General features: G+C 41.1%; 1 protein-coding gene across 1 annotated transcript; it reads right to left on the reverse strand.

Annotated features, from left to right (window-relative positions):
• Positions 1-1201: 1201 nt before the first annotated feature.
• Positions 1202-116750, reverse strand: zanl (zonadhesin, like). Its single transcript, XM_038730452.1, is given in 94 exon segments — positions 1202-1395; positions 5127-5170; positions 6881-6974; positions 7211-7351; positions 7802-7937; positions 8031-8233; positions 8727-8857; positions 9050-9211; positions 9646-9847; positions 9949-10078; positions 10170-10417; positions 10578-10722; positions 11055-11206; positions 11209-11262; positions 11375-11646; positions 16111-16238; positions 16415-16579; positions 16668-16814; positions 16972-17069; positions 17313-17457; positions 17553-17761; positions 19006-19182; positions 19742-19836; positions 21799-21907; positions 22448-22625; positions 23478-23725; positions 24866-25010; positions 26816-26921; positions 26923-27016; positions 27678-27847; positions 28586-28693; positions 30713-30856; positions 33070-33215; positions 33965-34089; positions 36144-36260; positions 38486-38624; positions 39236-39432; positions 40123-40264; positions 40861-40999; positions 41464-41592; positions 41823-41971; positions 42194-42438; positions 44218-44359; positions 44476-44669; positions 45709-45853; positions 45949-46157; positions 46702-46878; positions 47444-47538; positions 49345-49453; positions 49974-50151; positions 51003-51250; positions 52398-52542; positions 54347-54549; positions 55216-55385; positions 56258-56365; positions 60442-60585; positions 63685-63830; positions 64579-64703; positions 66740-66856; positions 69079-69217; positions 69829-70025; positions 70708-70849; positions 71431-71569; positions 72034-72162; positions 72384-72532; positions 72755-72999; positions 73313-73454; positions 73571-73764; positions 81390-81534; positions 83373-83575; positions 84242-84411; positions 85150-85257; positions 87219-87362; positions 89200-89345; positions 90110-90234; positions 92255-92371; positions 93221-93359; positions 93973-94169; positions 94862-95003; positions 95600-95738; positions 96202-96330; positions 96561-96709; positions 96932-97176; positions 97490-97631; positions 98012-98205; positions 98577-99239; positions 99356-99434; positions 99525-99622; positions 99719-99886; positions 101816-101968; positions 102060-102144; positions 104732-104997; positions 105129-105278; positions 115991-116750. Coding segments are annotated over 94 exon segments (15348 nt in total). The 3' UTR covers positions 1202-1342.
• Between the last annotated feature and the right edge of the window lie 27429 nt (positions 116751-144179).

A 144179-nucleotide genomic window follows, 5' to 3' on the forward strand; every position in this document is an offset into this window, starting at 1 on the left:
GTGTGAGGAAGATTATTGTTGAATCTTCCAGTGTTTTGGATCTCCTGTTTTCTGCCTACTTTGTTGACAAATAAAGTATTGCTAGGTAAAAAAAAATCTAAATTTTCAGTTGTATACATTTGCTCCTGTGAAAACAAGTCCACAGTGTTTTGAAAAAAATTTATTGGAAAAAAATAGGAGAAGATCATGAAAGATTCACGATTCATCGATCTTACAAACACAATACATTGATCCGTACATATTACTGTCCATTCAGATTACCTGCACTTTAGCCATCTTATAGCCTCCCTGTCTGCAAATAATTCTTGCATCAGGCCAAATTTTTCCAAGCCGTTATATGGCGGACCAGAACAAACCATATGAAATCATATCCTCGTTTAGCTCAGTTGGTGCAGTGCGGGACTTGAGAGATCAATTCCATCTTATTATGGAATTCTTTTTTCTCCCTTGTTAAACAAATTAAATAAAAGGACACTTTTGCACAGGCTCACATAAAGCATGTGCTGTAGTGTGTGTGTTCCGGCGTTTGATCCGCATTCATAAACCTATAGTCACTTATTTTCATTTCCCTAAGAAAATTCAGGGGAATCCAATCACACGTTTAGGCTGCTGATGGCTTTTTCAGAGGTGTTTTCAAGTAGGCCAGAGACTTTTGAATTTCCATCAGAACTCTTCAAAGTAAAAGCTCTTGATTTGTTTTCCCTTTAGCTGTCAACTTATCAGATTTTTCCAAGACCAGTCATCTTATGGACGCCTTCACTTCTTACAGTACAAAGAAACTAAAGAGAAGGCAAGAGGTTGCAGAAAAGTTGCATACTGACGACCTCAGATGTTTGTCTGTTTGTCTTTCATATTAGAACTTTCCCTCCAGACTCTTCCTTTTAAATATTTGGTGATAAAGTATCTGACGGACATAAATTTTGACCTGCTGGTTTACCTAGATGAAATCTCATGGGAATTCATCCTGTTTCATGACAAGTGTGGCCTTACATTGAGTTTTATCTACTGTGTGTAATGTGTGTTGTAAGACAAACACACATTGTGTTTTTTTCATTCCAATACATACACAGATGCACTTTATTATTTATTAAATGAACACATCTGCCTAAAATGATATCTTCAAAAGCACAAGTTAAAGCAAAACATAGGATAATGAACATAATATAATATTCAGAACTCTCACAAGACTAAAACTCATTCCTTCATTTCTTGGTTTTATTTATGTTCTAGTTTTCTTTGGATCCCTGCTGAATAAGCTTCAGAACAGATTGTGCATGTTCACCTCATACAGCCGGACTTTATTACATTCAGGTAAACACTACACAGGTTAAACAGTTTCTCATCACATAGTAGACACTTTATCTCTTTGGTCATCTATGTTTGTATATGGAACACCTAAAAGAGAAAAAAAGGATGGATATTAGAGCTGCACAAATAATTACCATCAGGAATAGTTTTATAGTTGATCAGCTGTGAGATTGACACTTTGTGCTTTATAGACATTCAACATAAATGGAGACTTAGACTAAAGTTGAGTTTAAAGGACATTCCTCTGGAAGTGAATAACTCAGCACTGCTAACTAATCACAAACTTTCTCAGAGCTTTGTAGTTTCCCTGTAATTAGTACCAAAGAGCAGAGTTCCTTCCAGGAGACTTTTTGGGAATTATTTGGAGAGTACAGATCCTTAAAGGATTACCCTGCACTTTTAATATACAGTCCCCTCCAACAGTACTGGAACGGTAAGGCAAATTCCTTTGTTTTTGTTGTTCACTGAAGACATTTGGGTTTAAGATCAAAAGATGAGTATGAGACAAGAGGTCAGAATTTCAGCTTTCATTTCCTGGTATTCACATCTAGATGTGTTGAACAACTTTCTTAGGTGAGCAAAAGTAATGGAACAAATAATCTTAAAGTAAATAACATGTAATATTTGGTGGCCTAACCTTTGCTTGCAATAACTGCCTCAAGCCTGCGACCCATCGCCATCACCAAACTGTTGCATTCTTCATTTGTGATGCTATTCCAGGCTTTTACCGCAGCTTCTTTCACTTCTTGTTTGTTTCGGGGTGTTTCTCCCCTCAGTCTCCTCTTAAGGAGGTGACATGCAGCTCTGTTGGGTTCAGGTCAGCTGATTGACTTGGCCAGTCTAAAACCTTCCACTTTTTCCTCTGATGAAGTCCTTTGTTTTGTTGCCAGTGTGCTTTGGCTCATTGTCCTGCTGCAGGATAAACTTCCTCTCGATTAGTTTCAATGCATTTCTCTGTAAACTGGCAGACAAAATGTTTCTGTCCACTTCTGAATTCATTCTGCTGCGACCATCATCAGTTCCATCATCAATAAATATTAATGAGCCTGTTCCAGAAGCAGCCATGACATGACCTCCAGCATGCTTCACAGATGAGCTTGTTTGCTTCGGATCACTGTGGAGTGGCCTCTATGTTTCTGCTCTCTGAGTCTTCTTCCAACAGTGGATTGTGATACCTTCACCCTGCACTGTGGAGGTCGTTGCTGATGTCACTTCCTGATGTTTTGGGGGTTTTCTTCACAGCTCTCACCATATTTCTGTCATCAGCTACTGTTGTTTTCCTTGGCCGACCTGTTGGACGTCTGTTGCTCAGTACACCAGTAGTTTCTTTCTTTTTCAGGACATTCCAAATTGTTGTGCTTGCTATGCCCAATGTTTGTCCAATGGCTCTGCTCGATTTTCCTTCTTTTCTCAGCTTGACAGTGGCTTGCTTTTCTCCCATAGACAGCTCTCTGGTCTTCATGTTGGTTTATCCTCTTTAACAGGAAATGCAGTCTTTACAGGTTTGAACCAAGGATGAAAACGTAGACTAGTCATGCAGAGCTATTTAATGTTTGGACAATCGGGGGCGGCTGCGGCTTAGGAGATAGAGCGGGTTGGCCGTTAATCAGAAGGTCGGCGGTTCAATCCCTGGCTCCCCCTAGTTGCATGTCAAAGTGTCCTTGGGCAAGATACTGAACCCCGAATTGTGTATGTGTATGAATAAGTGTGAATTTCCGTTTGAGCACTTGTATAATACAGTGTATAAATGTGTGTGTGTGGTGGATGTAGTGTAAAAGCGCTTTGAGTGGTCGAAAAGACTAGAAAGGCACTATACAAATATGGAGCATTTACAATCAACCTAAAAGGCAACACCTGGGCAACAAGAAACATCTGTCAGTCACATGTTCCAATACTTTTGCTCACTTGAAAAATGGGTGGGTTCAAACAAAGGGTGGTACGTCCTGAGTTGTTTAAGACATCTAGATGTGAATACCATCAGTGAACAACAAAAACAAAGGGATTTGCCTTACCATTCTTTTGGAGGGGACTGTATGTAGTGTGTAGTCTGTTTTCCTCTTTTTAAAGAAAACATGAACCTGATATTTCTTGTCAATTTTGTGGTTATCAAAACTCTTTAATACCCGCGATACAAAGGTCATAACTAGGGCTGACCCCCAATAGTTGAAGATTCAATGCTTCAATGGGCGGAGCCTGATTTGGCTGTCAATCTCACAGTTGAAGCTTCACAGTAAAACAAGGATCATGCCATTTGGCGATATGGGGGTGCTCAACGTCTGATTTTACATAGAACTATCAGTCTATTACAATATACATTTCAACACCGGTCGAGGCAGATGGCCGCCCACCCTGAGCCATGGTTCTGCTCGAGGTTTCTGCCTCTTAAAAGGAAGTTTTTCCTTGCCTCTGTCGCCTAGTGCTTGCTCTTGGTGGGAACTGTTGGGCTTCTGTAAATATCATCACAGAGTACGGTCTAGACCTGCTCTTTTATGAAAAGCGCTGTGAGATAACTGTTGTTGTGATTTGGCGCTATATAAATAAAATTGATTTGAATTGAATTGAATGGTTCTTCTACAGCCCTCGTAGTTCATCCTGTCTGAAACAAGCCAATTTAGCTTGGCTCCATCATTCCCTAAAAGTTTGCAACTGACACATCATTACTGCCCTGAGACAGACTGAGCAGGTGGATGGGCGTGTCCCTGTACTTTGTGGGTGTGCTGTGCCTAGCGCAGATCACAAGCTGGATAAGGCAAAGTAGAAAAAAAGATGGACATTTAGTATTTAGAGCACTCTGAAGCCTGAGCTTCTTGCTCACAGAGATTACTTTCACATCATTATTTTAAACTTACTTACGTACATTTAATATGAACATCTGACAGTGTAATATGACAGAAAATAAGGAAAGGCATAAAAGGTCCCCTTTAATACATTTCTGTACTGTATTTTCTATTTGCTTATCTTTCAGGATATATGTCAATGCACCTGTGACAGGTCAATATCAGACAATATTAATTAAATTCTATTCAATTTTATTTATATAGCGCCAACTCACAACAACAGTTATCAGTGACAGTGATTGCGAGTTTTAAGTCATTAGACCATACTCTTTGTAATATTATTTACAGAGACCCAACAACCCCACCATTTTCAAGCATTTGGCAACAGAGGCAAGGAAAACTTCCTTTTAAGAGGCAGAAACCTCGAGCAGAACCATGACTCAGGGTGGGCGGCCATCTGCCTCCACCGGTATCAGCCTGCCAATATATGTCAGCCTCTATAACTATCAACTCAGACTGTTTTTATGGGGTCCATATTAATTATTATTCAGTTTTAAGACAATGGTGTTATGAGTAGTAAGTCTCATTTTTGTCTCAACCGGCAAGTGATGAAGTTCCACAATTGGTTAGTCAAGTGTTGGAGTTTCTCCACTGCTCTTATAAAATTAACATCCTTAGGAGCAAATTGACCATACACAGTCCAGCTTTATACTAGGTTTCAACCTAGTCTTGTTAATTGAACTTTTGATGAATGTTTAATTACAATGCAAGTCAGCATTTAATTACTGATGAGTCAGCATGCAAGCACCTGGGCCAGGCAGTACTAAGTCTAACATTATATTTTACTGTATATACGATAAGGTGGTAAAACTCTGCATGACGACAACTGTGGCAAAAGGAAAATGGTGACTAATATGGTCTAAATTTTGTCAGCTATCTATAAATGTACTCTTAGTCTTAAGGTTAAAAGTACATGTGAGTTTAGGTGCTGTTTAGTCAACTTAAGCATATTTCTCCATTAACAGCATTGAAAATTCTTACTTGTTGATTTCATGCTGATTTTCTTCTCCTCAAACTTAAATTTCCTGCAGGGAGAGAAAGAACAAAGGTGAGAGACTTAAACATGAACATAATTAATAAGTACTCTTACCTGCCTGCAGGTAAGAGTACTGAGGATTTTTAAATACTGAAGGAAAGCATTCCAGTGAATAAAACCCCATTATTTCCCAGTGCTGATACAGTATGCTCCCAGAAATTCCCAATAAGGAGATGAGTCTGTAATTTTCTCTCACCCACTGTGAGATGACTGCTGCTTCTGAATTACATAAACTTGTGACCTGGAATACACAGACGGTGGACAAATAAAAGGAAAAACCTTAAAAAATAGTGGAGAAACATATCAAACGCAGATGCTTCAGTGCACCAGGGCTCAACTGGTGAGTATGAACATGACATGAATAAAATGCTACGGCCTTTCTCAACCCAGTTTTACACTTACGGAAGATTTTGGACCAACATATAAGACAATGCTCTCCACCACCATCACACTGAAATATATGATGTAAACTTTCATCTTTAAATCTATTTCATGAAGTGACTGTCTGATACTATATGTCCTTTTGTTATGCCTGGCTGTGTTTGTATGTCTTTCTATCTACAGTACTCTGCTATCTCTTGTAAAAGAGATCTTGATCTCAATGAGATTACCTGCTTAAATAACGGTAGTAAATATAACTGAGAGAATATCTTGTGGAGGAATGGTGTTGATTCCTATAAAAGTGCCACAGACTTGGCAAAGAGCACTGAAGCTGTTCTGGAGTTTTGTGGTGGCGTGACTCCATACTATGAGACTTGATGTTTGTTTTTCCTTTAATTTGTGTGTTTGATATATATACACACATATATATTTACACATCTTATCTATCTATCTGTATATACAGTATATCCCAGGGGTGGAGATGGCGCATAGATAAGATGCTTGCCTTTGGTGTGGGAGACCATTGTGTCCCTGAGCAAGACACTTAACCCCTAGTTGCTCCAGAGGCCTGTGACCTCTGACATGTATAGCAATTGTAAGTCGCTTTGGATAAAAGGTATGGTGGTATGTGTCATCCTTAAGCTCGGGTTCTCTACCAGAGAGTTTGAGGGTTCTGTGCAGTATTTTGGTCCTAGGACTGCACACTTCTGGACAGAGACCTCTGATGTTGTACCTGGTATCTGCTGGGACCAGTTTCCTAGATTACCATTGTTGCTCTTACTTTCCACATCTAGCTCCTCCTTCAGCCCTTGGTATTTCTCAAGCTTCTCGTGTTCCTTCTTCTTGATGTTGCTGTCGCTTGGGATTGCCGCATCCATCACTGCAGCCTTCTTCTGCTGTTTGTTGATCAACACGATGTCTGGTTGGTTAGCCATCACCAGTTTGTCAGTCTGGATCTTGAAGTCCCACAGGATCTTAGCTCGGTCACTACCTTAGGATGTGTTTTCCATTTTGACCTTGGGACTTCTAGCCCGTACTTATAGCAGATGTTCCAGAACACTATACCAGCTACCTGGTTATGGCGTCCATGTACGCTGTTCCTGCCTGCATCTTGCTGTTATGTGCTGTACTGTCCTAGGGTCTTGCTGGTGTGGTAAACCGAAGCCCATACATACATACACACATATTGGTATATATTTATTTAAAAAAAATTTTTTTTTGAGGAATCAGTCAGCAGTCATGAAACTCGCAAGTACACATCCTTCTACACACACAAATGCTTTGATAGTTGAACAGCACAGAAACAGTTGAGACTTACTTTACTTTGTGTCTGCAAACACACACGATGGTGATTATGATGAAGATGACAGCGACTGACACCAGGACCGAGATCAGGATAATCCACTTGGTTTCTGTAATAAACAACAAATAAATATAGCTGCTAGCAACAATGTGCACGTTCAAAGAAGGAAGTAGAGTAGCTTTGCCGAAATTGATAATAGTGTATGTAGCAGTAGTCTGATATAGACGTTTGGCATCATGAAAGTGTTATTAGTTTGTATATTAATTCCTTAGGGGAATGGCAAACTTTTTTATTTTAGCTTTATTTATTCCCTGATGAGTGAAAGAGATGTTTAAGCAAGCGTACCCAATCCTCCTTTCTGTGTTATCTCCACATCACAGTTTGTGCCCTCAAAGCCCTCTGCACACTGACAGGTGTACATGTCGTTGCTGTCCACCTTACATGTTCCTCCATTCAGACAGGGGTAACTGAGACACGGATTCGCTGCTACACAAAACAGATATTGAGCTTTTGACAGGTTAATTTAGTCTCTCACAATCATCATTTAAACATTTGAATTTTTATGCACCGATTGCATTAGAACCCCCCAGCACCCCGATGTAGAGAGTTTTACAACTTTGATGTTGTGTGCTTCTTCACTGAGTACCTTCTTACAGTTCAAGACGACCTTACAAGTCTACAGAAAAATAGCTTCCTTTTGAAGACCAGGTGTAGATAGTGTAAATTAATTGCTAATAACACACAGTGCACATTGAATTAATGTCATGATAGTAACTCAGTACCTGTAATAAAATATCTGATATGAAGATATGGTGTTGATATTAGTTGGTTTTGTCTCATACTGGCTAAATATGGGCTTAGTCAGTGGAATTTATACAGTGATGAATGAATTTTCATTTTCGAGAGATCTTTCCAAAAAAACTCACAAACACACACCTCTAAAACAGTCCCGCTTAAAATTGTAGACGGTACAGATGTAACCCTCCTGGCAGATCTTGGGTTGGCACACAACGCCAGTGCTGGTGCATTCACAGGACTGAGAACAGTCATCAGTAACAAACTTCTCCTTCAGCTGCAGGAGGTGAGAATGAGGATGAGATGAGATCATATCATCAATACAATGACACACAGAGTCACTACTTCAACTGTGCCATAGACTTCTTACAGGGTAATATCTGTTGAGGAAGGTGCAGCCACACTCTCTGTATGGTACACAGATTCCCTCACTCATGACCGAGCCAAGGGCACACTGGCACCCTTCCACACAGAAAGTGGTGTCACACTCGGAGGGTGCTGCCAGGTCAGCGCAGGAGGCGGGGCAGGGTGACATACATGAGGAATAGGTGCTGTTGGCATCACAGGAGAGGACTGGGAGAGAGAGAAGTCTCAAGTCTAATATGGATAATGGCTGATAATTTTTAGTACACATAAAGCATTATAGAAATTGCTGTGCTACACCTGCGAGATCAAGTGGTACAAGAAGTACTTTGACCACATGCTTTTTTTATTTGCTTGTTTTTTTAATTTCATTTATTTCAAATTAAGTATATTTCACACGCATTACAGCAAACCTCTTTGCACATAATGGTAATATGTTTTAAAAATATGAATGTTTTTGTCTCCAAGTTACGTGCTTCCATTGGTTTTCATTCATTGAATTAAATTAATGGATGTCAACAATAGGAAATATACATCAAAAGCATGCATTCCAAAACAACAAATGTAAAGTATCCATGATTTGAGGTAAATGGGCTAAAACAAGCATACCACTGGTATGGTCCTCATTCTAACACGCTTCTTGTGCTACGAATCTCTTCATGTGTTATTTCCACAGAGTTTATGTGTGTGTTCAGCATCTTACCACAGTCCAGCTGCTGCCTCCAGGATCCCAGTTTAATGCCAGCCTCCTGACAGGCTGCAGCATACGCTTCATAACTGGCACAACGCAGCGCTAAATTGCCCGGTATAGCACACAGGTCAAACACACAGTCACTGAGGGATATAAGCAGACACACACACACACACACACACATACTGAGCATGAGCAAAGGCTGCCAATTCACACAACCACATCCTTTCATACAAGGACAATTTGAAAGACATGATCCATATCACACCCATCGATGCAAAAGAAAGCCTGCACTGTAAATCCCCCCAGAGAACAGTTCCACACACACTACTCACTCCTGGTAGGTTTTAGGTGGCAGGGTCGCATGGCAGGCAGCAAACAATCCCTTGGAGTTAGACAGCGCTCCACACTGAGTCACACTGTTGTAATCATTGAGCTGAAGCTGAGAGCATTCTGATGTCTCAAATCCTGAATCTGGATCAGTCTCCACCTCTCTCCTGGAGACAGATGACAGAGAAGTATGGAAAGACAGAAGAATCAGAGCTTTGTTAAAGTTGCTGTGTCTAATCTGATGTCTAATTATAAGTGAGATATCATTGAAGAAGTTGAAGGAATAGCAATATGTAAGAAGGCAACAGTGCCATACTGTCAGTCAGAAATGTTTGGAAAACATATGTATATATATTGCTACATAGCAGCCTATCAATCGCATCTGAAGTTTCTTTAGAAAGCCCAATAATTGTATTGTGGTTGATAAACGAGGTGAAAAAAGAGGGATTGATGGTGGAGGCTGAAGGACAAGCAAGTAATACTGATAATGTTTATAAGCCAGAGGCAGCTAATGTTGTGGGGGAAGCAAGAGGCAGCAAGGAGATAAAAATCCTTCATAGCAGCTGTACAGCTAAAGCAGTGGCCCTGGTTGTAGTCCTACCTGTGTGTGTGGACTGTGTGAGGAAGGTCAGAGATCTTCAGTCCATCAGCCTGTCGGTCATTGACCCTCCAGCTTTCTCCGAACTTGTTCAGGTCCCTGACTACAGTCCCGTCAGGCATCATGTACTCATTTCTGGTGATGCCGTCATAGTTTCCACACAGCCCTCTGACAGAGTTCTTGTAGGTGCTGGGCAGTATAATCTCTGATACACACACACAGAGACATAGGAGGGAAATGAGTGGATTCACAAACAAGCCAAAGAAGTGCTCAGTTAGTGAGGACAGAGGCTTCTTCTTCTTTTACCTCCGCGACTGTTGCCATCAAAGCGTACAGTGAGTCCAAAGTCAGTGGTGAGCTGAACCTGCCTGGAGTTCATCGTGATGGTCAAACCACTAACTGGACTGAGAGGAGGTGCAACACGCTCTCCATTCACCTAAAGGAAATATAATATAATTGCAGTACTTTTAACGACACAACAGCAAAATATAAATGGTGCTTTCATCAGACAAAGACAAAGTACTGACCAGGATGATCTTCTTCTGCAAGAAGCGAACATTGACACCGTAAACGTCGATGTACATTTGATCCAGGAATGACACCCTCCTGTTCCCCCCACGTCTGATATTCTTCCCCCTCACCACTAGTGGTGACAAGGAGTTCTGCAGGTTGTGGTCCTGAGTAAGGACGTAGGTGTAGGGACCCTGGAAGTGATGGGTGAAACCATCAAATGTTCGGTGGTGAGGATCTCCAGAGATGCTGCACTTGTCAAACTCTAGAGAGGATGATAAAATATATGAAATGGTCAAAATGGGTTATGACCAAACAATACCAATATTTTAATTACATTCTAAAGATCCAAAGTCTCTAAACTGTACACTGCCTAGTAGTTACAACATGTTGAAAACTGAAGCTGTTTAGAGTGGTGGACTCACTGGTGGGTTTGCAGTAGAGGTCTCCATATTTGTCCAGGGTGCACAGTGAGTTGGAATCACAGCTGTGGTCCTTACATGTGATTTGGCCACCAAGGTTACATTTACATGAGCTAGCACATTTGTCAGTCAGCCACGAGTCTCCTACCTGCATCCACACAACAGATTTATTTAGATTTGCAGAAGTGTCAGTTTCTGTTTGACTGTACAATATAATAATGTACCTCTACAATCTTTCCTTTCATTGCTGAGGAAATAACTTAAGTTGTATTTGTGGAGTTACAAGAAAAAGCATAAATTAGACAAAAGTCAGAAAGATTTATTTTATGTATTTTACAGCAGGATACTACTAAGATTTGTACACTAAGAAAAGTTCTTCTACATCTTTAATGTATATAATGCACGTGTTTCTGATTTCAGTATTCAGGATGTTCTATGATACCCATCAGCAAACAGCAGTATAGACTCTGCTTCACTCACATTATGGTACACTTTATCTGTGTCCAGACAGCCACATTTGTCCAGAGGAACACACTTGTTGTCACTGAGAACGTAGCCTGCATCACACTGGCAGCCCTCCACACAGGTGGTTGGAGGGAGATGGCAGAAGATGGGGAAGAGGTCAGCGCAGGTGGGGGGCAGGGGGCGGTGCAGTCTGAGTAGTGGCTGTTAGGAGGGCAGGGCAGGGCTGCAGGGATGTAAGATAATTATGTATGCGAATCTTAAAACAACAATATTTTAATATATAATATATATTATATATAATATTTAAACTGTTGATCAGTGTTACTGTAACTTACGACAGAAGCTGTTGTTCCTCCAGCTGATGGTGACTCCAGCGCTCTGACAGGCCTGAGCATATGCCTCCACGTTGTCACAGAGCGTTGCCTTCATGCCATCATACTCACACATGTCATAGATACAGTTACCAAGGAAAGCCTTTGGGGGCACCAGAGAATGGCAGGGCTTGAATCTGTCAGACAGGATGACCTCGGCACACTGAGCCTCGTATGTCTTCTCTTCTTCTGCGGTGCAGTTAGGTCGGACATCTGGACGAGTGTCTGGCTGACAGCTGGAGGGGAGAATGTTTGGATGAATGATTAAGTCAGGCACTGGGATGTTGCAGTGTTTTTTCTGAGCTGACGTATTAACTTATGCTATTCAGTTGACAATTTGTAAATTGTTGTGAATTCAAAATAACATTTGTTGAATGTAATAAAAATTGCAGCCTTTCTGGGATGCAGGGGCTTTAGAGGTTATAGCTACTTAAACTGATCATGTCATTAACCATGGTTTGTCAACAGGAGAGGCTGCACTGAGAGTACAATGCTCAACAGAAGTATTAATTGTCCAAAACTTCCAGCAAACGCAGATGTATTTTCTACAAAAGCATCTGACTAAACTGCACACTTCAGTAGTACTGTTTCTTTTGTATTTGTGCTTTAGGGCGGTTACCTCCCACTGGGGAGAGAAGAAGGATTTTCACTTCTGAGCAGGACACTGTAGTTGTTGCTATATCAAACTCTTCTTTTTTTCGTCTGCTTACAATAAGGGTTGTTTCCATTTAGAAAATGAGTTAAAAGAACTGGCCTCACTTTAGGAACCCGCTAGCTGGATGAGTAGGGGGAATGAGAGGGATAAAATCAATGTTGTGTTGTTTCTTCAAATGACATTATTTTCAATCATGATCATCCTTGCTTGTTATTTAGATGAATGCAGGTGGAACGAATCTGGCCAGAGTCTGAAATTAACTTTTTTCACTGGTTTCACAAGTTTTTTTGTCTGCCTCTCAGAAATGTTATCAGCCACTTTTGAAATGTATGTGTTAAATGAAGGAAAACATTCAGCTCATTTAGGCATAATTTAATATAAATGTTCAATGTTTGATATATTTACACAAAAACATTACATGCATGTTTGCATGTTGCAATGTCTTTTGGTAGTGTATTTTGCTGCTCTAAGCGCAACACAGTTAAACATGTTAGATTCTTCATTACAGTGACTAATTATCCACTATACATTTAATCTTACAGTAGATCTGCTCAAGCACTCAAAGGTCTGTCCTTCTATTAGCGACTCTCTCTAAATCTCAGTTGTTTACAAACTACAGTTTTGCTAAAGTCAGCTGCCGTACTTTAGCATAACAGCTGGCGATGGCTTCTATGGGTGCTTCTCAGTTCTCTTAATTGTCTACGTTTCTACAGACCTACAGAGAACACAGATTATAACTAGACGGTGAATCATAAAACAAATCAAATATAACAACTTGGCTTGGTGATACACTTTAAATCTGTTATCTTTCTGCTGTCTTCACTCTGGTATGAAACTGCAGTATTGTTGTGATGTATCAGATCAGTCTGATCAGCACCATGGAAAGTCAGTTGTTAACTACTGTAGTTGGCCAGCCCCCAATAAAAAACCTGAGCTAGCTCCTGTTAGTCGTCCCCATCATCAACCTATTCATGTTTCTAACAGATTTTGCCCACTCAACGACACACCCACTAAGAACGTGAGGCGTGTACATCGCTCTGGGGGACAGCAGTCTCTGCTGGGACCACAGGAGGATCTGATGTGCCAGTTTGCATAATGGGCGCGAGCGCAGACCCCCCTGGTGAGTCAAATAGGCAACCGCTGCCGTATTGTCGGTTCTGACAAGGATGTGGCGACCGCGGAGGGCCGCAGAGCTCTGAAAACCGACAACATTTCCAGGCAATTTATGTGCCAAGAGAAATGATGCTCCTCCCAGGAGCCTCTCGCGAAGCGGCCGTCCATGACCGCGCCCCATCCCGTGAGTGAGGCGTCTGTTGAAATAATTGTTCGGCGACAGATCGCTCCCAACACGGGATCTTGGGACAGGAACCAAGATTTCCTCCATACAGACAGGGAACGAAGGCACCCGCTCGTAACCCATATCAGATGGAGCCGCAGCCCCAAGCGCTGAAGGTGGGCGAGGACGACATCTCGATTTCGAACCGCTAACTCTTGAGACTGGGCCAGGACGAGCCAGTCATCAATGTAGTTCAGTATGCGGATGCCTTGGAGCCTCAACGGAGCCAGAGCTCCCCCTACTCGAAGTCTCAGGACCTCTTTCCTCGGGCCCGCCGAGACTGAATGACTGTCCTCAGATCCGTCTTCCCGGGGGGCTGTGGGCGAGAGCGCCGTCTTGCGTCCCAGGTTGGTTGAGGGGGATCCCATGAAGCAACGCTCTGGCTGTGGCGGTAGGTGCTGGACGAAGGCTGTGTACGCCTCTCCCTGAGTTGTGGCGTGCTGGAACCTGTTGACGACAGCATCCACTGCTTCGCCAAACAGGCCAGAAGGCGAGAGGGGCGCATCCAGGAGAAAAGCCCTCTCCTTCCCCTGGATGCCCCATAGGTTGAGCCACAGATGGCGCTCCGTAGCCACCAAAGCCGCCATGGATCGGCCGATGGAATGGGCCGTTTCCGTGGTCACACAGAGAGCCAAGTCCGTCGCTCTACGGAGCTCCGTCAGGTCCTCCTCAGAGGGACCTCCCCCTATGTCACAGTCGCGAAGGAGATCGGCCTGGTATGCCTGAAAGACAGCCATCGTGTGCAGGCTGGCACCAACTCGACCCGCTGCCATGTAGGCCTTGCCCACCAAATCGGACGTCATCCGACACGGCTTGGTGGGGAGCGCCGGCGTCCAGAGGGATGAGGCGAAGAGAGAGAAGAGAGAGGTAGCTAGCCAGTGCCTCCTCCACTTGTGGCATCGCTCCGTAGCCTTGCTGTCTGATCTCCGTCACGTTGCCGTAGTCCAGCCGGGTGGACGTAGACAGCCGTGCAGAGAAGGGTAGGGGCCGACGCGGGGGTGGTGCTGGGTGTTGCAGAAACCGCTCGTCTAGTTTGCTGCCCACCGATGGCTGCTGCACCGCCTGTGACCAATCAAATTTGCAGCTTGGCCACAGCCCGCATGACCACTTCTAACAACTCCTCGTATCCTGGCGAGGGCTGATGACTTTCCGTTTCCCCAAAGTCATTCTCCATGCTAAGCACATCTAGCTCCTCAGAGCCAGGTTGTGTCAGCCTCTCCGGACTCACCCCTCGAGTTGGAGAAACCGAGAAACGGGCTCCCGATCGGGGACGAGGATTCCAGGATGCCAGAGTGCCTGCTGAATAGAAAGAAGCTAATGTGTCCTATGTGCCCGCGTGCTTATATACCCCCTCCAGTTACGCCGTCACACACTACCGTTCTAGTAACACCAATAGGATTGGAGTAGTTTCATTCATAGTTCAGCCCTGCCACGCCCAGTGTCGTCACCGACGCAGTTCGAGTTCCCTCAAAGAGGAACCAACTCTGATTATTGGCAGCTCCATTTTGAGAAACATGAAGTTAGCGAAGCCAACGCCAGTGAAGCCAGCGCCAGTGAAGCCAGACGGCATTCATCCCACTTTGGATGGAGCAGCTCTCATATGTAGAAATCTGGCCAAGTTTATTAGTGGACCAAATCCAAGACAAGCCAGATTTGGGACCAGGAGATCGTGGAGATGGGGCGTCCAGAGGGATGAGGCGAAGAGAGAGAAGAGAGAGGTAGCTAGCCAGTGCCTCCTCCACTTGTGGCATCGCTCCGTAGCCTTGCTGTCTGATCTCCGTCACGTTGCCGTAGTCCAGCCGGGTGGACGTAGACAGCCGTGCAGAGAAGGGTAGGGGCCGACGCGGGGGTGGTGCTGGGTGTTGCAGAAACCGCTCGTCTAGTTTGCTGCCCACCGATGGCTGCTGCACCGCCTGTGACCAATCAAATTTGCAGCTTGGCCACAGCCCGCATGACCACTTCTAACAACTCCTTGTATACTGGCGAGGGCTGATGACTTTCCGTTTCCCCAAAGTCATTCTCCATGCTAAGCACATCTAGCTCCTCAGAGCCAGGTTGTGTCAGCCTCTCCGGACTCACCCCTCGAGTTGGAGAAACCGAGAAACGGGCTCCCGATCGGGGACGAGGATTCCAGGATGCCAGAGTGCCTGCTGAATAGAAAGAAGCTAATGTGTCCTATGTGCCCGCGTGCTTATATACCCCCTCCAGTTACGCCGTCACACACTACCGTTCTAGTAACACCAATAGGATTGGAGTAGTTTCATTCATAGTTCAGCCCTGCCACGCCCAGTGTCGTCACCGACGCAGTTCGAGTTCCCTCGAAGAGGAACCAACTCTGATTATTGGCAGCTCCATTTTGAGAAACATGAAGTTAGCGAAGCCAACGCCAGTGAAGCCAGCGCCAGTGAAGCCAGACGGCATTCATCCCACTTTGGATGGAGCAGCTCTCATATGTAGAAATCTGGCCAAGTTTATTAGTGGACCAAATCCAAGACAAGCCAGATTTGGGACCAGGAGCCAGAGTCGCAGTCTAACACTCTTCTCTGCACTCCCATTTTAGCAGTTACCAACACAAAACTCCTTAGTGACGGTGTATGCCCCCCGACCACTTAAAGTAATTAAATATACACAGATGGGTGACCAATGAAAGGAAAAAACAACATTAAGTGTCTTAGTATGGAGTATATGTAATGGCTGTAACCCACTGACCCAGCATCACTGTCTCCATCTGACTTCCAGCTGTTGCCCAGTTCAATCACATCATTAGTTGGTTTCTTGTTGGACATCAGGTTGTCATCAGAGGAGTTGTGATTGTAGTTTCCACACATGCCACACAGCTGGAGAAGATGGAGGTGGTATAGGGTTATCACAATGTTTCATACACTGAAGAGGTTGCATCTTGTAGCATTTGTAATCCAGTACAATTAGAATGATACGAATTGTGAAACCTTTTGTCTTTGACTGTCTGACCCTAAGAAATTTGGTGGAGGAACAATAAGACATGTCTTCATACCTTGTTGAAGTATTCTCCAGGAACAGTGATCTCCAGGTGATGGACTCCATCAAACTTCACTTGCAAACCAAAGTTTGTGTCCAGCAGATTGTATGATCCACTGGCTATCACCTTGGCACCAGCCAAATCAATGGAAACTGGGGTTCTCACCCGTCGTCCATTCAGCTAACACAAGAAGAAAAGAACAAAGACGTGCTCAGCTGCTTATCATTTCACTATGCTGTATCCCAATACTATTTTCAACTTTCCTTACCAGAACTCTGTGGCTCTTTTGCAGCTCAACCACAGTGTCATGAGGCAGGTAGACTTTGACAGAGCGAACATAAGAGGCCTCTGGTTGACCACGCTCCTCGTTTTTAGCCACTATCTTGAAGGGAGTTACGTTGGTGGTGTTACACACCTAAAGGATTCAGAAAAAACAAGCATATAGTTTTAGGTTTTATTTTTATGCTCCCTATAGTTTAAGAATGATTTACAACATACAGACAAAGAAGGCAAAGCAGTCATTGGCACAGCCATAAGTGAAATGTGAAATACAGGTCGAATGCATCACAAACCTCCGCCAGAATGTAAGTGCAGGTGCCCATGAACGTGTGCATCACACCATCAAAGGTGTAGTAGTGAGGATCTCCAGCCACGTGACACACCCCTTTACCTGAGGGGGAAAATGAGGATCGGTAAGATATATAAAGTACACTTCATGATTTCATCTATAATCGGTTCAATAAGAACTGATGAACAAAACTACAGAAATAACTACAGAAATGACAACAACCCAAAACTCATTCTTCAATTTGGATATACTTTTGGAAAATGGAAAATAACTGGATCAGAATTATTCTCTAACTGTTGACACAGATTCAGGTCTAGTGAATCTTTCATCTGTTGTTAAGTTTACCTTTGGAGTGGCAGTCCAGTACTCCTCCAACAACTTTACACTCCTGCGCTGGGCTGCACTGCCAGGGCTCACAGGTGATGTTATGGTTACCGTTACACTTGCAGCGCTCTGAGCAATCCATCTCTGTGAACCAAGCGTCTCCTACCTACACACAGAAACGTTCAATGCATGTTCAAACATTACTTCTTGCAAAAGTGCCAGGAAAATATCCCCCTTCAGAGATCCACTGAGCACACTTACCGGCCTGTACTTTCCATCTCCATCAGTACATCCACACTCGCTGAGTGGGACACATTTGTCTCCGCTGAGGACGAGGCCGGGGTTACAGAAGCATCCCTCTACACAGGGCTGGTTGCAAGAGCCACCGGGGCCCGTAGGGTCCTGACAGCTGGGCTGGGGGCAGGCAGTGCTGCATGAGTTGTAATGACTGCCTGTAGGGCACTTCAGAGCTGGAGAGAAGAGGACATTTGGAAAAGGGTAGTGTGCAGCATTTTTTGTATAATACACAACATTACAGCTTTTATCAATCTCTAAACAAAAAGGAAAGACGTTTTTATTCATGAAGCAGAGTCTTGTGCATACATAGCTAAAGGGGCTAAAGTTTATTTTCTTTTAGCAAGAGCCAAGTAACCCTAACCTTTTGTTGTCTATCCTCCTGTTACCACCCGCACTTATATAGGCCTGTTTCTGTTTCCTGCTCATCCATAGATCCATCCATGGAGTCTCCCTTCCGGAGCTCCTGAGTAGCCGGCAAGACGCCCCCACCCTCCACTGCCTCCACTCTGACCAGCTTTTCATCTTTATTCCCACTCAGCTCCTCATCCTCGCCACTGACCAGCTCTTAGTCCACATCGCTGCCCAGCAACTCAGCCCAGCGTTGCGGAGGATTTGCTGTCAGAAGCCATCAGTACCTGAGCATCAGCAGCTTCAGGTGTCCCTGGCTCCACCGACCCCCATGCCTGACTCACAATTGTGACTGTTTTCCAGTTCTGTCCCGTCTTGTGTCATACCAGTGTTTCATGTCTCACGATTTTAACTCCTGTTTGATCGTGTTGTTTAGACTTACCTTTTGTTTGGATGATCTTGTGTTGTTTTTGAATTTATGGCCTTCTCACTTGTTCCTTTGTTGGATTACTCTGCTCTGTTTTTGGACTGTCAACCTCACCTCTCCTCACCTGTAGGTTTCACCTTTTATTTAATAAATCCTTTTAATTATACCTCCTTGTCATATGTGTCTGCGCCTGGGCCCAAAAATGCTGTTTGTCATGTCAGCATCAGAGCCGAATGTAACACATATATAACATTTGTTGAAAAGCAGCCACTGTGGCAACAAATGGCAAATACAGGAACCAACATAAGCTGCTGCTACCAGAGCAAGTAAGTATGTAGCAGAAAAACCCAAAGACAAAGGGTGATTTGTTTATTAATTCAGCTTTTCATTTGGGAAGGAACATTTCGTTACTGTGCCTTTCAAAAGTTACATGATCTGGCATAAAATGATGAACCACTACAACTTATCATGGCTGCCACTTACAATAAGACACTTTCAGGTCAACTCTCTCAAACTTTCTGTTTTTTTAAGAAAACAATCAAATACTCGGCAATGGCTTCATTAATAAACTTGGTAGTTATGACATGACATGCTAAAGATCCTCTTTTTTATCTACACCCGCACGCACACAGAGAGACTTACGACAGAAGGTATTGTTCCTCCATGCGATGGGGACTCCTGCAGCAGCACACATGTCAGCATAGCTTTCTATGGCCTGGCACAAAGCCACAATCTGACCTCCAGTGGCACACATGTCGTACACACAGCTTCCAAAGTATGGCTCAGGGGGCACGACAGAGTGACAGGGCTTAAAGATACCTGTAGTCAAGGTCAAAGACAGAGAGATGTGATGGAGGTGAATTCCAGACAAACTCATTTTACTCAATGATCACTTTCACAATGGCATCATGCTACTGTTAGGCTATTATCAAGGGCCAACCAAAGCCTTTTTGTGGTCCCACAAACAATCATAAATGTGTGACTGTCATTTGTGAAACCTTAGGAAATGGTGATTACTGAGGCCCAACTGCTCCAATGGAGCTGCTCAGTGGCCGGCACATCAGACTGTGGTTGTACTGGACAGCTTCCACGTATGAATGTGTAACTGTGTGAATGTGATCAGGGTGTTCCTTTAAAAAAAGAGAGCATCGCTCTCAGTAATACTTAAAATATGCCTTTTTAAAAATGACTTTAGCATTGATGTTGATGATCTGTATGTTCCTTAGGCATAGTAGCCTGTTTGTGATTGTGATGACAGTGATAATGATGATGATGATGATGATGATGAGTGGTCAATTTATTAGGATATGCAGGTGGCACGTCTGGAGAGTGTACTTCTCAACACAATGCACTTGTTGTGCATGAGTGCATGCCATACCATTGGGATCAGTGATCATGCCGCAGCTGGTGGGCTTCTTGGCCTCCTCCTCCACCTCTTTATTACAGTCTTCCTGTCCTCCATCATTGCTACAGCTGGAGAAGGGGTGTGGAGGTAGAATGGAAAAAAAGTGATGATTTTTGTTGTGTGCATGTTTGCGTATACATAGATGACATAGTCAGTCTGCCCACCCAACCTTTTATCCAGAGCACCATACTTTATCTCAAAACATGTTGGTCACATAACTGTAAAGTTTGTTGCAGATACTCTAGCTTCCATGAGGATAAAATATTTTTGGTGACCTTGAATAATGGTGAAGTCTTAAATTCCAGAAGGAGTGGCCAACATTAACAAATAAAAGCCTGAGGGGTGGGTAAAAGTATCTCCAGTTGAATTTTGCATAACGTACAATTCGGTCTCTTCCAAACTGTTTTCATTCACTAACGATTCAGAGCTGCTTTCGCTTTGTTGCTCTTTCAATCACTGTTAAGCTACTGTCAATGAAACTCAATCCTTGCTTTCACAGCTTTTACAGTTTTTCTCAGTAGCTTTGGTACATTTTCAAATTATCCTTAACATTTGCAAAACAGCAAGTGCATTTCTTGAAACAGGTAGTACACACAAGCACAATGCAGTGGTTTACCTGCAAAAGCCCGTAACTTGCTCAAAATCCTTAGTCTTTCTCTCAAAAGTAAATATTTAGGTCAGTGAACTTGTCAGAGGCATCAGAATGACAACTCCATGTGTCATTGTTTACGTACTAGATGGTCAAAATGTTAAGCCATGCTGTTAATAAGGGCTGATCCCCACTAGTCGAAGATTTGATGCTTCGATGGGCGGAGCCTGATTCGACTGTCAATCTCACAGTCGAAGCTTCGCAGTGAAACAAGGATCACGCCATTTTGGCGATGTGGAGGTGCTCAACATCTGATTTTACATAGAACTACCAGTTTTCTCCCAATAAGTCACTAGTACAATTATACATTGCAGGAGACAGGACAGGACACAGTTACACTTTTACTGTTCGTACTGTAATTTGTTGACAGAGCATGTCATTGTGATACAGAAAAGAAAATGACAGCACTGTTTTACAGCATTGCATAGCACAACCGTAAAAATAGGAGACCACATTTCGTTCAGCTTTATACTTGTATGCGAACAATATGAATAAAGTGTGACGTTATTTAACTTTGATTTTTGACAACATGTTCAATCATTTTGCATTTATCAACTTATGCAATGAACTTATGCCTAGATGTTTTGAAGGGTTAGACTATACAACAGAGACTGGTATAATACATTGTGATTAGCATGACATTAGCAATTGATAATGTAGGAAACAGCCGACAATTGTACATAATCATCTGTATCAGTGTGTAAAAGTATCTGCAATTTGTTCAAAAGAATGAGAAATTGCTTTAATGATGTGCACAAGTGAATAGATGACGTGGAGGTTGAACAAGTAGTTTCGAAATGCACCAAAGCGACTGAGAGAAATTGTAAATGCCTGCCACCTTGAGTGTCCATTCTCTAAGGTGGCCTGTGGAGTGGCCTACTGTTTTTTAAAATCTGTCTGCATGTCAAAGTGACCTTGGGCAAGATACTGAACCCCAAATTGCTATGTGAGTTTGATTAGCTTCTTTCTGATAAGCCTCTGCCATCAGTGGGTGAATGTGACATGTAGCGCTTTGAGGGAATTAAGAAAGGTGTTATCCAAGTACTTACCATTTAACAGGAATACCTTTTCGTTAATGAATTATTTTAGTTTCCCTGTCAAGCTGCTGCCAGTGTAACATTTCCTGGGCAGATGTTTCACATTAAAAGTTCAATGGTAAATGGAATAAACTTGTATATCAAGGTGCAATAGTGCTGTCTCCTAAATTTATAAACAGGTAAACATAGACAAAATGTAGTTTGTCTCTAATAAAAGGATGATATAAATAAAGGCCTGGTTCCCTTTGCTACTGAAATAAATAAAGCCACTATTTACCGGTACGTCAGTATGTTTGATTGACAGAGTCTAGTTCTGTATTTATGTATTCTATGATGTGACTCACTCTGGCCGGGGGTCAGGAACCTGCCAGCTGCCCCCCAGTTCATTGGTGTTAGCAGCTGGTGTATTGTCTGGTTTCAAGTTGTCATCTTTGGGGTTTCCATTGAAGTTTCCTGCCGGGGCAACAAACGGTAAGAGTGATCAGTCAACATGCTGAAAAGGACATTCAGGTTTGCCTTTGGCATAGCATCTTGGTTGGCCTGGTAGTTCTGGGTTGGAGAACCATGTATTAAAGGAACTATGAACCAAGTAACTGTCAACAACATTTTGATTGGATCAGTTATTGTGAAAAATGGCTTCTGGTTGTCAGACTTATGCTTTCAAATTTCAGTTTCAGGAGTATGATGTCCAGAGAGGTGACAGTCTGCACCTCAGCTGACACTACAAATGTACATGTTACATGTTTACGTTCATTGGCTGAGTGTCAGTGGGGTTTGGAGGGTGCGTACACATCTGGGTAGATTGTGAAGGACTTTGTGGCTCACAAGGTTCACATAATGCCATTTTGACCATAGAAGAATTGATAATCAGCTGTTTGCAAAAACACTTTTTTTGCTTAAAATGTATTTAGAGTACTTTTACTTGATTATAATACTCTAGTACTCTTTTCATCCCTGCTGAAATGGAAATGAATAAATCATACTGGTTCTTACCACACATGCCACAGAGCAGACCATTGTAGGAGGTGGGCACAGTGACGTCAGCGTGGTGGTCACCATCAAATCGCACCCTCAGGCCGAAGGACGTTTCCAGGACAACAAACTTGCCACTCAAGTAGATCTTAACTCCACTGATGGAGGTGACAGGTGGGACAACCACTGTCCCATTGACCTGAAGAGAAGAGAGAGATTTATTCTGATGATGGGCAGAGAGTGCAAAGAAGACAGGACAGACAGTGTCTGTAGGTGGAGCCATTCATTTAAACCAGAGGTTGCCAAACTTCCTGTCAGATGAGACTGATAGACCTGTAACTGTAAGATGTAACTAAAAACATTAATTTTGACTCAGTTCCAGGAATCATTGCAATGAAATGCAGAATGAATAATGTTATTAGTTACACCTGTGTTTGACGTTTTGAAGGCAAAATGGTCTGATTGTGTATTCAGTATTGAATAACCCAGAATAAGTCTTTTGGACATTAACTGTAAATAAAAACATGAAAGTTTTTGGTCTGCTGTGAAAATAAGATATTTTCATTTCATTTTCATCTACACAATTTTCCTGGTTGTTCTCCAGCCCCCCAATTTAACAACAAAAATGTTCATCACAATTTCTCAGGCTCCAAGATGATTTCTTTGAATGTCTGGTTTTGTCCAAAATCCAAAGATATTCAATTTACTCCTATACAGGGCTAAGAAAACCAGTAAATATTCACATAGAAGAAGCTAGGGCCAGTGAATCTTTGGCCATTATTGCACAAAAGTGATGACAAAAGAGTACACTGATTATCAGAATTGTTGCTGATTCTGTTTTTGTGAACTGACTAATCGATTTATAATCGTTTCAGTGCTAAATATTACAAGCACCTGTTTCTCTTTGGTGCTGTACAGCAAGCTCTCCCTTCAAATGTAAGCTGGTAGTACATAGAGTCAGCGATGGGGACAGTAGAGATTACTACTCAAGCAAAACTAAATCTTTAGTGTAGCAGTTGCTGTGAAAGAACCAACATGTCAGGTAACATACCTGGACTGTGCGGCCCTTGCCGAGGATGACAGTCACACCGTTCACATTGATCACCACAGCCCTGACGTAGGAAACCATCTTATTGCTTCCTCTTTGCTCATTCTGGGTGTCCACAGTGAAGTGTGGCACACCGGATGAGATGTTGCAGGATTTGGTCAGGGTGTAGGAGCAGGCTCCCATGTAATGGTGGGCGTGTTTGTCAAAGGTGATGTAATGTGGATCACCAGATACTGAGCACATACCATTTCCTGTACAAAAGAGGTAAGAATTTAGCTGTGTGGCGTCTATGTGGACTTTTCTGGTGTATCTGATTTTACTGATAGAGTGAAGCTGCAGAATAAAATGTCAAGTGTTCAACTCTTAAGGACAACAAGGTAAGTTAAATAAGTTGGAGTAATCTTTAAATCCTCTTCAACCTGCACCACTTCTGTATACTTTCTGCTACAGACTCAGAGGCACAGGATAATTTCTACCATGTGCATGCATGTAAAGTTATTGATATTCTGATTGTGTATTCAGTATTGAATAACCCAGAATATGATTGTGCTGTCTTTTGAACAACCACTAGCCAATTGTTAATAAAAACATGAAAGTTTTTTTCTGCATTCTCCTGGGATAAAAAGCTCCTTACCTTAGTAATGGGCCTAAAAATGACCCCTGAGGAACTCCACATGAGCTAAATTTTATTTTGTAACTAAATTTATTATATTTAAAAAAATATGCTTGACTTGCTTTTCTAATTTCTCAATCATAACTGATCCCAAAACTTAAACAGGATCATCTACAGGCTTCACTGATCTTAAGTTAAGAAATTGCCTTTGACAGTCAACCACAGGATCCTGCTATTTGCACTCTCAGCAATGGGCATCTCAGGCAAAGCGCTCCTGTGGTTTGAATCTTGCCTCTCGGGGCGTTCCTACAATGTTTTGTGGCAATTATCTTCCTCTCACTTCCTCGTGGTCATTCCAGCCAAACAATCACATAATCACCATAACATCAAACTACAAACTGACTCCTCAACCATCACTCCAACCAGGGTGATAAGAAACTTGTGTGTCATGATTGATGACACCTCTAAACCCTAACCTCTAACATGCATTTCCTGTGCTCTACTTCTTCTATCCCCTTACAATTCTCTTGTATTGATTGCACTTTTTTGTTAACTCTTACTTCTTTCCCGAGGTAATCCCATGGATGTCATATGTGCTGTTAGCTCTTACTAGTATTTATTGCTGCTCTTACTAGTATGTACTACTAGTAGATCTCGTGCTGTATTGATGATTTGTTGATCCTTGTATGTTGTTCATCAAATGTAAGTTGCTTTGGATAAAAGCGTCTGGCAAATGAGTAAATGTAAAAGTAATGTAACGTGTGTGTGTTTAACGTACCCAGAGGGTGACATTCATATTCTCCATCTTGTAGCTGGCAGCTCTCAGTGGCTGGTTTACAGCTGCTGTTGTGACACTGGATCAAACCTCCACTGTGACACACACATTTCTGCTCACAACCCTCCAAGTACCAGTCATCACCCATCTGACAAACACACAAAATGCAAATGATACATTGTATAGAATACAGTATGCAATACAGTCAGTGCATGAATGCATCAAGCCTCCACGAAAATGTCAAATACATTCACAGCCCATTGAGGCTGCCCAAGTGTACAGTGACTGAAAATCTTCTCTCAGTCTCTCAACTGATGTGAACTGACATTTTTGGACACAAGCTTCCACCTGCTAGCTCTTCGTTTGTATAATATTCAATCCATCTTAAAAATTATTGTATTTACTCAGTATCTCCAACCATAATTTCTGATGCTCTCACAAAAAGTGCTTACATCAAGGCATCCATAGCCAAACGGTTAAGATGCACAGCACATAATCTTAATATACCTTACCAAATAAAAGTACCAAATGCTAAAAATAGAATATAAAAAGTGGATTGTGGATTTAATTTTTGAATATGTGATTGAATTATTGTTTTAAATATGAACACCAGGAATGTATCAACACTTGTAAATGAAGGGAAACACCTGAATAAAAGAGAGGAGAAACATATAAAATTCAGATGATTCAGTGAACCAGGACTCACTGAATATTTTGCTGAATATGAAAATGATTTCAAGAAAAGCTATGGCCTTTACAGTCACCAAATCTCAACCCAGTTTCACACCTTCAATGTTCACTCAGTCTATCACAACAGCAGCGTGATGTGGAGTATGAAAGTGCTGCTAAGCAGCAATTATCTTCAGATGATGTCATTTTAAGTAAGCTGAACAACCCATGATTGGCAGCTCTCTTCTTCACTTAGACAACATCATTTAATGTTCCTTCACCTGAACGAACCAGTGAACCACTCACTGGGCTGTTATTAGGGCCTGAGCGTGAAACATTCCCTATTGAAAATGAAGGAATTTTTCCCTCTGCAAAGTAAGCTCATTTTTGGCAGCGTAAACATGCTCAAAAACTCACCAAACTTTGCAAACATGTCAGAAGTGGCAAAATATTACGTATTTAAAATGACCTTTTACGTTGTGATCAACTACTCCTAGCAAGTAGGCCATGTCAACTTCAAAACTGTACCAGAAATCTCTTCAGACACTCCCACATTGATTAATCCATGTTGTAAAATCTGTGAGTTTTCGGTTAACGACGTGGAGGTGGAATGGCGGTGAAGTTAAACGCTTCACCCTTGACACAAGAAGCTGTGTAACCTGACTGTACATGCTCAGATCTGTACCAGATTTTACACGTACATGCCAACATCTACCCATAGTCATAGCGCCACCTGCTGGCAACATGAAGTGACAGTCAACGAAGCAGCCCCCACAGCACATTTCACCTACATGTATGAAATTTCTGTGGCACATGTTTCATGTCCAGACCATAGACTGTATACGTACCAAAATGCCTCTTGGAGCAATGCCCTAAACCCAACAGGAAGTCGGCCATTTTGGATTTAATGGTCATTTCTGAACTCCTCCTATGGAATTACTCTGATCGACTTCAACTTTACACTTTCTAGTCCAATCCCATTGACGATTAAATGTTGTACAAACGGTGAGTTGTTGTGAAATGGCGTGCACATGGCGTGGTGTCCAAAATCACATGCGAGATTTTGCACATGCTACACATGCGAGGGCCTGCCCAACGCTGCTTCAGCTTTAATTATCCTTTACATCTGATACTATTTTTGTCTGATCATGTTATGCAAATCAGTCAGGTTTCAATATAGATCCCAACTTAAAACTTCATTGCAAAATGAGCATGAAGTTATGTGCCTTTTATTATTGAAGAATGGAATGTGATTAAAGTCACTTTGAGGTCTTTCTCACTTACAGGGTGATAGGATCCACTGGTGTCCACACAGCCACAGTCTTTCAGGGCCACACACTTGTCGTTGCTGAGGATGAAGCCTGGATTACACTCACAACCCTCCACACACATCCTGACAGCCGGGCGGTCCAACCACACCCAGACACGTCTCTGGACACGAACTCACACACAGAGAGTAGGAGCTGTTGGGAGGACAGGCCAGGGCTGCATAGAGGAACAGAGGGATGGATGAATGGATTAGGGAGGGGTGGTAGGAAGGAGGGTAGGGTAGAGACAAGGATAAATAAAAGAAGGAGCAGGACATGGATGAAAAGAAGAATGTTAGGTTGTGGGTAGGGGGATGGTAGTTGTTGGAGCTTTTCCTGGTCCAGTAACACCTGGGTATAGTAAGCTACTGGCTTAAGGCCAACATATACTTATCTGCTGAGGTGTTGTGCTGGTTAAGCTGTATGCTACGTAGGGTGGAAGTGATTTACGGTATCTATGGTTACCAATGTAGACAACACTGGATGGAGGTGTGCGTCATTCACTTCGGATAGACAGTCAAGTTTGCACTGAACAAAGACAATCCTAAAAAATAGAACAGGGGCAATAGTCTGGAAACAAATATTATTTTTCTCTTTTCTATACTTGACTTGGAAATGACTCCAATTAAACTTTTCCATACTTCCTGTAAATACTCGACTTTGGGAATCACCAAAGTTATTGTTGGGAACATGAATGTCTGTAGCAAATTTCATGGCAATACATCTGATAACTGTCGAGATGTTCTGCAGTCAGGATGTCCTGTGCCCAAACCAGAAGCAGAGGAAACAATGATCTTCTTTGGAAAAATGTTTGTCAAATTCAAATAATGAAGACTTACGGCAGAAGTATGGAGTCCTCCACTGGTGAACTTTGGCTCCGGCACTTTGGCAGGCATCAGTGTAAGCCTGGAGCTGGTCACACAGTACATGTTGTTGGCCATTGAACTGACACATGTCATACACACAGCTCTGGAAGAATGGAGCAGGATTCACCACACTGATACACTCCCTGGAACAGAGAAAAACACTCACTCAGTTTGAGTAGGAGAATGCAGATGGTCAAACAAACCCAAACCACCAAACACAATGTTGGTATGGTCTCTTCATGGGATTTAAGAAACTACAAAGAATATGGAATCCTATAAGTAAAATAGCCTTTAAGCAACTCAGGTATGTGTGTGTGTGAGAACAAGCTATAGTTAGTTAGAGTTAGATAATCTTTGTATCTTTTTAAAGATACTACCATCTGCGTTATGGAGTGATTTAGAGACACTTGTGTATGATTTCTGTGTAACAGTCTCTCCTCCAGTAACTATATGTCTCTTATGTGGTAAAGTGCTTCGGCCAACTTTGTTTTCAATTACTGCTAAGTAGTTTTTCCATATTCTCTTTCGCTTGGAGTAATCCTAGTTTTAGGAACTATTCAGTCCAGGGGTTATTAATGAATTCAAATGAACTAATTCATTGATTTGAATTGGTTCCACATGCACATTTAATGCCTACGTCTGTGTTGACTCAGCAGGGATGAAAATCAAATTAGAAAATAGAAAACTACAGGAGAATTTGAAAGTAGTAAAATATTTAAAAATATTTCCTGTTAGAGTAAAACAAGTTTGTTCAGATTCTGAATCTGTATCTGAGAAAAAGTAGAACAGTTCTTCTCTGGAAACCGCAATTTCCCCAGTGTGGGACAAACAAAGGTTTTTTCTTATCTTAGTTGGACCAATAATTAGAAAATGAAGCTGACCTGAAGGGTCCAGCAGGGTCCTTGATTTTGCCGCATTTGTCTGGCTTCACCACCTCAGCCTCAAGTTTGGGGTCACAGTCTGGGTCAGGCTTGGCGCCTGGGGTACACCTGATCAATACAAACACAACAAGAGGGTCACATTCAATTTCTGAAATCAACAGTCTGTTCAGTCTAATTTATACTCAAGAATTATTGCAGGAAGAATTTAGACAGTATTTATGTAACCTGTGACATTATATTAACAAATCATTTGACATTTTTTTTGGAGTATCACATTAACTCAGGAGGATTTTCAACAAACAAGACATCCCAGTGGTTTTTAAACTCAAGAACACGCTAATACAGATACTGGTCCACCCTAAAGACCACACACCCAAACACAAGAAGAGCAACCTAGTGTATGCTGTCCAACGCAGTGAGGAATGTGACACCACTTATCCCCCAATTATAAATAGAGCCTGATCGATCCATCCTTTTGCAGATATTATGGGCAGATATAAGCTATTTGCAGGCGTTTATAACAGCCGATATATGACTATTAAAAAAGAAACAGACAGTCGGATCCTTCCCTCAGGTCATGAGTGTTGCATAGTTTCCCCACCAGAGGGCGATCTGCAGCTCTACCAGAGCTACGGTGAGTAGCTCCTGGTAGCTCTCACACTCTCTCAGTGTCTGGATCTAGCTTCCAAATAGTAACATGGATGACTAAGTGATCAACTACGTGCTCAGTTATAACACAGTCAGACTATCGCAAAATAAATGTTTGCTTTATGAGGGCAATGAATAATACGAAGTTCAATAACACGAAACGTTAACATTAGCATCTAAAAGCTTTCTTATAATCCGCATGCTAGCTTGCTCTGCAAAAACCTTGTTGATTAAACAATGCTAAAACGATGGATATTTTTCATTCACTTTCGTGAAGTCGTAAGTCCCCCTTCACTGTTGAATGCACTTGCACGTACGCTCACGTGGCAGGGGGAACACTTTCTATCAGGAACACTTACCTTGGCACAACACCGGTCAGTGGCGGTTTAACGTTAATGGATCCTCTGGGTCACTGTACCATAGACGGCATGTTTTAGAGCGCAATTAGGAAATGGTTTCTCGTAGCTTTGGCTAGAATTAACAGCGCTGTTAAAGGGATAAACTAGATGTGAACACGCTACATAGTAAAAATTAGTCATTGTGACAGATTATATGTAAACTAATAACTACTGCATGCCAAAAAATATATACATAATTGTTGGCCTATATAGGAGAGCCCTGTTTATAATTATTATTATAGCAATGACATGAGATATGATATATGGTATTATTAATAGTAGAAGTAGCAGTAGTAGTATATAGGCATTTTTTATAGTTTGTTTTGCTGGCCCCCACAATACACTATTTACTTTAATGTTCAATACTACATTATTACATTACACTTATTACATACATTTTACTCTTATTTATCAAAATTTTAATATATTTTGTTGTACTTTTGTTCAAAGTACTATTTATAACAAAAAAAGTTTCTATTTATACTGCATTATGTCATGGTGTCTTAGTGAGGTCTTAACATAACAAACCTTTAGGGATAATCTTTGTTTATGTCATGCGTTTCCTAAAATAAGGGGGAAAAAGTATCAGCCGATATATCGGCTATCGGATTTTAAAATCCTCAAATATCGAAATCGGTATCGGACTTAAAAATTGCATATAGGTCGGGCTCTACTTATATTGCTGTCCTTTCATCACTTCTCAGGAAACTAAACAAACGTTCTCTTCTGGCGTCATGTGAAGATGTCGTTCACACTTGGCCTCGGGTGACTCCAACGACCTTTCTAGTCCTCCGACCAGTCAAAGTGCTTTTACACTACATCACATTCCCTAACACACACTGATGGAACAGCAAACGTTGGCAATTCAGGGTTCAGTATCTTGCCCAAGGACACTTCGACATGCAAGCGCCGATTAACAGGCAAGCTGCTCTACCTGATGAGCCACAGACAACTTTCCTAAACTATTAGTAACTGAATACAGGCAGCCTTTATAGAGTCCATACATGAGCCTTCAAGAGAGTTTGAAGGGAATCCATAAATTCTCATAACACAGCAGAAAGGTGAATGCGTGTAAACTCACGTGTCATCCTCATCCTCTTCTGTCTGCCAGCTGTTCCCGAAGTTATTGACATTTCCTACCAGAGTGCCATCTGGTTTGGTGAAGTCATTGTCTGGGTTCCCGTCATAGTCACCACAGAGACCACACGTCTGGTTGTAGTAGGAGCTGGAGGGACAAAGACGAAGAGAGTACGGGATTAAGAGATGAAGAGGAACGTCTTAAGAAGATTTAAATGGTCAAACACTGTTTGGCAAAGTGACAGAATGCAGAAATGTCTTCATCTGATATCATTAATCAGGGCATCATCAAAGGAAGATACATAACCAAAGTATTAGGAATGCTGGGTAGAGTTATCAAAAATATCACTATGACCTTTGAACTACAACTTGCATAGATGCCCAGCTGATTTCTTACATATATATACCTCTATAGTTGAGTGTACACTCTGGGGGGCATGAACTGAAGTGAAGTCCACGATAGTTGACTACACCAAGGGAGAGCATGTAGAGAATAAGCAGGGTGGGGCCGAGCATTAAGCCTTGAGGGACACCACAGGTGACGTAGTGTGCCAGGGATTTAGCGATCGACAGAACAAAGTCAGCCTGGAGGCAGTGGTTAATGACCTTAGTGATCAGTGGACTTAAGGCATGGATGTTGGATTTTACAAGGGCTATGGGGAAGGGGTCCAGGGCACAGGTGGAGGTTTTCATCTTTTTGATGATGTCCTCAACCTCTTGCTGTGAGATGTCAGAAAAACAGCAGCCTGGGAAATCCAAGGCTGCGGGTTGGAAGTTGGGACAGGGAGGGTGGAGAAGCTGGATATGAGGGAGAGGATGGTGTCTACGGTTTTCCAGAAAAAAGTGAAGAAGTTGTTGCACCTCTCCTCTTGGCTTCTGAATGACAGTGAGTTTGAGGTTTGAGGATGTAATTTATAGTGGAGAAAAGTTGCTTGGAGTTGTAAGGGCTATTGTTGATGATGTGTGGAGTAGAACCGTGACTGTGCATCTCTCAAGGACCTTGCATAGGACTTCTGATGCTCTCTGTAGGCTTGCCTATGAACAGTGAGTCCTGAGGCCTTGAGGTGCCACTCAAGGACACACCCAGCTGTTTTCTTCTTCCATAGTTCGCATAGTTTGTGTACCGGGGGGCTGAGTGTTTACATTTTAATGCAAGGCATTCAGATGAGGACAGTGTAGGCAGAGGGAGGGGGGGATAGCTCCAAGTTCTGTCTCTGTATTACAGCTAGGCCCCAATACTGGCTTTTTCCAGATAGCTGTAACCTGGGGGGACAGACTTCATTAAACACTGACTAAACCCCTGGCTGGTACCATGTTTCTCTTAGGCACAAAAAGTCTAATCCCACTTCCATTATGTGGTCTTGTATGAAGGATGCTTAATTTGTGAGGGACTGTGTATTAAGCAGTTCTATTTTGAGCAATGATGCTGGGGTTATTCTTTGTAGAGGCCGTAGTACACTGGAATCCACTCCATGTTTTCTGGCCTGCTTGGTGTGCAGAGATCTCACTGTGTTTCCCGTGTTACTAGCACCGAGAGCGTCACTTCTTGACGCGGCACACGTGCAACAGTTGTCTAGATTGATGGAATGGTTGAAGCAGAGTGACCAAGCAATTTATGGTAAACAAACTTTTGACGGGAACCTCTATGGGATGTAACGACGTAGGCGCATATGTCGAAGATCTATGATGACTGCAATGCACGTTGGAATGGTGTGGTTGTTGAGATTTAGCAGCTGCGGGATAGAGTACTTGAGCTTTATGCTGGTCGCCGAAAGTGTTAGCCTGGAGCTAGCCGTTAGCCAAACAAAGAGAAGACTGCACAGTGAGATGGTCCATATCATGGCAGTGGGGTGCGTGAGGCACGGAGGACTAGCTGGAGGCAGCTGACAGCTAGCTACCAACTGCAGATGTATCAGTCCTAGGCTTGAGGCCAAACCGGACGGGGACAGCTAGATGGCTGCCGCAAGAGTATACCTTGTAGTAGGAGTGATGGAACAATGGAGAAGTTTTCACCCACTGAAAGCGGCAATAATCAGCCGATGTTGGAGGAGATGGCAGCAGGTTAGTAGATGGCCTACGCTCCTGCATCAGTGTTATTAGCTATTACAGTGTTCTCTTATATCTCTTTCTTCTATGTTGCCTTATACTTTCTCCAAAACTTGAATTAATCAAAGCCGAATTATCAGTGAAAAGATAGAAAATGATAGAAACATTTACTTACAATTTTCCAAAGAAAAAGAAAAATCACATCTATGCAAGCAGCCAAGGAAATCTTATATCAAAACATTGTTCATTTTATTCAAACAGCAGCCATTTTTAAATTATCAAAATACCTGGAGAGGAAGGAACCTCTATACCAACCTGGGAACTGAGATTCGGGCATAATGGTTTCCATCCCAGCGCACCTGGAGGCCAAAGGGCGTCTGCAGGGTAATATACTGACCGGCCAGACTGAGAGAGATGAGAGGAGAGGGGGAGTGAGGGAGGGCCACCCGCAGTCCGTTCACCTGCCGGAGAGAAGGAAACACAAAAACAAAGTTAAACAGAAGCTACAGGTACAGTTACAGTTGTTTTACACTCATAAAAGTGCGGTGAGGATGTTGCAGCTGGATGCAATTTAGGCCACAATATGAGGAAAATCTGTGCAAAAACATTGTTCTATATTGCAATGATGAAATGACTTGTGACAAATAAAGAAATATTGAAGTGTATATACTGGCTGCCTGGTTGTCAACAGGATTACAATAATAATAATAATAATAAGCATAATAAGAATAATAAGAATATATATATATAATAAATTAAAAAATATACATATAACTAAATGTTTCTAGAGCAGCAACAGTAAAGTTTAAAAATGCTAGGTCATTACATAAACTCAATAATGTCTCAGTGGCAATAAATCTAAAATGTCTAAAATAAATAATTTTCCTGACATCAAAATACTGAGTGATGTTTAGAAAGAATTTAAAACTCTGGTCCATATCAGTCCTTCCTCCTGTCCTCCTCCTCCTCCAATTTTGTTGTGTACTAGCAATGTGCGCCCTGCTACATATATTACCATATATGTGTTCAAAAAGTTGGAAAAGATAGAGCAGATTATAAATAAATACACCCAGTATGTATGTAAATAAAAAGATTTTTCTTATTCATTGTCTTTCTTTTGCGATGTGTTAATTATGCATGTTGATATTGCGATGACAATGAAAATATGATTTATGATTTACTATCTATGTCTAATGTTGTCCATACTGACCAGTGTCTTCCTGGCCTTCATCAGAATCACAGTGATTCCATTCACTGTGACGTAGAGTTTCCTCAGGTAGGACACACCTGACACTCCTCTTTCTTCATTCTTCCCCTCCACTGAGAACCAGGGACCTGCACACGGAGCAGAACACCATAAATAACCAAAGATATGATATAAATAAATAAAAATATGTTGGCTGATATTATCTTATCAGATTTTATTGTTTCAGCCTCCAGTCCAGCATGGCTTGGGCTATGACAGGTTGTTCTACTGTAGCGGGTTAATGTTTCAGTAGGTCAGCGGTGGAGGCTATGCTGTTGACAGACTTGATTGTTGATTTATTTCTGAAATATTTTTTTGCTAAATTAGATTTGCACAAAGCTAATGGCATGTTCAGTGGAAGAGCGCTAACATTAGTCAGCGGTTAAACTATGGTGTTTAATGGATTCTAAATACAGTATATCTGCGACCCGCTTGTCTGTAGTTACAGTCAGTGCGTCGGAAATGAAACTAGAGGGACATGTAAATAAACGTGAGCTGAACAAGTATCTAACATGACTTCCTGCCAAACAAAGGGATCTAGCTCCCCTTTCAAATGTGCAACGTTAGTGTGAAATCTCACAGTCGCAGGTCCTTGTAAACAGTCATGTAGTATTAGATGCATTCAAGAACAGCGTTTCCTCTGGGTCACTGTATCATAGATGGTGGTTGAAAGATTCTCGTATCTTTGGACAGAATTAAAAGCGTGCTGGAAAAGGGATGACGTAATGTGAATGTGCTACATTGAAAATAGTCATTGTGACAGATTATGTGTAAGGTAATAACTACTGCATGACAAAAAAATATATCGCATATGTAGGAGAGCTGTGTTTTAGGGTTGGGCCATGTCTACAAAATTTCCATAGGACAATGTCTACATGATGTTATAAGTCGCGGTGGATATTTTACAAGCACAGACCAGCTAAAGCAGCATTGAACACTCAGAGTTCAGATGTTGGTTTCGGTTGTTTGATAGGCTGCGTCATTAACAAGCCCACAAGCGGCTCACCTGCGGCAGTGATAACGGATCACGGGTGGAGAAATACAGAAAAAAGACGAGTTCTGTGTCTTTTAGGCGCCTTCATACAGTAGAGAGAGGTGGGGCAAGTCGATGTGTTTACCTGACGTCTAGGCCTCTTGTGTGTCTGTGTGTCTGAGTGTGGGGGGGGGAGAAAAATCTGAGGAATGAGCGAAGCATATTTAAAGTTTATATGTTTGTTGTGTTTAAAACCTGCTTTCACGTGGTGGTATAATGTGAAACATCCAGATTCTTTGGCAGGGGGGTGGTGGGGTTTACAATCACGATGCCTGCTCAACGTTGTGATGGCCGATGGCATCGTATATCGGCCCAACCCTACTGTTTATCATAAAATGTAATTTAATAATTGTAATGACTTGAGTACTGTATGGTATTATTATTGTTAGTACTAGTAGTAGTACATTCATATTTTTTATTTATAGTTTCTGTTTGGCAGTCCCGCACAATAAGCTACATACACAATTTTTTTAATACTCAGTAGTAGTAATACTAGTAGTTAAATCTTTTTTGTAGTTTTGACTCTTATTTTCAAAACTTTAAAATATTTTGTTGTACTTTTGCTCAACATTTTATTATCTTAATGAGGTCTCATAAATCAAATCTTTGTTTATATTATGTGTTTTTGAAAAGCATATCAGCTGATATATCGGCATATCAAGTTTTTAAATCCTCAAATATCGAAATCAGTCAGGCTCTACCACGAACCACCAAATGTGCCTTCATCAGAAAATAGTGTTTCTGGATTTATACATGGATGAAATGTGCAAAAAGTTGTATGAGTTAGACTAATGTCTACTATGGTTATATGTTCATAGTGCCACCTCCTGGTGTAAAGACATCATGTTTTACGTGATCACTTGAAGTAAATATATGCATGTGTCATCTAAATGTGGACAATGTAATTAAGAGTTGTGGCAGGTTGGGCATTTTGCAGCAATTCACATAAAAAAAAACATAAGAAAAACACTTTCCTTTAGCCAATTTGGTGAAGAATGGTTGAATTTGTAGCAGCAGTGAAAACAGTGTTCAAAAGTTTTAAATGGTTGAAAATCTGTTCAGGTGCAATGAAAATGAAAGACAATTCTCAGTGTCTAAACCTGTTCCTACCTGTGCTGTTCTTGCAGTTTCTGGCAAGTGTGTAGGTACATGTTCCCATGAAGCTGTAGAATTTCTTGTCAAATGTGTTGTAGTGCGGATCTCCAGACACCACACAGTCCTGAGAGCCTGAGAGAGAAGGACAAGCAGTGTGACTACCACAAGAACATTAGACTACAACACAGCTGAGCTAACAGTTACAGGCCTGGAAAAGTTTCAACACTATTAGCATTTGAGTCTGAAATCATAGGAGCAGTCACAAAAATGACTCAGTTTGCTACCAGCCTCCATTGGTTAGGTGTGCTATTGCAATGGGAGAAGAGGCAAATCGTTTCAGAAATTAAGATTTCTCACTATTTCTCACAAGCTGGTTGGTGGATCAGAAACACACTGAATTAAATCAACTCATAACACTGTTAATTTATGTCATGTGACAGTTTGAGGAGTCTTCCAGCAAATAACTAGCCAGTTTGCTGCTGTCCTTTTGGTCCTGAAGAGATATATGCACAGATGTCAAGATTTTTTGACAGCGATGTTTAGTTTGTTTATTTCTATGATTTCAACACAGATTTGTTGTTCACAGTGTAACTTTAGCATTATAAGGGAAGAAATACCATATGTGTGTTCCTTTGGTGGCATCACAATAAAAAAGTAGCAACCTGACAGATCTCACAACAAGTAATAAACTCTATTCTTGTATATAGTTGGCTAACATTATGCAGCAATATCCTGGTAAACTTTAAAACAAGTGAATTAATATTTACACTGCACATGTTTAGCTGTTTGTGCTGTTGTTAATTGTTAGCTAATTTCAGGTAGCGGGTTAGCTGCTAATGTTTACTGTTAATGTTAACCCATATATCCAGCGTGATGACAGAGACACTCGGAAATGAGAGTTTATTTGCTGTGTCACATTTAGTGTAAGTGAGGAAATCTGCAACTTTCTTTTAAGGGCACACGGGCAGTTCAAAACACGTCTAGCCAAACTGATGTTAGCTGTGTGGGCAGTTCATTTTAGAGTGGGGCATTACAGCCACACTCCAGGGAATCTACGGCACTGGCCGTTTGACCTTGATACAATTACTGCCTTGCTAAAGGCCTCGGCTCAATGTTCACACTATGCTGCGAGCAGACTGTTTTCCTAAACTCTGAAACAAGGACAGTTCAGCTATCTTCTGCTTTTGACTTACATGGGCATTATATGACAGATACATCTGACAGATTTTCTCTTTAGATATTTTAAAGTTGACAGAGCTTTATGTTACTTCCATAAACTCAGTTCTATTAGTTAGATTACTGAAATAATGCAACATTTCACACACTGTGAATGAAAAATTGTCTCAGGAAATTCAAAGGTATTTTAGGGAGATAAAGAGACTTTGTCAAGCAGAGTATGACCATGCAAATATGTTTTACTGTTATTGAAAGCAGAACCACTTCTGAGTTGTCCTGATTTCCACAAGCTTCCTGGGAAAGCTACATGGGTTTTAATCAATAACCAATTACTGGAGTGAAAATTGAGCACCTCATCATTTCACAAAGAAACAGAATACTTATTTTGTTAACATTGCTTCACTTGCATTAAGGAGATGTATTGGGTGGTAATACAAAAAACTGACTCTCCAGTGCAACAGAGTATCATATTTCAGCCTTACCAAGAGCTGATGGGAGACCAGAACATCCAGGTTCTCTTCCAGAAGTGCATAAACCTCTTTTAAAACCTCTTTTATTTCTGGTTTTAGTGGTTTCCCAATAAGCCCAAGATCTTTATAGGTTGAACATCACTGACTGATTAAGGTCAGCTGAGTGGCCGCTGCAGGAGAGGAAGGCCTCGACTCATTGTTTAAGTTAACAAAATACTAAGGTCCTGTGGCAGATACTCATTTATCTTAGAAACGCTTGGAATAAATTTCAGTTTTTCATGAAGACCTATCAAAGAAACCTCAATGGGAGTTTGTATTGAGTTAAAGAAGCTGTTGGCACAGCCTGTACGTGGGATCTGGACTTTGGCAAAGGACGAAGCAGAGGCTCTTTTTGAGAAAACACATTCCCACTGCTCCCTTGTTGGGATTTTGGTGGTTTGAAATTTTGAATCGTCCATGTAGACAAAAGGTAAAATACGTTTTGGTGTCTAATATAAAGCCCCACTTACTCACTAACAGTGATCAACATCTACCACAATATGTTTGTGCTTTATATTAAATTCATGAGTGAAATGCATTTTGGATCTGGACAATACATTTTCTGATAAGCTGTAGCAATAGCATGTCACTCTGTATGCTACGCTAGCTGCAGTTTAATTTATATTCAGTTTATTTACTGCTTGGCAAGTATTGCTGTGGGTGTAAACTTACTGGTGGGATGGCAGCCCAGTATTCCATCCTGGAGTTTACACTCGTGCATTGGGTCACATTCAGAGGCCACACAGGTGACGAAGGGAACATCACACCTACACTTCAGCTTACAGTCCTCAACATAAAACTCCTGTCCAGGCTGACACACACACACACACACAAAAACTGTGTTAGCAGGGGAAGGCTTAAATCAAAGGTTGTCTTGAGTTATAAATATGAATTGAATGATCAAATTGTGTAGGTTTCAGCTCAAAACAGTAGTCACAAAATTATTCCAGCTTTTATTAAATGAAAATTCTGTTCCCAAAATATCAAAATTCTCCAATATTTTTCCTGTTCCTAAGAAGCCACAGAGCAACAGAGCTCAATGATTTCAGACCAGTCACATTGACAAGCATTTTATGTAAATGTAGGGAAAGGGTGACAGTCAATCATCTTTCAGCATCTCTCAGTGAATGTTCAATATCAATTGTATAAATATGCTGATGACATGGTGGTTGCTGCTGGTCTTATGCAGATGGGAGACTCAGCTAAGCAGTCAACATATCTCAAACATACTCAAGAGCTGGTGTGAGCTCAGTGCCTTCTCTATTAACAGTAGTAATGAAGACGGCACAAAATGTCTCATCATGCCAAAATGTTCTCTCTTTGATGGCTTAAAACTAAAAACGGTCCTAGCAAAGATAGAAATACAAGCACACAAGCAGACACGTTATCCCCTGGTGGCTTATCAGACCATCTTGACTGTACCTCATAGTACTGGCCGTTGGTGTGTTTGCAACCACACAAACTCTTCTTGACGCACTTGCCGGCACTCAGGATGTAGCCAGGATTACACACACAGGCCTCCGAGCAGGGCCCACCGCAGGAGGGAGGTTTCCCAGAACATGTCTCTTGACAGGGGTCTGCACAAGGCTCGTAGTGGCTGTTGGGGGGGCAGCTCAGCGCTAAGGAGAGGATGGAAGGCTGAGGTTAGTGATGTTGTAGACATAGAGTAGGTAGGTAGGTAGATTTATTTTGTCACAATATAACAGGTTATAGAGTGAAATTGAGTTTGTAACTCCCTTCTGCCACATAAAAGACAGACAGACTATATAAAAAATGGTACACAGAATCTAAAACATCTCTCCTTGCATGGACTCTGGCTGAACAATGCTGGCTGAATAATGCAAATGTCTCTGCACGTCTAACTTTTAATTCATTTCATATAATGCTCAAACCTGGCTCATTGCACAAATGTGTTGTTAATCGTTGTTCTATATTTTTGTATTGTCAATTTATATATTTACACAACTTTCTCTTCCGTTGCAATACATCTGCACAACACACACCGGAGTAATGCACATGTAATAGTTATTATATCTATCTATTATTTTATTATTATTCTTATATAACTTACATTTGTTTATTCCATCCATTTATTTATGTCACCTGTACATTTGTCTGGGTGTAGCACCTTATCAGCAAAGCAAATTCTTCATATGTGCGAATTTTTGGTCAGTTGGGAGATTTCCTACTCTGAGATGCTTGATCAATTAAGAAACCTTACTGACCCTTGGGAAGCAGCTCCCTAGTTGCTTCCATTAACCCTCCCTATATTCCTTCATCCACTTATCATTTCTCCACCCAACACTCACGGCAGAAGGTTTCATTCCTCCAAGGTCCAATGTTGACCCCACGGTCCTGGCATTCATTGACGTAGGCTTCGATGGCTTCACACAGAATGGGCTTGGCTCCACCCAACTCACACAGGTCAAAGACACAGTCCCTGAAGTAATTCTGAAAACACACACATAGTTTGTTGAGCTACAATGCTTTATTCTTTCTCTTTACCTTATCTCTCTCTCGTGGAGTGCCATTAGGAGCTTGTTTGTCAATCCATAATTAACTCAATAATCCAATAAAGACTTTTGCAATAGAGTAGAATTCTTTCAACATCAAAAGACCTAACTGCTTTATATTTGTGTGTCCTCTATATGTGAGTATTTGTAATGGAATGTACTTCAAAGCAGCGTACACTACATGTCACATTCAGCCACTGACGGCAGATGCTCCCGTGCCTCTGGCTAACATTGCAAGTGGGGACATGTCAGTACTTTGCCTCCTGCCTTGCAGACAAAGTCAGAATTACCCTTTGTCACAAATGATTAAAATATTGTAACATTCAAAGCTCTCCATAAAATATCCCCTGCTGATCTGACAGACCTCCTTCCTTGCACTCCACCTTGCTCCCTGCAGGATTCAGCAAGGTGGAGTGGGAAGGAGCCAACGTTCAACCTGCCATGCTTACGATTAGTGAGCAACCCACTCTACCACTAAGTCACATCAACCACACGTGTGCATGTGTGTGAATGAATGTGTGTGTTTTGACCTACATTGGGGTTGACTTTTGGGTGGCAGACAGCGAAGGGACCCTTTTTGTCCAGCAGGATGCCGCAGTATCCAGAGCTCTCATACAGTTCCTGCTTTTCTTCATTACACTCAGGGATGGTGGTGTTGGGTTTCTTATTACACCTGTCAACGCAGACAGTCAGTTAGAGAAGCTCTGTGTGTTGGTTTGTTTTCATCCCTTTTAATTACAATAAAGGAAAATTGATCTATACCTATTTGTATGTAAATATGGATACCTAAAGTACACAATATTACAAAAATCTAAAATACATTATGACATTAATAATCATAACAAAAGACATCACACATTGATAAATATTCCAAAACATACATTCTTACATTCATACAGATTCTTCCAAAAGCTCATTATTGTGAAATGTTATTTCATCCTGCTTCTATTCACAATTTCACAGAGGTAATTTCAGCTACTTTCTGGGGTATTTTTAACTGCAAAAACATCTTTTCATGTGATTTGGGTGAAGTAACCCTTTACATTTATTTGATATCTACAGAGATAGGGAGGTTGGTGGTCAGATAACGTTCTGAAAGTGAGTATGTGGGTGTCTGTAGACGTGTGTGATACTCACTCTGGATCAGTGTTCCAGCTGTTTCCAAAGTCATTGGCATTGTTGGTTAACAATCCATCTGGTTTACGGAAATCATCTTTGGCATCTTTATTGTAATCTCCACACAGTCCACAAAGCTTCTTCTGATAGCTGCAGATTACAAGAAAATCTGCAAGTCAGTGATTTGTGGAATTGAGAGCAACAATTCAATTCGAGATACATCTCGCCACTTCTCAACCATTTCCAAGAGTTTGTGACTTGTTTTCATTCTAACCAGGTGTTTTTCACTGATTCTGTGAGTTTTGCTTCATTAAAGTAAAATATTATTATTTTCAACATCATTCTAAAACGTATACATTAAAAATAGAATTCTGTCTCACTCTTTGATCATTTTGATGTCCATAAAGTGGTTTCCATCATAGCGCACAGTCACACCAAAGTTCATGGACACAGTGTGGTGCTTTCCTGACTTGAACACAGAGACACCAGGGGCCGGAGTCACTGGAAGGTTTACGTTGGTCCCATTAACCTGAATGGGGAAAAAATGTAAATAACATAATGAGTGATTACTGAGGAAACAGAAACAGTCACTCTGTGTATAGAATCTTACACTTCAAAGTTAGAATGGCTTCACCAACTCCAAAGGTGCATTTTCTGCAGAGAATACAAGTGATTTCTGAACAACAGCTTGTAGATATGTCATAGATATGACAATAGTATGATTGTTGTCATCCTGCCACCAATGTCTTACTTGTACAGTGCCACCTTTGAGGATGGAGATCTTCACCATGTGGACATATACATGTACAGCCTTCACATAGGAGATGGAGGGATTGTTGTAGCGGTTTTCATTGTCAGCGTGGACCTCAAAGTATGGCAGAGATGTTTCATTGCACGGTTTAGACATCAAATAGCTGCAGTTGCCCATAAAGTTGTACTGGCGTTTGTCAAAGGTGGTGTAGTGGGGATCACTAGACACTATGCATGTGGATGTACCTAAGAGAATAGCAAATGATAAACTGTCAGTTAGCAGGTATTTTGTTACAAATATGTTTCACTAGTCTGAACAATATTGCTTTTACACCAACACTTTTTAGGGTGCTTTCATACTTGTAGTTTTTGTTGTCATTTGGTGTGGACCAAGGGGGAGAAACATGCCCACTGTACGCACCGTTACCCCCATTACAACAACTGTCCAGTCTCGCCACTCTCTATGAAGACAGACTTTTGAGTGTGGCTGTTAGGAGCAGTTCTAAACACTTCAGATGTAGCTGGATAACATATTGTTCAAGCTAGATCGTTTTGAGTTGCTAGTACCAATTACTTGACAACGTACCATTTATTGCCATAACATGCGTTACCTCTGACATAAATACATTGTAAAATTAAGACGGGGTTATTTCATTAAAGAGCAGCAGACCAAGATGCAGCCAGCCCAAACTATGGGACCAGGTGTCACGGCGGGTGCGGTGATCGCTCAGAGGAGAGGAAAGAGAGCCAGGAGAGGAGCCATGCTGGCCCAGCTTGGACTTAATTTTGCTCCTAAAAATCCATTCTGGACAAAATGGGACTCATGTTGACCAAACAACGGAATTGCCCACATCATTACAGAGACCTGCCCCTTCAACATCCCGGTCCAAGCACTCGGCAGGTGGTCCATGTTCTGAGCTGTCAGCACAAGACTCTGGCAAAATTAGAGGAGGTGGACTCTGTGTTTTATATCGATGATGCTTGGTGCACAAACGCAGTCAAGATGGACTCTGTTTCCCAAGTGTCAGATGGTTTATTGTGAAGATGAAGTGTGTTAACGAGTGACAAAGTGACAGGGCTGAGTGAGAAAGCAGCAAGAGAGTGGAGGTGAAGCGGTTAGCATGGAGTAGCTCAACCTGTAGGGAGGGAGCAGGGACGGAGGGTCATTAACACAAGGGACGCTGGGGACATGTAGCTACCACTTTTTGAAAGCATTTGTTAAAAATATTCTGAAAATAGCTTGCAGCAAGAAATGTTGATTAACAAATAAAAATGCTATGAGAAAGGTTTATTTGCACCATTATAAACCTGCAATGCAATGTAAATATAAAAGAAACATCTGCATTGTCCTAAAAAGTAACTTAAGCCAAAAATAATAATAAGCTACTGATTACTGCATTCTATTTTATTATATTTTTATATTGTGAATTGTCACCTGCCACGTGAATTTTGTGATTCCCTTTATAAAAATAAAGACTTTTCCACCATAAAATGGAACAGAAAATGTCTCCAGAATGCAGGAAATTAAGTGTTTAATGCTCAAAATCTTATGGGGGAAGACCATCTGACCCCACTTTCAAATATTTCATCTATAAATATTGTTTCAAAATTGTAGGTCTATTACAATATATTTTTGTCTTGTAATCATGCACACCAATCTTGTGCAAATGTTACATCTCAGTATTTCATCACACCCCTTATCTGACCCCCTAAATGGATCGATGGTGTAGGCTATTGGTGAGGGGTGTCGGATGGATTTTGGTGGTCCGCCTCGGCCAAAAATGCCAAGGCCAATTTTTTGTCCCAGTCCAGCCCTGTCGGGGTGTATACGTGTATGTATATATGTATATAAATAACTGTATTGTTTTATTTTATTGTAAATGTTACCATATGTTAATATAGGCCTACACTTAATTATATGTTGTGTGTGTAGCACGAAGGAACTACAAATTTCGTTTCGTTAATCAGCCTTGTGCTGTATAATGACTAATAAACAACCTTGTACCTTGTACCAAACAATATTACCTTTAGGATAGCAGCCTGCAACACCATTAACCTCGCGGCACTCTTCAGTGGGGTCACAGGAGTTATCAATACATTCCAAAGTGTAGTTCCCTACACAGCGGCACAGCTTTGAGCAGCCATCACCAAATACAATCTCGCCAGGCTGAAACAAAATTTAAGAAAGGATCAATACTGGCAAGTTGTATTGTATGTCACTAGATCTACACATTTTCTACGCAGGAATGTATGCACATGGGTATATGAACTAGGATATCTGACCTCATAATAGTTATTCTGGCCATCCAGACAGCCACATTTCTCAAGTGGCATACAGCGTCGTCCCTTGAAGACAAACCCTGGTTTACAAAAGCAGCCACTGATACAGGATCCAGAACAGTTGGTGGAGGGCTCCATACAAGTGGGGATACAGGCTGGACCACAATCTATATACTCTGCATCAGGAGGACATGGTTCTGTACAACAGAAAGAAAATTAATTGGTTGATGAAAAATGGAGAACATAGTGCATATTCTATTACAGGGGTCGGTAAATAAGTCTGGCATCCGGCCAAATTTTCCCAAACAGAACAGAACAAACTAAATGAAATTATGTGCTCGTTTAGCTCAGTTGGTGTAGGTTGAGAGATCGATTCCATCTTATTGCGGAAATTTTTTTCTTTTGCACATGCTCACATAAAGCATGTGCTGCAGTGTGTGTGCGTTCCACTGTTTGATCCGCATTCGTAAACCTATGGACACTTATTTGCATTTCCCTAAGAAAATTCAGAGGAATCAAATCACACGTTTACTGACTGCTTTTTCAGAGGTGTGTCAAGCTGGCCAGAGACTCTTTTGAATTTGAAGCTCTTAATAAAACTCGACATGAAGCATTGCTGCAAAATACGTTCTTGCGCTTTTATTTTAGAGGCACAATCACTTAAGAGGAAGTGGTTATGTGAGTAACTGTTGCTGTCATGACTGAGATCTATTTTAGCACAAGCCGTTATCAATAAAAAAAAAAAAGTTCTGCTATGAAAGCAATCTGGCCGCGGGCCAAAGGTAATGTAATAAAGGTGAACTAATATTGCGATCAATCACTGTGGTTTGATTAATGTTAAGGATAATGTAATCAGATGTGAAGATGTATGATGGGTGAGGTGGGCTATATATATATATATATATATACATGTGTGTGTATATATATATATATATGTGTATAATGTGTGTATATATATATATATATATATACATATATATGTGAATAATGTGTGTATATAGACCAGCAAGCTATTGATAAAAATTATTCAGTAAAAATAATGAGGCTAAATGAGGTTAAAACCAATTAAATAAAATGTAATAAAATTAAATATTTGTTAGACTGAAATGACAACAAACAGTCTTGATATATTTAAAGATGAAAAAATAAATAATAAAATGATTGGATCAGAATTATTCTCTAACTGTTGACACAGATTCAGGTCTATTAGTCATCCAGTCCAGTTGTTAAGTTTACCTTTGGAGTGGCAGTCCAGTACTCCTCCAACAACTTTACACTCCTGCGCTGGGCTGCACTGCCAGGGCTCACAGGTGATGTTATGGTTACCGTTACACTTGCAGCGCTCTGAGCAATCCATCTCTGTGAACCAAGCGTCTCCTACCTACACACAGAAACGTTCAATGCATGTTCAAACATTATTTCTTGCAAAAGTGCCAGGAAAATATCCCCCTTCAGAGATCCACTGAGCACACTTACCGGCCTGTACTTTCCATCTCCATCAGTACATCCACACTCGCTGAGTGGGACACATTTGTCTCCGCTGAGGACGAGGCCGGGGTTACAGAAGCATCCCTCTACACAGGGCTGGTTGCAAGAGCCACCGGGGCCCGTAGGGTCCTGACAGCTGGGCTGGGGGCAGGCAGTGCTGCATGAGTTGTAATGACTGCCTGTAGGGCACTTCAGAGCTGGAGAGAAGAGGACATTTGGAAAAGGGTAGTGTGCAGCATTTTTTGTAAAATACACAACATTACAGCTTTATATATTTCTACATTTATTTATGTTGACTGTATGTTTGTCTACGTGTAGCACAGCAAATTTCTCATATGTGTAAAACACTACTTGGCAATAAAGCTCCTTCTGATTCTGATTCTCTAACCCACACCCCCAACAGTTCAAGCAAATGGCTGCCAACTCTTGAGCTTTCTGCCTCTTAAAAGGAAGTGCTTGCTCCACCTAGTGCTTGCTCTTGGTGGGAATTGTTGGGTTTCTCTAAATAATATCACAGAGTACGGACTAGACCTGCTCTTTTATGAGCGCTATGAGATAACTGTTGTTGTGATTTGGCGCTATATAAATAAAATTGATCTATCCTTGGTGATAGTTCTGGTTTTTCAAGAAAACAATCAAATACTCTAAATTATGGCTTCATTAATAAACTTGGTAGTTATGACATGACATGCTAAAGATCCTCTTTTTTATCTACACCCGCACGCACACAGAGAGACTTACGACAGAAGGTATTGTTCCTCCATGCGATGGGGACTCCTGCAGCAGCACACATGTCAGCATAGCTTTCTATGGCCTGGCACAAAGCCACAATCTGACCTCCAGTGGCACACATGTCGTACACACAGCTTCCAAAGTATGGCTCAGGGGGCACGACAGAGTGACAGGGCTTAAAGATACCTGTAGTCAAGGTCAAAGACAGAGAGATGTGATGGAGGTGAATTCCAGACAAACTCATTTTACTCAATGATCACTTTCACAATGGCATCATGCTACTGTTAGGCTATTATCAAGGGCCAACCAAAGCCTTTTTGTGGTCCCACAAACAATCATAAATGTGTGACTGTCATTTGTGAAACCTTAGGAAATGGTGATTACTGAGGCCCAACTGCTCCAATGGAGCTGCTCAGTGGCCGGCACATCAGACTGTGGTTGTACTGGACAGCTTCCACGTATGAATGTGTAACTGTGTGAATGTGATCAGGGTGTTCCTTTAAAAAAAGAGAGCATCGCTCTCAGTAATACTTAAAATATGCCTTTTTAAAAATGACTTTAGCATTGATGTTGATGATCTGTATGTTCCTTAGGCATAGTAGCCTGTTTGTGATTGTGATGACAGTGATAATGATGATGATGATGATGATGATGATGATGAGTGGTCAATTTATTAGGATATGCAGGTGGCACGTCTGGAGAGTGTACTTCTCAACACAATGCACTCGTTGTGCATGAGTGCATGCCATACCATTGGGATCAGTGATCATGCCGCAGCTGGTGGGCTTCTTGGCCTCCTCCTCCACCTCTTTATTACAGTCTTCCTGTCCTCCATCATTGCTACAGCTGGAGAAGGGGTGTGGAGGTAGAATGGAAAAAAAGTGATGATTTTTGTTGTGTGCATGTTTGTGTATACATAGATGACATAGTCAGTCTGCCCACCCAACCTTTTATCCAGAGCACCATACTTTATCTCAAAACATGTTGGTCACATAACTGTAAAGTTTGTTGCAGATACTCTAGCTTCCATGAGGATAAAATATTTTTGGTGACCTTGAATAATGGTGAAGTCTTAAATTCCAGAAGGCGTGGCCAACATTAACAAATAAAAGCCTGAGGGGTGGGTAAAAGTATCTCCAGTTGAATTTTGCATAACGTACAATTCGGTCTCTTCCAAACTGTTTTCATTCACTAACAATTCAGATTATTAAAATATTTATTTTACGCCATTTTCCCATGATAACGGGATAAGTACCTTGTCTCGAGATAATGAATGTTGGTTTCCTGTAATAACAGGATCATTTTTTGTTTGAGAAAATAAACAATAGCTGTATACAGTCGACGGCAGGTGTGTAGGATAGATGTGTTAGGATAATTTCAATAAAATTTCTAGTGTCACTAGTTAGCTCACTTGGTAGAGCACAGGACTTGTAATCCAAAGATTATAAATTCAACTTCTGTTAAGTCCATAGGTTGATGGATGTGGGCCAGTCGCCAGGATGCACACAGCCCAGCACATGAGCATGTGAAACAGTCTTTGTTTAAATGATAATAAAAAGATAAAAAAGGAAACCATGGTCCTAAGTAAGGACTGAACACACTACTATTTGACTGTGAGTCCTGTCCTCTACCAACTGAGCAAACCACTGGGAACCCACTGGGAACGCTTTTGAAATTATCATTCATATAAAACAGTATTGTGGGTGAATGGTCATGTTGTGATTTGTTGTTGTCTATTCTTACTTTATTAATGGTCCATAGGAAACCACATTTCGTTCAGCTTTATACTTGCATGACAACATGTTCAATCATTTTGCATTTATCAACTTATGCAATGAACTTATGCCTAGATGTTTTGAAGGGTTAGACTATACAACAGAGACTGGTATAATACATTGTGATTAGCATGACATTAGCAATTGATAATGTAGGAAACAGCCGACAATTGTACATAATCATTTGTATCAGTGTGTAAAAGTATCTGCAATTTGTTCAAAAGAATGAGAAATTGCTTTAATGATGTGCACAAGTGAATAGATGACGTGGAGGTTGAACAAGTAGTTTCGAAATGCACCAAAGCGACTGAGAGAAAATGTAAATGCCTGCCACCTTGAGTGTCCATTCTCTAAGGTGGCCTGTGGAGTGGCCTACTGTTTTTTAAAATCTGTCTGCATGTCAAAGTGACCTTGGGCAAGATACTGAACCCCAAATTGCTATGTGAGTTTGATTAGCTTCTTTCTGATAAGCCTCTGCCATCAGTGGGTGAATGTGACATGTAGCGCTTTGAGGGAATTAAGAAAGGTGTTATCCAAGTACTTACCATCTAACAGGAATACCTTTTCGTTAATGAATTATTTTAGTTTCCCTGTCAAGCTGCTGCCAGTGTAACATTTCCTGGGCAGATGTTTCACATTAAAAGTTCAATGGTAAATGGAATAAACTTGTATATCAAGGTGCAATAGTGCTGTCTCCTAAATTTATAAACAGGTAAACATAGACAAAATGTAGTTTGTCTCTAATAAAAGGATGATATAAATAAAGGCCTGGTTCCCTTTGCTACTGAAATAAATAAAGCCACTATTTACCGGTACGTCAGTATGTTTGATTGACAGAGTCTAGTTCTGTATTTATGTATTCTATGATGTGACTCACTCTGGCCGGGGGTCAGGAACCTGCCAGCTGCCCCCCAGTTCATTGGTGTTAGCAGCTGGTGTATTGTCTGGTTTCAAGTTGTCATCTTTGGGGTTTCCATTGAAGTTTCCTGCCGGGGCAACAAACGGTAAGAGTGATCAGTCAACATGCTGAAAAGGACATTCAGGTTTGCCTTTGGCATAGCATCTTGGTTGGCCTGGTAGTTCTGGGTTGGAGAACCATGTATTAAACTATGAACCAAGTAACTGTCAACAACATTTTGATTGGATCAGTTATTGTGAAAAATGGCTTCTGGTTGTCAGACTTATGCTTTCAAATTTCAGTTTCAGGAGTATGATGTCCAGAGAGGTGACAGTCTGCACCTCAGCTGACACTACAAATGTACATGTTACATGTTTACGTTCATTGGCTGAGTGTCAGTGGGGTTTGGAGGGTGCGTACACATCTGGGTAGATTGTGAAGGACTTTGTGGCTCACAAGGTTCACATAATGCCATTTTGACCATAGAAGAATTGATAATCAGCTGTTTGCAAAAACACTTTTTTTGAGTACTTTTACTTGATTATAATACTCTAGTACTCTTTTCATCCCTGCTGAAATGGAAATGAATAAATCATACTGGTTCTTACCACACATGCCACAGAGCAGACCATTGTAGGAGGTGGGCACAGTGACGTCAGCGTGGTGGTCACCATCAAATCGCACCCTCAGGCCGAAGGACGTTTCCAGGACAACAAACTTGCCACTCAAGTAGATCTTAACTCCACTGATGGAGGTGACAGGTGGGACAACCACTGTCCCATTGACCTGAAGAGAAGAGAGAGATTTATTCTGATGATGGGCAGAGAGTGCAAAGAAGACAGGACAGACAGTGTCTGTAGGTGGAGCCATTCATTTAAACCAGAGGTTGCCAAACTTCCTGTCAGATGAGACTGATAGACCTGTAACTGTAAGATGTAACTAAAAACATTAATTTTGACTCAGTTCCAGGAATCATTGCAATGAAATGCAGAATGAATAATGTTATTAGTTACACCTGTGTTTGACGGTTTGAAGGCAAAATGGTCTGATTGTGTATTCAGTATTTAATAACCCAGAATATGATCGTGGTGTCTTTTGGACATTAACTGTAAATAAAATTTTGGTCTGCTGTGAAAATAATATATTTTCATTTCATTTTCATCTACACAATTTTCCTGGTTGTTCTCCAGCCCCCCAATTTAACAACAAAAATGTTCATCACAATTTCTCAGGCTCCAAGATGATTTCTTTGAATGTCTGGTTTTGTCCAAAATCCAAAGATATTCAATTTACTACTATACAGGGCTAAGAAAACCAGTAAATATTCACATAGAAGAAGCTAGGGCCAGTGAATCTTTGGCCATTATTGCACAAAAGTGATGACAAAAGAGTACACTGATTATCAGAATTGTTGCTGATTCTGTTTTTGTGAACTGACTAATCGATTTATAATCGTTTCAGTGCTAAATATTACAAGCACCTGTTTCTCTTTGGTGCTGTACAGCAAGCTCTCCCTTCAAATGTAAGCTGGTAGTACATAGAGTCAGCGATGGGGACAGTAGAGATTACTACTCAAGCAAAACTAAATCTTTAGTGTAGCAGTTGCTGTGAAAGAACCAACATGTCAGGTAACATACCTGGACTGTGCGGCCCTTGCCGAGGATGACAGTCACACCGTTCACATTGATCACCACAGCCCTGACGTAGGAAACCATCTTATTGCTTCCTCTTTGCTCATTCTGGGTGTCCACAGTGAAGTGTGGCACACCGGATGAGATGTTGCAGGATTTGGTCAGGGTGTAGGAGCAGGCTCCCATGTAATGGTGGGCGTGTTTGTCAAAGGTGATGTAATGTGGATCACCAGATACTGAGCACATACCATTTCCTGTACAAAAGAGGTAAGAATTTAGCTGTGTGGCGTCTATGTGGACTTTTCTGGTGTATCTGATTTTACTGATAGAGTGAAGCTGCTGAATGAAATGTCAAGTGTTCAACTCTTAAGGATTGGAGTAATCTTTAAATCCACTTCAACCTGCACCATTTCTGCATACTTTCTGCTACAGACTCAGAGGCACAGGATAATTTCTACCGGCAACAGTCATGCTTCTAATATGTATTCATTATCTGCATGTGTAGTTATTGATATTCTGATTGTGTATTCAGTATTGAATAACCCAGAATATGATTGTGGTGTCTTTTGAACAACCACTAGCCAATTGTTAATAAAAACATGAAAGTTTTTTTCTGCATTCTCCTGGGATAAAAAGCTCCTTACCTTAGTAATGGGCCTAAAAATGACCCCTGAGGAACTCCACATGAGCTAAATTTTATTTTGTAACTAAATTTATTATATTTAAAAAAATATGCTTGACTTGCTTTTCTAATTTCTCAATCATAACTGATCCCAAAACTTAAACAGGATCATCTACAGGCTTCACTGATCTTAAGTTAAGAAATTGCCTTTGACAGTCAACCACAGGATCCTGCTATTTGCACTCTCAGCAATGGGCATCTCAGGCAAAGCGCTCCTGTGGTTTGAATCTTGCCTCTCGGGGCGTTCCTACAATGTTTTGTGGCAATTATCTTCCTCTCACTTCCTCGTGGTCATTCCAGCCAAACAATCACATAATCACCATAACATCAAACTACAAACTGACTCCTCAACCATCACTCCAACCAGGGTGATAAGAAACTTGTGTGTCATGATTGATGACACCTCTAAACCCTAACCTCTAACATGCATTTCCTGTGCTCTACTTCTTCTATCCCCTTACAATTCTCTTGTATTGATTGCACTTTTTTGTTAACTCTTACTTCTTTCCCGAGGTAATCCCATGGATGTCATATGTGCTGTTAGCTCTTACTAGTATTTATTGCTGCTCTTACTAGTATGTACTACTAGTAGATCTCGTGCTGTATTGATGATTTGTTGATCCTTGTATGTTGTTCATCAAATGTAAGTTGCTTTGGATAAAAGCGTCTGCCAAATGAGTAAATGTAAAAGTAATGTAATGTGTGTGTGTTTAACGTACCCAGAGGGTGACATTCATATTCTCCATCTTGTAGCTGGCAGCTCTCAGTGGCTGGTTTACAGCTGCTGTTGTGACACTGGATCAAACCTCCACTGTGACACACACATTTCTGCTCACAACCCTCCAAGTACCAGTCATCACCCATCTGACAAACACACAAAATGCAAATGATACATTGTATAGAATACAGTATGCAATACAGTCAGTGCATGAATGCATCAAGCCTCCACGAAAATGTCAAATACATTCACAGCCCATTGAGGCTGCCCAAGTGTACAGTGACTGAAAATCTTCTCTCAGTCTCTCAACTGATGTGAACTGGCATTTTTGGACACAAGCTTCCACCTGCTAGCTCTTCGTTTGTATAATATTCAATCCATCTTAAAAATTATTGTATTTACTCAGTATCTCCAACCATAATTTCTGATGCTCTCACAAAAAGTGCTTACATCAAGGCATCCATAGCCAAACGGTTAAGATGCACAGCACATAATCTTAATATACCTTACCAAATAAAAGTACCAAATGCCAAAAATAGAATATAAAAAGTGCTTAAATTGTGGATTTAAGTATAAAGTATAGAGTATGTGATTGAATTATTATTATCTATTCATGCTTTGAATATGAACACCAGGAATGTATCAATACTTGCAAATGAAGGGAAACACCTAAATAAAAGAGAGGAGAAACATATAAAATTCAGATTTCGGTGAACCAGGACTCACTGAATATTTTAGTGAGCGTACAGTCACCAAATCTCAACCCAGTTTCACACCTTCAATGTTCACTCAGTCTATCACAACAGCAGCGTGATGTGGAGTATGAAAGTGCTGGATCAAGGCTAAGCAGGCATTATCTTCAGATGATGTCATTTTAAGTAAGCTGAACAACCCATGATTGGCAGCTCTCTTCTTCACTTAGACAACATCATTTAATGTTCCTTCACCTGAACGAACCAGTGAACCACTCACTGGGCTGTTATTAGGGCCTGAGCGTGAAACATTCCCTATTGAAAATGAAGGAATTTTTCCCTCTGCAAAGTAAGCTCATTTTTGGCAGCGTAAACATGCTCAAAAACTCACCAAACTTTGCAAACATGTCAGAAGTGCCAAAATATTACGTATTTAAAATGACCTTTTATGTTGTGATCAACTACTCCTAGCAAGTAGGCCATGTCAACTTCAAAACTGTACCAGAAATCTCTTCAGACACTCCCACATTGATTAATCCATGTTGTAAAATCTGTGAGTTTTCGGTTAACGACGTGGAGGTGGAATGGCGGTGAAGTTAAACGCTTCACCCTTGACACAAGAAGCTGTGTAACCTGACTGTACATGCTCAGATCTGTACCAGATTTTACACGTACATGCCAACATCTACCCATAGTCATAGCGCCACCTGCTGGCAACATGAAGTGACAGTCAACGAAGCAGCCCCCACAGCACATTTCACCTACATGTATGAAATTTCTGTGGCACATGTTTCATGTCCAGACCATAGACTGTATACGTACCAAAATGCCTCTTGGAGCAATGCCCTAAACCCAACAGGAAGTCGGCCATTTTGGATTTAATGGTCATTTCTGATCTCCTCCTATGGAATTACTCTGATCGACTTCAACTTTACACTGTCTAGTCCAATCCCACTGACGATTAAATGTTGTACAAACGGTGAGTTGTTGTGAAATGACGTGCACATGGCGTGGTGTCCAAAATCACATGCGAGATTTTGCACATGCTACACATGCGAGGGCCTGCCCAACGCTGCTTCAGCTTTAATTATCCTTTACATCTGATACTATTTTTGTCTGATCATGTTATGCAAATCAGTCAGGTTTCAATATAGATCCCAACTTAAAACTTCATTGCAAAATGAGCATGAAGTTATGTGCCTTTTATTATTGAAGAATGGAATGTGATTAAAGTCACTTTGAGGTCTTTCTCACTTACAGGGTGATAGGATCCACTGGTGTCCACACAGCCACAGTCTTTCAGGGCCACACACTTGTCGTTGCTGAGGATGAAGCCTGGATTACACTCACAACCCTCCACACACACATCCTGACAGCCGGGCGGTCCAACCACACCCAGACACGTCTCTGGACACGAACTCACACACAGAGAGTAGGAGCTGTTGGGAGGACAGGCCAGGGCTGCATAGAGGAACAGAGGGATGGATGAATGGATTAGGGAGGGGTGGTAGGAAGGAGGGTAGGGTAGAGACAAGGATAAATAAAAGAAGGAGCAGGACATGGATGAAAAGAAGAATGTTAGGTTGTGGGTAGGGGGATGGTAGTTGTTGGAGCTTTTCCTGGTCCAGTAACACCTGGGTATAGTAAGCTACTGGCTTAAGGCCAACATATACTTATCTGCTGAGGTGTTGTGCTGGTTAAGCTGTATGCTACGTAGGGTGGAAGTGATTTACGGTATCTATAGTTACCAATGTAGACAACACTGGATGGAGGTGTGCGTCATTCACTTCGGATAGACAGTCAAGTTTGCACTGAACAAAGACAATCCTAAAAAATAGAACAGGGGCAATAGTCTGGAAACAAATATTATTTTTCTCTTTTCTATACTTATTCAGACTCGGAAATGACTCCAATTAAACTTTTCCATACTTCCTGTAAATACTCGACTTTGGGAATCACCAAAGTTATTGTTGGGAACATGAATGTCTGTAGCAAATTTCATGGCAATACATCTGATAACTGTCGAGATGTTCTGCAGTCAGGATGTCCTGTGCCCAAACCAGAAGCAGAGGAAACAATGATCTTCTTTGGAAAAATGTTTGTCAAATTCAAATACTGAAGACTTACGGCAGAAGTATGGAGTCCTCCACTGGTGAACTTTGGCTCCGGCACTTTGGCAGGCATCAGTGTAAGCCTGGAGCTGGTCACACAGTACATGTTGTTGGCCATTGAACTGACACATGTCATACACACAGCTCTGGAAGAATGGAGCAGGATTCACCACACTGATACACTCCCTGGAACAGAGAAAAACACTCACTCAGTTTGAGTAGGAGAATGCAGATGGTCAAACAAACCCAAACCACCAAACACAATGTTGGTATGGTCTCTTCATGGGATTTAAGAAACTACAAAGAATATGGAATCCTATAAGTAAAATAGCCTTTAAGGGACTCAGGTACGCGTGTGTGTGCTTGTGTGTGTGTGTGTGTGTGTGTGTGTGTCCAGCGCTGTTCATATAATATTCCTAGAACAAGCTATAGTTGTAATCTGAGGAGGCATACAGATTAGATCCTCAGATTTCATTGGCTGTTGCACTAGATGACAAACTTTGGGAGCGTAGGAGGGAGAAGGCTTGTCGAGGGGGGGCTCGTTATTCCAGGTCTCATACTGCTCTGGTAGAATTCTTCCATCTGAGTAAGTGCTTGACTGTGTTTCTGCTATGGAGAACCAGGACACAAACAAAACTCTGGCCTCTCTCTGCCAAAAGCCAGGACTCATCAGTAGATGAAGGCGTAGCAATAACTCTTTTTCTTTACATATCATGACTTTACAGACAACAAACAAACAAAGGAACTATTCAGTCCAGGGGTTATAAATGAATGAATATTATATTTATATTATATGTATCATTGATGTGAATTGGTTCCACATGCACATTTAATGCCTGTGTGTTGACTCAGCAGGGATGAAAATCAAATTAGAAATTAGGAAACTTGATCTACAGGAGAATTTGAAAGCAGTACAATATCTTTAAATATTTCCTGTTAGAGTGAATCTGTATCTGAGCAGGCTGATGGTTTTAGCTCTAGCTCTATGGTAGTGCCTCTAAAAAGTAGAACACCCTGTAGTCCAACAGTTGGACCAATAATTAGAAAATGAAGCTGACCTGAAGGGTCCAGCAGGGTCCTTGATTTTGCCGCATTTGTCTGGCTTCACCACCTCAGCCTCAAGTTTGGGGTCACAGTCTGGGTCAGGCTTGGTGCCTGGGGTACACCTGATCAATACAAACACAACAAGACGGTCACATTCAATTTCTTAAATCAACAGTCTGTTCAGTCTAATTTATACTCAAGAATTATTGCAGGAAGAATTTAGACAGTATGTGACATTATATTTGTCTCTCAATTTTGAGCACAACAAATCATTTGACATTTTTTTTGGAGTATCAGAGTAACTCAGGAGGATTTTCAACAAACAAGACATCCCAGTGGTTTTTAAACTCAAGAACACGCTAATACAGATACTGGTCCACCCTAAAGACCACACACCCAAACACAAGAAGAGCAGCCTAGTGTATGCTGTCCAACGCAGTGAGGAATGAGACACCACTTATCCCCCAATTATAAATAGAGCCTGATCGATCCATCCTTTTGCAGATATTATGGGCCGATATAGCTACTTCTAGATACCTGCGTCGGTGTTTATAACAGCCGATATATGACTAATAAAAAAGAAACAGACGGTCGGATCCTTCCATCAGGACATAGTGTTGCATGCTTTCCCCACCAGAGGGCGATCTGCAGCTCTACCAGAGCTACGCTGAGTAACTCCTGGTAGCTCTCACACTCTGTATTTGAGTTGTCTTAAATAATAATAATAATTTAAAAAAAACAGTCTTTAAAAACATCACTTGACCTCTCCTGAAAACATTCATACCAGACTTGCAAACCCTCACTTCACTCTCCCGGGTCACAGCAGGATGTTTAGTTACAGTAGGTCAGTGGTGGAGGCTGACGTTACGCTGACAGATGTCATTGTATATTTATTTCTGAAAGAGTGCTGCACTTCTAGTAAATGGTCCTCTCATTTGTCTCAAATTTATTACTTCAAAATAATCCCTAACAATACGCTGCCAATCAGTGGCGGTTTTAGACCAGTTTTATTGAGGGGGCCAGACTGTGGCCAGTCGTTTGGTCAGAGGCGCGCATTCAGTCTGGGAGAAACGAGACAAAGGCTTGTTTATCGTATAATGTAATGTTTTAGTATGTTTTAGTAACTTACATTTATTTGTTTCAGAAACAGGATCTTTTCAGTAACTTAGTTTTAATTTTATTAAATGACATTATTCAAAAAAACAATAAAACATTCCCGTTAACTTTAGCTCAAGTTACAGTACATTATCTGATGCAACACTTATTTGTAAGGTTTAATGAACACTACAAACTCGAGTAACATTCTCTGCACATTCTTTAGGAGAGGCCTCTGATTTGTCCATGTAGATGGCAATCATGTTTCTAAAATTGTGACTGGTTAAGGAGCGGAATTGTTCTGAGCTTGGTTGTGCCGGCTTAAATATTGCATTCTTAATTTAGGTTTGTGACAGTAGTACTGTAACTTGTTACAATGCACTCCTCTCTCTCTAGCTCTCTCTCATGTTAAGTGTTTTGTGGAGCCATGCTGTTTGTTGACATGTTAAAAAACACAGTAGCAAGAGAGAGTATGCTAGTTTTACTGGTCTTTTGAAATGGTTGGTGCCCCACCATTTTTACATAAGAATATGACACTGGTCAAATCGGTGGTTAAAAAGTGGGATATTTCAAGAATAACTATCGTAGTTGTGTGTAATAAGAATAACACCAATCTTGTGAAATAGTATGTTAATAAATAATTACACAACCCTATACAGACATATCGTATATTTCAATTTGAATTGAAAAATACATTTATATTCAAGCTCCATGATGTCTGTAATCTTGAGTAGACCTTTTCTGTTATCACTTTTTGTGTATGAAAAGTGCTGTTCCAGCAATATACAAAGACTATGCATGCAATAGAAACACAGATTACAGGGACAAACATTGTCTACAATGCTGCTTTCAGTTTAATGTCGATGTAGATTGAGTCAACTAGATGAACGTTGCGAGCAATGTGTTAAACAGATTACAGTGATCTTGATTTTACAGTATTGATGGCGTAGATATATGTAGGAGCAGCTTACTTGAAAAAGGTGCATCTAGCTTCCAAAGAGTAACATGGAAGTGATCAGCTATGTGGTCAGTTATAACATCGTCAGACTATCGTGAAAAAAATGTTTGCTTTACAAGGGCAATGAATAATACAAAGTTCAATAACACATAACGTTAACATTAGCCTATAAAAGCGTTCTTATAATCCGCATGCTAGCTTGCTCTGCAAAACCCTTGTTGATTAAACAACACTAAAACGATGGATGAAACAATCCACATGTTATATTTTTATTTACTTTCGTGAAGACATAAGTCAGCTTTCACTGTTGAATGCATGTGCATTTTCAGAAATAACTACCCTGGCACGACACCGGACAGTGGCGGTTTAACGTCCTAATGGACATAGTAGAAATTAGTCATTGTGACAGATTATATGTAAGGTAATAACTATTGCATGCCAAAAAATATATACATAATTTTTGGTTTATGCAGGAGAGCCCTGTTTATAATTATTATTACAGCAATTACATGCTGGCCCCCACAATACACTATTTAATTTAATGTTCATTAGTAGTAGTACTCTATATAAACATTTCTGCAGTTTTATACATTTGACTCTTTTTAAAATTATTATAAATTTTTATATGCCCTGCATATGGACTGGCAACCTGTCCGATGTAAGCTGGGACTGGCTCCAGCCCCCCGCGACCCTGTACGCAGAAAAAGCGGTTGACGATAGATGGATGGACAAACATCCTGTCCTATTCTCCTGTTTTAGCTTCTCTCCAGTAAAATCCAGAATAGAATTTAAAATCATTCTTCTTACCTACAAAGCTCTTAATGGTCAGGCACCATCTTATCTTAAAGAGCTCATAGTACCTTACTACCCCACCAGAGCACTGCGCTCCCAGAATGCAGGGTTACTTGTGGTTCCTAGAGTCTCCAAAAGTAGACTAGGAGCCAGAGCATTCAGCTATCAAGCTCCTCTCCTGTGGAACCAGGTTCCAGTTTGGGTTCAGGAGGCAGACACCATCTCCACATTTAAGAGTAGGCTTAAGACTTTCCTCTTTGATAAAGCTTATAGTTAGGGCTGGCTCAGGTAGTCCTGAACCATCCCTTAGTTATGCTGCTATAGGCCTAGACTGCCGGGGGATTTCCCATGATGCACTGAGCTCCTCTCTCCTCTACTTTCTCTCCCTCTGTATGCAACCTCATCCCATTATTGCATGTTACTAACACAACTTCTCCCCTTTCCGGTAGTCTTGTGCTTTCTCGTCCCTCTCCTCTCTCCTCCTATCACTTCCTGCAGGTTTTCTGGCTCTGGAGCTGTGGAGTCTGGATCTGTGGTTGCGGGTCACCTGCTGCCCCCGTGTTCCTGCTCGACACCCTCTGCTGCAACGACTTTTGTTACTAGTCCTATTGTTATTATTGTAAATTATAATCATTAACATTACGATTATTATCATTAACACTACTATAAATATCTGTACCATTATTCATTCACTCTACAGTGTGTATATTGTGTAGGCTGCCTCCCTCCCCTCTCTCTCTCCTTCCATCCCCCTCCCTCTTTCTCTCTGTTCCTCTCTTGCCCTCTCTCTCTCTCTCCTTCACCCCCAACCGGTCGAGGCAGATGGCCGCCCACCCTGAGCCATGGTTCTGCTCGAGGTTTCTGCCTCTTAAAAGGAAGTTTTTCCTTGCCTCTGTCGCCTAGTGCTGCTCTTGGTGGGAACTGTTGGGCTTCTGTAAATATCATCACAGAGTACGGTCTAGACCTGCTCTTTTATGAAAAGCGCTGTAAGATAACTGTTGTTGTGATTTGGCGCTATATAAATAAAACTGAATTGAATTGAATTTTGGCCTCATGTGAAGATGTCGTTCACATTGTGCCTCGGGTGACTCCAACGACCTTTCTAGTCCTCCGACCACTCAAAGTGCTTTTACACTACATCACATTCCCTCATTCACACACATTCATTCACTGAGCCTAAGTGCTCTGAACAGAAACTAACACACACTGATGGGTTCAGTATCTTGTCCAAGGACACTTTGACACGCAACCAACGATCTTTGGATTAAGTCCATACATGAGCCTTCAAGAGAGTTTGAAGGGAATCCATAAATTTTCATTATACTACAGAAAGATGAATGCGTGTAAACTCACGTGTCATCCTCATCCTCTTCTGTCTGCCAGCTGTTCCCGAAGTTATTGACATTTTCTACCAGAGTGCCATCTGGTTTGGTGAAGTCATTGTCTGGGTTCCCGTCATAGTCACCACAGAGACCACACGTCTGGTTGTAGTAGGAGCTGGAGGGACAAAGACGAAGAGAGTACGGGATTAAGAGATGAAGAGGAACGTCTTAAGAAGATTTAAATGGTCAAACACTGTTTGGCAAAGCGACAGAATGCAGAAATGTCTTCATCTGATATCAGGGCATCGTCCATGGAAGATGGAAGAACCAAAGTATTAGGAATGCTGGGAGACTGGGTGGCATGAACTGAGGCGTAGTCCACGATAGTTGACAATGTTTCAACCTCAGTGAAAAACTGACTTGATTACATTAAATTGATAAATATATCTAAGAAAAGGAGAATGGTCTGGAGGATAGCCATAAGAACTGAACCATAATAATACTAATACATTTTATTTGTAATGCACTTTATATTAAAACAAATCCCAAAGTGCTACATGATAAAAACAGGACAAAAATAAAAACAATAAGGCAAAGAAAAGGCAAGAGAAGTTTGTGTTTTAAGGCCGCATGTTAAAGCATGGTGTCCACAGATGGTCAGAGAGATCATTCCACAGCCTGGGAGCTGAGCAGAAAGCCCTCTCACCCATTGTACGGAGCTTGGTCCTGTGAGGTTTCATTATATATGCTGAGGCAGATCGGAGGGTACGTGTGGAGGTTTGTGGGGTGAGAAGTTCCTTGAGATGGGGGAGGGATACACCATGGCTGCACTGTTGGGTGAGGAGGGAGACATTGTACTCAATCCTGAGTAAGACTGGAAGACAGTGTAGTGATTTGGTGTCTCAACAGGGTCCTAGCAGCACTGTTTTGGATGTACTGCAGCTTCTGGAGGCTTTTGCCAGGGATCCACAGAGTTTAGCAATGTTCCTGAGATGGAAGAAGGAGGTCTTTCAGAGATGTTTGATGTGAGCCTCAAAGGTCATATGAGAGTCTATTTTAACACTCTTGGTGGCTGAAGTTGAAAGTGGAATATCTTGGCCAGAGAAGGTGATCCCTGTAATGGCAGGTGGCCAGAAGGGATAATGGCAAGGCAGGAGAGGGGGTTGGGTTTGTCCTGTGGTAGAGTTGACTGACAGCAGAATAGCAGTGGAATGAAATTCCATGCCGGCTGATGACACGGCCAAGGGAGAGCATGTAGAGAATAAGCAGGGTGGGGCCAAGCACTGAGCCTTGAGGGACACCACAAGTGACGTTGTGTGCCAGGGATTTAGCCTCTCCCCAGGCGACATGTTCAGTTCTCCCGGTGAGGTATATTGAGAATGAGTAATGGACAGAGTCAGAACGACAGATGATGGAATGTAGACGGTGAAGGAGAATCTGGGTCTAAGGTGGGTTTTTTGAGAAGTGGCCTGATGACAGCTGTTGTCAGTGTTGATGGAACATGGCCAGCCTGGAGGGAGTGGTTAATGATGTTAGTGATCAGGGGACTTAAGGATGTTGGGCTGTGGGGAAGGGGTCCAGGGCACAGGTGGAGGGTTTCATCTTTTTGATGATGTCCTCAACCTCTTGCTGTGAGATGTCAGAAAAACAGCAGAGGGGTTGGGAAATCCCAGGCTGTGGGTTGGAAGTTGGGACAGGGAGGGGGGAGAAGCTGGATATGAGGGAGAGGATGGTGTCTACTGTTTTCCAGAAAAAAGTGAAGAAGTTGTTGCACCTCTCCTCTTGGCTTCTGAATGAGAGTGAGTTTGAGGTTTGAGGATGTAATTTATAGTGGAGAAAAGTTGCTTGGAGTTGTAAGGGCTATTGTTGATGATGTGTGGAGTAGAACCGTGACTGTGCATCTCTCAAGGACCTTGCATAGGACTTCTGATGCTCTCTGTAGGCTTGCCTATGAACAGTGAGTCCTGAGGCCTTGAGGTGCCACTCAAGGACACACCCAGCTGTTTTCTTCTTCCATAGTTCGCATAGTTTGTGTACCGGGGGGCTGAGTGTTTACATTTTAATGCAAGGCATTCAGATGAGGACAGTGTAGGCAGAGGGAGGGGGGGATAGCTCCAAGTTCTGTCTCTGTATTACAGCTAGGCCCCAATACTGGCTTTTTCCAGATAGCTGTAACCTGGGGGGACAGACTTCATTAAACACTGACTAAACCCCTGGCTGGTACCATGTTTCTCTTAGGCACAAAAAGTCTAATCCCACTTCCATTATGTGGTCTTGTATGAAGGATGCTTAATTTGTGAGGGACTGTGTATTAAGCAGTTCTATTTTGAGCAATGATGCTGGGGTTATTCTTTGTAGAGGCCGTAGTACACTGGAATCCACTCCATGTTTTCTGGCCTGCTTGGTGTGCAGAGATCTCACTGTGTTTCCCGTGTTACTAGCACCGAGAGCGTCACTTCTCGACGCGGCACACGTGCAACAGTTGTCTAGATTGATGGAATGGTTGAAGCAGAGTGACCAAGCAATTTATGGTAAACAAACTTTTGACGGGAACCTCTATGGGATGTAACGACATAGGCGCATATGTCGAAGATCTATGATGACTGCAATGCACGTTGGAATGGTGTGGTTGTTGAGATTTAGCAGCTGCGGGATAGAGTACTTGAGCTTTATGCTGGTCGCCGAAAGTGTTAGCCTGGAGCTAGCCGTTAGCCAAACAAAGAGAAGACTGCACAGTGAGATGGTCCATATCATGGCAGTGGGGTGCGTGAGGCACGGAGGACTAGCTGGAGGCAGCTGACAGCTAGCTACCAACTGCAGATGTATCAGTCCTAGGCTTGAGGCCAAACCGGACAGGGACAGCTAGATGGCTGCCCCAAGAGTATACCTTGTAGTAGGAGTGATGGAACAATGGAGAAGTTTTCACCCACTGAAAGCGGCAATAATCAGCCGATGTTGGAGGAGATGGCAGCAGGTTAGTAGATGGCCTACGCTCCTGCATCAGTGTTATTAGCTATTACAGTGTTCTCTTATATCTCTTTCTTCTATGTTGCCTTATACTTTCTCCAAAACTTGAATTAATCAAAGCCGAATTATCAGTGAAAAGATAGAAAATGATAGAAACATTTACTTACAATTTTCCAAAGAAAAAGAAAAATCACATCTATGCAAGCAGCCAAGGAAATCTTATATCAAAACATTGTTCATTTTATTCAAACAGCAGCCATTTTTAAATTATCAAAATACCTGGAGAGGAAGGAACCTCTATACCAACCTGGGAACTGAGATTCGGGCATAATGGTTTCCATCCCAGCGCACCTGGAGGCCAAAGGGCGTCTGCAGGGTAATATACTGACCGGCCAGACTGAGAGAGATGAGAGGAGAGGGGGAGTGAGGGAGGGCCACCCGCAGTCCGTTCACCTGCCGGAGAGAAGGAAACACAAAAACAAAGTTAAACAGAAGCTACAGGTACAGTTACAGTTGTTTTACACTCATAAAAGTGCGGTGAGGATGTTGCAGCTGGATGCAATTTAGGCCACAATATGAGGAAAATCTGTGCAAAAACATTGTTCTATATTGCAATGATGAAATGACTTGTGACAAAGAAAGAAATATTGAAGTGTATATACTGGCTGCCTGGTTGTCAACAGGATTACAATAATAATAATAATAATAAGCATAATAAGAATAATAAGAATATAATATATATATAAATAAAAAATATACATATAACTAAATGTTTCTAGAGCAGCAACAGTAAAGTTTAAAACTGCTAGGTCATTACATAAACTCAATAATGTCTCAGTGGCAATAAATCTAAAATGTCTAAAATAAATAATTTTCCTGACATCAAAATACTGAGTGATGTTTAGAAAGAATGAAAAACTCTGGTCCATATCAGTCCTTCCTCCTGTCCTCCTCCTCCTCCAATTTTGTTGTGTACTAGCAATGTGCGCCCTGCTACATATATTACCATATATGTGTTCAAAAAGTTGGAAAAGATAGAGCAGATTATAAATAAATACACCCAGTATGTATGTAAATAAAAAGATTTTTCTTATTCATTGTCTTTCTTTTGCGATGTGTTAATTGTGCATGTTGATATTGCGATGACAATGAAAATATGATTTATGATTTACTATCTATGTCTAATGTTGTCCATACTGACCAGTGTCTTCCTGGCCTTCATCAGAATCACAGTGATTCCATTCACTGTGACGTAGAGTTTCCTCAGGTAGGACACACCTGACACTCCTCTTTCTTCATTCTTCCCCTCCACTGAGAACCAGGGACCTGCACACGGAGCAGAACACCATAAATAACCAAAGATATGATATAAATAAATAAAAATATGTTGGCTGATATTATGTTATCAGATTTTATTGTTTCAGCCTCCAGTCCAGCATGGCTTGGGCTATGACAGGTTGTTCTACTGTAGCGGGTTAATGTTTCAGTAGGTCAGCGGTGGAGGCTATGCTGTTTATTTTGTTTATTTCTGAAATATTTTTTGCTAAATTAGATTTGCACAAAGCTAATGGCATGTTCAGTGGAAGAGCGCTAACATTAGTCAGCGGTTAAACTATGGTGTTTAATGGATTCTAAATACAGTATATCTGCGACCCGCTTGTCTGTAGTTACAGTCAGTGCGTCGGAAATGAAACTAGAGGGACATGTAAATAAACGTGAGCTGAACAAGTATCTAACATGACTTCCTGCCAAACAAAGGGATCTAGCTCCCCTTTCAAATGTGCAACGTTGGTGTGAAATCTCACAGTTGCAGGTCCTTGTAAACAGTCATGTAGTATTAGATGCATTCAAGAACAGCGTTTCCTCTGGGTCACTGTATCATAGATGGTGGTTGAAAGATTCTCGTATCTTTGGACAGAATTAAAAGCGTGCTGGAAAAGGGATGACGTAATGTGAATGTGCTACATTGAAAATAGTCATTGTGACAGATTATGTGTAAGGTAATAACTACTGCATGACAAAAAAATATATTGCGTATGTAGGAGAGCTGTGTTTTAGGGTTGGGCCATGTCTACAAAATTTCCATAGGACAATGTCTACATGATGTTATAAGTCGCGGTGGATATTTTACAAGCACAGACCAGCTAAAGCAGCATTAAACACTCAGAGTTCAGATGTTGGTTTCGGTTGTTTGATAGGCTGCGTCATTAACAAGCCCACAAGCGGCTCACCTGCGGCAGTGATAACGGATCACGGGTGGAGAAATACAGAAAAAAGACGAGTTCTGTGTCTTTTAGGCGCCTTCATACAGTAGAGAGAGGTGGGGCAAGTCGATGTGTTTACCTGACGTCTAGGCCTCTTGTGTGTCTGTGTGTCTGAGTGTGTGGGGGGGGGGAGAAAAATCTGAGGAATGAGCGAAGCATATTTAAAGTTTATATGTTTGTTGTGTTTAAAACCTGCTTTCACGTGGTGGTATAATGTGAAACATCTAGATTCTTTGGCAGGGGGGTGGTGGGGTTTACAATCACGATGCCTGCTCAACGTTGTGATGGCCGATGGCATCGTATATCGGCCCAACCCTACTGTTTATCATAAAATGTAATTTAATAATTGTAATGACTTGAGTACTGTATGGTATTATTATTGTTAGTACTAGTAGTAGTACATTCATATTTTTTATTTATAGTTTCTGTTTGGCAGTCCCGCACAATAGCTACATACACAATTTTTTTAATACTCAGTAGTAGTAATACTAGTAGTTAAATCTTTTTTGTAGTTTTGACTCTTATTTTTCAAAACTTTAAAATATTTTGTTGTACTTTTGCTCAACATTTTATTATCTTAATGAGGTCTCATAACATCAAATCTTTGTTTATATTATGTGTTTTTGAAAAGCATATCAGCTGATATATCGGCATATCAAGTTTTTAAATCCTCAAATATCGAAATCAGTCAGGCTCTACCACGAACCACCAAATGTGCCTTCATCAGAAAATAGTGTTTCTGGATTTATACATGGATGAAATGTGCAAAAAGTTGTATGAGTTAGACTAATGTCTACTATGGTTATATGTTCATAGTGCCACCTCCTGGTGTAAAGACATCATGTTTTACGTGATCACTTGAAGTAAATATATGCATGTGTCATCTAAATGTGGACAATGTAATTAAGAGTTGTGGCAGGTTGGGCATTTTGCAGCAATTCACATAAAAAAAACCCCCTTTCCTTTAGCCAATTTGGTGAAGAATGGTTGAATTTGTAGCAGCAGTGAAAACAGTGTTCAAAAGTTTTAAATGGTTGAAAATCTGTTCAGGTGCAATGAAAATGAAAGACAATTCTCAGTGTCTAAACTTGTTCCTACCTGTGCTGTTCTTGCAGTTTCTGGCAAGTGTGTAGGTACATGTTCCCATGAAGCTGTAGAATTTCTTGTCAAATGTGTTGTAGTGCGGATCTCCAGACACCACACAGTCCTGAGAGCCTGAGAGAGAAGGACAAGCAGTGTGACTACCACAAGAACATTAGACTACAACACAGCTGAGCTAACAGTTACAGGCCTTTGAAAGTTTCAACACTATTAGCATTTGAGTCTGAAATCATAGGAGCAGTCACAAAAATGACTCAGTTTGCTACCAGCCTCCATTGGTTAGGTGTGCTATTGCAATGGGAGAAGAGGCAAATCGTTTCAGAAATTAAGATTTCTCACTATTTCTCACAAGCTGGTTGGTGGATCAGAAACACACTGAATTAAATCAACTCATAACACTGTTAATTTATGTCATGTGACAGTTTGAGGAGTCTTCCAGCAAATAACTAGCCAGTTTGCTGCTGTCCTTTTGGTCCTGAAGAGATATATGCACAGATGTCAAGATTTTTTGACAGCGATGTTTAGTTTGTTTATTTCTATGATTTCAACACAGATTTGTTGTTCACAGTGTAACTTTAGCATTATAAGGGAAAAAATACCATATGTGTGTTCCTTTGGTGGCATCACAATAAAAAAGTAGCAACCTGACAGATCTCACAACAAATAATAAACTCTATTCTTGTATATAGTTGGCTAACATTATGCAGCAATATCCTGGTAAACTTTAAAACAAGTGAATTAATATTTACACTGCACATGTTTAGCTGTTTGTGCTGTTGTTAATTGTTAGCTAATTTCAGGTAGCGGGTTAGCTGCTAATGTTTACTGTTAATGTTAACCCATATATTTGCGGAAGCAAAAAAAATTAAATCTCGTGCTACTGTTGATGTCCAGCGTGATGACATTTAGTGTAAATGAGGAAATCTGCAACTTTCTTTTAAGGGCACACGGGCAGTTCAAAACACGTCTAGCCAAACTAATGTTAGCTGTGTGGGCAGTTCATTTTAGAGTGGGGCATTACAGCCACACTCCAGGGAATCTATGGCACTGGCCGTTTGGCATTGATACAATTACTGCCTTGCTAAAGGCCTCGGCTCAATGTTCACACTATGCTGCGAGCAGACTGTTTTCCTAAACTCTGAAACAAGGACAGTTCAGCTATCTTCTGCTTTTGACTTACATGGGTATTATATGACAGATACATCTGACAGATTTTCTCTTTAGCCAGATATTTTGTTTAAGTTGACAGAGCTTTATGTTACTTCCATAAACTCAGTTCTATTAGTTAGATTACTGAAATAATGCAACATTTCACACACTGTGAAAGAAAACTTGTCTCAGGAAATTCAAAAGGTATTTTAGGGAGATAAAGAGACTTTGTCAAGCAGAGTATGACCATGCAAATATGTTTTACTGTTATTGAACTACTTCTGAGTTGTCCTGATTTCCACAAGCTTCCCGGGAAAGCTACATGGGTTTTAATCAATAACCAATTACTGGAGTGAAAATTGAGCACCTCATCATTTCACAAAGAAACAGAATACTTATTTTGTTAACATTGCTTCACTTGCATTAAGGAGATATATTGGGTGGTAATACAAAAAACTGACTCTCCAGTGCAACAGAGTATCATATTTCAGCCTTACCGAGAGCTGATGGGAGACCAGAACATCCAGGTTCTCTTCCAGAAGGGCAAAAACCTCTTTTAAAACCTCTTTTATTTCTGGTTTTAGTGGTTTCCCAATAAGCCCAAGATCTTTATAGGTTGAACATCTTGACCGACTAAGGTCAGCTGAGTGGCCGCTGCAGGAGAGGAAGGCCTCGACTCATTGTTTAACTTAACAAAATACTAAGGTCCTGTGGCAGATACTCATTTATCTTAGAACAGAGACATTAAACCCCTTGGAACACATTTCAGTTTTTCATGAAGACATATCAAAGAAACCTCAATGGGAGTTTGTATTGAGTTAAAGAAGCTGTTGGCACAGCCTGTACGTGGGATCTGGACTTTGGCAAAGGACGAAGCAGAGGCTCTTTTTGAGAAAACACATTCCCACTGCTCCCTTGTTGGGATTTTGGTGGTTTGAAATTTTGAATCGTCCATGTAGACAAAAGGTAAAATACGTTTTGGTGTCTAATATAAAGCCCTACTTACTCACTAACAGTGATCAGCATCTACCACAATATGTTTGTGCTTTATATTAAATTCATGAGTGAATACATTTTCTGATAAGCTGTAGCAATAGCATGTCACTCTGTATGCTACGCTAGCTGCAGTTTAATTTATATTCAGTTTGTTTACTGCTTGGCAAGTATTGCTGTGGGTGTAAACTTACTGGTGGGATGGCAGCCCAGTATTCCATCCTGGAGTTTACACTCGTGCATTGGGTCACATTCAGAGGCCACACAGGTGACGAAGGGAACATCACACCTACACTTCAGCTTACAGTCCTCAACATAAAACTCCTGTCCAGGCTGACACACACACACACACACAAAAACTGTGTTAGCAGGGGAAGGCTTAAATCAAAGGTTGTCTTGAGTTATAAATATGAATTGAATGATCAAATTGTGTAGGTTTCAGCTCAAAACAGTAGTCACAAAATTATTCCAGCTTTTATTAAATGAAAATTCTTTTCCCAAAATATCAAAATTCTCCAATATTTTTCCTGTTCCTAAGAAGCCACAGAGCAACAGAGCTCAATGATTTCAGACCAGTCACATTGACAAGCATTTTATGTAAATGTAGGGAAAGGGTGACAGTCAATCATCTTTCAGCATCTCTCAGTGAATGTTCAATATCAATTGTATAAATATGCTGATGACATGGTGGTTGCTGCTGGTCTTATGCAGATGGGAGACTCAGCTAAGCAGTCAACATATCTCAAACATACTCAAGAGCTGGTGTGAGCTCAGTGCCTTCTCTATTAATAGTAGTAATGAAGACGGCACAAAATGTCTCATCATGCCAAAATGTTCTCTCTTTGATGGCTTAAAACTAAAAACGGTCCTAGCAAAGATAGAAATACAAGCACACAAGCAGACACGTTATCCCCTGGTGGCTTATCAGACCATCTTGACTGTACCTCATAGTACTGGCCGTTGGTGTGTTTGCAACCACACAAACTCTTCTTGACGCACTTGCCGGCACTCAGGATGTAGCCAGGATTACACACACAGGCCTCCGAGCAGGGCCCACCGCAGGAGGGAGGTTTCCCAGAACATGTCTCTTGACAGGGGTCTGCACAAGGCTCGTAGTGGCTGTTGGGGGGGCAGCTCAGCGCTAAGGAGAGGATGGAAGGCTGAGGTTAGTGATGTTGTAGACATAGAGTAGGTAGGTAGGTAGATTTATTTTGTCACAATATAACAGGTTATAGAGTGAAATTGAGTTTGTAACTCCCTTCTGCCACATAAAAGACAGACAGACTATATAAAAAATGGTACACAGAATCTAAAACATCTCTCCTTGCATGGACTCTGGCTGAACAATGCTGGCTGAATAATGCAAATGTCTCTGCACGTCTAACTTTTAATTCATTTCATATAATGCTCAAACCTGGCTCATTGCACAAATGTGTTGTTAATCGTTGTTCTATATTTTTGTATTGTCAATTTATATATTTACACAACTTTCTCTTCCGTTGCAATACATCTGCACAACACACACCGGAGTAATGCACATGTAATAGTTATTATATCTATCCCTATTATTTTATTATTATTCTTATATAACTTACATTTGTTTATTCCATCCATTTATTTATGTCACCTGTACATTTGTCTGGGTGTAGCACCTTATCAGCAAAGCAAATTCTTCATATGTGCGAATTTTTGGTCAGTTGTGAGATTTCAATTTCAATCAATTAAGAAACCTTACTGACCCTTGGGAAGCAGCTCCCTAGTTGCTTCCATTAACCCTCCCTATATTCCTTCATCCACTTATCATTTCTCCACCCAACACTCACGGCAGAAGGTTTCATTCCTCCAAGGTCCAATGTTGACCCCACGGTCCTGGCATTCATTGACGTAGGCTTCGATGGCTTCACACAGAATGGGCTTGGCTCCACCCAACTCACACAGGTCAAAGACACAGTCCCTGAAGTAATTCTGAAAACACACACATAGTTTGTTGAGCTACAATGCTTTATTCTTTCTCTTTACCTTATCACTCTCTCGTGGAGTGCCATTAGGAGCTTGTTTGTCAATCCATAATTAACTCAATAATCCAATAAAGACTTTTGCAATAGAGTAGAATTCTTTCAACATCAAAAGACCTAACTGCTTTATATTTGTGTGTCTTTGTAATGGAATGTACTTCAAAGCAGCGTACACTACATGTCACATTCAGCCACTGACGGCAGATGCTCCCGTGCCTCTGGCTAACATTGCAAGTGGGGACATGTCAGTACTTTGCCTCCTGCCTTGCAGACAAAGTCAGAATTACCCTTTGTCACAAATGATTAAAATATTGTAACATTCAAAGCTCTCCATAAAATATCCCCTGCTGATCTGACAGACCTCCTTCCTTGCACTCCACCTTGCTCCCTGCAGGATTCAGCAAGGTGGGGTGGGAAGGAGCCAACGTTCAACCTGCCATGCTTACGATTAGTGAGCAACCCACTCTACCACTAAGTCACATCAACCACACGTGTGCATGTGTGTGAACGAATGCGTGTGTTTTGACCTACATTGGGGTTGACTTTTGGGTGGCAGACAGCGAAGGGACCCTTTTTGTCCAGCAGGATGCCGCAGTATCCAGAGCTCTCATACAGTTCCTGCTTTTCTTCATTACACTCAGGGATGGTGGTGTTGGGTTTCTTATTACACCTGTCAACGCAGACAGTCAGTTAGAGAAGCTCTGTGTGTTGGTTTGTTTTCATCCCTTTTAATTACAATAAAGGAAAATTGATCTATACCTATTTGTATGTAAATATGGATACCTAAAGTACACAATATTACAAAAATCTAAAATACATTATGACATTAATAATCATAACAAAAGACATCACACATTGATAAATATTCCAAAACATACATTCTTACATTCATACAGATTCTTCCAAAAGCTCATTATTGTGAAATGTTATTTCATCCTGCTTCTATTCACAATTTCACAGAGGTAATTTCAGCTACTTTCTGGGGTATTTTTAACTGCAAAAACATCTTTTCATGTGATTTGGGTGAAGTAACCCTTTACATTTATTTGATATCTACAGAGATAGGGAGGTTGGTGGTCAGATAACGTTCTGAAAGTGAGTATGTGGGTGTCTGTAGACGTGTGTGATACTCACTCTGGATCAGTGTTCCAGCTGTTTCCAAAGTCATTGGCATTGTTGGTTAACAATCCATCTGGTTTACGGAAATCATCTTTGGCATCTTTATTGTAATCTCCACACAGTCCACAAAGCTTCTTCTGATAGCTGCAGATTACAAGAAAATCTGCAAGTCAGTGATTTGTGGAATTGAGAGCAACAATTCAATTCGAGCTACATCTCGCCACTTCTCAACCATTTCCAAGAGTTTGTGACTTGTTTTCATTCTAACCAGGTGTTTTGGAGGAGTTTTGCTTCATTAAAGTAAAATATTATTATTTTCAACATCATTCTAAAACGTATACATTAAAAATAGAATTCTGTCTCACTCTTTGATCATTTTGATGTCCATAAAGTGGTTTCCATCATAGCGCACAGTCACACCAAAGTTCATGGACACAGTGTGGTGCTTTCCTGACTTGAACACAGAGACACCAGGGGCCGGAGTCACTGGAAGGTTTACGTTGGTCCCATTAACCTGAATGGGGAAAAAATGTAAATAACATAATGAGTGATTACTGAGGAAACAGAAACAGTCTCTCTGTGTATAGAATCTTACACTTTAAAGTTAGAATGGCTTCACCAACTCCAAAGGTGCATTTTCTGCAGAGAATACAAGTGATTTCTGAACAACAGCTTGTAGATATGTCATAGATATGACAATAGTATGATTGTTGTCATCCTGCCACCAATGTCTTACTTGTACAGTGCCACCTTTGAGGATGGAGATCTTCACCATGTGAACATATACATGTACAGCCTTCACATAGGAGATGGAGGGATTGTTGTAGCGATTTTCATTGTCAGCGTGGACCTCAAAGTATGGCAGAGATGTTTCATTGCACGGTTTAGACATCAAATAGCTGCAGTTGCCCATAAAGTTGTACTGGCGTTTGTCAAAGGTGGTGTAGTGGGGATCACTAGACACTATGCATGTGGATGTACCTAAGAGAATAGCAAATGATAAACTGTCAGTTAGCAGGTATTTTGTTACAAATATGTTTCACTAGTCTGAACAATATTGCTTTTACACCAACACTTTTTAGGGTGTTTTTACACATGAGAAACATGCCCACTATACGCAACGTTACCCCCATTACAACAACTGTCCTGTCTTGCCACTCTCTTTGAAGACAGACAGAGTGTGGCTGTTAGGAGCAGTTTGGCCTTCAGATGTGGTTGGACAACACATTGTTCAAACTCGACCATTTTGATCTGCTAGTACAGGTTCTTCTAGCAACATACCAGACAATATTACCTTTAGGATAGCAGCCTGCAACACCATTAACCTCACGGCACTCTTCAGTGGGGTCACAGGAGTTATCAATACATTCCAAAGTGTAGTTCCCTACACAGCGGCACAGCTTTGAGCAGCCATCACCAAATACAATCTCGCCAGGCTGAAACAAAATTTAAGAAAGGATCAATACTGGCAAGTTGTATTGTATGTCACTAGATCTACACATTTTCTACGCAGGAATGTATGCACATGGGTATATGAACTAGGATATCTGACCTCATAATAGTTATTCTGGCCATCCAGACAGCCACATTTCTCAAGTGGCATACAGCGTCGTCCCTTGAAGACAAACCCTGGTTTACAAAAGCAGCCACTGATACAGGATCCAGAACAGTTGGTGGAGGGCTCCATACAAGTGGGGATACAGGCTGGACCACAATCTATATACTCTGCATCAGGAGGACATGGTTCTGTACAACAGAAAGAAAATTAATTGGTTGATGAAAAATGGAGAACATAGTGCATATTCTATTACAGGGGTCGGTAAATAAGTCTGGCATCCGGCCAAATTTTCCCAAAGAGGTTGAGAGATCGATTCCATCTTATTGCGGAAATTTTTTTCTTTTGCACATGCTCACATAAAGCATGTGCTGCAGTGTGTGTGCGTTCCACTGTTTGATCCGCATTCGTAAACCTATGGACACTTATTTGCATTTCCCTAAGAAAATTCAGAGGAATCCAATCACACGTTTACTGACTGCTTTTTCAGAGGTGAGTCAAGCTGGCCAGAGACTCTTTTGAATTTGAAGCTCTTAATAAAACTCGACATGAAGCATTGCTGCAAAATACGTTCTTGCGCTTTTATTTTAGAGGCACAATCACTTAAGAGGAAGTGGTTATGTGAGTAACTGTTGCTGTCATGACTGAGATCTATTTTAGCACAAGCCGTTATCAATTAAAAAAAAAAAAGTTCTGCTATGAAAGCAATCTGGCCGCGGGCCAAAGGTAATGTAATAAAGGTGAACTAATATTGCGATCAATCACTGCGGTTTGATTAATGTTAAGGATAATGTAATCAGATGTGAAGATGTATGATGGGTAAGGTGGGCTATATATATATATATATATATACATGTGTGTATATATATATATATATATATATACATATATATGTGTATATATATATACATATATGTATGTGCATATATGTATGTGTATAATGTGTGTATATAGACCAGCAAGCTATTGATAAAAATTATTCAGTAAAAATAATGAGGCTAAATGAGGTTAAAACCAATTAAATAAAATGTAATAAAATTAAATATTTGTTAGACTGAAATGACAACAAACAGTCTTGATATATTTAAAGATAAAAAATAAATAATAAAATGATTGGATCAGAATTATTCTCTAACTGTTGACACAGATTCAGGTCTATTAGTCATCCAGTCCAGTTGTTAAGTTTACCTTTGGGTGGCAGTCCAGTACTCCTCCAACAACTTTACACTCCTGCGCTGGGCTGCACTGCCAGGGCTCACAGGTGATGTTATGGTTACCGTTACACTTGCAGCGCTCTGAGCAATCCATCTCTGTGAACCAAGTGTCTCCTACCTACACACAGAAACGTTCAATGCATGTTCAAACATTATTTCTTGCAAAAGTGCCAGGAAAATATCCCCCTTCAGAGATCCACTGAGCACACTTACCGGCCTGTACTTTCCATCTCCATCAGTACATCCACACTCGCTGAGTGGGACACATTTGTCTCCGCTGAGGACGAGGCCGGGGTTACAGAAGCATCCCTCTACACAGGGCTGGTTGCAAGAGCCACCGGGGCCCGTAGGGTCCTGACAGCTGGGCTGGGGGCAGGCAGTGCTGCATGAGTTGTAATGACTGCCTGTAGGGCACTTCAGAGCTGGAGAGAAGAGGACATTTGGAAAAGGGTAGTGTGCAGCATTTTTTGTAAAATACACAACATTACAGCTTTATATATTTCTACATTTATTTATGTTGACTGTATGTTTGTCTACGTGTAGCACAGCAAATTTCTCATATGTGTAAAACACTACTTGGCAATAAAGCTCCTTCTGATTCTGATTCTCTAACCCACACCCCCAACAGTTCAAGCAAATGGCTGCCAACTCTTGAGCTTTCTGCCTCTTAAAAGGAAGTGCTTGCTCCACCTAGTGCTTGCTCTTGGTGGGAATTGTTGGGTTTCTCTAAATAATATCACAGAGTACGGACTAGACCTGCTCTTTTATGAGCGCTATGAGATAACTGTTGTTGTGATTTGGCGCTATATAAATAAAATTGATCTATCCTTGGTGATAGTTCTGGTTTTTCAAGAAAACAATCAAATACTCTAAATTATGGCTTCATTAATAAACTTGGTAGTTATGACATGACATGCTAAAGATCCTCTTTTTTATCTACACCCGCACACACACAGAGAGACTTACGACAGAAGGTATTGTTCCTCCATGCGATGGAGACTCCTGCAGCAGCACACATGTCAGCATAGCTTTCTATGGCCTGGCACAAAGCCACAATCTGACCTCCAGTGGCACACATGTCGTACACACAGCTTCCAAAGTATGGCTCAGGGGGCACGACAGAGTGACAGGGCTTAAAGATACCTGTAGTCAAGGTCAAAGACAGAGAGATGTGATGGAGGTGAATTCCAGACAAACTCATTTTACTCAATGATCACTTTCACAATGGCATTATGCTACTGTTAGGCTATTATCAAGGGCCAACCAAAGCCTTTTTGTGGTCCCACAAACAATCATAAATGTGTGACTGTCATTTGTGAAACCTTAGGAAATGGTGATTACTGAGGCCCAACTGCTCCAATGGAGCTGCTCAGTGGCCGGCACATCAGACTGTGGTTGTACTGGACAGCTTCCACGTATGAATGTGTAACTGTGTGAATGTGATCAGGGTGTTCCTTTAAAAAAAGAGAGCATCGCTCTCAGTAATACTTAAAATATGCCTTTTTAAAAATGACTTTAGCATTGATGTTGATGATCTGTATGTTCCTTAGGCATAGTAGCCTGTTTGTGATTGTGATGACAGTGATAATGATGATGATGATGATGATGATGAGTGGTCAATTTATTAGGATATGCAGGTGGCACGTCTGGAGAGTGTACTTCTCAACACAATGCACTTGTTGTGCATGAGTGCATGCCATACCATTGGGATCAGTGATCATGCCGCAGCTGGTGGGCTTCTTGGCCTCCTCCTCCACCTCTTTATTACAGTCTTCCTGTCCTCCATCATTGCTACAGCTGGAGAAGGGGTGTGGAGGTAGAATGGAAAAAAAGTGATGATTTTTGTTGTGTGCATGTTTGTGTATACATAGATGACATAGTCAGTCTGCCCACCCAACCTTTTATCCAGAGCACCATACTTTATCTCAAAACATGTTGGTCACATAACTGTAAAGTTTGCTGCAGATACTCTAGCTTCCATGAGGATAAAATATTTTTGGTGACCTTGAATAATGGTGAAGTCTTAAATTCCAGAAGGCGTGGCCAACATTAACAAATAAAAGCCTGAGGGGTGGGTAAAAGTATCTCCAGTTGAATTTTGCATAACGTACAATTCGGTCTCTTCCAAACTGTTTTCATTCACTAACAATTCAGATTATTAAAATATTTATTTTACGCCATTTTCCCGTGATAACGGGATAAGTACCTTGTCTCGAGATAATGAATGTTGGTTTCCTGTAATAACAGGATCATTTTTTGTTTGAGAAAATAAACAATAGCTGTATACAGTCGACGGCAGGTGTGTAGGATAGATGTGTTAGGATAATTTCAATAAAATTTCTAGTGTCACTAGTTAGCTCACTTGGTAGAGCACAGGACTTGTAATCCAAAGATTATAAATTCAACTTCTGTTAAGTCCATAGGTTGATGGATGTGGGCCAGTCGCCAGGATGCACACAGCCCAGCACATGAGCATGTGAAACAGTCTTTGTTTAAATGATAATAAAAAGATAAAAAAGGAAACCATGGTCCTAAGTAAGGACTGAACACACTACTATTTGACTGTGAGTCCTGTCCTCTACCAACTGAGCAAACCACTGGGAACCCACTGGGAACGCTTTTGAAATTATCATTCATATAAAACAGTATTGTGGGTGAATGGTCATGTTGTGATTTGTTGTTGTCTATTCTTACTTTATTAATGGTCCATAGGAAACCACATTTCGTTCAGCTTTATACTTGCATGACAACATGTTCAATCATTTTGCATTTATCAACTTATGCAATGAACTTATGCCTAGATGTTTTGAAGGGTTAGACTATACAACAGAGACTGGTATAATACATTGTGATTAGCATGACATTAGCAATTCATAATGTAGGAAACAGCCGACAATTGTACATAATCATTTGTATCAGTGTGTAAAAGTATCTGCAATTTGTTCAAAAGAATGAGAAATTGCTTTAATGATGTGCACAAGTGAATAGATGACGTGGAGGTTGAACAAGTAGTTTCGAAATGCACCAAAGCGACTGAGAGAAAATGTAAATGCCTGCCACCTTGAGTGTCCATTCTCTAAGGTGGCCTGTGGAGTGGCCTACTGTTTTTTAAAATCTGTCTGCATGTCAAAGTGACCTTGGGCAAGATACTGAACCCCAAATTGCTATGTGAGTTTGATTAGCTTCTTTCTGATAAGCCTCTGCCATCAGTGGGTGAATGTGACATGTAGCGCTTTGAGGGAATTAAGAAAGGTGTTATCCAAGTGTAACATTTCCTGGGCAGATGTTTCACATTAAAAGTTCAATGGTAAATGGAATAAACTTGTATATCAAGGTGCAATAGTGCTGTCTCCTAAATTTATAAACAGGTAAACATAGACAAAATGTAGTTTGTCTCTAATAAAAGGATGATATAAATAAAGGCCTGGTTCCCTTTGCTACTGAAATAAATAAAGCCACTATTTACCGGTACGTCAGTATGTTTGATTGACAGAGTCTAGTTCTGTATTTATGTATTCTATGATGTGACTCACTCTGGCCGGGGGTCAGGAACCTGCCAGCTGCCCCCCAGTTCATTGGTGTTAGCAGCTGGTGTATTGTCTGGTTTCAAGTTGTCATCTTTGGGGTTTCCATTGAAGTTTCCTGCCGGGGCAACAAACGGTAAGAGATCAGTCAACATGCTGAAAAGGACATTCAGGTTTGCCTTTGGCATAGCATCTTGGTTGGCCTGGTAGTTCTGGGTTGGAGAACCATGTATTAAACTATGAACCAAGTAACTGTCAACAACATTTTGATTGGATCAGTTATTGTGAAAAATGGCTTCTGGTTGTCAGACTTATGCTTTCAAATTTCAGTTTCAGGAGTATGATGTCCAGAGAGGTGACAGTCTGCACCTCAGCTGACACTACAAATGTACATGTTACATGTTTACGTTCATTGGCTGAGTGTCAGTGGGGTTTGGAGGGTGCGTACACATCTGGGTAGATTGTGAAGGACTTTGTGGCTCACAAGGTTCACATAATGCCATTTTGACCATAGAAGAATTGATAATCAGCTGTTTGCAAAAACACTTTTTTTGCTTAAAATGTATTTAGAGTACTTTTACTTGATTATAATACTCTAGTACTCTTTTCATCCCTGCTGAAATGGAAATGAATAAATCATACTGGTTCTTACCACACATGCCACAGAGCAGACCATTGTAGGAGGTGGGCACAGTGACGTCAGCGTGGTGGTCACCATCAAATCGCACCCTCAGGCCGAAGGACGTTTCCAGGACAACAAACTTGCCACTCAAGTAGATCTTAACTCCACTGATGGAGGTGACAGGTGGGACAACCACTGTCCCATTGACCTGAAGAGAAGAGAGAGATTTATTCTGATGATGGGCAGAGAGTGCAAAGAAGACAGGACAGACAGTGTCTGTAGGTGGAGCCATTCATTTAAACCAGAGGTTGCCAAACTTCCTGTCAGATGAGACTGATAGACCTGTAACTGTAAGATGTAACTAAAAACATTAATTTTGACTCAGTTCCAGGAATCATTGCAATGAAATGCAGAATGAATAATGTTATTAGTTACACCTGTGTTTGACGTTTTGAAGGCAAAATGGTCTGATTGTGTATTCAGTATTGAATAACCCAGAATATGATCGCGGTGTCTTTTGGACATTAACTGTAAATAAAAACATGAAAGTTTTTGGTCTGCTGTGAAAATAATATATTTTCATTTCATTTTCATCTATACAATTTTCCTGGTTGTTCTCCAGCCCCCCAATTTAACAACAAAAATGTTCATCACAATTTCTCAGGCTCCAAGATGATTTCTTTGAATGTCTGGTTTTGTCCAAAATCCAAAGATATTCAATTTACTCCTATACAGGGCTAAGAAAACCAGTAAATATTCACATAGAAGAAGCTAGGGCCAGTGAATCTTTGGCCATTATTGCACAAAAGTGATGACAAAAGAGTACACTGATTATCAGAATTGTTGCTGATTCTGTTTTGTGAACTGACTAATCGATTTATAATCGTTTCAGTGCTAAATATTACAAGCACCTGTTTCTCTTTGGTGCTGTACAGCAAGCTCTCCCTTCAAATGTAAGCTGGTAGTACATAGAGTCAGCGATGGGGACAGTAGAGATTACTACTCAAGCAAAACTAAATCTTTAGTGTAGCAGTTGCTGTGAAAGAACCAACATGTCAGGTAACATACCTGGACTGTGCGGCCCTTGCCGAGGATGACAGTCACACCGTTCACATTGATCACCACAGCCCTGACGTAGGAAACCATCTTATTGCTTCCTCTTTGCTCATTCTGGGTGTCCACAGTGAAGTGTGGCACACCGGATGAGATGTTGCAGGATTTGGTCAGGGTGTAGGAGCAGGCTCCCATGTAATGGTGGGCGTGTTTGTCAAAGGTGATGTAATGTGGATCACCAGATACTGAGCACATACCATTTCCTGTACAAAAGAGGTAAGAATTTAGCTGTGTGGCGTCTATGTGGACTTTTCTGGTGTATCTGATTTTACTGATAGAGTGAAGCTGATGAATTAAATGTCAAGTGTTCAACTCTTAAGGACAACAAGGTAAGTTAAATAAGTTGGAGTAATCTTTAAATCCTCTTCAACCTGCACCACTTCTGTATACTTTCTGCTACAGACTCAGAGGCACAGGATAATTTCTACCATGTGCATGCATGTGAAGTTATTGATATTCTGATTGTGTATTCAGTATTGAATAACCCAGAATATGTTGTGCTGTCTTTTGAACAACCACTAGCCAATTGTTAATAAAAACATGAAAGTTTTTTTCTGCATTCTCCTGGGATAAAAAGCTCCTTACCTTAGTAATGGGCCTAAAAATGACCCCTGAGGAACTCCACATGAGCTAAATTTTATTTTGTAACTAAATTTATTATATTTAAAAAAAATATGCTTGACTTGCTTTTCTAATTTCTCAATCATAACTGATCCCAAAACTTAAACAGGATCATCTACAGGCTTCACTGATCTTAAGTTAAGAAATTGCCTTTGACAGTCAACCACAGGATCCTGCTATTTGCACTCTCAGCAATGGGCATCTCAGGCAAAGCGCTCCTGTGGTTTGAATCTTGCCTCTCGGGGCGTTCCTACAATGTTTTGCGGCAATTATCTTCCTCTCACTTCCTCGTGGTCATTCCAGCCAAACAATCACATAATCACCATAACATCAAACTACAAACTGACTCCTCAACCATCACTCCAACCAGGGTGATAAGAAACTTGTGTGTCATGATTGATGACACCTCTAAACCCTAACCTCTAACATGCATTTCCTGTGCTCTACTTCTTCTATCCCCTTACAATTCTCTTGTATTGATTGCACTTTTTTGTTAACTCTTACTTCTTTCCCGAGGTAATCCCATGGATGTCATATGTGCTGTTAGCTCTTACTAGTATTTATTGCTGCTCTTACTAGTATGTACTACTAGTAGATCTCGTGCTGTATTGATGATTTGTTGATCCTTGTATGTTGTTCATCAAATGTAAGTTGCTTTGGATAAAAGCGTCTGCCAAATGAGTAAATGTAAAAGTAATGTAATGTGTGTGTGTTTAACGTACCCAGAGGGTGACATTCATATTCTCCATCTTGTAGCTGGCAGCTCTCAGTGGCTGGTTTACAGCTGCTGTTGTGACACTGGATCAAACCTCCACTGTGACACACACATTTCTGCTCACAACCCTCCAAGTACCAGTCATCACCCATCTGACAAACACACAAAATGCAAATGATACATTGTATAGAATACAGTATGCAATACAGTCAGTGCATGAATGCATCAAGCCTCCACGAAAATGTCAAATACATTCACAGCCCATTGAGGCTGCCCAAGTGTACAGTGACTGAAAATCTTCTCTCAGTTTCTCAACTGATGTGAACATTTTTGGACACAAGCTTCCACCTGCTAGCTCTTCGTTTGTATAATATTCAATCCATCTTAAAAATTATTGTATTTACTCAGTATCTCCAACCATAATTTCTGATGCTCTCACAAAAAGTGCTTACATCAAGGCATCCATAGCCAAACGGTTAAGATGCACAGCACATAATCTTAATATACCTTACCAAATAAAAGTACCAAATGCTAAAAATAGAATATAAAAAGTGGATTGTGGATTTAATTTTTGAATATGTGATTGAATTATTGTTTTAAATATGAACACCAGGAATGTATCAACACTTGTAAATGAAGGGAAACACCTGAATAAAAGAGAGGAGAAACATATAAAATTCAGATGATTCAGTGAACCAGGACTCACTGAATATTTTGCTGAATATTTTCAAGATTTCAAGAAAAGCTATGGCCTTTACAGTCACCAAATCTCAACCCAGTTTCACACCTTCAATGTTCACTCAGTCTATCACAACAGCAGCGTGATGTGGAGTATGAAAGTGCTGGATCAAGGCTAAGCAGCAATTATCTTCAGATGATGTCATTTTAAGTAAGCTGAACAACCCATGATTGGCAGCTCTCTTCTTCACTTAGACAACATCATTTAATGTTCCTTCACCTGAACGAACCAGTGAACCACTCACTGGGCTGTTATTAGGGCCTGAGCGTGAAACATTCCCTATTGAAAATGAAGGAATTTTTCCCTCTGCAAAGTAAGCTCATTTTTGGCAGCGTAAACATGCTCAAAAACTCACCAAACTTTGCAAACATGTCAGAAGTGCCAAAATATTACGTATTTAAAATGACCTTTTATGTTGTGATCAACTACTCCTAGCAAGTAGGCCATGTCAACTTCAAAACTGTACCAGAAATCTCTTCAGACACTCCCACATTGATTAATCCATGTTGTCAAATCTGTGAGTTTTCGGTTAACGACGTGGAGGTGGAATGGCGGTGAAGTTAAACGCTTCACCCTTGACACAAGAAGCTGTGTAACCTGACTGTACATGCTCAGATCTGTACCAGATTTTACACGTTTAATAAGAGTCCCGCCATGAAACACATGTACATGCCAACATCTACCCATAGTCATAGCGCCACCTGCTGGCAACATGAAGTGACAGTCAACGAAGCAGCCCCCACAGCACATTTCACCTACATGTATGAAATTTCTGTGGCACATGTTTCATGTCCAGACCATAGACTGTATACGTACCAAAATGCCTCTTGGAGCAATGCCCTAAACCCAACAGGAAGTCGGCCATTTTGGATTTAATGGTCATTTCTGATCTCCTCCTATGGAATTAGTCTGATCGACTTCAACTTTACACTTTCTAGTCCAATCCCATTGACGATTAAATGTTGTACAAACGGTGAGTTGTTGTGAAATGGCGTGCACATGGCGTGGTGTCCAAAATCACATGCGAGATTTTGCACATGCTACACATGCGAGGGCCTGCCCAACGCTGCTTCAGCTTTAATTATCCTTTACATCTGATACTATTTTTGTCTGATCATGTTATGCAAATCAGTCAGGTTTCAATATAGATCCCAACTTAAACTTCATTGCAAAATGAGCATGAAGTTATGTGCCTTTTATTATTGAAGAATGGAATGTGATTAAAGTCACTTTGAGGTCTTTCTCACTTACAGGGTGATAGGATCCACTGGTGTCCACACAGCCACAGTCTTTCAGGGCCACACACTTGTCGTTGCTGAGGATGAAGCCTGGATTACACTCACAACCCTCCACACACACATCCTGACAGCCGGGCGGTCCAACCACACCCAGACACGTCTCTGGACACGAACTCACACACAGAGAGTAGGAGCTGTTGGGAGGACAGGCCAGGGCTGCATAGAGGAACAGAGGGATGGATGAATGGATTAGGGAGGGGTGGTAGGAAGGAGGGTAGGGTAGAGACAAGGATAAATAAAAGAAGGAGCAGGACATGGATGAAAAGAAGAATGTTAGGTTGTGGGTAGGGGGATGGTAGTTGTTGGAGCTTTTCCTGGTCCAGTAACACCTGGGTATAGTAAGCTACTGGCTTAAGGCCAACATATACTTATCTGCTGAGGTGTTGTGCTGGTTAAGCTGTATGCTACGTAGGGTGGAAGTGATTTACGGTATCTATGGTTACCAATGTAGACAACACTGGATGGAGGTGTGCGTCATTCACTTCGGATAGACAGTCAAGTTTGCACTGAACAAAGACAATCCTAAAAAATAGAACAGGGGCAATAGTCTGGAAACAAATATTATTTTTCTCTTTTCTATACTTATTCAGACTTGGAAATGACTCCAATTAAACTTTTCCATACTTCCTGTAAATACTCGACTTTGGGAATCACCAAAGTTATTGTTGGGAACATGAATGTCTGTAGCAAATTTCATGGCAATACATCTGATAACTGTCGAGATGTTCTGCAGTCAGGATGTCCTGTGCCCAAACCAGAAGCAGAGGAAACAATGATCTTCTTTGGAAAAATGTTTGTCAAATTCAAATACTGAAGACTTACGGCAGAAGTATGGAGTCCTCCACTGGTGAACTTTGGCTCCGGCACTTTGGCAGGCATCAGTGTAAGCCTGGAGCTGGTCACACAGTACATGTTGTTGGCCATTGAACTGACACATGTCATACACACAGCTCTGGAAGAATGGAGCAGGATTCACCACACTGATACACTCCCTGGAACAGAGAAAAACACTCACTCAGTTTGAGTAGGAGAATGCAGATGGTCAAACAAACCCAAACCACCAAACACAATGTTGGTATGGTCTCTTCATGGGATTTAAGAAACTACAAAGAATATGGAATCCTATAAGTAAAATAGCCTTTAAGCAACTCAGGTATGTGTGTGTGTGAGAACAAGCTATAGTTAGTTAGAGTTAGATAATCTTTGTATCTTTTTAAAGATACTACCATCTGCGTTATGGAGTGATTTAGAGACACTTGTGTATGATTTCTGTGTAACAGTCTCTCCTCCAGTAACTATATGTCTCTTATGTGGTAAAGTGCTTCGGCCAACTTTGTTTTCAATTACTGCTAAGTAGTTTTTCCATATTCTCTTTCGCTTGGAGTAATCCTAGTTTTAGGAACTATTCAGTCCAGGGGTTATTAATGAATTCAAATGAACTAATTCATTGATTTGAATTGGTTCCACATGCACATTTAATGCCTACGTCTGTGTTGACTCAGCAGGGATGAAAATCAAATTAGAAAATAGAAAACTACAGGAGAATTTGAAAGTAGTAAAATATTTAAAAATATTTCCTGTTAGAGTAAAACAAGTTTGTTCAGATTCTGAATCTGTATCTGAGAAAAAGTAGAACAGTTCTTCTCTGGAAACCGCAATTTCCCCAGTGTGGGACAAACAAAGGTTTTTTCTTATCTTAGTTGGACCAATAATTAGAAAATGAAGCTGACCTGAAGGGTCCAGCAGGGTCCTTGATTTTGCCGCATTTGTCTGGCTTCACCACCTCAGCCTCAAGTTTGGGGTCACAGTCTGGGTCAGGCTTGGTGCCTGGGGTACACCTGATCAATACAAACACAACAAGAGGGTCACATTCAATTTCTGAAATCAACAGTCTGTTCAGTCTAATTTATACTCAAGAATTATTGCAGGAAGAATTTAGACAGTATTTATGTAACCTGTGACATTATATTAACAAATCATTTGACATCCCAGTGGTTTTTAAACTCAAGAACACGCTAAGACTGGTCCACCCTAAAGACCACACACCCAAACACAAGAAGAGCAACCTAGTGTATGCTGTCCAACGCAGTGAGGAATGTGACACCACTTATCCCCCAATTATAAATAGAGCCTGATCGATCCATCCTTTTGCAGATATTATGGGCAGATATAAGCTATTTGCAGGCGTTTATAACAGCCGATATATGACTATTAAAAAAGAAACAGACAGTCGGATCCTTCCCTCAGGTCATGAGTGTTGCATAGTTTCCCCACCAGAGGGCGATCTGCAGCTCTACCAGAGCTACGGTGAGTAGCTCCTGGTAGCTCTCACACTCTCTCAGTGTCTGGATCTAGCTTCCAAATAGTAACATGGATGACTAAGTGATCAACTACGTGCTCAGTTATAACACAGTCAGACTATCGCAAAATAAATGTTTGCTTTATGAGGGCAATGAATAATACGAAGTTCAATAACACGAAACGTTAACATTAGCATCTAAAAGCTTTCTTATAATCCGCATGCTAGCTTGCTCTGCAAAAACCTTGTTGATTAAACAATGCTAAAACGATGGATATTTTTCATTCACTTTCGTGAAGTCGTAAGTCCCCCTTCACTGTTGAATGCACTTGCACGTACGCTCACGTGGCAGGGGGAACACTTTCTATCAGGAACACTTACCTTGGCACAACACCGGTCAGTGGCGGTTTAACGTTAATGGATCCTCTGGGTCACTGTACCATAGACGGCATGTTTTAGAGCGCAATTAGGAAATGGTTTCTCGTAGCTTTGGCTAGAATTAACAGCGCTGTTAAAGGGATAAACTAGATGTGAACACGCTACATAGTAAAAATTAGTCATTGTGACAGATTATATGTAAACTAATAACTACTGCATGCCAAAAAATATATACATAATTGTTGGCCTATATAGGAGAGCCCTGTTTATAATTATTATTATAGCAATGACATGAGATATGATATATGGTATTATTAATAGTAGAAGTAGCAGTAGTAGTATATAGGCATTTTTTATAGTTTGTTTTGCTGGCCCCCACAATACACTATTTACTTTAATGTTCAATACTACATTATTACATTACACTTATTACATACATTTTACTCTTATTTATCAAAATTTTAATATATTTTGTTGTACTTTTGTTCAAAGTACTATTTATAACAAAAAAGTTTCTATTTATACTGCATTATGTCATGGTGTCTTAGTGAGGTCTTAACATAACAAACCTTTAGGGATAATCTTTGTTTATGTCATGCGTTTCCTAAAATAAGGGGGAAAAAGTATCAGCCGATATATCGGCTATCGGATTTTAAAATCCTCAAATATCGAAATCGGTATCGGACTTAAAAATTGCATATAGGTCGGGCTCTACTTATATTGCTGTCCTTTCATCACTTCTCAGGAAACTAAACAAACGTTCTCTTCTGGCGTCATGTGAAGATGTCGTTCACACTTGGCCTCGGGTGACTCCAACGACCTTTCTAGTCCTCCGACCAGTCAAAGTGCTTTTACACTACATCACATTCCCTAACACACACTGATGGAACAGCAAACGTTGGCAATTCAGGGTTCAGTATCTTGCCCAAGGACACTTCGACATGCAAGCGCCGATTAACAGGCAAGCTGCTCTACCTGATGAGCCACAGACAACTTTCCTAAACTATTAGTAACTGAATACAGGCAGCCTTTATAGAGTCCATACATGAGCCTTCAAGAGAGTTTGAAGGGAATCCATAAATTCTCATAACACAGCAGAAAGGTGAATGCGTGTAAACTCACGTGTCATCCTCATCCTCTTCTGTCTGCCAGCTGTTCCCGAAGTTATTGACATTTCCTACCAGAGTGCCATCTGGTTTGGTGAAGTCATTGTCTGGGTTCCCGTCATAGTCACCACAGAGACCACACGTCTGGTTGTAGTAGGAGCTGGAGGGACAAAGACGAAGAGAGTACGGGATTAAGAGATGAAGAGGAACGTCTTAAGAAGATTTAAATGGTCAAACACTGTTTGGCAAAGTGACAGAATGCAGAAATGTCTTCATCTGATATCATTAATCAGGGCATCATCAAAGGAAGATACATAACCAAAGTATTAGGAATGCTGGGTAGAGTTATCAAAAATAGTATATCACTATGACCTTTGAACTACAACTTGCATAGATGCCCAGCTGATTTCTTACATATATATACCTCTATAGTTGAGTGTACACTCTGGGGGGCATGAACTGAAGTGAAGTCCACGATAGTTGACTACACCAAGGGAGAGCATGTAGAGAATAAGCAGGGTGGGGCCGAGCATTAAGCCTTGAGGGACACCACAGGTGACGTAGTGTGCCAGGGATTTAGCGATCGACAGAACAAAGTCAGCCTGCAGGCAGTGGTTAATGACCTTAGTGATCAGTGGACTTAAGGCATGGATGTTGGATTTTACGAGGGCTATGGGGAAGGGGTCCAGGGCACAGGTGGAGGGTTTCATCTTTTTGATGATGTCCTCAACCTCTTGCTGTGAGATGTCAGAAAAACAGCAGCCTGGGAAATCCAAGGCTGTGGGTTGGAAGTTGGGACAGGGAGGACAGTGTAGGCAGAGGGAGGGGGGGATAGCTCCAAGTTCTGTCTCTGTATTACAGCTAGGCCCCAATACTGGCTTTTTCCAGATAGCTGTAACCTGGGGGGACAGACTTCATTAAACACTGACTAAACCCCTGGCTGGTACCATGTTTCTCTTAGGCACAAAAAGTCTAATCCCACTTCCATTATGTGGTCTTGTATGAAGGATGCTTAATTTGTGAGGGACTGTGTATTAAGCAGTTCTATTTTGAGCAATGATGCTGGGGTTATTCTTTGTAGAGGCCGTAGTACACTGGAATCCACTCCATGTTTTCTGGCCTGCTTGGTGTGCAGAGATCTCACTGTGTTTCCCGTGTTACTAGCACCGAGAGCGTCACTTCTTGACGCGGCACACGTGCAACAGTTGTCTAGATTGATGGAATGGTTGAAGCAGAGTGACCAAGCAATTTATGGTAAACAAACTTTTGACGGGAACCTCTATGGGATGTAACGACGTAGGCGCATATGTCGAAGATCTATGATGGCTGCAATGCACGTTGGAATGGTGTGGTTGTTGAGATTTAGCAGCTGCGGGATAGAGTACTTGAGCTTTATGCTGGTCGCCGAAAGTGTTAGCCTGGAGCTAGCCGTTAGCCAAACAAAGAGAAGACTGCACAGTGAGATGGTCCATATCATGGCAGTGGGGTGCGTGAGGCACGGAGGACTAGCTGGAGGCAGCTGACAGCTAGCTACCAACTGCAGATGTATCAGTCCTAGGCTTGAGGCCAAACCGGACGGGGACAGCTAGATGGCTGCCGCAAGAGTATACCTTGTAGTAGGAGTGATGGAACAATGGAGAAGTTTTCACCCACTGAAAGCGGCAATAATCAGCCGATGTTGGAGGAGATGGCAGCAGGTTAGTAGATGGCCTACGCTCCTGCATCAGTGTTATTAGCTATTACAGTGTTCTCTTATATCTCTTTCTTCTATGTTGCCTTATACTTTCTCCAAAACTTGAATTAATCAAAGCCGAATTATCAGTGAAAAGATAGAAAATGATAGAAACATTTACTTACAATTTTCCAAAGAAAAAGAAAAATCACATCTATGCAAGCAGCCAAGGAAATCTTATATCAAAACATTGTTCATTTTATTCAAACAGCAGCTATTTTTAAATTATCAAAATACCTGGAGAGGAAGGAACCTCTATACCAACCTGGGAACTGAGATTCGGGCATAATGGTTTCCATCCCAGCGCACCTGGAGGCCAAAGGGCGTCTGCAGGGTAATATACTGACCGGCCAGACTGAGAGAGATGAGAGGAGAGGGGGAGTGAGGGAGGGCCACCCGCAGTCCGTTCACCTGCCGGAGAGAAGGAAACACAAAAACAAAGTTAAACAGAAGCTACAGGTACAGTTACAGTTGTTTTACACTCATAAAAGTGCGGTGAGGATGTTGCAGCTGGATGCAATTTAGGCCACAATATGAGGAAAATCTGTGCAAAAACATTGTTCTATATTGCAATGATGAAATGACTTGTGACAAATAAAGAAATATTGAAGTGTATATACTGGCTGCCTGGTTGTCAAGAGGATTACAATAATAATAATAATAATAATAAGCATAATAAGAATAATAAAATAATAAGAATATAATACATATATAATAAATTAAAAAAATATACATATAACTAAATGTTTCTAGAGCAGCAACAGTAAAGTTTAAAACTGCTAGGTCATTACATAAACTCAATAATGTCTCAGTGGCAATAAATCTAAAATGTCTAAAATAAATAATTTTCCTGACATCAAAATACTGAGTGATGTTTAGAAAGAATGAAAAACTCTGGTCCATATCAGTCCTTCCTCCTGTCCTCCTCCTCCTCCAATTTTGTTGTGTACTAGCAATGTGCGCCCTGCTACATATATTACCATATATGTGTTCAAAAAGTTGGAAAAGATAGAGCAGATTATAAATAAATACACCCAGTATGTATGTAAATAAAAAGATTTTTCTTATTCATTGTCTTTCTTTTGCGATGTGTTAATTGTGCATGTTGATATTGCGATGACAATGAAAATATGATTTATGATTTACTATCTATGTCTAATGTTGTCCATACTGACCAGTGTCTTCCTGGCCTTCATCAGAATCACAGTGATTCCATTCACTGTGACGTAGAGTTTCCTCAGGTAGGACACACCTGACACTCCTCTTTCTTCATTCTTCCCCTCCACTGAGAACCAGGGACCTGCACACGGAGCAGAACACCATAAATAACCAAAGATATGATATAAATAAATAAAAATATGTTGGCTGATATTATGTTATCAGATTTTATTGTTTCAGCCTCCAGTCCAGCATGGCTTGGGCTATGACAGGTTGTTCTACTGTAGCGGGTTAATGTTTCAGGAGGTCAGCGGTGGAGGCTATGCTGTTGACAGACTTGATTGTTGATTTATTTCTGAAATATTTTTTTGCTAAATTAGATTTGCACAAAGCTAATGGCATGTTCAGTGGAAGAGCGCTAACATTAGTCAGCGGTTAAACTATGGTGTTTAATGGATTCTAAATACAGTATATCTGCGACCCGCTTGTCTGTAGTTACAGTCAGTGCGTCGGAAATGAAACTAGAGGGACATGTAAATAAACGTGAGCTGAACAAGTATCTAACATGACTTCCTGCCAAACAAAGGGATCTAGCTCCCCTTTCAAATGTGCAACGTTGGTGTGAAATCTCACAGTTGCAGGTCCTTGTAAACAGTCATGTAGTATTAGATGCATTCAAGAACAGCGTTTCCTCTGGGTCACTGTAACATAGATGGTGGTTGAAAGATTCTCGTATCTTTGGACAGAATTAAAAGCGTGCTGGAAAAGGGATGACGTAATGTGAATGTGCTACATTGAAAATAGTCATTGTGACAGATTATGTGTAAGGTAATAACTACTGCATGACAAAAAAATATATTGCGTATGTAGGAGAGCTGTGTTTTAGGGTTGGGCCATGTCTACAAAATTTCCATAGGACAATGTCTACATGATGTTATAAGTCGCGGTGGATATTTTACAAGCACAGACCAGCTAAAGCAGCATTAAACACTCAGAGTTCAGATGTTGGTTTCGGTTGTTTGATAGGCTGCGTCATTAACAAGCCCACAAGCGGCTCACCTGCGGCAGTGATAACGGATCACAGGTGGAGAAATACAGAAAAAAGACGAGTTCTGTGTCTTTTAGGCTCCTTCATACAGTAGAGAGAGGTGGGGCAAGTCGATGTGTTTACCTGACGTCTAGGCCTCTTGTGTGTCTGTGTGTCTGAGTGTGTGGGGGGGGGAGAAAAATCTGAGGAATGAGCGAAGCATATTTAAAGTTTATATGTTTGTTGTGTTTAAAACCTGCTTTCACGTGGTGGTATAATGTGAAACATCTAGATTCTTTGGCAGGGGGGTGGTGGGGTTTACAATCACGATGCCTGCTCAACGTTGTGATGGCCGATGGCATCGTATATCGGCCCAACCCTACTGTTTATCATAAAATGTAATTTAATAATTGTAATGACTTGAGTACTGTATGGTATTATTATTGTTAGTACTAGTAGTAGTACATTCATATTTTTTATTTATAGTTTCTGTTTGGCAGTCCCGCACAATAAGCTACATACACAATTTTTTTAATACTCAGTAGTAGTAATACTAGTAGTTAAATCTTTTTTGTAGTTTTGACTCTTATTTATCAAAACTTTAAAATATTTTGTTGTACTTTTGCTCAACATTTTATTATCTTAATGAGGTCTCATAACATCAAATCTTTGTTTATATTATGTGTTTTTGAAAAGCATATCAGCTGATATATCGGCATATCAAGTTTTTAAATCCTCAAATATCGAAATCGTATCGGTCTAAAAAATCTCATATCAGTCAGGCTCTACCACGAACCACCAAATGTGCCTTCATCAGAAAATAGTGTTTCTGGATTTATACATGGATGAAATGTGCAAAAAGTTGTATGAGTTAGACTAATGTCTACTATGGTTATATGTTCATAGTGCCACCTCCTGGTGTAAAGACATCATGTTTTACGTGATCACTTGAAGTAAATATATGCATGTGTCATCTAAATGTGGACAATGAAATTAAGAGTTGTGGCAATTTGGTGAAGAATGGTTGAATTTGTAGCAGCAGTGAAAACAGTGTTCAAAAGTTTTAAATGGTTGAAAATCTGTTCAGGTGCAATGAAAATGAAAGACAATTCTCAGTGTCTAAACCTGTTCCTACCTGTGCTGTTCTTGCAGTTTCTGGCAAGTGTGTAGGTACATGTTCCCATGAAGCTGTAGAATTTCTTGTCAAATGTGTTGTAGTGCGGATCTCCAGACACCACACAGTCCTGAGAGCCTGAGAGAGAAGGACAAGCAGTGTGACTACCACAAGAACATTAGACTACAACACAGCTGAGCTAACAGTTACAGGCCTGGAAAAGTTTCAACACTATTAGCATTTGAGTCTGAAATCATAGGAGCAGTCACAAAAATGACTCAGTTTGCTACCAGCCTCCATTGGTTAGGTGTGCTATTGCAATGGGAGAAGAGGCAAATCGTTTCAGAAATTAAGATTTCTCACTATTTCTCACAAGCTGGTTGGTGGATCAGAAACACACTGAATTAAATCAACTCATAACACTGTTAATTTATTTCATGTGACAGTTTGAGGAGTCTTCCAGCAAATAACTAGCCAGTTTGCTGCTGTCCTTTTGGTCCTGAAGAGATATATGCACAGATGTCAAGATTCTTAGAACAGAGACATTAAACCCTTGGAACACATTTCAGTTTTTCATGAAGACATATCAAAGAAACCTCAATGGGAGTTTGTATTGAGTTAAAGAAGCTGTTGGCACAGCCTGTACGTGGGATCTGGACTTTGGCAAAGGACGAAGCAGAGGCTCTTTTTGAGAAAACACATTCCCACTGCTCCCTTGTTGGGATTTTGGTGGTTTGAAATTTTGAATCGTCCATGTAGACAAAAGGTAAAATACGTTTTGGTGTCTAATATAAAGCCCTACTTACTCACTAACAGTGATCAGCATCTACCACAATATGTTTGTGCTTTATATTAAATTCATGAGTGAATACATTTTCTGATAAGCTGTAGCAATAGCATGTCACTCTGTATGCTACGCTAGCTGCAGTTTAATTTATATTCAGTTTGTTTACTGCTTGGCAAGTATTGCTGTGGGTGTAAACTTACTGGTGGGATGGCAGCCCAGTATTCCATCCTGGAGTTTACACTCGTGCATTGGGTCACATTCAGAGGCCACACAGGTGACGAAGGGAACATCACACCTACACTTCAGCTTACAGTCCTCAACATAAAACTCCTGTCCAGGCTGACACACACACACACACACACAAAAACTGTGTTAGCAGGGGAAGGCTTAAATCAAAGGTTGTCTTGAGTTATAAATATGAATTGAATGATCAAATTGTGTAGGTTTCAGCTCAAAACAGTAGTCACAAAATTATTCCAGCTTTTATTAAATGAAAATTCTTTTCCCAAAATATCAAAATTCTCCAATATTTTTCCTGTTCCTAAGAAGCCACAGAGCAACAGAGCTCAATGATTTCAGACCAGTCACATTGACAAGCATTTTATGTAAATGTAGGGAAAGGGTGACAGTCAATCATCTTTCAGCATCTCTCAGTGAATGTTCAATATCAATTGTATAAATATGCTGATGACATGGTGGTTGCTGCTGGTCTTATGCAGATGGGAGACTCAGCTAAGCAGTCAACATATCTCAAACATACTCAAGAGCTGGTGTGAGCTCAGTGCCTTCTCTATTAATAGTAGTAATGAAGACGGCACAAAATGTCTCATCATGCCAAAATGTTCTCTCTTTGATGGCTTAAAACTAAAAACGGTCCTAGCAAAGATAGAAATACAAGCACACAAGCAGACACGTTATCCCCTGGTGGCTTATCAGACCATCTTGACTGTACCTCATAGTACTGGCCGTTGGTGTGTTTGCAACCACACAAACTCTTCTTGACGCACTTGCCGGCACTCAGGATGTAGCCAGGATTACACACACAGGCCTCCGAGCAGGGCCCACCGCAGGAGGGAGGTTTCCCAGAACATGTCTCTTGACAGGGGTCTGCACAAGGCTCGTAGTGGCTGTTGGGGGGGCAGCTCAGCGCTAAGGAGAGGATGGAAGGCTGAGGTTAGTGATGTTGTAGACATAGAGTAGGTAGGTAGGTAGATTTATTTTGTCACAATATAACAGGTTATAGAGTGAAATTGAGTTTGTAACTCCCTTCTGCCACATAAAAGACAGACAGACTATATAAAAAATGGTACACAGAATCTAAAACATCTCTCCTTGCATGGACTCTGGCTGAACAATGCTGGCTGAATAATGCAAATGTCTCTGCACGTCTAACTTTTACTTCATTTCATATAATGCTCAAACCTGGCTCATTGCACAAATGTGTTGTTAATCGTTGTTCTATATTTTTGTATTGTCAATTTATATATTTACACAACTTTCTCTTCCGTTGCAATACATCTGCACAACACACACCGGAGTAATGCACATGTAATAGTTATTATATCTATCCCTATTATTTTATTATTATTCTTATATAACTTACATTTGTTTATTCCATCCATTTATTTATGTCACCTGTACATTTGTCTGGGTGTAGCACCTTATCAGCAAAGCAAATTCTTCATATGTGCGAATTTTTGGTCAGTTGGGAGATTTCCTACTCTGAGATGCTTGATCAATTAAGAAACCTTACTGACCCTTGGGAAGCAGCTCCCTAGTTGCTTCCATTAACCCTCCCTATATTCCTTCATCCACTTATCATTTCTCCACCCAACACTCACGGCAGAAGGTTTCATTCCTCCAAGGTCCAATGTTGACCCCACGGTCCTGGCATTCATTGACGTAGGCTTCGATGGCTTCACACAGAATGGGCTTGGCTCCACCCAACTCACACAGGTCAAAGACACAGTCCCTGAAGTAATTCTGAAAACACACACATAGTTTGTTGAGCTACAATGCTTTATTCTTTCTCTTTACCTTATCTCTCTCTCGTGGAGTGCCATTAGGAGCTTGTTTGTCAATCCATAATTAACTCAATAATCCAATAAAGACTTTTGCAATAGAGTAGAATTCTTTCAACATCAAAAGACCTAACTGCTTTATATTTGTGTGTCCTCTATATGTGAGTATTTGTAATGGAATGTACTTCAAAGCAGCGTACACTACATGTCACATTCAGCCACTGACGGCAGATGCTCCCGTGCCTCTGGCTAACATTGCAAGTGGGGACATGTCAGTACTTTGCCTCCTGCCTTGCAGACAAAGTCAGAATTACCCTTTGTCACAAATGATTAAAATATTGTAACATTCAAAGCTCTCCATAAAATATCCCCTGCTGATCTGACAGACCTCCTTCCTTGCACTCCACCTTGCTCCCTGCAGGATTCAGCAAGGTGGAGTGGGAAGGAGCCAACGTTCAACCTGCCATGCTTACGATTAGTGAGCAACCCACTCTACCACTAAGTCACATCAACCACACGTGTGCATGTGTGTGAATGAATGCGTGTGTTTTGACCTACATTGGGGTTGACTTTTGGGTGGCAGACAGCGAAGGGACCCTTTTTGTCCAGCAGGATGCCGCAGTATCCAGAGCTCTCATACAGTTCCTGCTTTTCTTCATTACACTCAGGGATGGTGGTGTTGGGTTTCTTATTACACCTGTCAACGCAGACAGTCAGTTAGAGAAGCTCTGTGTGTTGGTTTGTTTTCATCCCTTTTAATTACAATAAAGGAAAATTGATCTATACCTATTTGTATGTAAATATGGATACCTAAAGTACACAATATTAAAAAATCTAAAATACATTATGACATTAATAATCATAACAAAAGACATCACACATTGATAAATATTCCAAAACATACATTCTTACATTCATACAGATTCTTCCAAAAGCTCATTATTGTGAAATGTTATTTCATCCTGCTTCTATTCACGATTTCACAGAGGTAATTTCAGCTACTTTCTGGGGTATTTTTAACTGCAAAAACATCTTTTCATGTGATTTGGGTGAAGTAACCCTTTACATTTATTTGATATCTACAGAGATAGGGAGGTTGGTGGTCAGATAACGTTCTGAAAGTGAGTATGTGGGTGTCTGTAGACGTGTGTGATACTCACTCTGGATCAGTGTTCCAGCTGTTTCCAAAGTCATTGGCATTGTTGGTTAACAATCCATCTGGTTTACGGAAATCATCTTTGGCATCTTTATTGTAATCTCCACACAGTCCACAAAGCTTCTTCTGATAGCTGCAGATTACAAGAAAATCTGCAAGTCAGTGATTTGTGGAATTGAGAGCAACAATTCAATTCGAGCTACATCTCGCCACTTCTCAACCATTTCCAAGAGTTTGTGACTTGTTTTCATTCTAACCAGGTGTTTTTCACTGATTCTCTGAGTTTTGCTTCATTAAAGTAAAATATTATTATTTTCAACATCATTCTAAAACGTATACATTAAAAATAGAATTCTGTCTCACTCTTTGATCATTTTGATGTCCATAAAGTGGTTTCCATCATAGCGCACAGTCACACCAAAGTTCATGGACACAGTGTGGTGCTTTCCTGACTTGAACACAGAGACACCAGGGGCCGGAGTCACTGGAAGGTTTACGTTGGTCCCATTAACCTGAATGGGGAAAAAATGTAAATAACATAATGAGTGATTACTGAGGAAACAGAAACAGTCTCTCTGTGTATAGAATCTTACACTTTAAAGTTAGAATGGCTTCACCAACTCCAAAGGTGCATTTTCTGCAGAGAATACAAGTGATTTCTGAACAACAGCTTGTAGATATGTCATAGATATGACAATAGTATGATTGTTGTCATCCTGCCACCAATGTCTTACTTGTACAGTGCCACCTTTGAGGATGGAGATCTTCACCATGTGGACATATACATGTACAGCCTTCACATAGGAGATGGAGGGATTGTTGTAGCGATTTTCATTGTCAGCGTGGACCTCAAAGTATGGCAGAGATGTTTCATTGCACGGTTTAGACATCAAATAGCTGCAGTTGCCCATAAAGTTGTACTGGCGTTTGTCAAAGGTGGTGTAGTGGGGATCACTAGACACTATGCATGTGGATGTACCTAAGAGAATAGCAAATGATAAACTGTCAGTTAGCAGGTATTTTGTTACAAATATGTTTCACTAGTCTGAACAATATTGCTTTTACACCAACACTTTTTAGGGTGTTTTTACACATGAGAAACATGCCCACTATACGCAACGTTACCCCCATTACAACAACTGTCCTGTCTTGCCACTCTCTTTGAAGACAGACAGAGTGTGGCTGTTAGGAGCAGTTTGGCCTTCAGATGTGGTTGGACAACACATTGTTCAAACTCGACCATTTTGATCTGCTAGTACAGGTTCTTCTAGCAACATACCAGACAATATTACCTTTAGGATAGCAGCCTGCAACACCATTAACCTCGCGGCACTCTTCAGTGGGGTCACAGGAGTTATCAATACATTCCAAAGTGTAGTTCCCTACACAGCGGCACAGCTTTGAGCAGCCATCACCAAATACAATCTCGCCAGGCTGAAACAAAATTTAAGAAAGGGTCAACACTGGCAAGGTGTATTGTATGTCACTAGATCTACACAATACAACCTTTTCTGGTCATTTACTGTCTTGGTATTATATCTCCACTATGCAGGAATGTAAATATAAAATGCTTTGTATTTGTATAGCGCCTTTCTAGTCTTTTTGTCAAAGCGCTTTTACACTACATCTGCATTCACCAGTCATACACTGAGCCTAAGTGCTCAAAGAACAGAAACTAACATTCACACACATTCATAGAGCAGCAGAACAATTCAGGGTTCAGTATCTTGCCCATGCAACAAGGAGGAGCCCGCTCTACCTCCTGAGCCACAGCCGAATGTATGCACATGGGTATATGAACTAGGATATCTGACCTCATAATAGTTATTCTGGCCATCCAGACAGCCACATTTCTCAAGTGGCATACAGCGTCGTCCCTTGAAGACAAACCCTGGTTTACAAAAGCAGCCACTGATACAGGATCCAGAACAGTTGGTGGAGGGCTCCATACAAGTAGGGATACAGGCTGGACCACAATCTATATACTCTGCATCAGGAGGACATGGTTCTGTACAGCAGAAAGAAAATTAATTGCTTAATACAAAATGGAGAACATATATATCCTTATATATAGTCTTATCTTTGCTATAGACCTAGACCACTGGGGAACTTCCCATGATGCACTGAGCTTCTCTCTCATCCTCTCCCTCTCCATCTGTATGCATTCTTATCCCATTAATACATGTTCCTGACTCGACTTCTCCCTCTCCCATAGTCTTGTGCCTTCTCATTCCTTCTCTAAATGCAAAGGGTAATGAGATTCCTTTGTTATTAATTGGCACTATATTAATACATTGAATTATAATGTATATAAGGAAGAAAGAATTATGAATTAATTATTGAAAACCAAAACCAAACTTTCACAATGACATGTCATACTTGGTGGCTTGGCTGTTGTTGGTCCATGAGTTGTTGGTTTAGGTGTAGTTGGTCTAGGAGTTGATGGTTTTGGTGTTGTTGGTCCAGGACTTGTTGGTTTAGGTGTAGTTGGTCCAGGAGTTGTTGGTTTTGGTGTAGATGGGCTGGGTGTTGTTGGTTTAGGTGTAGTTGGTCCAGGAGTTGTTGGTTTTGGTGTAGATGGGCTGGGTGTTGTTGGTTTAGGTGTAGTTGGTCCAGGAGTTGTTGGTTTAGGTGTAGATGGGCTGGGTGTTGTTGGTTTAGGTGTTGATGGACCAGGAGTTGTTGGTTTAGGTGTTGATGGACCAGGAGTTGCTGGTTTAGGTGTTGATGGACCAGGAGTTGCTGGTTTAGGTGTTGATGGACCAGGAGTTGTTGGTTTAGGTGTTGATGGACCAGGAGTTGCTGGTTTAGGTGTTGATGGACCAGGAGTTGTTGGTTTAGGTGTAGATGGGCCCGGTGTAGTTGGTCCCAAAGTTGTTGGTTTAGATGTTGGTGGAATAGGGGTTGTTGGTTTAGGTGTTGATGGACTGGGAGTAGTTGGTTTAGGTGTAGAGGGGCCTGGTGTAGTTGGTCCCAGAGTTGTTGGTTTAGCCGAGGTTGGTCTTGGAGTTGTTACAGGTGGCAGAGGAGTTGTTGGCTGAGCTATAAATGAAAAATAAATAGTTTTTCATAAGCTATCACTGACACAGCATACATATTTCTGATATGTATGCTGTATCATCTTCTGGTGCAAAGAGTAACTCTGGTCAGTTTCTCACCTTTGCAGGCCATGACACACACAGCATCAACAGCAATATCTGTCTGAGGAGTTTCTCCATAGGTACCCTCAATCACAAACTGAAATACATAAATGTGACAAAAAGTTTATATAAACCTATGTGCACACACATATGCACATACAGAGACACACAGAATTCTAATGATTACCTGAATTGCAGCAGTTCCCAGGTAGTGGACCTTGGCAGGCTTCCACACTTGACCCTGGTTCCCTCTGACAGTGAAGAGAGCAGGTCCAAGGCTTCCCCCTGTTAAATAGAAAAACACATTTCAAGCCAAACAAACATTTTCATGCTGTCAGTGTTCCTGTCTGTATAGACATCACGATAATTGCAGTCCTTTACCTGTGGTGATGGTGTAAACGCTGAGATCCATAGTGGTACTGGTGCCGAAAAGGTAGTAGTGAAAGGCGAGCTCCAGACATCCAGAGGAAGGCGTTATAAGAGGACTTCTGATCTGAGCCTTGACTCCAGGGACAGCATCAGAAGAATCCAACAACATGTATGCACCCACTGCAAATGGATGAATAAAACAACCCAACTGCCATTTAGAGTAAAATAATATGAATACCATAATGTTGGTGCAGAAAGAAGGTTCGGTGTTCAAATCAACCCAAGTACCCCTGACCAGGCCCACCGTCAGGGGAAGTCAAAGGGCACAGATGACCCTGGCACCAAGGCCCAGGGGGTGCCCATGCAAAGGTCAATGGTTGACACTGGGGCTCAAGTACAACACTTTACTGACTGTCTTATATGAATAACAAAACTTTTTAGATCTATTTACATGATAAATAAATGTGTTGTTATCATTAAAACATATTTCATACATCTGATAACCCACCCCCTGCTGTTATTGTGAAAATGGTAGGGTGGAAACATTTGGCCATTCAGATGTGCAGGACCCGCAAAAGCGAGTCGCTTTATGTGAACTCTGCAGCCTGTCAGGGGCCCAAAAAAGAGAAGAATTTTCGGAGATACTGAATTTGGGATTTTCATTAGTTGTCAGTTTTAATCATCACAATTAAAAATATAAACAGTTGAAATATATCAGTCTGTGTGGAATGAATGTATACATTATACAAGTTTCACTTTTTGAATGGAAATACTGAAATAAATCAACTTTTTGATGATATTCTAATTATATGACCAGCACCTGTATGTGTTTTGCAGCATTGTCCAATAGTCTTTTGCCTTTCATTCTGGGGACCGGGGTTCAATTCCCACCAAGAGCCAATTTCTCATGCTTTCAATATCTTCATTGTCTAAATGATGAATGAGAATTTGTCTTAACTTATTAATAATTTGTAATAATAATCCATCAACATATTTATCAAAAGTATGAGTAGCAGTAGATCAACATTAAATTGATTTTTGGGTTGTAATAGTAGCCTAGTCTTTAATTTATTTATTAAGCCCAGAATAGAAAATAATAGATGATAGTATCTTTCTAACAATGTCAAAAAAGTGTTCACAGTTTAAACATTAATGCTTACATAAATATAAAAAGTAAATCAAATTAGTTCAAGAAGTTACAATTGCCCCCGGTCTCCCCTAGCTACAGTCCCAAATGGTTCTGTATCTGCTGAAAGTCTGAAGGGGCCAAATCAGCAGAGCAACAACGCAAGCTAATGCACAGCAGAGTATGGGGCAGATAGACTGTTTGAAAATATTATGAATTTTCATTAAATGATGATGTTATTCTTGTAATATAGTAATATAATATTAATAGCAATATAGTAATAGTAGTGGTGATGACACAGTGGATAAGACACATGCCTTTGGTGTGAGAGACTCACAATTCCCACTGTTACCCGCCAATGTGTCCCTGAGCAAGACACTTAACGCCTAGCTACTCTAAATGAATAAATGTCATGTGATGTAATGTTCTAAGCTGCGTGGATTGAAAGCAGCAGGTGATACAACATTCTTGAGACTTGACTTGGGCTCTAGCTTAAAGACTTGTGAGCATCTCTGCTCAATCGCTCAGTGTGGTCCTTTTGCACTCAGAGCTCCCCCTGGTGCCTCCAGGCACCAGCCGTTTCAAACCCAGCCTCCAGTCTTTGGACCATGCCCCCTTATTTGCATACACACCTCAATCCTAAATCCCTAATGTCCAAATGCCCAATCCTAAATGCCTAAATGCACAATGGTTTCAGAATGTTCTTTTACATACAGTGTACCTAGAAGAATTGATGCTGTTTTAGGCAAAGGGTGGTCACACCAAATATTGATTTGATTTAGATGTTTCTTCTGTTCAATCACTTCTTTGTTAATTGATAAATATACTCTATTATCACGTCCTTATGATAGCATTATTACTTTACAGCATTTATTCCACACCTGTCTAAACCTTTTGCACTGTAGTGTACACTCCAAACTATTCTGGCAGACTCTGTGACACAGTCATTTCCGTACAGACTTTTGAAAAGAGGAACCACTTACATCCAGGTTTGGAGAAGTCATCATCAGGTCCGGTGCCGTCGGTGTCCGTTGGTCCAATCCACTGATCAAAGCCAAACACATCAGGATTTCCAGTTTGAGTCATCCATCCACAGAGGTCACCCATAGTGTCAAAATCGCAACCAGAAACACAAGCTGTGGACAAAATATTTAGACAATCAGTGATTCAACAATGTGTGTTTGTGTGTGTGTGTGTGTGTGTGTGTGTGTGTGTGTGTAAACTCACAAGGGCATGCTCCTTCAGTAATTTCAATGTTATCCAGAGCAGAGTCACAGGAAGAAGTGGAGCCTCTCTGAGCCTCAAACACAATCTATTGACACAGAGAGAAAACATTATCGTCATACATGATAATATTAAAACAACAGTATTGTAGGAATTTAACTCGAGTTACAGTTATTAAGTTGTAGCTTATTTAGCTCAACTTTGTAGTTCATAAATCAGTTCACTTCCCCCGTTTTTATGCAAAATTTTTGTTTACAAAAACGCAGGACATTCAAAAAGTCCAAATATCACACATAATGTTTTACACATGGCTGGAGTGGAAAGGTTGACGTATCAATAAAAGTAAGGACGACAAAGTGCAATGGAAACACATTTTGTGAATTAACGATGACGTATACATGAAGCAAATGTCCACTGAAGCTTGTGCTCCACAGGAGAAATGAAAAATTGTACATGAAAACATCAGATCTGTGTGGACCGATAAGAAGATTGTTACCTTCCTTAAATAATACATGAAACAAACAACCCTGCTTAGCCGGGGTCGGGTCGCAGGGGGGACCCTTTCTCCTTTCCTGAGCCACATTAACCAGCTCGGACTGGGGGATCCCAAGGCGTTCCCAGGTCAATGGGGAGATACAATCTCTCTACCTAGTCCTGGGTCTTCCCCGAGACCTTCTCCCAGCTGGGCATCCCCCCTGAGCCCGTAGGTGTAAGTTGAAAATCCTTCTGACTGGGGCCACTTCCAAACGTTCCCAGTTCACCCGCACTACCCGTTTGGGTTTACCAGGTCTGTCAACTGATCCTCATGGTGGAACTAGGGTGTCCAAAACATATGGCCTCAGATCAGACGACAAAATCGATCATCGCCCTTTGGCCTAGAGTGCTCTGGTACCACGTACACTTATAAGCATCCTTATTTTCGAACATGGTGTTTGTTATAGATATATATATAATCAATGACTAGCACAGAATTCTAACAACAAAGAACAGTTTGGGTTTAGATCAGGAAGGCCGTTCCTCCCAATCATGCCTCTCCAGATGTCTCCATCCAGGAGTACGGTTCCAGAAGCAAGACAGTGCGTAGAGGGAAGTCCCACCAGATTTAACCGGGAGCACTCCACCTCCTGTGTTCCAGCTCCTTTCCCCACCCAGATTGTTGCACTCTCTTCTTTGGCAACAATAAATTCAATTGAATTCAATTTTGTTTATATAGCACCAATTCATAACAACAGTTATCTTATTGCTTAATAACACCCGACTAGAGAATTAGCGCCACAGTGTCCCCTAATATTCACATAACGGTTAGTGAATGGAATGTTGCACTAATTCACATTTTATTTAGCCAATTTTCTGGAATTTTGTTGAAAAGTTGTGCTAAATTTGGATGGAAACTTGGCTTTTGACTTGAGGTATAGCAGAAAAAAGGGGGAAATATCAACTCAATTTGTTTAACTCAGACTGCTGAAGCCTTATATTAGTTGTTGTTTTTGTATTAATGAGGACTATGGAATTTGTTCCCCATCAAGTACATTGGAAGTGCATTTGGAAGTAATCTCTTTGCGGCCAGTAAGAACAGAAGGAATGATTGCAGCCAAGTTAAAACAGTTTCTGTCCATTTGGGCTTCACTACTGTTTAAAGACAAACTTTAATATTTGTGAACCTATCCTTTTAATATAAAAAATATTAATTAGTGCAGCTTAAATTCATCTATTGTGTTTAGTTTAAACCACAGTTGGGTTAGTTTCACCAGTGACCAGTTAGCTCCTTAAATTCTGTGAAGAATTAGCATTGTTTCTACCGTTTAACCATAGTATCACTACTATAATTACATACAGTTTAAAATGTCAGTTTGGCTTTGAATGTCATTTTTTAAATGCTGCGAGCACCAAAAGTTAAATTCCATAAATTGCGTTCCACTGAGATGAAGCCAGGCAGAAATCCCAGACAGCATACAATATAATATAACGGCTCAGATTTATTGTTCAGGTTGTGACTTGGTGTGTTCGACTACTGGAGACTTTATGAAAGTGTGTTAAAGTGTGTTATCACGGATCTGTTGTCAGGTTTGTCTCAACCTCAGCATTTCTACACTCATTTATTCTCTCTCTTGATGCTCAGATTGTTTAACAACTGTTATTTAAACAATGTGAAATATATTTACTGTGACTGTATAAGGAGATAAGAGTCACTGTAAAATAATCTGTACATGTTTGTGTGCAGTCATAAGAGTTTGATGAATGTGTTTTGTAGCAATATAGGACTGTTTAGCATTTCTCTCCCAAAACTTATAAAGCTATAAAGCGTTTGTTACAGTTCCCAATGGCACCCACAATCCCCATATTTTCTCCAAGCTCTCTCCCACGTGACTTCAGAGAAATCAGGAAGTGTAATGTTAATGTAGCTCTCAATACTTAAAAATACAGTTTGGCTATTTCATGCATACATTATACAAGAAGCCACAAGCTTTAAAAGACTGTGGGATACGTACATGATTTTCAGAGTAATCATTATGGAAATTGAAAAAAGCTTAGGTACAGTACCATTATAAGTATTATTGGGGGTTTCAGAAGATTTTTCTGAAACAATTTAAATCAATTTTTCCCTTCATGACCAGACTGGATCCCAGTTGCCATTTTGTTGCTCTCTGCTATAAGTCAGCATTTGTAACACTCACAATGACGTTCTGACTGCTTGTGGTGGACACGGTGACAGAGCCTTTCAGCCAGGACGGACTCTGGATACCTGTCTTCTTCCAGACTTCCTTCTCATCGCTGGGCCTCCTGGCCAGAACCCTCAACACATTTTGATTGTCTGAGCCGTACATGTAGTATCGAAACTGAACACAGATCTCAGAGGCTGATGACGAGAGGGCAGGGCTCAGAAGGCGAGCTTTCTGTCCATTAGATACATTGTCACACTCGTGGTAGATATAGAAGCCCGCTGCAGATAGATTGAGACATAAGAATGACGTGTTTTTATCTAATCATGAGTCAGAATTAATTATGGCCTGGTTGCCAATGACGTTATTGTACAATATAATATTTCAAATAAACCATGCATTCAGGACATACTTCCATTAGGATAGTCTCCACTTGGGCCAGTTCCAGATGTTGGGGTAGGACCTCTGTGTCTAGTCCAGTCAGAGTTGTCTGTGTTGTCCTGACTGAACCTGCAGAACGGGTCACTGTCCTGGTTAAAGTCACAGGAGGTCAGCACTACAGCTGGAGAAACCCAAACACAACACAGGAAGATAGACAAATGGATATTGTAGATGTAAATAAGGGTGAGAATAGCAACAAAAAAAAATTTACCATCAAAAGAATGTGATCATTGTGACAGATGATTAAATGTAGCTATTACCAAGATTTTTTTAGGTGTGTCATAAATTTTTCAATTATTTATTTATGTAATAATTATTCAGTTTAGGCAAAAACTTGTCTGACTGGAATAAAATGTGATATGGATATTCATGGTGGCAGAGTTGTTAGCAGTGCTGCATCACAACAAGAAGACCATGGGTTTAAAGTTCAGCAGTCTCAAATAAAGTGGACACCAAAAAACTGTGACCAGGGCTGGACTAATGTGGCAGCCTCTAGCGTCAGTGTATGAATGTGTGAGTGAATGGGTGAATATTGACTATAAATGGACAGATAGATAGGTACATGTTTGGTTTCAGAAGTGAAGGGGCGCAGTGAAGTAGGGGATATATCATTAACACCTAAAATCACATTTAATTTAATTGGAAGAAAATGTTGTATTTCTATTTTCACAACAAAGAACTAGTTGCTGCCTTATCTTTGATTGATGTTCAATTGTAATAGCTTTTTTTCAGCCTTGAGTTTTAGTGTCTACAGTAGTGTACACATCCTCAACTACCTCTACTATTCAGACAGTATAGCAGCCTGTATGTAGCCTGAGAGGTGAACCCAGGACAAACACATTTGCTTAAAACACTTTATTGATGTGATGGCACGGTCATCACTGAAGGTGATTTAGATGAGTATATTCATCATTATTCTTCTCTCATTTTGACAGCAACAGTCAGAGGACTCTGTTAGAGAGATTGTGGTAGTAGTACTAGTACTAATAATAATATTAACAATAATGCATTACATTTATATAGCACGTTATCATAGATAGGAGTGCTTCAGGGGGACTCATCTCAACCACCACCAAGTAGTAAATGAAATTCAAACTGTAAAAGTGTGGGAGACAAAAAGTGGATCACATGCTGTGCTGCTGCCTCAGCTCTGTGTGAGCATTCCACCCAAGTAATACAGTTGTATTTAGATTGGTCTGCCATTTAATTTGTGTAAGTGTATTAATTTTTGGTAAAAATACACAGATGATTGATATTGGATAATCAAAACCAACCTACCATTTTCTCCATGAGTTTTCTGCAAGCTATTTAAGAGAGGAAGACATACAAATAGAATCAAGTTAACGTCTGTTAGCTTTAATGAACTTATTTCAAATACTAAGGAACACTTCTATGGTTATGTAAGGTAGGCCAGATGCATATAATATAACAGAATAAATGTGCCTTAAATGTAAAGTGTAGTTTTGTCGAAACCACTGTCATTTATAATGCAGTTGACAGTCAGCTAAAGTGATGGTATACCTACAGCCGTAAAACTGTATCAAGTTAATGATAGGAGTATTCAATACCATCAGATAAAAAATATAATTAAGTACCCTTTAACTCACTATTACATAAAGCACTCTAAATAAATTAAAGTCAAATTGATACCGCATAAGAGCTGTTCCCAACCTGAGGGTCTGGAATCTCAGAGATTGCAACTTGACTAACAAGATAAGAAAGAATATCCATATTTTTGCAACAGCCTCATTAGGACACAAATCTTCAAAATGACTTAATCAGAAAAAGACATTCTTTGGCTAACATTTACCAATACATAAAGAAATGCAGAGCCATAGCCAAGATCCACGTAGCCTCCTCCCAATATCCTACCCCCTGTGGAACATTTCGACACCCATAAAGAGAATCTGTACAATTGTCAATATATGACGTGATTTGTCATGATAGACATGCTTCCTTTTGGAGAACAACTAACCTGTGCTGTGCCTGTCCTCCTGCTCTGCAGTCACACATCCACAACAGCACGATTAGAAACTTTAATGTATCCATGGCTAAATGTTAGTTAGCACAAGAAGAAGACATAGGGACAGAGCAGAGGACTTTATATAGAGGGCTAGGATGGTCAGGGGGTTGCTTTGTGGAAACCAGGGTGGGTGTGTTTGGTGGGTGGTGTGGATGCTGAATTGCTGCATTACATGTTGTTGCAAAATGTGTAAATGAGTAACTGTGCAAGAGGGACAGGGTGTGTTCTCTTTGTGCATTTGCAGGTGCGTATCTGAGCCTGTGTGTATGTGAGCTTTTTGACCTCTCAGCAGTTCAGATGGTGGGTGGGGATGCCAATCAAACCCTTGTACTGTAAGACATTATAGAGCTTATTGTGTAATAAACAGAGCACTTTGATCACATGGACACACCTTTTCGACATGTAATGTATGTTCACGTGTATGAGAAAAAAGGCTTGGCTCTCATCTCATAAAATTATATTTTCAGCAAGTTGTAATTGTTTCTCTTTTATCCATGGATTACTTTTGTCAGAATAAAAAAAAAATCAGATTTAATCCAAAATATCTTCATGATAATTAATGGTTAACCACTTCCAATAACAAAGGATCATTAATTCTGAAAATTGTGGTTAAATTGGCGCTCAACAGTGAAATAAGCAGCTTTACAAGCCCAGTGCTACAAGCCACTAGGACAAAGGTCAAGTGAGAGTGTCACCAAAATATCAAGGTTTATCTTCCACCATACCATATCACAGAAATCCAAATTTCAAGTAACTTGGTGAGTTGTTTTCAGTATACATTGTCGTAAACAAGATAGTCAACATGTTCTCATCACAGGGCACAAGGCATCTTCAGTGTCCATATGAAACGCCCTTTAGGATGTGGTTAACGTTTTCAAATGGCCCAGTTTGGTTAGGTTTAGGCAACAAAACCACTTGGTTAGGTTTTAGGAAAAGATCGCGGTTTCAGATGAAATAAGTACATTACGTGACATAAGTCACATATGTAAAATAATGTAATAAAACTTTTAATAACTTGCAGACTTTGTCATTCTCTATACTATCACACCTGATGCAGATGGGTTGAAAATGGGCTGAAATGGTGGCACAGTCAAAAGGTCAGAATGTCACTAAAATTATGTTATACTGGTCTATTTAACAGCTATTTGGAATTTTTTGTGTGTATTTCATGGGTTTTCAACAAAAGCGGCCAATTGGCACCAATGTTTTCACACAAGCTCTGTGTGGCACAGGAAACTACTAGCCCAAGTTTTGTGTTAATCAGACATGTGGATGTGGAGATATGAGATCACTTCATTTCTAGCATCAGTCTATCTTCATTGAATATTGGTTTCACAATAATATTGTGTTGTTAGATCAGTTATTTAGGTATGGTCTTCTCTTTACTTATGAAGAGTTTCTGTCAGAAAGAAATATCCCTAACACTTGGGGATTATGCAAAAGTCTTAATACCCACTGGAATCTGTATGCTGTTCAAATCTCAGCCAAGGGTTGATGTCCAAAATACACTCCCATAAGTAAAATCTGTCCAGTTATTCTGGTAATAACAACAGATCTATAGGAGTTATGCTACAAATACATATAACTAAATTACTATATGTGATTTCATATGTAATCACTTTGTGGATATGGATTCTTTGGAATTGATACTTAATCACCAACAAAGTAATGGACATATATCATTCATTCAACTCATTCATATATTATGTCCAGGTGAAAACAATGTTAAAAGTTTTTAAAGAGAAACAATACATTTATTAAATTCAACACTCTAAAACAAAAATCAAGCTTGCACTGTGTTAAAAAAACTTTATATAGATCTTTATCCCCCCTAGCATTTAACTATAGCGTATTTGTCTTTTTTCTTCTTCTATATATATTTTATATTAAATGTAATATGCGTTTATTAAGAAATAAAGGATTTTAAAAAATGTACCTACTCAGCCAGTATTTAAATATAGAATATTAGTTTTCTCTTTTCTCAGAGCTTTCTCTGACTGCTCCAATGCAAGAATATTCTTTTTTTTTTGTACTGACCTTTACAGCTTCTCTGAAGGTTTGACATTCTTTGAGTCACATGGGTGTAATGAATGGCAAGTAGTCACACTGTGTCCTGTCTTACGTTTGTTGTATGCATGCAAAGGGCTCTTGATCAATGCTATAATTTATCTAACTTGCAGTGAATCTTGCAGTGAAGCTGTTTTGATTACTCCAACAAAAAATGATAATGAAATAATCCTGTGCATCATTTTAAAATGAGTAAAATCACTTAAATTATCAATACTTCTGGTTTTACTTGTGAAAGCAGTGTCTTAAAATAAAACAAAATTAACCTTTAAACTCAGCCTTTCTGTAGGTGGTGGCTGGACTTAAATCATAAAAAAAAAATCCTCATCAACATGAGTTATGTGAATCATCACTTATGTTCGTGTGTGTGTGAAATTCACTGTCTCATAAAGATACTGTGATATCAGGAAACTCCTCCAAGGTGAAGGCATTTGTATTGGTTCTCAGTATGAACCTGTGAATGCTGTGTCATTTCTAATGGGTGTGTGGTTCAGGGTCATGGCTGCAATCTAGTATTTATTTTACATGGTGAGATTAATTTTAAACATAGGTATTTTGAGTATTGGGTATTAAGTAGAAGTTGGCTCCAAAATAAATTTTATAAATAAATAAAACTCCACAGCCCCACACCCTACACACACACACCTATCATTACTCATCACTGATACATTATTAGTCACAGTCCTAAATAATATGATAAAAGGTTTTCAGCACTGTAGCCAGGCTGACAGAGAGTCACAGCTCTACTGAGCCAAGTGTTCCCATAGCTCTCAGTAGTTACAACTTCATGAGCTTCTTCAATGATACAATTCTAACTATTAGAAACAAAATTCACCAAGACCTGCCCTTAACTGGCACCGACTTATCTCTTAACTCAGGAACCTTAGAAACAGCTGTAGAACCAGATATATGTTTAGACTGTTTTGCTTCCCTCAATCTTTACCAACTAACTTCAATAATTTCTTCATCTAAACCATCAACCTGCCTCTTAGACCCCATCCCGACTAGGTTGCTTAAAGATGTTTTACCCTTAGTCAGCACTTCTATACTAGATATGATCAATCTATCTATATCAACAGGCTATGTACCACAGTAAGTAGCTGTAATTAAACTTCTTCTGAAAAAGCCCAAACTTGATCCGGATGTTTTAGCCAACTATAGACCTATATCTAACCTTCCATTTCTCTCTAAGGTCCTGGAGAAAGCAGTTGCTAAACAGCTGTGTGACTTTCTACAGAGCAATAGTTTATTTGAGGATTTTCAGTCAGGATTTAGAACTCATCATAGCACAGAGACAGCACTGGTGAAAATTACTAATGACCTCCTTATTGCATCAGACAAAGGACTTGTCTCTGTACTGGTTTTATTAGATCTTAGTGCTGCATTTGATTGATTTGACCATTGACCATCAGATCCTATTGCAGAGACTGGAACATTTCATTGGCATTAAAGGAACCGCTCTAAGCTGGTTTAAGTCCTATTTATCAGATCGATTTCAGTTTGTACATGTTAACGATGAGTCCTCCATGCATTCCAAAGTTAGTCATGGAGTTCCACAAGGATCTGTCCTCGGACCAATCCTCTTCACTTTATATATGCTTCCTTTAGGCAATATTATCAGGAAATATTCCATAAGCTTTCATTGTTATGCAGATGATACTCAGTTATATCTGTCGATCAAGCCAGATGAAACTCATCAGCTAGCTAAACTTCAAATGTGCCTTCAGGATGTTAAAACCTGGATGACCTGTAATTTTCTAATGTTAAACTCAGATAAAACTGAAGTTATTGTTCTGGGGCCCAAGCAACTCCGTGATGCATTATCTTTAAGATATAGTTTCCCTTGATGGAATCACCCTGGCCTCCAGCACCACTGTGAGGAATCTTGGAGTTATCTTTGATCAGGACATGTCGTTTAAGTCTCACATTAAGCAAATTTCAAGGACCGCCTTTTTTCACCTACGTAATATTGCGAAAATCAGGAACATCCTGTCTAAAAATGATGCAGAAAAACTAGTCCATGCATTTGTTACTTCTAGGCTGGATTACTGCAATTCCTTATTATCAGGCTGCTCGAAAAAGTCCATTAAGACTCTTCAGCTAATCCAGAATGCTGCAGCACGTGTTCTGACAGGAACCAGGAAAAGAGATCACATTTCTCCTGTCTTAGCTTCTTTGCATTGGCTTCCAGTAAAATCCAGAATAGAATTTAAAATCATTCTTCTTACCTACAAAGCTCTTAATGGTCAGGCACCATCTTATCTTAAAGAGCTCATAGTACCTTACTACCCCACCAGAGCACTGCGCTCCCAGAATGCAGGATTACTTGTGGTTCCTAGAGTCTCCAAAAGTAGACTAGGAGCCAGAGCATTCAGCTATCAAGCTCCTCTCCTGTGGAACCAGGTTCCAGTTTGGGTTCAGGAGGCAGACACCATCTCCACATTTAAGAGTAGGCTTAAGACTTTCCTCTTTGATAAAGCTTATAGTTAGGGCTGGCTCAGGTGAGTCCTGAACCATCCCTTAGTTATGCTGTTATAGGCCTAGACTGCCGGGGGATTTCCCATGATGCACTGAGCTCCTCTCTCCTCTACTTTCTCTCCCTCTGTATGCAACCTCATCCCATTATTGCATGTTACTAACACAACTTCTCCCCTTTCTGGTAGTCTTGTGCTTTCTCGTCCCTCTCCTCTCTCCTCCTATCTCTTCCTGCAGGTTTTCTGGCTCTGGAGCTGTGGAGTCTGGATCTGTGGTTGCGGGTCACCTGCTGCCCCCGTGTTCCTGCTCGACACCCTCTGCTACAACAACTATTGTTACTAGTCCTATTATTATTATTGTTATTATATTTATTAACATTACGACTGTTATCATTAACACTACTTTAAGTATCTGTACCATTTTTCATTTAGTCTATAGCAACATCACCTTTATTGTCTGTACCTCTGTGTGTATAATGTGTAGGCTGCCTCCCTCCCCTCTCTCTCCTTCCATCCCTCTCTTTTTCTCTCTGTTCCTCTCCTGCCCTCTCCCTCTCTCTCTCTCTCGTCGTCTCTCTCTCTCTCTCTCTCCCTCTCTCTCCTTCACCCGAACCGGTCGAGGCAGATGGCCGCCCACCCTGAGCCATGGTTCTGCTCGAGGTTTCTGCCTCTTAAAAGGAAGTTTTTCCTTGCCTCTGTCTCCTAGTGCTGCTCTTGGTGGGAACTGTTGGGCTTCTGTAAATAACATCATAGAGTACGGTCTAGACCTGCTCTTTTATGAAAAGCGCTGTGAGATAACTGTTGTTGTGATTTGGCGCTATATAAATAAAATTGAATTTAATTGAATTTAATTAATTAAACAAGTAGGCTATAATAAGTATAAATAAGATATTAAATCAGTATTTTATTTTAGGAGGTTAAAAAAGTAGCTAAGTAACTTTTACTCTGAGTAAATTTTAAATGAGCTACTTTTTAATTTTACTTGAGTAGATTTTTATACCAGTAACTTTACTTGTACTTGAGCTGTCTTCATGGAGTTGCTTAATGTGACAGTAAGTTTGTACAATAGACTGCACAATAGACACACTCACACCTAAGGACAATGTAGAGTCACCAATCAACCTAGACCGCATGTCTTTGGACAGTGGGAGGAAGCCAGAGCACCCGGAGAGAACCCACGCAGACAACATGCAAACTCCACACAGAAAGGCCAGGGCAACCCTTCCCACTTCAGAATTTGACCATTTAAAGGAGTCTGCCTGTCTGAATTTGTTGCTAAAATGCTGTGAGGGCAACACGATTCTGCTGTAATATTGCTTAAGTGTAACATATAATTAATGATACATGTGAATTACATCATGTGTGTATCCACTATCGTTCAGTTCACCTTTCAGCTGATTGTTGACCAGGTGCTGAGCCACCGCGTTGCCTGGCAAGGTCTTATTTCTCTTCAGGGAATATTTGGAGGCATTTCCATGTCATGCAAACTAGAATGTGGCTGAACAATCTCAGCTGTCTCTGTGCTGACAAAGCAGTTTTGTGAGGCTGAGGTTCACAAGGTACTCCAACAGGTTATCAACTCAATTCAATTCAATTCAATTTTATTTATATAGCGCCAAATCACAACAACAGTTATCTCACAGCGCTTTTCATAAAAGAGCAGGTCTAGACCATACTCTGTGATGATATTTACAGAAGCCCAACAGTTCCCACCAAGAGCAAGCACTAGGCGACAGAGGCAAGGAAAAACTTCCTTTTAAGAGGCAGAAACCTCGAGCAGAACCATGGCTCAGGGTGGGCGGCCATCTGCCTCGACCGGTTGGGGTGAGAGAGAGAGAGAGAGAGAGAGAGAGAGAGAGAGAGAGAGAGAGAGAGAGAGAGAGAGAGAGAGAGAGAGAGAGAGAAAGAAAGAAAGAAAGAAAGAAAGAGGGATGTAAGGAGACTTTTTGACTTTTTAAAACCACTTTAATAAAACATCACTGATTCACAAACATAGCAACACTCAATAAGTCAGAGAATCAAAACCGGTTGACATTTAGAAAAAAGAAAAACCTTCCACACGAATAAAAACATCAAATTAGCTGAAAACATGACTAAAACTTACTTCTTCATCCACCACAGAACAGATGACATCATCATAACACCACTGACGTACAAACACATCCAAGCTATTCATCAGCTGATGGAACTTAAAATCCACTAACACTCTGGCTTTGACCAGAGAGGTGAACACAGGGACTACATCTCCACACAGCCGTCCTTCTACCTGCTTCTTCCTACTCAAGTATATGGACAGTTTGGCTTCTCCTAAAATAAAATTTAACAGTTGCCACTTTGTTGCATTGGTCTTCCTGTAACCTGCTCCAAAAACAAAAGCAGTGTTAGACCACACTTCATTAAAAGAAGAAAACAAGCACCCCAACACATTGAACAGTTCCCCCAGTCTGCTGCACTCTAAAAAACAATGAACAACAGTTTCCAGCAGCCCACAGAAAGGACAGCCGTCAGAGACAGAGGGATTAATCACAGAGATAAAAGAATTCACTGCAACAGCCCCATGTAATATTCTCCACTGTAAGTCACCTGTACGCTTCTTTAAAGGAAGTTTGTAAAAGACTCTCCAGGTGGGCTTCACAGCGTTACTAACCCCCAGTTTCTCCCTCCACACCGTGTCACTTCTACCATTTAACTTGTTTTTACACAACACCTTCACACAACACCTGTAAATCATTTTACCCGTCACCGTGTGCAGATCTGGGACCTTCTGATGCCTGACATCCAACAATAGACTAGAACAACAGTCAAGATTGGGTACCAGTCCCAACTCTGGAAAAGGGTCCTCTTCGTCCGGAGCTTCCTCACCTTTCCAGTACATCCTCAACAGCTCATTATCCGCTGCTGTTAGTTTGTTAGTCCAACCATTCAGAATGTTCCTCACGTGACGCACAGATTTTAGTCCAATTAGTGCAGCCACAGCCTCAGTGTTCATAAAACCAGGTCCAGCTACATCCACTATCCGTCTGAGAGTTGTAGCGCCAGCAGAACGGAGTGTGTGATGGAGGCCTGGTGTACCACTGTCCTGTATGTCCATTGTGGATCCACCGATCAGAGGCTCGTTCAGTAACCAGTACAGGGAGACTGACGGCTCCAACCGTCTCTTCTTAAAAAGGTGCCAGGCCTTAAAAACTCCCTTATAAAAATCAGTTTTCAAATTTAAATAACCAACATCCATTAAAAACAAAGCAGTGTCAAGTCCTAACCTGTCTGCTCTCCTTAAAATGCTGCTTGCAAACTCTTTCCACACTGGGTATTTAAAACCAGTCAGATATCTCTGTGCAAATTGAAATCGAAAAGTTGCCACTCTGCTTGCTAGGTGTACCAGGCCTTGCCCCCCTTCTTCTTTTGGTAAAAAAAGCACACTCTGAGGTACCCAGTGTAACCTGTCCCAAAAAAAGTCCACTAAAACTGCTTGTAGTTTTGAGAGTAAGCCAGCAGGTGGCTCCATACAAGCTAAACGATGCCACAGTGCTGAAGCTACAAGGTTGTTGATTACTAGAGTTCTTCCTCTAAAGGACATCTGAGCAAGCAGCCATTTCCACTTTTTCAACCTTCCTTTCATCGTCTCTATCATGCCCTCCCAGTTTCTTTTCACCATTTCTTCTTTGCCAAGATAAACACCTAGATACTTTATACCATCATTTCTCCATCCCAACCCCCCCGGCAGGACCGGAAGACCACCAAACCAGTTTCCAACTGCTAGAGCTTCACTTTTTGTCCAATTCACTTTTGCAGCAGAGATAAGACCAAACTCAGACACAATATTTCCAACAATATTAATTTCAGCTTGATTTCTGACCAGGAGCATGACATCATCAGCATAAGCAGATAAAACGTGTGTGTGGTTAAAACCTGGTAAAACCAAACCATGAATACAGGACCGGATTCTGTGTAGCAAGGGCTCAATGGACAATGTATACAGCATCCCAGACAGAGGACAGCCCTGTCTGACACCCCTGCCTACTGTGAAGGGAGCACTCAGACCCCCGTTAACCTTCAGCACACTCTGAATGTCTCTGTACAAAACTTTTATCATAGCAATGAGACGTGGGCTGAGACCAAAACGCTCCAGAACTTTCCAAAGATAAAGGTGCTCAACCCTGTCAAACGCTTTTTCTTGGTCTAACGAAATGAGACCAAGGTCAGTGCCCAAAGAACTAGAGACATCCAAAACATCCCTGATTAATGACACGTTGTCTGTGATGGACCTACCAGGCACACAGTACGACTGATCCAGGTGAATGATTTCCTCCATCACCTGCTTCAACCGGTTAGCTAGAGCCTTGGACAAGATCTTGTAGTCCGAACAGAGGAGGGAGACTGGGCGCCAGTTTCTGACGTCCTGGAGGTCTCCTTTCTTCGGCAGCAGAGTTATTACAGCTCTCCTGCAGCTCAGAGGCAGGGTCTGATTTTCAAAACTTTCATTGAACACATCTAACAAGTCCTGACCAAGCTCTTTCCAGAAGGTCTTGTAGAACTCGACAGGAAGACCGTCAATACCTGGGGCCTTCCCTCCATCCATCCCCTGCAGGGCAGCATGCAGCTCTTCCAAAACCAGAGGCTCCTCCAGCTCAGGATGGTCATCTCCAGAGATTCTGGGCAGGCCTTCACTGAAACACTCAAACAGTTGTTCATGCTCCACATGCTGCGCTTTATACAGCTCAGAGTAAAACTGCACCACCCGTCTCCGGATCTCATGAGGCTCCGTGAGTTCTTCCCCATCAGCTGACTGTAGTGTGTGGATGTACCTGCTCTGCCCATTTGTCTTTTCTAAGCCAAAGAAAAACTTGGACGGAGCGTCCATCTGGTTGATGCTCTGGAAACGTGAACGAACCAGTGCTCCCTGGGCTTTGGTGCCCAGCAGGTCTGCTAACAAAGCTTTTTTAGATTTGAGGGCTTCAAAATGCTCTCGATTTCCTGTGGACTCAATCAAGCCTAAAAGTTCCACTATCTCAGTCTCTAGAGTCGTCATTGATCTAGTAATGTCCCTCATGACATTCAGAGTGTACTGTAGACAGAGCTGTTTGATTTTAACCTTCCCACAGTCCCACCATTGTCTTAAAGAAACAAAACTGTTCCTTTCAGCCCTATGCACCTTCCAGAAATAAACCACAACATCTTTGAAATTAGCATCACTGAGTAAATTGGTGTTAAAATGCCAGTATGCACTCCGTTTTTCAGTTTTTGCAATAAAAGCACTGCAGACCACTAAAAAATGATCACTAAAATGTACAGGTAAAATACTACATGCCTTAAAAACACTAAAATGATGTTTAAAACAATAAAACCCGTCCAGTCGAGCCAAAGAAATAAAATTTTCTCTTGTATGCACCCAGGTGTACTGTCGGTCTTCAGTGTGCAACCTCCTCCAAACGTCCACCAAATCATTATTACTTCATTAATTGCCTTTTTCGAAGCAGCATGAGGTTCAACATGATTCCTGTCCAAAGAATCATTCTGAGTACAATTAAAATCTCCCCCTAAAAACAAAAAATCATCTGAACCAAAACTAGTCAGAGTGTCACTGAGAGTATTAATAAAACGGACTCTGTCTGAGCCGACATTTGGAGCATAAACATTAATGAATGTGAGAGTGAAACACTCAAACTTGGCTCTGACCATCATCAGCCTTCCTTCTATCACTTCTTTAAGTTCATAAGAAATCGGCAGAAACTTTTTAGAGAAAAGGATGGCTACCCCCCCGCTCACTGAGGTCAAGGAGCTTAACACGACCTCGCCGTCCCATTCTGATCTCCAGTCAGTTTCACTGGACCTGTCGCTGTGTGTTTCCTGGACAAACATCACATCAACACTTTTCAGCTTCATCAGCTCATATAGCTGCATCCTTTTCCTGATGTCCGCAGCGCCATTTAAATTCAATGAAGCAACTTTAAAATCACTCATTGAAAAAATAAAAAAACAACCAGACAGCACACACAGACTGAGAAAAAGAAAACCTTTAGTTTGATTCCTCTCCATCTTCTTCATTAAGTTCATGTCTGATCTTCACCACTATTTTCCTCAACCTGTAAACCTCCTGCTCAGTTAAACCCTCTCTTCCTTTGGCCCTCAGCTGTGACTTGACTGAGTTAAGAAAAGCCTCTTTGTCTGGAAAGAAACTTTCAACTTTTACCCCTTTTACGTTCTTTGTTTTCTGTAGAAACAGTTTGATTTTCTCAACCCCATAAATCTGTTCATTCAGCTCTCCTGGTGTTATTTTGTTCAGTGAGACATCACTCTCACTGTCTGCATCAAAACGGCCTTCCACACTGGAGTCATACTCCGCCATCGACTCCTTCACACTCTGCTTCTGTTTGTCTTTGCTGACTGTAACCTTCTTTGCTTTTGAGCCTTTACTGTCGATTTCAGATTTTCTTTTCTGCCGAGTGATTGTCAGGCTGCTCTCCTCACCAACCATGTCTATATCTGCACTTCCTGCCAAAATCTCCTCTGGCCCAGCTGTCTTACTATTTTGCGTCTCATCCTCCTCCTCCTCCTCCTCCTCCTCATCTTCATCCTCCCCATTTTCCTCCTCCTCATTATTTTCAATATCAGCACCCACAGTCTCACAGCTCTGTTGAGACTCACCTGCCTTGTTTCCCTCATCACTGATGCTTTGACAGTTTGATGTGTCCTTTTCTCTGCAGCTAACAGTTTGATTTCCTCCCTCCATCTGTTCACCATCACCACTGTTGTCTCCACCTGTTTCCTCCTCCCTGTTCTTCATTTCAGCTCTGCCTCTTTGCTCCTTGTCACTTATTCCTCCCTTTTTTCCAGCTTCCTTCTGCCCTGATGTTCCCTCTCCAGCAGTCTGACCAGATTCAGTACCAGCAGGTTTTTCTGGACACACTCGGATCACATGACCCTCCTTTCCACAGCCGAAACACTTCATAACGTCTGACGTGGCAAACAGAACATAATCAAACCCATCAATTTTCAGCCGAAAAGACAAGTTCAACTCTTCCTTGCTGTTATTCAGGATCATGAATAACTGTCTCCTGTGAGACACCACATGCTGGAGCAAAGGAGACTTACACCCAGACAGGGCTTTTTTAATAGGGGACACTATTTTCCCATGCCTGGAGAGTTCTCTCTCCAGCACTTCATCTCTGATGAACGGGGGGACGTTAGACAAAATCACCCTTCTGGCCGGTGAGGCCAGAGGCAGCACTGGTACGAAGGTTTCATTCACCACAATACCGCTTGTGATGGCGGCGTTAGCTTTTTTTACTTCGTCCACAAAGATCACCACCGCCCCGTTCATCCTGGCCGCAGATCTCACGCTGCCGGCCCCGACAACCTCCGCCACCGCTAACGCACACTCCTCTACGGAGCAGCGGAAACCCGGACAGATCTTAAGTCCGTGTTTCCTCGTCAGCCTGGAGAACTCCATGCTGCCGAGCAGCGAAACGCTGCCCGACACAAAAAAACACGACAACAAACAAACACACACACCTGACAACAACAACTAACCTTAGAACTACACACAGTAACACATTAAACCGACATGAAACAAGAAAAAGTTTAGAAAAACACTCACTCGCTCCGCGAACTCACACTCACTCCACACTCACGCATCCACTCAGAGAGAGAGAGAGAGAGAGAGAGGGGAGGGGGGCAGCCTACACAATATACACACAGAGGTACAGACAGTGAAGGTAATGTTGCTATAGACTAAATGAAAAATGGTACAGATATTTATAATAGTGTTAATGGTAACCATCGTAATGTTAATGATTATAAAACAATAATAACAATAAGACTAGCAACAATAGTGTTGCAGTAGAGGGTGTCGAGCAGGAACACGGGGGCAGCAGGTGACCCGCAGCCACAGATCCAGACTCCACAGCTCCAGAGCCAGAAAACCTGCAGGAAGTGATAGGAGGAGAGAGGAGAGGGACGAGAAAGCACAAGACTACCAGAAAGGGGAGAAGTTGTGTTAGTAACATGCAATAATGGGATAAGGTTGCATACAGAGGGAGAGAAAGTAGAGGAGAGAGGAGCTCAGTGCATCATGGGAAATCCCCCGGCAGTCTAGGCCTATAGCAGCATAACTAAGGGATGGTTCAGGACTACCTGAGCCAGCCCTAACTATAAGCTTTATCAAAGAGGAAAGTCTTAAGCCTACTCTTAAATGTGGAGATGGTGTCTGCCTCCTGAACCCAAACTGGAACCTGGTTCCACAGGAGAGGAGCTTGATAGCTGAACGCTCTGGCTCCTAGTCTACTTTTGGAGACTCTAGGAACCACAAGTAACCCTGCATTCTGGGAGCGCAGTGCTCTGGTGGGGTAGTAAGGTACTATGAGCTCTTTAAGATAAGATGGAGCCTGACTATTAAGAGCTTTGTAGGTAAGAAGAATGATTTTAAATTCTATTCTGGATTTTACTGGAAGCCAATGCAAAGAAGCTAAACAGGAGAAATGTGATCTCTTTTCCTGGTTCCTGTCAGAACACGTGCTGCAGCATTCTGGATCAGCTGAAGAGTCTTAATGGACTTTTTCGAGCAGCCTGATAATAAGGAATTGCAGTAATCCAGCCTAGAAGTAACAAATGCATGGACTAGTTTTTCTGCATCATTTTTAGACAGGATGTTCCTGATTTTCGCAATATTACGTAGGTGAAAAAAGGCGGTCCTTGAAATTTGCTTAATGTGAGACTTAAACGACATGTCCTGATCAAAGATAACTCCAAGATTCCTCACAGTGGTGCTGGAGGCCAAGGCGATGCCATCCAGGGAAACTATATCTTTAGATAATGCGTCACGGAGGTGCTTAGGCCCCAGAGCAATAACTTCAGTTTTATCTGAGTTTAACATGAGAAAATTACAGGTCATCCAGGTTTTAACATCCTGAAGGCACATTTGAAGTTTAGCTAACTGATGAGTTTCATCTGGCTTGATCGACAGATATAACTGAGTATCATCTGCATAACAATGAAAGCTTATGGAATGTTTCCTGATAATATTGCCTAAAGGAAGCATATATAAAGTGAAGAGGATTCGTCCGAGGACAGATCCTTGAGGAACTCCATGAGTAACTTTGGCGTGCATGGAGGACTCATCGTTAACATGTACAAACTGAAATCGATCTGATAAATAGGACTTAAACCAGCTTAGAGCGGTTCCTTTAATGCCAATGAAATATTCCAGTCTCTGCAATAGGATCTGATGGTCAATGGTATCAAATGCAGCACTAAGATCTAATAAAACCAGTACAGAAACAAGTCCTTTGTCTGATGCAATAAGGAGGTCATTAGTAATTTTCACCAGTGCTGTCTCTGTGCTATGATGAGCTCTAAATCCTGACTGAAAATCCTCAAATAAACTATTGCTCTGTAGAAAGTCACACAGCTGTTTAGCAACTGCTTTCTCCAGAACCTTAGAGAGAAATGGAAGGTTAGATATAGGTCTATAGTTGGCTAAAACATCCGGATCAAGTTTGGGCTTTTTCAGAAGAGGTTTAATTACAGCTACTTTAAAGTACTGTGGTACATAGCCTGTTGATAAAGATAGATTGATCATATCTAGTATAGAGGTACTGACTAAGGGTAAAACATCTTTAAGCAGCCTAGTCGGGATGGGGTCTAAGAGGCAGGTTGATGGTTTAGATGAAGAAATTATTGAAGTTAGTTGGTAAAGATTGAGGGAAGCAAAACAGTCTAAACATGTATCTGGTTCTACAGCTGTTTCTAATGTTCCTAAGTTAAGAGATAAGTCGGTGCCAATTGAGGGCAGGTCTTGGTGAATTTTGTCTCTAATAGCTAGAATTGTATCATTAAAGAAGCTCATGAAATCGTAACTACTGAGAGCTATGGGAATACTTGGCTCAATAGAGCTGTGACTCTGTCAGCCTGGCTACAGTGCTGAAAAGAAACCTGGGGTTGTTCCTATTTTCCTCTATTAATGACGAGTAGTACGCTGCTCTGGCATTACGGAGGGCCTTCCTATAAGTTTAAAGACTATCTTGCCAAATTAAACGAGAATTTTCCACTTTGGTGGGACGCCAATTCCTCTCAAATTTCCGTGATATTTGCTTTAATTTGCCGAGTTTCAGTATTATACCATGGAGCTAACCGTCTTTGTTTTAATATTTTCTTTTTTAGAGGGGCTACAGAGTCGAGTGTCATTCGCAGCGAGCCTGCAGCACTATCAACAAGATGATCGATTTGGGAGGGACTGAAATTAGCATAGGAGTCCTCCGTTACTATGTGACTAGATAATGTATTTAGAGCTGATGGAATCGCATCCTTAAATTTAGCTATGGCACTATCAGACAGACATCTTGTATAGAAATTTTTGCCCAATGGCGAGTAGTTCAGCAATACAAACTCAAAAGTTATCAAACAGTGGTCGGATAAAGAGGGATTCTGTGGGAACACCACTAAATGTTCAATTTCAATGCCATACACCAAAACAAGGTCGAGGGTGTGGTTAAAACAGTGAGTCGGTTCATGAACACTCTGAGAGAAGCCAATGGAATCTAACAGAGATAAACGCAGTACTGAAGCTGTCATTCTCAACATCCACATGAATATTAAAATCCCCTACAATAATAACTTTGTCCGTTTTAAGGACTAAAGTTGACAAAAACTCTGCAAATTCAGATAAGAATTCAGAATACGGGCCAGGTGCTCGGTACACTATAACAAAAAGAATTGGTTGCAGTGATTTCCAACTTGGGTGCGAAAGACTAAGAACAAGGCTTTCAAATGAGTTATAGTTTAGTTTAGGTTTAGAGCTGATTAGTAGGCTAGAGTCGAAGATAGCTGCAACTCCACCTCCTCGGCCTGTGCCTCGAGGAATGTGAGTATTAATATGACTGGGAGGGGTGGATTCATTTAGGCTAACATATTCTCCATCACCCAGCCAGGTTTCAGTAAGACCAAATAAATCAATATCATAATCTGATATTAGTTCATTTACTAGTACACCTTTAGAAGAGAGAGATCTGATGTTTAAGAGTCCACATTTAACTCTCCTATTTGTTTGCACTATTGCTCTTGTGGTTTTAATTTTTTTGAGGTTTTTATGCACAGCTCCTCTTCTGTTTACCTTTTTAAATAATTTCAATGGTCGGGGGGCAGACACCGTCACTATAGGATTTTCACTAAGTAACTCCTGAAATGGAGGAGCAGAGAAGTGTGTTAGACTGCGACTCTGCGTAGGGTTTTGGGTGGGTAACTGCTGAAAAAGAAGGGCAGAGAAGTGTGTTAGACTGCGACTCTGCCTCCTGGTCTCAACTCTGGTTTGTCATGGATTTGGTCCACTAATAAACTTGGCCAGATTTCTAGAAATGAGAGCTGCTCCTTCCCAAGTGGGATGGATGCCGTCTCTCCGGATCAGACCAGGTCTTCCCCAGAAAGTCTGCCAATGATCTACAAAGCCCACATCGTTTGCTGGACACCACCTCGACAACCAGCGGCGGAATGACGGATGTCACTCGGAGCACTGTCCTTAGTTTACTGTACTTCTCCAGACATAACACAGGTTTTAAGAGCTCTGTGTCTTGATGAACAAACTGTACAGCAATCTGGTATTTGGATCTGAGTTCAGAGTTTACCTCATCTTCCTGAACATCATCCTGAGTGCTTTCCGACTGATCAGGTGACATCAGACCACAAGGCCCATTCCACCACAAAGTGCTCTGCTTCAGGTCCTGCACCGTTAGGCCTCTGGTGGGAAGGTCAGCTGGGTTCATTTTCCCTTTACAGTGCGACCATGACTGTGGGTCGGTTAGAGACTGGATCTCTGTCACTCTATTGGCTACAAACTGTTTCCACTTGCTAGCAGAACTGCGAATCCAGTGTAGCACTATCATTGAGTCTGTCCATAATCTGAGTTGTGTCTTGTTTAGTTGCAGTGCCTTCGTGAGAGTGCTTCCCAGCCTGGCTGCTATTACAGCTCCCATCAGCTCTAGTTGTGGCAGTGTCATCCTCTTGAGTGTGGCGACTCTGGACTTGGATGCAACCAGGCTTATGGTCGCTTCTTGATCCTTTGTTTCTCCTTGCAGATAAGCAACTGCACTGTAAGCCCTTTCACTTGAGTCACAGAACACAAGTAGTTTTAAATCAAGGTCATTCTGCTGCATGTGTGTTTTGTACCACCATGGGATTGACAGCTGGTGCAGTTGAGGAAGCTCTGAACATCACTGTTGCCATTTTCTTGTCAAATCAGGAGGCAATTTCTCGTCCCACCTGAGCCCTCTCTCCCACATCTCTTGGAACAAGCACTTTATCCTGATGTTGAAGGGGGTCCCTCTCCTCTGTAGGTGGACCTGTGAACCACAGAAATCTTACAGCATGTGGCTCTTTGACATGGCAGTCTCATACTGGCTCCAAAATTCCTGCCATAAACTTACATCTCCACTGAATTTATCTATCGTCAGCTTTGGCAGTCTCACGGTCGGGTTATTGTACCGAGAGCCGGCGGAGCTTGAGCTAACAACACTTAGCCGAGCAGGCCGGGAATATTTGTTACTCACAGTCTCATGTGCTCCGATCACTTGGTGGGCTCAAGCCTTCATACCGATGATGCGGTCTCTGTAATCCTCTGCGAGTTTGATCTCCGCCTCAACGTCTTCCAGCGAAGTGTGTTCCTCCATTACGCGGACAAGCCCACTCAAGCTGCCCTCCTTTGCTGACATCATCATCTCTCACACACGGCAAACATTCGGGTCTTCCTTTAATAGTTTGACATCGATCTGATTCAGCAGCCTCGTGGTGGAACTCCGTATTGTCCGACACTTTCTTTTTAACCTTTCGGTAACTTGTTCCCCACCGTCCAGTCTTTCATCATTGTCTCCTTCTTCATCCACCATTATCTCCTGCTTCCCGGGTTTTGGCACCAAAATGTGGCAGAAATCAGCTCTTGACTAAAAATGACGAAGCAAGACTGTTAATCCCATTAAGACGTTCTTTAGTGAGTAAACAAAGGCCAAAAAACCCCATACATATAGCGTGTGCTAAACAAGAGTTAAAGCATTGTTTCCGGCCAGACGTCATCACCTCACCTACTCCTTTTCCTAGAGCTTCCTGGGTAATGAAGTCCCCTTTTTAATGTAACTCCAAATGAAATGAAATGAAATGCAGTTCTACCTTTAACTACATATTCAACAGATTAACAGTTTTATGAATATAAATGTTAACTCATATCTTAACTTATTAATCCTTCCAAATAATATGTTCTCTCAAATAAATTCTCAACATGAAGCAAGGCACTCCACGCGGGGTGAGGCGTGGTGGACCGACGTTCCCCTTCGAGGGAACTCAAACTGTGTCGGTGACAACACTATGGGAACGAGATACCCACTAGGCTGCGCTGAAACCCCCGCCTGCCCCCAGTGTGCAGTAACCCGTAGGCACGACTAAGAGGAGAGCGCACGGGTGCCGGGTGCAGAAGGAAGGTCCAGACTGTAAAACTGGATGAAAGTGTGAGGGGTGGCCCAGCCAGCTGCCTCACACAAGTCCTGGAGCGAAGCCCCTGAGAGGAGGGCCCTAGAGGCCGCCATGCCTCTAGTAGAGTGCGCCCTCACGGCCATAGGTGAAGGCAAACCACGCACCTGATAGGCCAGGGAAATAGTCTGAACGATCCAGTTGCTGATCGTGTGTTTAGAAGTGGGGAGCCCAGCCTTGGGGGACCCGAAACACACCAGCAACTGGTCTGCTTTCCTCCACTGGGAAGACCTCAGAGTGTAAATACTCCGTGGCACCGTGGACCCTGCCAAACTGGACGGAACCTTAGGGACATAGCCTGGACAGGGGTGCAGGATGGCTCTGACCCTCCCTGGGGCAAACTCCAGGCATCGGGGAGAAACCGAAAGTGCCTGGAAATCCCACACCCTCCTCAGAGAGGTGATAGCGAGGAGAAAGGCCATCTTAAGGGTCAGGTGCTTGGCCTCAGCCGACTCCTGGGGTTCGAAGGGGGCCCCAGCCAACACTTCGAGAACCACTGCCAGGTCCCAAGTGGGAACCCTGGAACGAGTCACGGTTCTCATCCTCCGGGCTCCACGGAGGAAGCGCACAACCAGTGGAAGCCTTCCCAGAGGCCCATCCCGCAGAGGGGCGTGGAACGCTGCAATGGCAGCCACATACACCTTGAGCGTGGACGGGGAAACGCCAGCAGAGAAACGGTCCTGGAGGAACTCCAGTACCATAATCACTGGGCAGGTAACTGGGTCCACTGCCCGTTCTCCACACCAGGTGGCAAACACATTCCACTTCAGGCCGTACATCCTTCTCGTGAATGGGACTCTGGAGCTGAGTAGCGTCTCGACCGCTCCTGCCGCCAGGCCCGCCTCCAGGAACCCACAGCTGCCACAGGGCGTGAAAGACCCGGCCCCATCCAAAGGTGCCCTCCAGGAGCGATATTATGTCCAAGAACCACACTCGGGTCTGCCAAAACGGTGCTACGAGCAGTAGATTGACACCATCCTGACGGACCCGCTCCAGAACCCCCGGGAACAAAGCAACTGGGGGAATAGCATACAGACGCAGCCTTGGCCTCGTCTGCACCATGGCATCCAGCCCTAGCGGGGCTGGGGGCGAGAGGGAGAACCACAGTGGACACACCCTTGGCCTGGCTCTGGCGGTAGGAGCTAGACGAGGGCTGAGCTCGTCTCTCTTCAGCCGTCGCCATCCTGGACCCAGACCAGCGGGGGAGATACTGCTCAAACGCCTCTCCCTGCGTTTTGACATGCTGGAACCTGCTGACGACAGTGTCCACTGCCTCACCAAACAGGCCAGTAGTCGTGAGGGGCGCATCAAGGAGGAAAGCCTTTTCCTTCTCCTGGATACCCGAGAGGTTGAGCCACAAATGCCGCTCCATGGCCACCAGTGCTGCCATGGAACGGGCCGTCTCCTTAGTGACTCAAAGCACTAAATCCGTAGCTCTACGAAGCTCGGCAATATCCTCCTCAGAGGGGTCCCCCCCTTGGTCACAGTCCTTCAGCAGATTGGCCTGGTATGCCTGCAGGATGGCTTCCAGGTAAGACAACAATTACCTTCGTAGTGGAGCTTTCAAACATACTCAGAGTGCCTGCTGAATAGAAAAAAAGCTGATGTGTCCTGTGTGCCGGCGTGCTTATATACGCCTCCAGTTACGCCGTCACACGCTACCGTTCTACCAGCACCAATAGGATTGGAGTAGTTTCATTCATGATTCAGCCCTGCCACGCCCAGAGGCGTTTCCATTGTGTCGTCACCGATGCAGTTCGAGTTCCCTCAAAGGGGAACCGAGTTTGCATTCTCTGTCTGCGACAGCTGTGCGTAACTCTGGGTCAAAGTCTTGTATTCCGGTTTTATGCTGGATCACATGAGTGTCTACATCCGATGTTGTTTTATCTCTTCCTATAGTCTTTACTGTATAATAATGTTATCAGGTAGAGGTGAGCTAAATGATGGTTTTATTTTCTTCAATCGTGGTTAAACTGTCTTATAGCAAATAATAATAACATTTAAACTTTCTCAGTAACAAAATGTCTCAAATGTCTGCGTGATTATTTTTCGTTCTTGTTTTAAACTCTTAGTAACAAAATGTTTCAAATGTCTGCGCGATTATTTTTCATTCGTGTTAAACTCTTGGTAACAAAAATGATTCGAATGTGTGAGTGATTATTTTTTGTTCTTGTGTTAAAGTCTCAATAACAAAAATGATTCAGATGTATGTGCTAGAATAGGCTAGACAGCTGTCGGTTTGACATGAGCATGTGAACGCGGTTGTATATTCACAGCATTATATCTCTGCATAGACCATAATGTTAGACTACCAGGTATTGCAGAATAAAACTGTGAAAGTAGATTGGTGATGTTTTATTTTTATCATTGTAATATAGGGTATATTAGTGATATGGGTATATATATATGTGATGCAGTGTTGTTATCAGGAACTAAACGTTACAAAGAGCTGTGCATATGCACACTTGTAAGCTTGTTCCATTTATAAATCACAATCAACTTGAAATGTGGCCTATGTGAGGAAGCGCCATATCCGATCCCTTCTAACGCTTACAACTGTCTATAAATGGTCAGTGGAATTAATATTAATACGTACTGACTGTGGGAAAAAAAGGAGTCAAACTCTGACAGAGGAGCTACACAACGAGATTTAACTCAGCGTGACACTGACGTTCCTTTTGGTGAAGCTGAAGTTTTTTGGTGGGTAAAAAAACGCACTTTCATGCAACGCTTGTGCCCCAGAGGAAAAGGGGCACCGGGTTTCCCCTCCCTTTATAACTGATGTGCAGGAATGGGGCATTCCTCTCTTCTCTGAGTAGTGACGTCACGGACCGAAGGACACACACACACACACACACACACACACACACACACACACACACCCGCAAGACGGTATGATCCCGGTGCTAATTTGGATTGCCCCCCTTTTGAAAAGAGAGTAAACCAAATGCATTACATCTGTGTTTAAACATGTATTTAGGTTACACAAACAGTCCACTTACTTAACAACGATGGCAATGAGTTAAAAGAAATGGCCTGTGACTTGTGTGAACGATAATGAAATAGTGTTATTTTCCATGACAGCGCATCACATCCATACACTGGCGCACAGCGTTTGGCTCGAGTAGGAAGCAAACATGTGATAACAATATAGTATGAAACTATGCACTAGTATTTGCTTGACGGACGCATTGAAAACAGCATCAATTTAAATGTAATTTGTCCTCCTGTTCATCTTGAGAATAAATTGTACTGCATACAAGTAATTAATATGATTCCTGATTAAACGGTCCAAAACATTTGAGGTGTTCTTTTGCCGAAACGGAATCTCCGCTTATGTTTATTATCCTCAGTCATGGTTCTTGTTGTGTGCCGCAAATTATATTAAATTATTGTTTTTTTTTAATACCGAACTTCAGGGAGAATCAATCAAATAAGTGTCTGATTATTTAGAAAGGCTTTAGGCTTTAAGCCTATACTATTCAGAGGTAATATTTCGATGTATTTACACAGTTGTAGGACTATTCACTTCAAACAGTTTAATCCTCTTCCGTGTGAGTCACCATTTCTCATTTCTCCTCTTTATGTGCGTACACATGGTTCAGAGTTTACTTACAGGATGCACATTTTCAATGTCTTTAACAAGTTTGTTTTTTATGGTTCACAACTTTTGCTAGGGAACTGGCAATAGTTGTTGTCACCTATATTGTAGTAATATTTCTTTCTACTTACTGTATTGTCGTCTTCTGTGTTTCTTTCTTAGAACAATCATGTGTTTTGCCTGCAACATCTTAATTTTTAGCAAATAAACAAAATATGTCAGGGCCAAAGCTTTTTTTCCGGTTTTATCCTGCATCACATGAGCGTCAGACATTAGGATGTGATTTAAGCTGAGATAGATGTCATCCTATCTACTATACTAACACTAGGAGAAAATTTTAAGTATCTGAGAAATAAAAAGGCTTTCGAACTAAAATAATAAAGCATTTGCCACAAGACTTACAGTCGTGTACACGAAGGTTTTTCCTGATCTGAGAACTTTGCCATACCATGGCTGTTAGGGAGGCTGATGGTTTTGATTTTAGATTACAACATCCTTTTAGTCTAATTAGTCAGGTTCTTCAAACAGTGGTAAAACATATTTTGTGAAAATGTTGATTGAAAATGCTGATAAGCTCATTTCAAAACATAAAACACAGTATCAAAAATTAAAAAAGAAGAAGGCAGAGATTAGACTGCTCCCCAATAAAAAGGTTTGCGCTTCAAAGAAAAAGAAGACGCTGGTTAAACAGTCTGCCGGTTTTCGTCTCCCCCTCCTGAGTATCGCTGTGCCTTTTATAACGAGTCTTATTACTTCAAGACAAGCTTAGATGACTATGGAGTATGCACAAAAAATTTTTCTGGTACCTAAACAACAGATTGATCTTTTAAGAAGACCTCCAGCACACAAGTCTATTCGAGAAACTGTTGAAAATTAGTTGGATCGTCGTGGACATTCTAGATAAAAAGACTGAAGATCTTCATGAAAAAGCAAAAAAATATTCCATCGCATTGCAGAGGTTTCTCACCATGGTAAAACAAGTAGAAAGAGATCACAACACACTAACTTTGTCAATGCCGGTTGCTGAAGATTTTCACTCTTCAGAGCAGAAGAATCAAGAAGGAAGATATTTTGTTTTTGATGAAGTTTAAAAAAAATTTCCTCCTCAAAAAACATATCTGCATGGACTGAACCTGGGGAGTTTGTGTTTAATGGTAATGTTATTAAAGGCTCTCATGTGTATGATTTGATAAGAGGAGTAACTGCTTCTCACAACGTGTCTGACAGCCAGAGACCTACAGGTTGGGATGAATATCTGCAATCGTTGGCTATACTGAATATACCTTTATCAGTTGTACCAAATCAACAGGTCAAAAGAAAAATTGACGAGATTAAGAGAAAGACTTCTGGACAATCTTCGCCTCTTATTACTGGACCATCTACACCTCTTGTTATCGATTAGCAAACAATGTGATCCCACACCATGCTTGTCAATATAGATTACCAGTGAAAGTACCAGTTGTGTCCTCCCAGGTGGGAGGGGTCTGTGTTTACCACCAACATGGCGGGTCTCTTAACTGATAACTGATTTAGAAGGCTGGTCACTAGCAAATACTCCAAGAAAGACGCCTTGCTTTACTACTTTATCAAGTACTTTTGACAGTTCTATCGTATTCATACTATCGTTTGTTAAAGTTAAAAAAAGTCAATGAGAACCTGTCTTCTTGATGATATCTCAATTATAGAATCATATGTGGCATAAATAACCGCATTTATTGTGCGTTAAAGTGGAGTTCTAAAATGAGCCTCTACTCTAACACTACCGTTTTTTATGAGCAACCTATGGTCTCCGCATCCTTCATAGGGCTCAGGTTAAAACAGAACAGACTATATCCATTACGAAATTCGTTGCGGGTTATGGCCATAGCGTTGTTTTTAAGATACTTTCCAGTTGCCGAGTACAATTGATACTACTCCCTGATGGCATTCCCTCTGGTAAAGTTGGGTTGAAAGGGTTTTGAAGGATATTGCTGGCCGTCAACGTATAAACATAAAAACTCTATATCATAATGGTTAAATGTAAATGGATTACGCGCATAACTATCTGTAAATGCCTCATGATCTACAAATCCTACTACAATAAATTGAGGTATTTGTCCCAAGAATATATTTTCTTGAGTACAAGAACGAGTGCCCGTTGGGATGCTAAAACCTGTAAGACAGACTCTGTCTATGGGATATTTAACGTTGCCATGCGTTAATGCCTTAGCGTGTGCTAGCTTAACAGCTGGAGATACGGTGACTTTCTTTACAAAACCCGGGAGGGTGCCGTGGAGGAAGCCCAAGAGGAGAGGACCGGAGGATGAGCCCAGCCGACAGAACAGATGACGAGGGTGAGTGAACCGGGTATGGAGAAACGACGATCAAGCGAGGATGGTGTGGAGAACCAGGGTTGAAATGCAGGCAGGGATGAGGTTGATTACTGGCAGGTGTGGCAGGCTGACAAGGTGGCTGATGAGGTGCAGGTGTAGGTAGTTGGCTGGGCTAAGGAGCCGAGGGAGAGAGGAGGAGAACACAGGGAGGCAGGCAGAGCAAAAACAATGGGTGAAATAGAGCGAGAAAAAAAAGGGAAACCAGGACACTCACCGTCAGCTGGGCTGTTCCCACAACACCTTGTGTGTATTCCATTCTTTTAACTAGTCCCTCATTGCGTCCTCCAGCCGTCGCGTCGTCCATATGACCTGCTGTATCCATGCAAAATAGTCCGGATCCAAACTGTGTCTGCAGAGCGTCCTTTCAATAGTTCAAAAGGCACTCTATTATATATTTGATGCAGGTTTCCGCCATTAGCTTTGGTGATTTTTACAGAAACGTATTGTTTAGATCCAAGTAGTCCTCTGTACTAGCTGGAATGAAAAATTCAAGGGGTGCAGAGTCTGATACCGCTGCTAGAGGAGGGAATTCAACGTAGACGCATTTCTCAATACTTGTCTGTGTTAACAGCATAAACAGGTCTAGCTCCGACTGAACACACTCTTCTGACAGGCTATGTACCAACGACACTCTCGTTAGAAAATATCTCTTGTCTTCTGACGTTTTGTCGACTTGCTTCTCCTTGCTTGTTTATTTTTTCTAGTCTTAGTATGGGTCTTCTTATTTGTTGTCCGACTACGCCTCTTTGGTGGGGAACTCCATCTTTTCCCAAGAGGTGGTTTTATTGGTCGGGGGGCCACAGCCACTATACCCGACCCCTCTTGACGTCTGTTCATGATGTTAGTAATAACATCCGTAGCTATGTTTTTAGCAGCTGTCTTTAAATGAGGGGCAAGAAATGTAAATCCTTTCTTGAGTAAGGGGAATGCTAATCTAAACAATCCCCTAAAGATACCCCCTAACCCTGCACCACACTGAGCACCAAGCCCGCTGTATCCTGGTAAATCACCACCTGCTTGGGCTGTATAATATGCAACGTATTTGTCAGCATTGTGAGCATATGGATGGTACATGTTTGCTCCTTGTCTAATACTGATATTTTACGGGTCGAAAGTGTAGCTTTATTATCACCTTGCCGTACGTAAAAGGGATATGTTGATTCTGATCTGTCTTGAGAGAAATCTCGATACTATCAATGTGTGTTTTGCAGAGCCTCAGGTAGTGGGGGGGTGATTACGAAAATCATTATTGTTCACAGGAAAAACATTTGCTATATTGAGTAGAGTAGATTTCACATCTGCATATTTATCCGCTGTCATTTGCCATCCCGAGGTCATTCGTCTAACACATTCTGTCTGTTTGTCAAATCTAGAACAACATAGTGTCCTATCTGTGTCACATATCGCATTGTTAACAGATTCACACAGCAGTGCTCTCATCTTGTACACGATGTATCTCTTTTTGACATGGTTTAGTAGACTAGACATATTCCCCATTGTTTTTAGTGTTGTTCCCCCTTCCAGATGTCCAGAGATTCCTTAACTACTGTGCTCACACTGTCCTCCACTCTGATTACCCGTTTAAGCAAAGCAATGAGAAAAGTGTTTCTCAGCCAAATCTGTAGAGCAGTTGCTGCATTGTCTCGAATACTGCATTCACATGTTGGCTCCAACCCCAAACCACGTAGGACATACTTTAACACTGCAAATTTTTGTTAAAGAGCTTCTGTGTAATTAATAACTCTTATGTCCTTTGATATAAAAGAAGGGCAGCGTGTCAGTGCATGTGTGAGGTTGTTTTCTGCTCCATTCATCTGTATAAGCGCAGTACACACGTTTGTATTTTTTGCTGCAGTATATCGTATAAATAATAAGCTACGGTTACCTGTATAGTACTGCTAGCAGTAGTTTTAGGAGATGTGTCCTTGTCGCAACAGTCCAGAGTGTCCAAACAGGAACCCTTAAACGGCTTGACCCTGCTCTTATCCTCTTGTGCTTTTTCTTCAGGAACGAGAAATGTAAAAAAAAAAATTTTCCCCAGTTCTTTGCCATAGTCATCCACCCATGAGTTATTGACGACATCATCCTGGAGTAATGGAAAATATTTAGGGCTGCTCGATAGACCCGGCACATGTCCTCGTACCTGCACAAAACGTTTTAATTAGTATAATGTCACTGTCAGCCCCGTTGTGGAGGTCTTTGAGGTTGTCTGTGGTATTGTTTGTTGTTCATCTTGCTTGTCCTCAGGACCAGAAAGTTTTCTTTTGATCCCTACATAGCTAACATAAGGTTGATTATATAATTTATCAATGTGTGAGAAGATTTCAAGGGTTCTATCCCATTCCCCCCACTGGACCACAAAGCCGGTGCTGAACCACGTCTCCCACTCTTTAGACGTGATGGGGTAGCCTTTTTGTTGTTCTGGGGTCCTCTTCTTTGCGTTTTGAATGATAGAATCGTCCTTGCATGATCTAAAAAAGATGTAGGATTCTGGGTCGTAGACTTCAAGGTCTGTCTCTACACAATAGAGCTTTCCTGGCACAGACCCACACCATTGTGTGGTATAGACTCCTTCTGAAGCACTCATATCTTTACAGACTTTGTTTCTGAAGTAATTCCAGTCTTTGGCTGAAAAACTAATGTCAAACAAGAATCCCGACATTCTAAAATTTTCCACCGCTCATTCAAACTGAGGCGCCCAAGCCTTTCGGTCCAGAAAATCAGCCAATGTTGTTGGGGAGTCTTCTTTCTAGGAGCCATACTCATTGCAACAGGATCTATAATTATACGTTGTTTTGGAGTCATTACTCCCAATTGATTACCTGTGACGTCCATGATTGTGATGCTGCAAAGATGGCGCTGTTGTTCTGCACGAAGATAGCTCTGTCCGATACGGATTCAGCCAAAATAATTTTCAGTCACACTGTTCCACGCTGTCTCGGTCAGATGTAAGTCAAAAAACTAGCCCTCGATCTATACAACTGATTGCTAAAGCCACTCCTAAACATCCGCTTTTTGAGGATAACACCGGACATCCCACATACACAAACACCCCTTTTCACACCTGTCTTCACCTTTTGGTGATCGACCCCCACCACCGCTAACAGAGAATAAGGCCAGACACGCCCTAAAACAAACTTCCATTTTCACACCTCCATCTCTTTGTTGTTCAACCTCGCTATGACCCCAACCTGTTTTTAATGAACGATAAATTACATTTAAATTGATGCCATTTTCAGTGCGTCCGTCGAGCAATTACTAGTGTATAGTTTCATACTATATTGTTATCACATGTTTGCTTCCTAATCGAGCCAAATGCTGTACGCCAGTGTATGGATGTGATGCGCTGTTTGTCATGGAAAATAACACTATTTCATTGTTGTTTACAACAAGTCACAGGCTATTTCTTTTAACTCATCGCCATCGTTGTTAAGTAAGTGGACTGTTTGTGTAACCTAAATACATGTTTAAACACAGATGGAAGGCATTTGGTTTACTCTCTTTTCAAACGGGGGGAATCCAAATTAGTCATCCCATCTTGCAGGTGTGTGTCCCCTTCGGTCCGTGACGTCACTACTACTAGAGAGGAATGCCCCATTCCTGCAGATCTGGTTATAAAGGGAGGGGAAACCCGGCGCCCATTTTTTACGGACCAAACAACTTCAGCTTCACCAAAAGGAACATCAGTGTCATAGCTAAATCATCATAGAGTTAAATCTCGTTTTGTAGTGTTGTTTGCCTCCTTTTCTTCCCGCATTCAGTACGTATTAATATTAATTCCACTAACCATTTATAGACAGTTGTAAGCGTTTGAAGAGATTGGATATGGTGCTTCCTCACATAGGCCACATTTCAAGTTGATTGTGATTTATAAAGGGAACAAGCTTACAAGTGTGCATATGCACGGTTTTATAAGTCTGAATATTTTTTTGCCGTAAGCCATTTTGTCTTTTGGATGCACGTACACTTTTAGTGAGGTTTCTGGGCATGTTATTATAATTGAGACCCCTGTTCTGCATCACCCACAGGGTTTTACCTGTGTATACTGCCATACAGGCAGAGTTCAAAACAAGAATGAAAAATAATTGCACACGCATTTGTAATCATCTGTTTTGTGTTTACATGCATGTGATGCATAGTGACTACGGGAGCTTTGTTAAAATTTACTGAAAAACCTCCTATTTGCATGCAATACAAAAGATACTTTGTAATTTATGTTTTCTTAAATGTTTCTGGTTAGAATATAATGTTTTTTATTGGTAATTGTCATTCCTATGACAACTTACTATTGAAACCATGAGTGAAGGGACAGTTTCATTTGATGGCCTTGTGACCGGACAAATCATTGACAAGCTACTGCATATAACTCTTATGGTTGATTGTTCATCTGGTCTGTCAAAGCGCAATTGTTACATTTTCACTAAGTAACTCCTGAAATGGAGGAGCAGAGAAGTGTGTTAGACTGCGACTCTGCGTAGGGTTTTGGGTGGGTAACTGCTGAATTAGAAGGGCAGAGAAGTGTGTTAGACTGCGACTCTGCCTCCTGGTCTCAACTCTGGGTTGTCATGGATTTGGTCCACTAATAAACTTGGCCAGATTTCTAGAAATGAGAGTTGCTCCTTCCCAAGTGGTATGGATACCGTCTCTCCTAATCAGACCAGGTCTTCCCCAGAAAGTCTGCCAGTGATTTACAAAGCCCACATCGTTTGCTGGACACCATCTCGACAACCAGCGGCGGAATGACGACATGTCATCACTGGTCAGATTTGGCAGGGGTCCAGAGAAAACTACAATGAAAAAAAGACAATGCCTAGGTTAAAACTGCTGCTGTAACATACCGTACCGTAGCCACGATGAACTAATCCAACATTAAAGACCTAGAGAAGCACTGTTCTGGTCCGGTAACAGTGATGCATCAAACTGCATTGCCCAGTTATGGAAATGCATATGTAATTGGAGCCGTTTGGACAGTTCATCAAAGGATTCCATAATGACTGAACAAAGACAGCTGAGGAGCAGACAAGTTCAAACAACACCTCAATTTAGACACCTGCAAGACATTTACAATCTTAACAATATACTTCACTCCTGTTTCACAAGAAAGTAGGCTGGAGCACAGAGTGGACACAGTACAGGGATGTTATCACTGGATAATTGCTGCCTGTGGGCATGGGCGCCGTATAGGGGGGAAAAGTTAGGACAATTCCCAAAAAATAACTATAAACTAATATCATATTATACATTATATAAACCATCATCATTGAGTATAAATATATTTCAAATATAATAATAAAATGAATGATCTCTTTGTTTTTGGCAGTAAAAGGTGAAAATCCACATTGACCAAAAAGTAAACCTCCATATTGACCAACCACCCCCCTGTATCTGCATGTAATGTTTGGTCCTGCCTTAGCATCAGTGACGGTGTTTAGATGCAGTCAGTAGATGTGCCAGAAATACAGTGTTAACAATGTTGCATAGTAAACCAAAATCTGGTTTTCAAAAAGGAAAAGTTTACAAAGATATTCATATTAAATCATTGTCCCTGCCCCTTTTAGCAGACGAACAGATGAGTCAACAGCACCCCAGTCTCCCCATAACTGTAGCCTCCATGTCCCAGTGAAGAAGGTGAGCATCATTGTGTTAATGACATGCCAGGGAGTCTGTGGGGATTTCTCTGTCTCTCTTGCGCTTTTTACCATAACAAAAAAAGACAATGAAATATTTCATAATGACAGAAATTCAAACACAAATTAATTTCTCACATAATGATCATTATGAAATAAAAAATATAAATATAAAAAACACCTTCCTGTCTGTACTGTATGCTGGACAGCAGCTTACCTCAGCCTGCATGGAAGTTACAGACTATATTTTAAAAATCCAGTTTGGTACATTAATTTAGATTGAATTATGGCCATTAATGACATCTATAGATACAGACTTTATTATTCCCATCAGGAAGGGCAATTTATTTGAGAAGCAAATAGTGAACTGCATCCTGTATGCAGACTTGCACATACAAATCACCAGCAGTAAATATTGTGGTAGTACTAATCTTGAACTCCAAGAAGCCAGATACTTGAAAGCCTTTAATTAGTTATGTAAAGCTTTTGATGGGACAGTTAAGTCCTAGAGAAGTGGTGACAACAGCTGTGCAGAGGGGCTCCAATTTGGGGATGCAGGCCACTCACAACAACAAGTTTGAATTCAAGAACAGATCATGTAGAGCTCTTCAAGTTCGCATGATCATCGCCTTACGATTACATTGTCTGAAATGAAGTTCACCAGAAGGGACCTGTTATGAGCAGGATGAGTCGAGAAATTGCTGCTGGAGTGAAATGCTGTATTTCACAGCATCTTACTGGTAACAGACAAGAAAGCATGCAAGCAGAAGATCAACACAAAGACAGAGGACAAAATGAGAAAATAGCCATCAAAAGAGGCAGAAGAAGGCTGAACTGTATTGTACAGCTAGAACACACACACTGGGTGAGTCACATCTCTCACAGAAAAATAAAATCTTAAACACACTGAAGCTAAAAATTAATCCCTATTCATTTATTAGTGAATGCTGATGAACCTCAACAGCCTACATTTGTGATGAATGATGACCACAAAAGGTTTTGGAAATTGCCAAACTGTAAGTTTAAACCTAACAGGTGACAATATTGCTACATTGTCTGTTGAAAACAGCCCAAGAGAAAGGCAAGAATTGCATATGTTGTGCCCTTAAGAAGGGGAAAGGTAACGGGAGAAGGTTGAAGAAGCACACACACACGCAGCTCTCACCTTCATTCATCTGTATTGAATGAGTTCTTGAACAATGTAAAAAAAAAAACATACATTTCAATATTCATGCACTCATCAGATTCAGGATTCAGAGTGGCAGTAAATGCATTAGTGCACCCGCAAGCACTACAGGTTTTAGAATTTCACATTATTGATTAAATCAAAGATCACACTGTTGGTGATTTGGCAAAGGCCTGTTTTAAAATTTTATTTTTCCTGCACTGGGACCACGGTGATGCAGTGGTTAGCGCTGTCGCCTCACCTAAGGACCCTAAATAGTCCTTAGGTGTGAGCGTGAGTGGTTGTTCGTTTGTGTGGCCCTGCGACGGACTGGCGACCTGTCCAGGGTGGACCCCGCCTTGCGCCCGATGTCAGCTGGGATTGGCTCCAGCCCCCCGCGACCCTGTACGCAGGATAAGCGGTTGACGATGGATGGATGGATTTTTCCTGCACTGTGTGAGAAATAAATATTTGAATTTGTAGATTATTTGGAAATAAGTTTGTATTTAACTTTGGGAATACGTTTTATATATGTTATACACTCACTGGCCACTTTATTAGGTAGACCTTACTAGTACCGGGTTGGAGACCCTTTTGCCTTCAGAACTGCCTTAGGCCTAGTACACACGGACGTGGGTATTTTTATAACTGGAGTTTTTCCTGTGTTTCAAGAAAAATTTCTGTCTACATGAAAATGCAAAAACACGCCATGCCAAACCAGCAGGAGGCAATATGACCCTAACCGTAAAGCCATGTTGGCCAATCAGTGCCTAATAATATCAGAAACAAAGCAGGCAGTGGCCGACAATCTGACAAACACAGCAGATAATGGTGCACGCACTCTTACATCGCAAGGCAAAAACTCTGGTTTTACTGTAAACATAACACTGCAACATTTGCAGCATTTCTTAAAATCTTCACCCTGGCAGGGGTTTTTCAAAAATGTTTGGATTTCAGTGACCTGATACTACGTTTCCATGTGTACGGTACGAATGGCCAAACCGCGTAGAAAAAGTCACGGTTTTGAAAATACCCGTGTGTGTGTAGACACGGGCCTTAATTCTTTGTGGCATATTTTCAACAAGGTGTTGGACACATTCCTAAGAGACTTTGGTCCGTATTGACATGAGTGTATCATGTAGTAGTAGTAGGTGCTGCAGATTTGTCAGCTGCACATTCATGATGTGAATCTCCCCTTCCGCCACATCCCAAAGGTGCTCTATTGGATTGAGATCTGGTGACTGTAGAGGCTATTGGAGTTCAATGAACTCATTGTCATGTTCAAGAAACCAGTTTGAGATGATTTGAGCTTTGTGACATGGTGCATTATCTTGCTGGAAGTAGCCATCAGATAGGTATACTGTGGTCATAAAGGAAGGGACAACAACAATACTCAGGTAGGATGTCGCGTTTATACAATGGTCACTGGGGCTCCAAGTGTGTCAAGAAAATTTAACCCCTAACCCCCCACATATTACACCACCACCAACAACAACCGTTGATCCGAGGCAGGATGGAACCCTTGCTTGTTGTTTGTTGTTTACGCCAGAAACTGACCCGAGCATCTGAATGATGCAGCTAAAATCGAGAATCATCAGACCAGGCAACGTTTTTCCAATTTTCTATTGTCCAGCTTTGGTGAGCCTGTGTGAACCGTAGCCTCAGTTTCCTGTTCTTAGCTGACAGGAGTGGCACCCGGTGTGGTTTTCTGCTGCTGTAGGCCATCAGCTTCAGGATTCAACATGTTGTGCTTCAGAGATGGTATTCTGCATACCTTGCGAGTGACGAGTGGTTATTTGATTTTCTTTTGCCTTTGTCATCTCAAACAAGTCTGCCCATTCTCCTCTGACCTCTGACATCAACAAGGCATTTCTCGTCCACACAACTGTATATTTTTCAGACCATTCTCTGTAAACCCTAGAGATGGTTGTGTAAATCCCAGTAGATCAGCAGTTTCTGAAATACTCAGACCAGCCCGTCTGGCACCAACAACCATTCTGATGTTTGAACTCCAGCAAGTTGTCTTGACCACGTCTACATGCCTAAATGCATTAAGTTGCAGCCATGTGATTGGCTGACCACCTATTTGTGTTGATAAACAATTGATCAGGTGTACCTAATAGTCTAAGTATGAGCAGTAGTGCAGGAGTAGTCATTTTGGAGATGGCAAGACAGCACACAGGAGAATCTGGAAATGATCATATATCATTCTAAATTAAGATTATGAACTTTAATCTGCCACTGCAGAAAAAATAACAATGCATCAAAATCAATCTTGCTGCCAATCAGTGACCCATCTCAGGCCCTGATAATAATAATAATAATAATCAAGTAGTCCTTGAATTGTTTTTTATGGAAATTATTTTAGATTTTGTTTTTTTCAATAAAATAACAGTGGAGTTATGTAAACATAATGGCATTTAAAGGGTTAAAATCCCCAAAACATAATTAATGTTTGATATGTATATTTCAAGTACATGATAATAATAATAATCAAATATTCCTTGAATTGTTTTTTATGGAAATAATTTTTTGATAAAATAACAGTGGAGTTATGTCAACATAATGGCATTTAAAGGGTTAAAATCCCCCAAACATAATTAATGTTTGATATGTATATTTCAGGCTGAAGTAGCTTTGAAAGATTGACTCGTTTAAAGTGGAGAAAAAAAAAAATTTATGACATTTTTACAGCAGTTTTTGGAAGGAGCCATTTTTTGTCACGAGGGACAAATGTGTGAGTTTTTCTTAAAATGTGAAAAAAATAATCAAATACTAGAAATTATTTTGTTTTTTTGTTTTTTTTTCCTAAAAAACACAGTGGAGTTATGTAAACATAATGGCATTTAAAGGGTTAAAATCCCCCAAACATAATTAATTTATGTAGCAGACCTAAAATTTAGTTATGCAATTTAATAAATTTATGAGAATTGATACCCAATTATGAAATTTAATATTCATAAATATTCATATTCATTTCCTCGTTTCAGGGCACCACCGGTGTTGTTATAATCCTAGAGTCTCTGGACCTCTAGGTACTTTTGAATAATTATACAATTATTACTAGTGATCAGTTAGTTAATAATCGCTAAATTATCTTAAATCAGTCAATCAGTCTCATATCTAAAGGGTCAATTCTCTTGGCAGGAACTAGAAATAGGCAACACACACAGCTCTTGATTATATTACAGTGAATTTATTCTCTAACTAAGGTGATAAAAAGATGGTTGGATACAGGGAACATAAACATTTGCTGAACAATGAGCCTGGATTGTGGAAAGCATTTGACTCATACGGCATAGAAGAGCTAATGAAAGTAAACTAATGCTGTGATTTCCCACGCTAGCTGCCGATCCTGGCTAGCTGCCCGATCCTGGCTTTTTGCTAGGGATTCTCCGGGGTTCTTCGTGTCTGATTGAAAACGCCTCCTCCATCTGGCAATTCGGCTGTTTTCAGGTTTCCTTCGTTGTAGCTGGCGAGACCACGTGGCTTGGTCTGACCTCGGTGAAGTTGGCTTCGACGAAAAAGGCTTAAAATGGAACTTGGTCGTTCCTGAATTATTCCAGTGTAACTTAACGGACTGATAACTTTAACAAACTAAAATAAAACAAACTGAAGGCAGATCGATGTCGCGGCACTTCAGGTGTGTAGCGCCTGGCGAGGCACGCCACGCGCGTGCCGAAGCGTCCAGAGGGCCGAGCAGAGTGGAAGAGAGCCAACAGCGAAGAGAAGAGCGTGCAAGGTCGCGTGTCGCTCTTTTGTTGCCTGGGGCGTGGTTCCCCAGGGGGCGTCTCAGGTTTCCCATGGGACTGCCTTTCTAAACTTAATGTTTAAAGAAAAGAAATCTATTTGCACGTATTATAATCAAATATTTTCCACAATCGAACCTCAATGGTCGAATGGTTGTACTGTTCTAGGCATTTGGTAACAGGAAACAATTGTCACATTATTGGTCAGGATATTTATGCATTTAACGGCATTTCCGACGAGGGCATGTAATACTTATTTCGTCCACTTGGGGGAGCTCAGGTTACATGAGGAAAGCTTGGATTAAATCAAAGATCGTCTCTCCTTAGGAACTGGGAATATTGTTGATTCATCCTTAAAATCAAGCTGGCGATTAAGAGTATAGTAAAACATTCCTTTGTCATCATTTCTAAAGGAATTTTGTAGGAAAGTATTATGAACAAGCATTGATTACATTAGATGAAGGAGTGTCTTGCTGAAAATAAAAACACTGCACAAGTAACTTCTTTTCAGCACTAATATCAACAACAGATAGCAACAACAGTTAACATAACTACTCAAATAGAGGCAAACGTAATCAGGTAACTAAAGATTTAATTAACTTAATTAAATGCTTTGAGTCTTTGGAGGCTGCAGTCTTTTTTACATTGAAAGTTCGGCTGTCCTGGATTATGTCACACTTAGGTGAGACAAGGAGTATGCCTTTGATGGGATAATAAACATAGAGCAAAGTCAGTTGCCACGGAAACATGTGTGGGGGGGCCAGTTTTGATAGGCTGTTCAGGGAGATGCCAATGGCTGGCTCGTGTCCCTTTGTCAATTTAACAGTCAGGCCCCGCGTTATCAGCTTCGGAATCAAAAAGGTGCCAGTTTTATGGTCGGGAAAGCACTTAGAGAAAGCAACTTTGACCCCTCCCCTTCTTCTCTGGGGAGGAGAAAGGAATTTAGAGTAGCTCCAAATTTATTCAATATAAAATGCACAAATCCACACCGTTGTTCACTACATTTATTTATTACATTTTTACAGCAGTTTTTGGGAAGGAGCCATTTTTTGTCACGAGGGACAATTAAGTTTTTTTTTTTAAGGAACTCTTAAGGGTTAAGGAGAAAAATGCTGGAGGTAGGGAGAGAAGTAGGTGAGATATCAGTATTAGCGTGGTATAGTTTAAAGCTAAAGAGAACTTTAGCTTTCTCTCCTTGGCCATGTATAAAGAATTGATTCAATTCAATTTTATTTATAATGCACCAAATCACAACAACATTTATCTAGAAAGTACTCTGTGATATTATTTACAGAAACCCAACAATTCACATCTTTGACTTTCTTCACTGGAAGAAATTTTCTTTCACAGTCTTGTCGGTTCCGTACGCAAGAAGCATGCTAAGATGACCATTGGATGCTAAAAGCGTTTAGCCCGCAATGACCACACACAATGCCCGTCTGTCTCCAATTACAATTCAAATAGACAGAATAACTTATCTGGGAATGTGATCTCTCTTTCCAAATAATAATAAGCCTTTTCATGTATTTCAAAACCAATTACCATAAAGAAGGTGATTATTTAAAAAGGATGAACAGAGATAAATCTCTCCCATGAGAGAGAGAAGTCTGCCCATTGTTATGACTGTATGTGTTTCTCTGTGCTTTCTCCATGTTCTCTGCCCTAGTTCTGCCTCTGAAGTACTTCAGCTGATTGCTGAATTAGGTCTACCTGGCCTTGGAAGGTGGGCTTTAAAAGCTCCTGTGCAAGCGTCAGAAAAGAGGTTTCTTGAATTGGGACTGCTGGTCTTGCTGCCTCTCAGCTGGGGCATTTTTGTGTTATGTTGTGTTTTTGGTGTTCTTAATTTATCATCTTGTGATGTTAATAAATTCCCTTGATTTCGTTGTTTTAACTCGGGGACTACAAAGACATGACCTATGTTCTTACTTAGGTTGCTGACCAAAGGATGATCACTTGACCTGTTTTGACACTACATCTTGGAAGCAAACCAGGCGGTTGGTGCTTATTGTCATGTTGCTTGCTGTGTCTGTCGCTTTTATGTTAAACTGGATGTTCCATTGTGTGCCATATTGATGATAAAATGTGATTCATGCTAACAGATTGACCTCATTTCTACAGGAAAAGAATGCTGCCTGCTCATCCCTTGTTGTTTAATTAAACCCCTATTTAAAACATGGTCCAGAGTTTTGCCCATGGGCTCTCCACAGAGAAAAAGGGGGAACTGAATGTAAAACTAAGTTGCTCAGTGTTAGAGATGGAATGTAATGTGAACAATAACTCTGTGTGAGCTATAAATAAATCTGTATTTTCTCAAATGATCACACTCCATGAACAAGAGAACAAGCCACTGTTGCAGCAGCAGAACTGTGATGACAGGAAGACCCCAGATTCGTTTGCATGCATCTTGGCAATACGTCACTTGACCTAACTTCCAAAAA

Source organism: Micropterus salmoides, unplaced genomic scaffold, assembly GCF_014851395.1.
Source record: "Micropterus salmoides isolate LMB-PRFRI ecotype aquatic unplaced genomic scaffold, ASM1485139v1 Ms_hic_scaffold_2, whole genome shotgun sequence".
Lineage (NCBI taxonomy): Eukaryota > Metazoa > Chordata > Actinopteri > Centrarchiformes > Centrarchidae > Micropterus > Micropterus salmoides.